Raw genomic sequence first — 144,179 nt, forward strand, 5'->3', positions numbered from 1 at the left:
TTCAAGCTTTACGTGACATTACTGTTCCTACGACGAAGAAACAACTACGCAGCTTTTTGGATTTAATTAACTTTTTTCGTAAATTTATTCATTACTCTGCTTTAGACACCCCTAGATTATGTCAATTGATGGGTAAAAACACTATTTGGTCCTGGGATAGGCAAGCACATTCTGAATTTATGAACCTGAAAGAAGCTTTGTTGAATGCACCACTTTTATCACATCCAGATCTTACTAGAAATTTTTCCATTGCCACCGACAGTTCTAACACCGCTTTAGGCGTACACATTTTTCAGGAAATTGAAGAAGATGGCACTACAGTAATTAAAATCATCGCCTTTACAAGTCGCATTCTGTCACCTGCTGAACGCAATTATTCTGTTACAGAACTTGAAACACTGTGTGTTGTTTGGGCATTTACGAGATTTCGGCATTTTCTTTATGGAAGACACACTACCGTTTACAGAGATCATAGAGCTATACAGTTTTTACTTTCCGCTAAATTTCCACACGACAGATTAAGCGGATGGAAACTTTATTTACAGGAATTTAATTTTACAATTGTTCTCATTCCCGGTACACAAAATATTGTAGCAGACGCACTATCCCGCTCTCTCAGCAACAATCAGCAAGGCATCGCAACCAACTTCTTCCAAGCAAATTCTAGCGTCATGTATATTCAACAAGTTGCATTTGAAAAGTTCATTTCGGCGTCATTACGAGACATAGCACAAGAGCAGAGCAAAGACAACGTATGGAAAGAAATTAAACACCTTTGGCAAGATAGGAATAATGTTACCATTAGAAACCATTACATTGTACGGAATAATATTCTGTTTCGCCGCTCTCACCCTGACAGCAACAATTGGTTATTATGTATTCCTGACGAGCTTGTTAACAAATTAATTTGGTATACTCATTTAAGTTACGCACATTATGGAGCCAGAAAATGTTTTCTTATACTGAGACAGAAGTGTTATTTTACCAACATGGAGAAACGTATTCGACGAGTTTTAGCGTCATGTAAAATCTGCCAGAAAGCTAAGTCAGATACGACTTCACATATTCCTCCGTTACATCCCATTGTACCTGTTAAATTGAAACACATGGCTGCTGTAGATATTTTTGGTCCGATTCCCAGAACTAATAGAGGTTTTTGCTACATCTTTGTCGCTGTTGAACTCACTTCAAAATTTGTTACCTTCACTCCGTTACGCAAAGCTGCTGCTAAAACTGTTTCGAAAGCATTTGTAAAACATGTTCTATTCCATGTAGGGCATGTATTGAAAGTAATTTCCGACAATGGATCACAGTTTCGATTTGCTCTATGGACACGTATGTTACGAGCTAGAAACATTTCTCCGATCTATATATCCCGGTACCATGCTTCTTCGAACCCTTGTGAACGATTAATGAAAGAAATTGGTAAACTGTGTAGAATATACTGCCATAAAAAACATACTCTCATTGCAGGATGTAATTAATTTCATACCAAATGAATCTACTATGCTATCTCCGACTGTTATACTGAAAAATGTGGAACCACCTAACAAAATTAAAGAATTAGTAACCTTTCCTACATATCGTCGACTACGACACCATGAAATAATTGACATTGTGCTGAACGACATCAAACGTGCCGCAGAGCGCCGGAGAAGACAGGAAAAACAGGTTTGTACACGCCGTGACTTTCACATTGGACAGAAGATATTAGTACGCACACATTATTTATCCAACAGAGGAAAGAATAGGTGTACTAAATTTGAGCTTCTATACGCAGGTCCATATCGAATTCGCAGCATTCCTCACCCCAATGTAGTACACGTCGAAACTTTGAGAACCAGAAAAAGTAAAGGCAATCACCATGTCTCCAATATTAAACCCTTTATTAAATGAATGTACTTTATGATTTATCACACTGTAATGCCATTTCCTGATTTTTATATGCCCAATGATGCAATTATATTTATGTGACTACTTACTGATGATTATCGTATTTTTCTTGGCAAGTGCCCGGCAAGGTAAGGTTAGCAGGTCGCTTTTCTTGTCGTTACACATCAGACCGTGCACATTTTCCATTCTTCATGTATGTATGATTGTTTTCCTGTTTTGTTTGTATGCACTATGAAATATTTAAGATATAACAAACACCAGTTGACTTTGACATTTTGCCTTATGATAGCTCAACATCGTGACTATTTTACATTTCTTTTGCTGCTACATTGTGATACTCTGTGTACATTTTTACACCTGCACACTGTCTGTGTTTTGACATTTTACGTTTTCTGTCATGCTATGCAGTATGATCAATTATATCACTAGAAACCAGTTTTTATTTAATGTGTATATGATTTAAATGCAAGACATTAATCATTGTTCATCATTTTCAGAAATGGGAATTTCACCTTCGGAATGAACGGAAGAAGATGCAATACCTCGTCACGAAGAGTAAATGAATCAGAATTAACAAGCATTAACGAGAATATACTATAGACATCGTATGATAGCGGTCTTAACTAATTTTTTCTTTCAGAATACGAGGCGATTGATGCAGGCTGTCAGACAGAACTACACATCTTAGTTTTAGTGATGAAATATGCTAGAAATAAGGAACTCTATACTATGAATAGTTGTATGATGAAGTGTCCTTTTGCAGATGATAATGAATAGTGATGAAGAATATAGTAATATGAATAATGAGGTTTTTCTTTACAGGTGATGATAATAATGGAGTTATGGTGATATGAATAATGAAGCTTTTGTTTACAGGTGTTGATAGTGATAAACTTTATATGGCCACTAAACGCACCGTTTTTAAGTTTTTCTTTGCAGACGAGGATAATGATGAAGTTTATGTATTTATGCTATGTAGTTATTTAAGTATTTGTTGCAGTTCGTTTTGACAGTATGTCTTATGTCGCATGGTATGATGACTGAAGGTTTTGGAACGGACAGCTAGAGAACATATATATTTAATACACATTTCATTACCTGTTAATTCGAAGTTCACTACTTTTCAGCATAATATGCGTTTCTTCTTTCAGCTTAATAGTCCATTTTGTATTTTTTCCAGGAGAAGCTATTCATGAAATTAATGTGCTATAAGCAGTTGGTCATTAAACCTGTTCTAGTACTTGCATTTTTTTTTACCCATTTGTGTGTGTCATTCATGAATGTTATCACATATACTTTATTTGTTTCATAACCTTGCTACAGCTGACTCATGACGAATGACGTTACCTATCCTCATTTGCAGCAATAAGTCAAGAGTAAATATTGTTATGCCCCAGCAATTAATTATCGATCCCAAGGCAATGCATTGCTAGTATAAAAGAAATGTATTAACAGTCCCAAATAATGCTACCAGTTTAAGAGAGTTCTGAGTAATACAGAATGATGTTTTTCTAATCACAGACCTTGAGTAATAGTTACAGTGTGTTATATTTTAAATATGTTATATGTCACTTGAATGATGAGTTCTGAGTAATAGTGAATGATATTTTGTAATAATGCATACATTCTCTAGACTCTTTAACTCCTGTTTTGAAGGATGACTTCTGATGATTTGTAACTGGCCAATGAGTGCCAATAATTATTTTAAATATGTCGTATGTCACTTGAATGATGAAAAATGTTTTGTAATATTCAAAACTGGCTATATGTTTAGTAACTGACCAATGAATGCCACTGTTTCTTATATTTTAAATTTGTATTATGTCACTTACATGCTATATATATGAATACTAGTAGCTTGATGCTACACTCATTAGCTCCTGTTTTGAAGGATGACTTCTGATGTTTTGTAACTGGCCAATGAGTGCCAATGATTACTATAACTAGCTGAATTATGTAAATAGTATGCCATTAATTAACTCTTGTTGAATGATCACTTTTGAATAATGCATAAAATGGTTTGTAACTGGGCAACGAGTGCCCATGTTCACTATAATAAGATGACTTATGAACATTATTCTGTAATACTTCATACATAGTACAGAAATGTTCAGTAACTAGGCGATGAGTGCCACCAATTACTCAAATCAGTTGATAGACTAGTGTAATTCCCAATGATGACTGGCATAAGACTTAATGTCCTTCACTTTCTGACCTAATTACCAGGAATTACTGCAATATCCGTTTGTCCTGTCTATCCTCATGATCATGGAGCACTATATTTGGTTTCTGCACTAATTCTACGTTGGTGTACCTTACAAGAACGTGGTGTTGACACGACATGCTGTCCCCACCTTGAGCGATGGAGATGTTATTATGGTCCCACTGTTTGGTGTACCTAATGTACTACCAAAATGATAACATTGAATATTAATACGAACATTTCAGTGTCTTGGCTACACTGATTAATTCTTCAGGGAAGAGAACTTCAGATTGTCTCACTTGGTGTTGTGCTTCTGTAGAAAGATATGGACTTTCAGTGCAGCTACGTGCAACCTACTGTGCTACAACCATGATGCAATCCTTCCCTTTCCTATCCTAGTTCTTGTAAAATAGTAAAAAAAAAATACTACAGTGCGTGTGCACTTTATGTCATTTGTTAATATGATTTGTACTCATTGCGTATACATTTTGTGATTTCCTGATATGTTCTGTACTACAGTGCGTGTGCACTTTATGTCATTTGTTAATATGTTTTGTACTCATTGCGTATACATTTTGTCATTGCTTGACATGTTCTGTACTCAGTGCATGTGCACTATATTTTATTTCATGTTCTGCACTTATATATATGTATATATTCTGTGACTGTAAACTTAGTTAATTAAGAAAAATTTGTTGCTCATGGCAAGTCCAATTGACTCACCATCGCTGCCAAATTTTTGCCCCCCCAGTGGAGGGTTATGTAAGAGGTATGCGCTGTCTGCGATATGAGAATCACTGACCAGAGAGCAGTGTTGACTGCAGTACGAACTGTGTAACTGTAGCAGTTAGTTGTGGCTAGTCACTTGTCTGAGGTTGTCTGCGCTTGTCTGCAGTCTGCTCTGGTCGGGAATCTGGAGATGGAGTATTATTGTATAAGGTAAAGAAGCAGCGTCGCGCATATCTAGTAATGTATCTGAACTGTCATCCAAATGTTTTAAAAATGTCCTAATAATAATTTTGGTAATATAAAGTAATTTTTTAAAAAAAGAAGCATTCATAAAAAAAATCAGTTGCTTCCTTTCACAAATCGCAAATGTATAAGACAGCATTGCACGGAACTGTGCCAAAAAAAAAAAAAAATTAGGTAAGAGCAGATATATTCGCCGTTTTTATTGAGGGAAGAATTTTTGCTTTTATTCAGAATGATCTTACAGGGCCATGACGCAGCACTGCTGTCGTCCAAATTTTACCAGGTTACTGAATTTATTTTTATTATGAGCTTTAGGAATTTTTCTGTTTCGAGCTTACATTAAATGAAAAAAGAATTTTGTGGGTACATTAAATGTGAATGCATTTGTGCATGGAGATTATAAATGGGAACCAATTTTGTTCTGAGGTCACACAAAAATTAGAATCGCTATCCATAATAATTATTTTTAATTACAATTTTTAAATTTTGTGGGGAGGTTACAATACGTGTAAGCTTGCAAGCCCACTTCGTTCCATTTTTCTCTCAATTCCACACTAAATTTAGTTTGATGGCCATCAGATAATTTGAAGGGAAACAACTTATATACAGACCACACCCAGCAGATTGATGAAACCATGTGTCTACTGCCCGTGACGTGGCTGTAACTACCTGTCACACAAAATAAATAATTAGAGTTGACAAGGATCCTCTACAGTAAAGGATGACGACCATTAATTCAGTTTGTTAATCTTCCCGTTGATATAATTGACATATAAAAGTTCATTTATTGCAGAGAAGCCACCGTTCAAGTTGGTTCAGTGTGAATCTGATTACAAATATCTAAGGTAGGCCATAAGTTATTCCTCGTGCCGGTACCCTTACTAACAATTAGCATTCACATCAATTGCGCAAGTAGACTTTTGATCCCGTAAAATTATTTCTGCTCAACGTGAAGGACTATTCAGTTTACATCTTCTAATTAGCTTTTATATATATATCACACAATATACACCTTGATGTAAACGCTTCAAAGGTTAACTTTCGCATGTCAATTAATCGCAACTCTGTGACTAGATATTACCGCAGCCGACCTCAAATTCTAACTCGACACGTGTTGCCCTCTCTCTAAACGAAATAAGCTAAATGTCTGTACCAAAAAGATGAAATAAAACAAGTTGTATTAATGTGCAATTCCACTTTAGCAATAACTTCACTGCGAGAAGTATTTAAGTGGGCAGGGACGTACACGAAAATTCAGTAAAGTACTCATTGTTAGATAACTCATATTGCACAAAAAACCGTTTGATCAAGTTTTATACACAGACAAGCCAAACTGTAATCAACACTGATATTATTACGATGTATTTTCTTTATTTTCTTTTGTTTTACATTCAAGTTCTTCAAAAATAATTTAGTCATATTAGGTATATACACTGAAGAGCCAAGGAAACTGGTACACCTGCCTAATATCGTGTAGGGCCACCCGCGAACACACAGAAGTACCGCGACGTGACGTGGCATGGAGTCGAATAATGTCTGAAGTATTGCTGGAGGGAACTGACACCGTGAATCCTGCAGGGCTGTCCAAAGGTCCGTAAGAGCACAAGCGGGTGGATATCTTTTCCAAACAGCATCTTGCAAAGAATGCCAGATATGCTCAATAACGTTCGTGTCTGGGGAGTTTAGTGACCAACGGAAATATTTGAACTCAGAAGAGTGTTGCTAGAGCAACTCTGTAGCAATTGTGGAGATGTGGGGTGTCGCATTTTCCTACTCGAATTGCCCAAGTCCGTCGTAATGCACAATGGGCATGAATGGATGTAGCTGATCAGACAGGATGCTTACGTACGTGTCACCTGTCAGAGTCGTATCTAGACTTATCAGGGCTCACATATAATTCCAACTGCACACGCCTCACACCATTACAGAGCCTCCACCAGCTTGAGCAGTACCCTGCTGATATGCAGGATCCATGGTTTCATGGGCTTGTCTCTGTACCCGTGGAAATTTGTGGTAATGTCTTATGGGACCAAACTGCTGAGGTCATCGGTCCCTAAACTTACACACTATTTAATCTAAATTAAACAAACTTACGCTAAGGACGACACACACACCCATGTCCGAGGGAGGACTCGAACCTCCGATGGGCAGAGCAGCGCGGACCGTGACGAGACGCCCTAGACCACGCGGGGTAGCCGTACCCGTACACGTCTATCCACTCGATACAATTTGAAATAAGACTCGTCCGACCAGGCAACATGTTTCCAGTCATTAGCAGTCCAATGTCGGCGGTGTTGACGGGCCCAGGAGAAGCGTAAAGCTTCCTATCGTGCAGTCGTCAAGGGTACATGAGTGGGTCTTCGGCTCCGAAAGCCCATATCGATGATGTTTCGTTGAATGGTTCGCACGCTGACACTCGTTTGGTGGTCCAGCATTGAAATTTGCAGCAATTTGCGGAAGGGTTGCGCTTCTGTCACATTGAAGGATTCTCTTCAGTCGTCGTTGGTCCCGTTCTTGCAGGATCTTTCTCCGGCCGCAGCGATGGCGGAGATTTGATGTTTTATGGGATTCCTGATATTCACGGTACACTTGTGAAATGATTGTACGGGAAAATCGCCACTTCATCGCTACCTCGGAGAGGCTGTGTCCCATCGCTCGTGCACCGATTACAACGCCACGTTAAAAGTCACTTAAATCTTGATAACCTGCTATTGTACCAGCAGTAACCGATCTAACAAGTGCGCCAGACATTTGTTGTCTTTTATAGACGTTGCCGACCGCAGTACCATGTTCTGCCAGTTTATATATCTCTGTATTTGAATACGTATGCCTATACCAGTTTCTTTGGCGCTTCAGTGTAATTCAGTTGAAACAAATTCGAGAGATAATTGTTCCATTGGAGTTGGCTCTGAGCACTATGGGACTTAACATCTACGGTCATCAGTCCCCTAGAACTTAGAACTACTTAAACCTAACTAACCTAAGGGCATCACACAACACCCAGTCATCACGAGGCAGAGAAACATTGGAGTTGCATCATACCATAAATGCGTGTACGACTTTTCATTTTAATGGCTTTAATAGCTGAAGAGAAAAGAGCAAACGAATAAAAATTTAGACGTGTGCCTTGCACTTCTCATTAGAGAAATGATTTGTGACTGGACTAGGTTTAAAATTTGAAATTTTACTTCAATGATCTGCATATAAAATTTCAGCCTATTTTTAAGACCCTAATATTCTGACGCAAATATTTCTACTAGGTATTTACTAGGACAGATTGCAGAATATGTGCACTGTAATACTACATTATTTCATACAGTTAGCAAACCAATGCACTGAATAGAAATTCGCTTGTTCTCTCCTCAGTTCAGTCGCTGGCACATTGTTTATTGCAACTGTGAAGCGTATGACTTCAGATTCACCCTGCATAGATCAATGTCTGCTTATAACAGCTTCCTTCATTATTGAGAAGTTATGTTACTTTTTTGGTATCAGCTGTACTGCAACAGCGTTTCCGGTAAAGCTCACACCTCCTTGTTTTTTGTGGTTGCGTTTATGGTCTCGTGTATGTGTATGCTAACGGACACAGAACACACACAAACACAGTTTTGCTTGGTTGTGCTTTTAAATTCAACTAATAATACATATTTTTTTGGAATACTGAAGCGAGTTCTGAAATCTTAGTTCAATGCAAATATTTTTTTTTTCAGCATGGATTTTAATGCTATTCTACTGACAAGGAAAGACAAAGATAGAAATGAAGCCAAATGATTGTAAAAAAAATCCATACTTCCGGACCCCAACTAAATCACTCATTTGCCGGCTAAATCGTATTAAAAAGAAGCTAGTATTAGCACTAAGAAATCTGATTTGGCAACACTGCTCGATAGCACTGTTGGGCTCCTTTGCTCACTGCTGCCAGTTTTGTCTAAGCGTACGACATTGCTCCATCACCTGTCACAAACTAAGAGTAAGAATACTGAAATCTAATGTAGGAGGTAAAGCTCACAGGCTAATGCGTGCTACGTCAAAGAATGCTAAAGTTACAGACACTCTCACATGCTTGTAGTATAGGACGAGGTAACTAACATCCTCAAACCATTTCTTCTAATTTTTATTTATTGATAGAAGGAATTGCTTTAAATAAAAACAGAAGTAATTTTTACAAGCACTAATAAGGGAGAGTCGTGCACTATTAGCCAGCTTAGGTTTCTTGAATTCACTGTGCAACTCTGGTGGTCAGAATATTAATGTATTACACTCCTGGAAATTGAAATAAGAACACCGTGAATTCATTGTCCCAGGAAGGGGAAACTTTATTGACACATTCCTGGGGTCAGATACATCACATGATCACACTGACAGAACCACAGGCACATAGACACAGGCAACAGAGCATGCACAATGTCGGCACTAGTACAGTGTATATCCACCTTCGCAGCAATGCAGGCTGCTATTCTCCCATGGAGACGATCGTAGAGATGCTGGATGTAGTCCTGTGGAACGGCTTGCCATGCCATTTCCACCTGGCACCTCAGTTGGACCAGCGTTCGTGCTGGACGTGCAGACCGCGTGAGACGACGCTTCATCCAGTCCCAAACATGCTCAATGGGGGACAGATCCGGAGATCTTGCTGGCCAGGGTAGTTGACTTACACCTTCTAGAGCACGTTGGGTGGCACGGGATACATGCGGACGTGCATTGTCCTGTTGGAACAGCAAGTTCCCTTGCCGGTCTAGGAATGGTAGAACGATGGGTTCGATGACGGTTTGGATGTACCGTGCACTATTCAGAGTCCCCTCGACGATCACCAGTGGTGTACGGCCAGTGTAGGAGATCGCTCCCCACACCATGATGCCGGGTGTTGGCCCTGTGTGCCTCGGTCGTATGCAGTCCTGATTGTGGCGCTCACCTGCACGGCGCCAAACACGCATACGACCATCATTGGCACCAAGGCAGAAGTCCCAGGTCGACGGGCACGTGCACCTTCCGCCGACCACTGGCGACAACATCGATGTACTGTGGAGACCTCACGCCCCACGTGTTGAGCAATTCGGCGGTACGTCCACCCGGCCTCCCGCATGCCCACTATACGCCCTCGCTCAAAGTCCGTCAACTGCACATACGGTTCACGTCCACGCTGTCGCGGCATGCTACCAGTGTTAAAGACTGCGATGGAGCTCCGTATGCCACGGCAAACTGGCTGACACTGACGGCGGCGGTGCACAAATGCTGCGCAGCTAGCGCCATTCGACGGCCAACGCCGCGGTTCCTGGTGTGTCCGCTGTGCCGTGCGTGTGATCATTGCTTGTACAGCCCTCTCGCAGTGTCCGGAGCAAGTATGGTGGGTCTGACACACCGGTGTCAATGTGTTCTTTTTTCCATTTCCAGGAGTGTATTTTGTTACCTCAAGACATGTTCTACGAATAGCACAGTGTAATGATCTTTATTTTTAATTTATGGTACAAAATTACATCGAAAGCGAAAGAGCTCCAATTGTAACTTTGGACAAAGTGTATTGCAGTATTGGCCTTCGTCTTTTCTGTTATAGTATCAGTTTTCAATGACAACTGCATTGATACTTATTGAATAATAATAGAATACATAAGTGTGGTAACTTATTGTTGCTATTTCATGTCATTTATTAACCAATGTTTAGCACATTGTCTTACAGAGATGGTTCCCGGGTTCTATTCCCGGCGGGGTCAGGGATTTTCTCTGCCTCGTGATGACTGGGTGTTGTGTGCTGTCCTTAGGTTAGTTAGGTTTAAGTAGTTCTAAGTTCTAGGGGACTGATGACCGTAGATGTTAAGTCCCATAGTGCTCAGAGCAATTTGAACCATTTTTGAACTTACAGAGGTCGCAAAGAAATTACAAAATATTCTCCTCAACATGTGCCCAACCTGTACACCTGGTACCCAACACCCCAGTCTTCTTCAAATAACTCCAAACACACAATGCACTTTTCGGTCTCTTCTGTTAACCCATTACTTCCAATAAATTCAAATTTTCTTCACAGCTCTGTAATTTGCTTTCCGTGGCCACCCTTTTGTATAAACCTGATTTTGGAAAACCCAATTTACGTTCAGCTTTCTTCAACTCATTTTCAGACTTTATTTTTCCTGCTTTGAATTTGTCTTCTTCGGTGACGAGCCTTTTCTTCTCTAATTGTTGAAAACACTCCAGCTGCCTCCCTCGCGGTCATTTTGTTAGCCATAACGTCACTCACAGCCATTTTCGTGGAATCTTCACTCCATTTTCCTCTTACTTTTTTTATTATTTTCCGCGATTTCAAACTGAAAAGAACTAAGAAGAAGGAAATGTAATTTAAAAATTGAAATTACTTCTGGTCGATGCAGAAAGACAATCGGGTGGCCAATACTGCATGAAAAAACAAGTAGTATCTAGTCATTTTGTAGGTTCTTTTATAGAAATTATCATGAAACTTTCGTCAGATGTCATTCCTTGCATAACATAGATAACCGGAATATAGCAGCAAATAGCAATCGGTATAACAGTTGTAAATTGTCGTAGTTGTGTTGGTAAAGTACGAGAGGTCCAAGCGCTAATAGAAAGCACTGATGCACAAATCGTTGTAGGCACTGAAGGCTGGCTGAAGCCGGAGATGAGCTCAGCCGAAATTTTTGCGAAGAACTTAACGCTGTTCCGAAAGGATAGACTAAACACGGTTGGCGGTGGTGTGTTTGTTGCTGTTACAAGTAGTTTATCCTGTCGCGAAATTGAAGTAGATAGTTTCTGTGAGTTAGTATGGGCAGAGGTCATTGTTAGTAACCGGAATAAAATAATAATTGGATCCTTTTACCGACCTCCCGATTCAGACGATATAGTTGCTGAAAGGTTCAAAGAAAACTTGGGTTTGATTTCAAACACGTACCCGACTCATACAATTATAGTTGGTGGTGACTTTAATTTACCTTCGATATGTTCGCAAAAATACATGTTTAATTCCGGAGATACTCATAAAACATCATCCAAAACTGTGCTAAACGCATTCTCTGAAAACTATTTTGAGCAGTCAGTTCATGAGCCCACGCGAATAGTAAACGGTTGTGAAAACGCACTTTACCTTTTAGCAACAAATAATCCTGAGTTAATAACGAGCATCAAAAGGGATACAGGGATTAGTGAACACAGGGTTGTCGTAGCGAGATTAAATATTGTAACCCCAAAATCCTCCAAAAATAAACGAAAAATATACCTATTCGAAAAAGCAGATAAAAATTTACTTGACGCCATCCTGAGAGACAATATCCACTCATTCCAAATTAATAATATAAGAGTAGGCCAGACGTGTCGTGAGTTCAAAGAAATTGTATCGGCAGCATTGAGAGATTTATACCAAAGAAATTAACAAACGACGGAGCTGATCCTCCTTGGTACACAAAACGGGTCAGAACGCTGTTGCAGAAACAACGAAACAAACATACCGAATTGAAACAGATGCAAAATCCCCAAGACTGGCGATCGTTTACAGGAGCTCGAAACATAGCGCGGAGTTCAATGCGAGATTCTTATAACAGTTTTCACAAAGAAACCTTCTCTCGAAACCTGGCAGAAAATCCAAAGAGATTCTGGTCGTATGTGAAGTATGTTAGCGGCAAGAAACATTCAATGCCTTCTCTGCGCGATAGCAATGCAGATACTATCGAAGACAGTGCTGCTAAAGCCTTCCGAATGTCTTCACAAAAGAAGACGAAGTAAATACTCCAGAATTCGATTCAAGAACTGCTACCAACATGAGTAACGTAGAAGTAAATATTCTCGGTGTAGTGAAGCAACTTAAATCACTTAATAAAAGCAAGTCTTCTGGTCCAGACTGTATACCAATTAGGTTCCTTTCAGACTATGCTAATGCATTAGCTCCATACTTAACAATCACATACAACCGTTCGTTCGACGAAAGATTCGTATCCAAAGACTGGAAAGTTGCACAGGTCACACCAATATTCAAGAAAGGTAGTAGGAGTAATCCAATTAATTAGACTGTAGGCCCATATTATTAACGTTGATATGCAGCAGGATTCTGGAACGTATATTGTGTTCGAACATTCTGAATTACCTCGAAGAAAACGGTCTACTGACACACAGTCAACATGGGTTTAGAAAACATCGTTCCTGTGAAACACAACTAGATTTTTATTCGCTTCAAGTGTTGAGTGCTATTGACAAGGGATTTCATATCGATTCCGTATTTCTGGATTTCCGGGAGACTTTTGACACTGTATTACACAAGCAGCTTGTAATGAAATTGGGTGCTTATGGAATATCGTCTCAGTTACGTGACTGGATTTGTGACTTCCTGTCAGAGAGGTTACAGTTCGTAGTAATTGACGGAAAGTCATCGAGTAAAACAGAAGTGATTTCCGGCGTTCGCCAAGATAGTGCTATAGGTCCTTTGCTGTTCCTTATCTATATAAACGATCTGGGAGACAATCTGAGCAGCCGCCTTAGGTTGTTTTTGCAGATGACACTAGTAAAGTCATCAGAAGATCAGAACAAATTGCAGAACGATTTAGAAAAGATGTCTGCTTGGTGCAAAAATTGGCAATTGACCCTAAGTAACGAAAAGTGTGAAGTCATTCACATGAATACTAAAAAGAATTTGTTAAACATCAGTTACATGATAAATCAGTAAATTCTAAAGGCCGTAAATTCAACTAAATATCTAGGAAACACAATTACGAACAACTTAATTTGTAAGGAACACATAGAAAATGTTGGGGGGAACGCTAACCAAAGACTGCGTTTTATTGGCAGGACACTTGTAAAATGTAACAGACCTACTAAGGAGACTGCCTATACTACGCTTGTCCGTCCTCTTTTAGAGTACTGCTGCGCGATGTGGGATCCTTACCAGATAGGACTGACGGAGTACATCGGAAAAGTTCAGAGAGGGGCACCACTTTTTGTATTATCGCGAAATATGGGAGAGAGTGTCACTGAAATGATACAGTATTTGGGCTGGTCATAATTAAAAGAAAGAAGTTTTTCGTTGCAACGAATCTTCTCACGAAATTCCAATCACCAACTTTCTCCTCCGAATGCGAAAATATTTTGTTGACACTGATCTACTTAAGGACAAACAATCACAACGGTAAAATAAGGGAAATCAGAGCTCGTACAGAAAGATTAGGTGTTCGTTCTTTCCGCGCGCTATACGAGACTGGAAAACAGAAAATGGCCAGGCATTTAAATGTGATTTGCAGAGTATGGATGTAGATGTAGAAATTTATCACTTATTTCTAAGACGGATACCATAGGCCGCAAAATATTTTCTGTGCGCCAATAGTTAAAGCAAAAGCAGACCAAGCGCTGAGGAGAGGGAGAAGACACTACTGGCCGGTACTGTAAGCCGACTTTCCCTTGTATTGACGAATGCCCACCTCGGTTCTCGGTTGAAAAGTACACTGATAACCCAAAGCATTATAACTACTGGCCACTTCGACGTTGCATGTCGTCTGGTGGCGTTGCGGAACGTTACGTTGTAACATAAGTATATATGCGGAGCAGAGACGGACGAGGGATTACCCTAGCGAAGATATGGGCTGCAAATGGTGAAATCCTTGAAGATACGCGACTTTGACAAAGGGCAGATTGTTATTAAGGAAAGCCTGTGAACAATTAACTAGAAAACGGCGAAGCTGGACGAATGTTGACGTGATACTGTAGTGAGCAGCTACGGGAAGAAGTAGGACAACCACTAGGCGATAAATGGTTGGACGTCCACGACTCATCGCTGAACGTGTGGTTCAGAGGCTCGTCTGCTCTGTAAAGTAGGATAGATGGCGATCTGTGGCATCTCTGCAGAAATAGCACAATGCTGGTGCAACCATAAGCGTTTTGGAGCACACCGTTCATCGTACATTGTTAAATATGGAGCTCCGCAGCAGATCACCCCTACGTGTTCACATGTTGACCCGAGGACATAGTCAGCTACGATTGCAATGGTTACAGGTCCATCGGGATTCGACCGTAGATCAATGGAAGCCTGTTCGCTGTTCGGTTAATCACATTTTTGCTACACTAGGTCGATCATCGTCTCCACAGACGCCATCTTTGAGGTGAACGGCGGTTCGAAATGTACAGCGCGCCACGGACTCAGGCTGCTGGGAGCAGTATGATGTTAAGGGAGACATTCACCTGCACTTGCATGGAACCTGTGGTGGTGATCTAAGATACGTTGGCAGCTGCGAACCACCTGCATCCATTCATGCTTGACGTCTTCCCCGACGTCAATGTCATCTTTCGACATTATAATTGTGTCTCGGAGCCAGTACCGTGCTACAGTGGTTCGAGAAGCCTTATAGCGAACTCACGATGGTGTCTCCGCGACCAGATTCGCTTGCTGTAAATCGTATGGAACCCATGTGGCTCGCTATTGGGCGCCAGCACCGCGTAACCATATCAACGGCCCATAATTTGCGCGAATTACATGAACTGTGCACAGACATCTAATGCCACATACCTCCACAAACCTACCAGCAAACTTGGGATCCCTGATACGCCGAATCAGTGATATATTTCGTTCCAAAGATGGATTAACAAGCTATTAGGCAGGTGGCCATAATATTTTGGGTAATCAGTGTATATTTGACACGAAAACCTTTTTTCGTTTCCTGAGCATGTAACACTCTTGCTAAATAAATGCCAACCCTATTAATTAGTATGTTTACATTGTAATCATATAATTGAGCTGTTTCGGTATACAGAAATATTGCTTTGCGGTTGATCGAAAGGCAGTTGTTAATAAAAGCAAGGAAGACATGGAAACACATCGGTGCAGACGAAGAAACATTTCTGCAGCTAAAGGACTCTGTCTGACGTAACAGTCATAGAATTGCGAAGGATGGTTCTGAGCTGCCCATCTAACGCACACCACTCCATGGAAGCGAAACGTGCACGCTGGGAAGCCTGTAGAATTCAAATCACATTCTGTCAAAAACTAAGTGATTATTACAAAGAATGCGCTAAGGAAAAAGTCAGTGAAAAATGCTTGCAAGTAGATGGAAAAGGAACTATATGTCACACGCAGGCAGTCATTGTCTGAGATGGAACATACTGATTTTAACCAATAGTTTGTGAGTTGTGCGTGTACGACACCAGCGATATTCGGAGAACGAATAACAGCTGCACGCAATTTACGATTAATTTCTGGCATTTTATGAGGTGCGTTCAGTAAGTAATGCAATGTATTTGTTTTCTCAGCCAATTACGGTTGAAAAATTGTGGACTTCGTTGTGGAGACTAGTGGAGTATTCCTGCTTGAGCCCTTGTACTTTCATGAAGTTCCGATTCGTGGAGGCACTGTACGTACTCTTCAAAATGGCATCTGTAACGGAGGTGCGTTCTAAGCAGAGAGCAGCCATTGAATTTCTTTTGGCAGGAAACTGAAGGAATCGCAGATATTCATAAGCGCCTGCAGAGAGTCTATCGAGGCTTGGCAGTCAACAAAAGCAAAATGAGTCGTTGAGCGAGGCGTCTGTCGTCATCGCAACAAGGTCACATAAATCTCTCTGAAGTGTATTCTGCTACCGCCAGGAACTTGAAGAATTGATCTCTTCGTGTTCATCGTAAAAAAAATGCAAACTAGTTTTCCCTTCTCCATGACAGCACAAGGCCTCACAGAAGTCACGAGTTCACAAAACTCCACTGGATTGTTCTTCCTCATCCACCCTACAACTCGGATCTCGCACTTTCCGGCTTCCGTCTGTTTGGCCCAATGAAGGATGCACTCCGCACGAAGTAGTACGTATATGATTTGGAGGTTATTGATTCAACAAAACATTGGCTTCGATGTCGACCAGTAACGTGGTACCGTGTGGGGATACAGACCCTCCGAGTAAAGTATTGCAAGGCCGTCGCACTGAACGGCTATTATGTTGAAAAATAGAGTCGTGTAGCAAAAAGTCTGGGAAATAATATGCTGTATTGGAATCCTGCATAAAACCATCCTGCTTTCAGAAAAAAAAAAGTGTTGCGTTTTGTATTGAGCGCCCCTCGTAGAATAAACTTTCAACAGGTGCTTAAAAAGTACATCCATTAAATACTTAATACTTTCGTACTAATGACCGTCAAATACTGTCAGGCATGAAAGGATATTGTTTTATGTCTACAGTTATATCTACACGTATATTCCTCAAGCAGCTGTAAAGCGTGTGGCACAGGAACACATCTCTGACTCGAGCAATCAGCTCACCTCAAGTTCTAATGTGCGCCACACTCGTGACGAACTCGCTGGTTCCGTATCAGCGCGGAAAAAGGATGTTGGAGCAAACAAGGATGATGATACTTACCTAACGTTCCCAAAGTCGAAAGTTACCTGTGTTCGTGCATCACACTGAAACATGTTGGTTTCTGTCATACTTAAACCAGACGTAGCTCTGTACCGTAGCCGGCGCTATCTTCAATAATCCCGCGGAGGTGGAATGTACGAGGGCTATTCGGAAAGGAAGGTACGATCGGTCGCGAATGGTAACCACAATGAAAATCAAAAATGTTTCATTCGCAACAGTTTTTTACACCTTCCAGCTGCTTTTATACACAGTCGCCACTTGGACTTACATTTGTCGTAGCGTTGTACCAACTTTCCAGTGTCCTCATCACAGAAACCCTGCGCTTTCCATCACTTCTCTACGTTGGTCTGCAGGTTGTTGTCTGTGCCAAAATTCTGTCTTCATAGCCACTGGTTCATGAGAGCAGAGACGAACATCAGAGGGCAAGTCCGGTCTTTATGGTGTGTGATCAAACACTCCCCATCGAAAACGCAGCAGGAGTATCTTCAATGCAGAGTGCGACCGAGAATTGCCATGAAGAAGGAACCGTATGACAGCTACGTTGTGTGGGCTGCATTAAATCAGGAGAAACCTCGCAGCGGGCGCATGTACTTGGCGGGAGGACAATATTGGTCGAGGCATCTTTTCATGCTCACTGTGCGCTCAGTACTGAAAAGAGCGACGTGACGCGATCGACAGGCATTCTAAGGACACTGCCCAACACATCTGTACAAAACTTCATCGGATTTTCACTGTCGTTTCCATTTCGCGACCGATAGGACACTACTTTCCGAATAGCCCTCATAGAAACAGATGATAAGCTGATACATTTAATCGCGCTCGTCTAAATACAGATCCAGTCGTTCTCGTACAAATATTCATGGAATTCGTTTGAAGGCACCCCAAATGCTCGCAAATTTCCAGACGTGAGTATCCCTACTGCTAAAATAGCGGGTTTCTGAAAGACATTCGGTACAGTTTAGCTCTGTCGTTTCGCAAAAAAGTTACCTATACCGATTAATGGACAATATTTCTGACTGCATTCAAGACTTCCTAGCACACAGAATTCATAATGGAACGAAATCGATAGATGTAAAGGTAATTTGGAGAGAACCCCAAGGAAGTGTCAAAGCTTTTATTGTTTAAATTAAAGGTAAATGATCTAGTGGATAACATCGGAAGCTCCGTGAGCTGTTTGCAGAGGCTGCTGTTGTATGTAGGAAGCTTACAAGACCAGAAGACTCTAGCGACAGGCAGAATGACTTGTGGAGGATCGATAATTTGTACAGGGACTGGCAGTTTTACCTGAGCGTAAATAAATGTAACGTGTTGAGCATACATAAGAGATACATTACTGTTCAGTTGTGCTTTTGGCCAAAAATCAATGTAAAAAGTAAGCGTAAAACAACGATTAGTCGCGGTCCGGGGCGACCTAAAGTGGAACGAAAGTCATGAAAGAACCTTAAATAAATGTAATTCATCAGAGAAAGAAGTGAATTTCAAAATGCGTCTAAGACAGAATCTTGAGTGGCGCATTCCGTCACTGAACCGTTTAGTAAGCGCGAGAGCGCTACGGAGAGGCACAGGAACTCCAGCGGCAGACTCTGCAACAGAGCGGTTGTGTGTCACGGGGAGGTTCACTACTGAACTTACGAGCCTGTACGTTCCAACTAGAGTCCGGCGAAATACGATATTAAATCCTCCAAAATATATCTCGCGAAATGAGCACGACGAGAAAATCACAGTAATCAGAACTAACACGGAAGTTCATCGGCAGTCGTGCTTCCCTTGCGCCATTCGCTAACAAATCGAGGAATGCGGCGGTGATAGTGGTACCAGAAGTACACACCGCCACACAGAGTAAGGTGGCTAACCAGGTATAGATGTGTGTGTAGAACGTCGTACCTGTGTGGGTTGTGCTCCTGCAGCACACCGAACGGTTGCGTGACTTATGGCTGCAATAAATGACACACGATGCGTAATTTACTAAAGGCGTATTCTAATTGTGATTTTCTCAAACCACGCTTATTTGGCGTCTCCTATTAGGAAACCATGCTCTTAGAAACGACGAGTGTAACTTCCATTGTTCCTCGCCCCTTAAAAACACAACTCTATCAAAGGACCCAAACATCTTGTCGACCACAATGGATCCAAAACTTCACGTGTAACAGACATGAAGTCACAACTTCAAATAAGTACGAGTTGGCTGCAGTGAATTGCGGACCATGATCATTCATCCAAATAACTCACCGATGGCGGGTTAAAGTGGGTATTCTTCTTATTGTGTGCAATACCAAAGTAGATGAAGTCAACGAATTCTACCACCTTGGAACCAAAACTTTATCGGTGTGATCTTGAAAAATTCTATATTTATATACGGGGTGTTAGAGGTATAAGTGCAGATATTTTTATTAGTGACTAAGGAAAATAAACTGAATAACATTATACCAGTATATATTTCATTTTCATGCTAATAATTTAAGTTATTGGGAGTTGTGTCTTTTCAGGTTGTTAGTACCTCCAAGTACGTATGGTAAGAGCACGTCATTAATGCTTATTGTCGCCTGGGCAGCAGGTCAGGTGTTGATGTGTCGACATGTGGCTGCAAAACGGCCAGTTCATACTGACAGGCGTATTCAACATAGTAGTGCAGTTACAACCATGCAAGAAATACCTGGTAGTATTTCCTGTGAAGTGTTTGCAAAAATTCTATTGCACAAAAGGAAAAAACAACTGATACACTGAAGTGGGTACACATCGAGATACCAGTGATCACAATATCTGCACTTGTACCCCAAATTCCCTGTATTTGTATTATATAAGCTTTTTCACCAAGGTTCTCGGCTAATAGCTGGACAATATAATGATATCGTCATTATAGAAAACCATTGTTCCATGTCAGTCACATGCCTTCTGGTAATTGTGCTTTTGGGTCTAGAGGATCCGTTCTGCCGCCCTCTTCTATGAAATGACCGAAGCGGGTTGTGGTATTACTCACATAGAAAGCACCTGGCTACTAGAGTGACGGTTTCCAGATTAGTTATAAGTGGGGAAGGTCCAGGTCTCCGGGGAAAGTCAGCGACGCATAGCAGCAGACCATGGTGACGGCGAGAAGTTCCGAAGGCCCGCGCTCACAGTGGCGCCCGCCAGCCCGCGGCATTAGAGAACTCACCACGTCACTGGGGGAAAACCAAATTTTACACAATCCTCTCGCCTTCCTAACGATACTGCAGGGATCGAGCACCGTGTCGCAGACGTTGAAGCACTGGACTCGTGTTCGTGAAGAGCGGGTTTCAAATCCGTATCCATCCTTCCAGATTCGTTTTCTGTGATGTCTATAAATCATCTAATGTGAGTGCCAGGGTAATCCCTTCGAAAACTCTGGAAGAGGTTTCCTGTGTCACACTTGCCCACTGCGGATAGATACATTCTGCTTCTTCTTCTTCCTCATGTGTCTCTGTTCACTGCAAGTTCGATAGTGTTACGGGCACTGATGAATGTTAATGACAGTTGGTGGCTGGATTCCCTTTTTGTCGCCACCGCTTACCACCAAGGATGGGATGTGTGTATCCCATCTGTCTACGTCTAGAGTAAAGAAGATGGTCAGATGTGAGAACGTTTTTATAAATATTTGCGTAGCGTGTGTCAGAGGCGATACCTGCACACCAGTTCAGTATCTTGTTGTATATGGGAAACCGCATAAAAAACCACATCCAGGCTAGGCGACTAACCAACACCCGTCGTTTATCTATTTGGTGCAGGCTTTCTTTCTTTCTTTCGCTTACGCCATACTCCTGCAGCGATTACATGGTCGCCGTGGTTACAACGGATTTTGCAGTGTTAGTGTTAGGGATGGCTGCATGCCCTTCGTGCCACCATCCCGTACCCTCCAGGACGGAACCAGTGTATTCCAGCTGTCTGCATCTAGTGTAAATCGTGAAACAGTGCGGACGTGTTTCAAATGTCTGCGACGCGTGTAACTGAAGTGGAACGTTTGGACCAGCCCAGTATTCACCTAGCGGGATGTGGAAAACCGCATAAAAACCACAGTCAGGCTGGCCGGCACACCGGCCCTCGTCGTTAATCCGCCTGGCGGATTCGATCAAGGCCGGCGCGCCTACCCGAGAACAGGAAGCAGCGCGAGAGCGCTCGGCTACCCTGGCGGGTCCTATTCGGTGCAGGCTCATCTCCCCTAATCGTGGAATCACGCGTTAACACTCTCTGCTATCTAGGCAGTTTCATTTATCAGGTGTAGTCGAGACGTTAAATACTAATCTTACTTGAGTCTTCCAAGTAGACGGCGTTATAGACCGTATACAGTTCAGTGTTTTCAAGTGTTACGTCGTTTTCTCCGCTGAGAAAATGCCTCTCACATTAAACTTAAACCTGAACTTGCGGAATTTCTACATTCTTGCCAAATTGTTAGAAACTTCAATTTGGGTAATAATGCAGAGCTGATTTTTCTCGCTCGTGCAGTCTAGAACAGCGTGACCGCTACGGTCGCAGGTTCGAATCCTGTCTTAGGCGTGGATGTGTGTGATGTCCTTAGGTTAGTTATGTTTAAGTAGTTCTAAGTTCTAGGGGACCGATGACCTCGGATGTTAAGTTCCATAGTGCTCAGAGCCATTTGAACCATTTGAACATCGCCCTTGTGTTCCTCTTCGCGTCGGTGGCTGCTCCATGTTGGTCGTATATAATGTGTTATGACTGCTCTGTCAAAGATACGAGGGGCATTCAATAAGTAATCCAGCACGTTTTTTCTCTGCCATATTTGGTTGTAAAAATGTGAAGTCCGTTGTGAAACATCGTGTAATATTCTCACTGCAGACCCTACAGTTTTGTGAAATTACGATATATGGCGGCGATACACGTAGCTTTCAAAATGGCGGCGTAATGGAGGTAGGTTGCAAAAAGGTAGCTGTCATTTTCTTTTGTCGGAAAACCATAGCACCGCAGATATTCATAGGCACTTGCAGAATGTCCACGGAAACCTGACAGTGAACAAAAGCGTGGTGAATCGTTGGGCGAGACGTCTGGTATCATCGCGCTTGCCAGCCGGCCGCACACGGCTGTGATTCTTGCAATGTTGGAACGTGTCGACACTATTATTCGAGGTGATCGACTGGTGACAATCAACCTCGCTGCATAACTTGACGTCTCTGTGATAGTACTGACACACTCGTCCACCAGTTTGGGTACCCAAAGGTTTGTGGCTGCTGGGTTCCTCGCCGCCTGACAGAAGACCACAAAGAGAAACGAAGGGCCGTCTGTAGGGAACTGCTCACGAGTTACGAGGCTGATCTTGACTTTGTCAAGCATAGTAGCAGGCGATGAAACGTTGGTTCATCACTTCGTACAGGAAACAAAACGGTAATCCTTGGAGTGGCGCCACAGCATCTCTCCTCCGAAGAAAAACTTCAAAGCCGCGCCCTCAGCCGGTAAACTCATGGTAACGGTCTTCTGGGATTCTGAAGGACTCATTTGATGTCCTCTCTCATGGTGCAACGATCAGCTCCTAAGGGTATTTTGGTATCCTCAAGAAACTGAAGAAACGACTTCAGCATATTCGTCACCACTAAAATGCAAACGAACTTCTCCGTGACAACGCAAGGCTTCACACATGGCTGCGCATTCGAGAGAAGCTTACAAAACTTCATTGGACTGTTGCTCCTCGTCCACCTTAGAGGGAAAGCAGTACGTGGTTGATGGGGAGGTTGATGCAGCAAGACTTTGGCTCCAACGTCGACCAGCAGAGTGGTACCATGCGGGCATACAGGCTCTCCCAATAAGGTGGCGTAAGGCCGTAGCATTGAACGGAGATTTTGTTCAAAAATAGGGTTTTGTAGCTAAAAGAGTGAGGAATAAAATTATATACACTCCTGGAAATGGAAAAAAGAACACATTGACACCGGTGTGTCAGACCCACCATACTTGCTCCGGACACTGCGAGAGGGCTGTACAAGCAATGATCACACGCACGGCACAGCGGACACACCAGGAACCGCGGTGTTGGCCGTCGAATGGCGCTAGCTGTGCAGCATTTGTGCACCGCCGCCGTCAGTGTCAGCCAGTTTGCCGTGGCATACGGAGCTCCATCGCAGTCTTTAACACTGGTAGCATGCCGCGACAGCGTGGACGTGAACCGTATGTGCAGTTGACGGACTTTGAGCGAGGGCGTATAGTGGGCATGCGGGAGGCCGGGTGGACGTACCGCCGAATTGCTCAACACGTGAGGCGTGAGGTCTCCACAGTACATCGATGTTGTCGCCAGTGGTCGGCGGAAGGTGCACGTGCCCGTCGACCTGGGACTGGACCGCAGCGACGCACGGATGCACGCCAAGACCGTAGGATCCTACGCAGTGCCGTAGGGGACCGCACCGCCACTTCCCAGCAAATTAGGGACACTGTTGCTCCTGGGGTATCGGCGAGGACCATTCGCAACCGTCTCCATGAAGCTGGGCTACGGTCCCGCACACCGTTAGGCCGTCTTCCGCTCACGCCCCAACATCGTGCAGCCCGCCTCCAGTGGTGTCGCGACAGGCGTGAATGGAGGGACGAATGGAGACGTGTCGTCTTCAGCGATGAGAGTCGCTTCTGCCTTGGTGCCAATGATGGTCGTATGCGTGTTTGGCGCCGTGCAGGTGAGCGCCACAATCAGGACTGCATACGACCGAGGCACACAGGGCCAACACCCGGCATCATGGTGTGGGGAGCGATCTCCTACACTGGCCGTACACCACTGGTGATCGTCGAGTGGACACTGAACAGTGCACGGTACATCCAAACCGTCATCGAACCCATCGTTCTACCATTCCTAGACCGGCAAGGGAACTTGCTGTTCCAACAGGACAATGCACGTCCGCATGTATCCCGTGCCACCCAACGTGCTCTAGAAGGTGTAAGTCAACTACCCTGGCCAGCAAGATCTCCGGATGTGTCCCCCATTGAGCATGTTTGGGACTGGATGAAGCGTCGTCTCACGCGGTCTGCACGTCCAGCACGAACGCTGGTCCAACTGAGGCGCCAGGTGGAAATGGCATGGCAAGCCGTTCCACAGGACTACATCCAGCATCTCTACGATCGTCTCCATGGGAGAATAGCAGCCTGCATTGCTGCGAAAGGTGGATATACACTGTACTAGTGCCGACATTGTGCATGCTCTGTTGCCTGTGTCTATGTGCCTGTGGTTCTGTCAGTGTGATCATGTGATGTATCTGACCCCAGGAATGTGTCAATAAAGTTTCCCCTTCCTGGGACAATGAATTCACGGTGTTCTTATTTCAATTTCCAGGAGTGTATATTGGAATCCTGAATAAAGATATCCTTCAGAAAAAAGATGTGTTGAAAGCGCCTTGCAACGATTCTCTACTGAATCCACAACTTATAATACCACAAGTCTCCAGACATCTCGATGTACTCATTCTGTGAACTTCATACTATGCGCCTGAGGGTGTATAACTATACAGGGTGGTCCATCTGAAGTTTCGGATGAGATGCTCTCGAAAACTATACATCGGGTAAAAATAGTGGGTAAGACAAGTTCGTAAGCTCAAAGGAGGACATCTAATGGTACTATACGTGACCCGCAGCCTCCGCCCCCTTGGGTGGGGCGGAGGAAAACTTTTAAATCTTAAATTAAAAACACACATTTTTATTGCAGATTCAGACTCTCCATAAAAAAGTAATCAAGTATTTTCTGAAACATTTTTTAAACCATTGACAGATGGCGCTGAAATCGAGAAAAAAGTAAAATTGGGGAAGAACTCTGGTTTATTTAGTATTATCCAAGAATGACGCACCAAATCGATAAGAAATAAGCACTAATTCTTTCGTTACGCCAAATTAAGCTATTTTTGTACAAAATGTACTGCATCCTACTTTTAACGTTACCCAGGAACAACGACATGGACGTAGAAGAATGATGTTCCCGTGGGGTGCTTCATTAGCGTGAGTCCCCCTTGCCCCTCACATGTTGGGGTGCTTCATTAGCGTGAGTCTCCTTGCCTCTCATTTGTTGGGGTGCTTCATTAGTGTGAGTCCCCTTGCCTCTCACAATCTGGAATGCTTAATTAATGAAATTAGCAACGAAGGAATTGTTCAATTGCTCAATTGTTCAATTTGCTTCAATGCATAAGTCAATCGTCTGCGAAAGTTATCCACAGTTTTGAGCAGCACAACCCATGGTATGGCTGCACACGCTCTTCGAATGCCTTGCTCCATATCGTTTCGAATTGTGGACTGTCTTTCATAAACAATATGTTTTTAAATAACCCCACAAGAAAAAATCAGGTGATGTCAAGTCTGGTGAACGTGGAGGCCACTGATTTGGTCGGCCGCGTCCTATCCACCCACCAGGATACTGTAAATTTAAAACGTTCCGCACATTTTTAGCATAATGGGGAGCTGCTCCGTCTTGTTGGAACCCCATTCGTTGCCTAGTTTCTAAATCAACATCTTCCATTAGCTCCAAAAAATCATCGCGGACATGTTGTAAATAAGATTCCCCAGTAACATTTCGGTATAAAAAAAAGTAATAAAATAAAATAAAACGGTCCTATCAAGTAACCGATTAAAAATCCATACCAGACTATTAACGACCATCTGTGTTGATTGTCAACGGGTCTGTGCCAGTGTGGATTGACAGGGGACCAATAATGACAATCATGACGATTTAATTCGCCATTGTTTTTTTAATGTGGCTTCATCGGTGAACACAGCGTATCTAAAAAAATCAATGTCACCTCTTATCATTTCCAAAGCCCATTGGCAGAAATACACGAGTATTTGCATATCTTTCGACGTTAATGCCTGTGCCAGTGTGATACGATACGCATGATATTTATGTGCCTTCAAAATCCTCAAAACAGTTCATTTCGGTATTACAGTTTGTCTCTGAATCACAGGACTACTCATTTCAGGATCCAGTTGAACACAGACGAGAGCGGTAAGGGCACGAGCGTCATTTTCATTGTATTCGCGATGACGAGGTGGACGGTGCAAGTATCCATTTCGAGCTCGTTGAGTGCAATTTCGAATAATGTTTTCGCTTGGATGTTGTCTGTTTGGGAAACGATCAGCATACAACTGCGCAGGTGCAGCGTAATTGTTATGGCGTTCACCTAAAATTAACATCTATCCCTGTAGGAGGATAGTGAGCCATGTTTCGCTAAAGAATAATTTTCTTTCGTCAGTTGATGTTTACGGTTCACAATCTGAAAGTGAAGTGACGTCTGATCGCATTGCACCCACCTTTATAATGAGCCATAGTTCGCAGTTTGGCCACGGTAGCGGCACAGTCGGGTGAGTAATGCAATTGTGAAGGGATCCCTAACGAGATTTTAATACCATTCCGCCTCCCTCCATCAAAAACTGTGGCGGGTAGGATACATTTTGTAAAAAAATAATGTAATTTGGCGTAAAGAAAGAATTGGTGCACATATTGTATCGATTTGTAGCGACCTTCTTGGATCATTCAAAATAAATCGGAGTTCATCCCAAATTTTAATTTTTCTCGATTTCAGTGCCATCTGTCAATGGATTAAAAAATGTTTCAGACAAAACTTGATTACTTTTTTTATGGAGAATCCGAATCTGCAGTAAAAATGGGGGTTTACATGAAGATTTAAAAATTGCCCCTCGCCTCACTCAAGGGGGCGGGGGCTGGGAGTCACGTGTAGTATCATTTGATGTGCCCCCCCTTTGAGCTTACTAACTTGTCTTATCAACTATTTTTACCCAATGTATAGTTTTCGAGATAATCTCATCCGAAACTTCAGATGGACCACCCTGTAGGAACTAAATGTCAATATCATACAATTTATGCATAAATGAAACAATGGACAGATTTGAATTCGAACGATATACGATATAGGAGTTCACAGGTTAGAGAGTTTTAGTATCAGACATTAATTCCTATTCCCGCTCAGCCCTAGTATCGGTACAGAAGAAAGGTCAGAGGTACTCGGGCTTCGTACCATGGCTGCAGCTTGTTCCTGTCGAAGGTGCCTTCATCATACCGGCATGTCACGTGGGCGCGCAGACACACACACACACACACACACACACACACACGACACGACACGACACTGCCCGTAAACATCGGGGTGCCATGCTTGTCTGGCAGTCCTCGCTGTTGTCTGATGCCTTTGAAGTGTTCCATTCATAGTGGAGTGACAGACCTTGCCTGTATTTACGTTTTCCGATCCAAATCGTTCCCTGGACTGTGCTGTATGTACTTATGACAACTTGCACTGTTTTTGGACTTTGCTTCTGGCTGGCCGTTCATTTAGTGAACTCAAACACGATCGACTACAGGAACCGTGCTTCTTCCACCAGTCTCTGCATCACTGAGCGTGAGTGCCCACGAACTGTGCTCTACCTAATACGAGACAGAGGAAAGTGGCGACGAAGAATTTCTCACAGTGTGGTTATCAACAGTGAAGCAAAGACCATGAGTTTCTATAGCAGTGACGGCAGCAGTTGCAGCTGCTCCGGCAACAACTGCAGCAACAGAAACACCAAGGAAAACGGTGGGTATTCCGACAACAATAACAGCAACAGAAGAAACCGCTGTTACAGTTTCTGCAAAACCAACAGTCTGTAGCTGAAGCATCGTCGTCTTCAACTCTACTGTTCGCTAGCTTCGGCGAGGAGAAGGAGAGTTGGGATGTTTGTTCACGTCGTTTTGATTTTTTCTGCAAGGTACGTGATATAACTGACCATGAGCGGTACAGCCCCTGTTACTGTCTTCTGGTTATAACCTGTATGAAATGGTTTAAAAATTACGGCCACTGTCAGGTCCTACCGCTTTGAGTTTTTCTTATGTTTGTAGTTTGCTGAATATTACAGTCAACAAATCGACATAGTTGCAGAGGCTTTTGGTGGGAATTCCAGAGCCTCTCTCTACCCCCCTCGACGAAGTCGGCACTGGCCGCTCATTTCCGGCCCTACGTGCCGATTGAAAGGGGACGTGAGTGTTTAGTAACCGACAGTGCCTCGGATTCCTTGCCCAGCCCGAGTCAGAGATACTTCGCCTTCATACCACAGCCGCAGCTTGCTCCCGCTTTAGGCGCTGCCGTCGCGGGAACGTCATGTGGATTCGTCCACTGACGTGTCACAATTCGTAAATACTGCGGCCCTACACATGTACGTTATTAGTCATGTATATGCGTCATTGATAGTAGCGTAATTGACTTTGCCTCTGTTTGCATTTTTCGATTCGAATAGCTCTATGGTCTATGTACACATGCTTGCGACAACTTTCGCTACGCTCTGGAGTTTGCTTCTGGCTAGTCGTTCACTTTGTTTACAATCGGAACCGCCTGTTTGTTTCACCAATCTCTGCGTCACCACCAGTGCGAGTGATCGTAAGCTGTATTCTATCCACGCCGCGCAGGGTACAAAAAGATTTACATCAGGTTGTTTTCACAGGAATTACAAGAGGCCTGAATCAACTGAAAGTAGAGGAAAGCGCTAAAGGAAATCATCGCTATTATAAGTTTAAGAAAGGTCGACAAAGTAAACAGGCATCAGACATCATTGTATATTACTGCAGCCAGAGGACTACGTCTGTCGCCAGTACAGAGTTCGAAGGAAGAACAATTCATTGAGAGTAGGATGGTCATGGTCGTACTGCTGACAAACGACGCTGTTCGAATGAGCGAAGGCGAAACGCCTGTTTACGTGGTGCAGTCAAATTTTCAAATGTGTTCAAAATGTACAAATGTTCAAAAGCGTGTGAATTACTCCTACTAAGGGACCGAACTGCTAAGGTCATCGGTCCTGAGACTTACACACTACTTAAACTAACTTTGTAAGTGGGCTGTTTATGTTTTCTTATCGGCAACGTTACGTAGCGCTCGGTATGAAAATCACTGGCTGTGCTGTGTGCAGTCTGTGGCTAGTTTGCATTGTTGTCTGCCATTGTAGTGTTGGGCAGCGGCAGCTAGATGTGAACAGCGCGTAGCGTTGCGCAGTTGGAGGTGAGCCGCCAGCAGTGGTGGATGTGGGGAGAGAGATGGCGGAGTTTTGAAATTTGTAATACTGGATATTATGAACTGCTATGTATATTATGATTTTTCAACACTATTAAGGTAAATACATTGTTTGTTCTCTATCAAAATCTTTCATTTGCTAACTATGCCTATCAGTAGTAACGAAGATTTTTGGTGAGGTAAGTGATTTGTGAAACGTATAGGTTAATGTTAGTCAGGGCCATTCTTTTGTAGGGATTTTTGAAAGTCAGATTGCGTTGCGCTAAAAATATTGTGTGTCAGTTTAAGCACAGTCTTGTATAATTTTTCAAAGGGGACGTTTCAACTTACGCTAAGATCAAAACACACACACACACACATGCCCGAGGGGGACTCGAACTTCCGGCGGTAGGGACTATGTGGTGAAGTAAACATCGCCGTTGGTCGTTGGGACAGTGGAAGCACGGACTGAGGTGTCGTGGTACTAGGCATGGCGCTCACGTAGGGTGCATTATGCAGTCCTGCCAAATAATATTTACCAGAGTTTGTTGGAGCTGCACTGGAACTGAATGGCGGTGCTCTGGTGGGCGGTACGTTTTAATTGGTTTAGACTCAGAGAACTAGCTATTCGCCGCTGACGGCATGGGAGTAAATATTTTTCAAACCGTTTTAGACAACAGTATACTTTCCACGTTGTGGCTATAGTGTGTAAAAATACATATTTGTATGCAGATGGTATGTTCCTCCACAAAGCAAGGAAAGCAGCACAGAGTTTGGAAGAAAAAGTGATGGATCTGTTTGGCTGGTTGTGCTGAAAGTTGCGATCGTACACTACCGAATTAAAAAAAAAAAAACTTTAAATATCCATCATTTACAAGGTTTTTATTTCATCCGCTACACATTGCAGCGTTTAAACCTTCATCATCTGTAGAAGGCGTCTTTTCCGTAACTGTTTTTAGTGACATGTATTGACAGTTTCTTGCAGCAGTGTGTGAGGCGGTCGTGAGATTGTGTTGTGTCTTTTATATAGCTTGAATATGCAAACGGTACAGTATAAGAAGATTTGCACTCATTCTGTTCCCCTTGTATTGTAAGTACCTTTCAACTATGTGTTCTCCAGATCATGAAAGGACCGAAAACAAAATATATGGCAAAAGAATGAGATTATTGAGTTAGTTAAGGGTGAAAAAAATCTAATCGTGAGAACGATAACTAGTAGAGGATCATGTACTGCGGGGAAATAAATGGAAGAGGGTGTCGCCTGGGGCTATTTTTACAGAACACAGCTTAATCGTCGCTAATACTCGGTGTAAGAGCCATTAAAGAACGGTATATGCATGAATGAGACCTGGAGGTATACAAATCATTGAAATGGGTTATGTACCGATAAGACCAGATTTTAAACTGAAGTGAGTGTCCAGGAGCGCATGAGGGTTGTGGCTATAATCTGTAGGCTATTAACCGCAGATTAAAACTGTATAATTTCAGAAGTACAGTAAAATAAGGACATGGGGCCTGAAGAAACCAGAGGCTGTTGGGAGTTTAGGCAACTACGAGTATTATGTGAAAGAGGAGAAGGGGATACGATAGAGGAGGAATAGGCAGCTTTGAGAGCTGAAATGTTGAAGCTAACAGAGAATTGAGTCAGTAAAGACAAAAAGCCCAGTAGAAATTTTGGACAACGTAAGTGATACTCAGTTTATATGACAAAAGGAGAAAATATAAAAATACAACACATGAGGCGCCAAAGGAAATACAGAGATCTAAAAATGAAACTGACGAGTAGTAAAAAATTGCAGTGCAAGAACAGATGAAATATAGAAGTAGAAGCACATAATAATATGTGACAAATAAATGTCACCTACAAGCGAATTAAAGAAATCTTTGCAAGAAAGCCGAGCAGTTATACAAGAGCTCAGATGAGATACCATTACCAAGCAAACAAGAGAAAGAATACGTAAATCGTCTATTCAAAGGAAACAAACATTAAAACAATACTATGGAAAGGAAATAGGAAGCAGGTAAAGATGTGATACTGCAGGAAGAATTTGACACTGTATTACAAGACATATGTCGAAATAAGGCACCCAAGTAACCGCTATTACATCAGAATTACTGAGATCCTTAGGTGAACCAACCATGACAAACCAGGTATACGAGATATCTAAGCGTAACTCCCTTTGAGTTCAAGAAGAACGTAATAATCATATTTCCAAAGAAGGCTACTGACAAGTGTGAACATTACCGAAACGTCAGTTTAAAAAAATCATGATTCCAGTATACTACCTTGAATTATTTTCAGGAAACTGGAAAAACTGATAGAAGCTGACCCTGGGAGAAGTACAGTAAAGTGATAGTCAGTACTGACTTATCTATGAAGCGGAAGATAAATTTGGGTTTCTTAGAACTTTGGGAACAGCTGAGGCGACACTGGAATTACTACTCATTTTAAAATGAGAATTGAAAGAGGTCAGACCTACATTTGTAGCATTTGTAGATTTAGAGAAAGATTTTAACGATGTTGTCTAGAAGGCACTCTTTGGAATTCTGAAAATTGGCAGGAAGAAAAAGTCATCTAAAACTTCTACAGAGACCGGAATGCAGTTCTACGAGTGGATAAGCATAAAAGGGAGGGAGCAGTTGCGAAGGGAGTGAGACAGGATTGTAGCCTACCTCTCATATTATTCAAATTGTTCGTTTAGCAAGCAGCAAAAGAAATGAAAATGTTATTAGAAAAGGCAATTAAAATTTAGAGATAAGAAACAAAAAATTGAGGTTTGCTGATGACAATGTAATTCTGTCAAAGACGACAAGGGATCTGATAGAGCAGTTTAACGGAATGGATAATGTCTTGAAAAGACTTCTTAAGATGAATATCACACAAAAGCAAACAGAGAGTGAAGGGATTTAGTCCAATTAGATCACGCGATGGTGAGGAAATTAGACTAAAAAATGATCGCTAAAAGTAAATGATAAGTTTCTTATTTGTGAAGAGTGGTACAGGATGTATGAAAAGTCATGCCTACAAGAATAAGAAAATATTTTCTGAAAAAGATAACTATTTAACACGTAATGCAAATTTAAGTATTAAGTCTTTTTCTGAAAGTGTAATTTAATCTTATACGAAAGAGAAACGTTGAAGATAATCAGTACTGACATGACAAGAATAGAAGCTTTTGAAATGTAATGAATAGCTAATGAAGAGGTTCTAAGTCGAATCAAGGAGAAGACGCCATCATGGCAAAAACTGACAAAAAGGAAGGATCGGTTGATAATATCAAGGAATTTGTCTATTTGTTTATGGTGGAAAGTGAGTGGGAGCTAAGAATTATAGAGGGAGACCAATTCTTGAGTACAGTAAGCAGGTTCAAGTAGACGGAGGCTGCAACAGTTACTCAGAGATGAAGAGGCTTGGACTGGATACACTGGCGTGGAGAGCTGCTTCAAACCAGTCATCAAACTTACGACCACAAAACGAAAACAACGCACTGAAGCGGGAAACTAGGAGTAGGAAACGTAGGCAGGATAAAAAGAGAACGATGTAGCTCATGTGTAGTTACAGACTGTGTGGTAAAGAAAAGCAACACTTTTATACTAGCTTCTTTTGCAGAATCATAAACTGGGAAAGAACCTGAAGCCTATGTTGGCCGTTAAGACGCATCGACTGACGGAGATTTGAAGTTATTTCAGACCTTCGAGTATAGCTTAATCTCCTATAGTTATATCACCAAATTTCAAATTTTAAACTCAAAGAAGGCAATGCCTCCCATAAGTAAGATGGTGCTTGCAGCTTGTGCTGGTGTCAAACTGAAACTGGTTCCTTTTTAAATGTTCTTCTCTTGTACTGCTTTATGTAATTACGCAGACGGAAAAAAAACGAAACATAAAGAAATAATTAATGTAGGGTAATGACATTTCGTGAATACATTTGCCTATGTAACATACATAAGTGATTAACATTGCATTATCACAGGTTAGGGTAAGCGCGAAAAAAACATTGTAAATGTGAAATGTTGGTAAATTAATAACTGGTGTAACCAACAGAATGTTGAATGCAAGATCGGCCAATACAGGGACGGTTAATGCTCTTTGCGGATGACGTTTGAGCTGTCGCCTGATGTTGTGCCATATGTACTCTAATATAGAGAGATCTAGTAATCGAGCAGGCAAAGGCAACATGTCCACACTTTGTAGAGCACTTTGGATGCAACAGCAGTATGTGGGCGTGCGTTATCCTGTTGGAACCTTCGAATACTGTTCGTTAATAGCAGCACACCAGGTCGAATAATCAGACTGACGTACAATTTGCAGTCAGGATGCGTGGGATAACCATGAGAGTGCTTCTGCTTCATACGATATCGCACCCCAGGCCACAACTCCAGGTGTAGGTCCAGTGTGTCTAACACGCAGAGAGGTTGGTTGCAGGTCCTCAACTTCGCTCCTTTTGACCAATAAACGGCCCTCAATGGCACCGAGGCAGAACCAGCCTTCATCACAAAACACAACAGACCTCCGCCCTGCCCTCCACTGAGCTCTCGTTGACGCCACTGAAGTCGGAAGTGGCAGTGGTTTGGGGTCTACGCTATGGAACGTCTGGCTCGGAGCTGTCCTTGAAGCAACCAACTCGTAACAGGTCTTTGTCTCACTGTGGTGCCAACTGCTGCTCAGATTGCTGCTGCAAGTGCTTTACGATTCGCCAAAGCCATACGCTAAACGTGATTATCTTCCCTCTCGGTAGTGTCACTTAGCTATCCGGTGTCCGGTCTTCTTCCTACCGTACATTCCCGCCGCTGCCAGCAATCATGCACAGTGGATACATTCCTGCCAAGTCTGTACAGTACCTATTTGGTGTTGCGATATCCCTAACAGTGTACGTGAACATAGAACGTACAGCACGAGAGATCAGTTAGCTAAACACGTAGGTCTTCTATGCAGATCTCTATCTGCGTCTTGTTACAGTACTAGCATGGGCACCGTTACCGACAGTAGGTGTTAAATCTGACCTTTTCTCTAGTTTCTGCGTTTAAAATGCACGTACTAACCGCATAATTGCAGGTGTATCACATTGTTCAATCGAAATTGGGTACAGCCTCCCTTCATTTACGACTGTGAAAAAAATTAGTCAACCACAGTATGATACTCTCTCGATTTGCTGTAAAAGGAATAAAGTACTGACTTTAACGCGCCTCCAGTCTTTGTGCTTTTTTAACAGTATTGCTTTTTTCTGGTTCATCAGTCCTATGACTGGTTTGACGCGTTACATCGTGATGTCTCCTGTGTGAACCTCTCCATCTCAGAATAGCACTTACTGCTAACGTCCATAATTATTTGTTGAATATATTCCGATCTCTCTATTCTCCTTTGGATGGTAGAGCACAATAAAACAAAGTATGTGTTACGATATGCCTACATCTTCTGTGAGTGATAAATACTCAGTGCAATAAAAATAACACAAACTGTTCCGCTTGTACTAAAAGTATCCGTTTTATCTTTAAACTTTCCTGTGTCACATGTGTAGATTAGGTTTATGACACAACACGTCAGGATCACTTCTGCAAGAAAATCGCCAATACCTGTTATTAAAAACGGAGACGTAACAGATGTTTTCCGCTTGCGAATGATTGTTTTTCTGTCAAAACGAATAGTGAATTAAAGAAAAAACTTGTTACTGATCTAGAACTGTAATTCTTCCACTTTAATTAGTAGTCTACATCTACATCTACGTGATTACTCTGCTGTTCACAATAAAGTGCCTGGCAGAGGGTTCAATGAACCACCTTCATAGTGTCTCTCTACCGTTCCACTCTCGAACGGCACGCGGGAAAAGCGAGCTCTTAAATTTTTCTGAGCGAGCTCTGATTTGTCTTATTTTATCGTGATTATCATTTCTCCCTATGTAGGTGAGTGCCAACAGAATGTTTTCGCTATTGGAGGAAAAAACTGGTGATTGAAATTTCATGAGAAGATCCCGTCGCAACGAAAAACGTCTTTGTTTTAATGATTGCCACTCCAACTCGCGTATCATGTCTGTGACACTGTCTCCCCAAATTCGCGATAATACAAAACGAGCTGCCCTTCTTTCTACTTTTTTGATGTCATCCGTCAGTCCCACCTCATGCGGATCCCACACCGCACAGCAATACTCCAGAATTCGGCGGACAAGAGTAGTGTAAGCAGTATCTTTGGTAGGCATGTTGCACCTTCTAAGTGTTCTGCCAGTGAATCGCAGTCTTTGGTTTGCTCTACCCACAATATCATCTATCTGATCGTTCCAATTTAGGTTATTTGTAATTGTAATCCCTAAGTATTTAGTTGAATTTACATCCCTCAGGTTTGTGTGACTTATCGCGTAATCGAAATTTAACTGCATTCTTTTAGTGAGCATGTGAATAACTGCACACTTTTCCTTATTCAGGATCAAATGCCACTTTTCGCACCATACAGATATCTTATTTAAATCATTTTGCAAGTCGTTTTGATGATCTGATGACTTTACAAGACCGTAAATGACAGCATAATCTGCAAACAATTTAAGACGGGTACTCAGATTGTCTCCTGTGTCGTTAACATAGATCAGGAACAATAGAGGGCCTATAACACTTCCTTGGGGAATGACTTTCCCTCTATTACTACGAACAGTGACCTTTCTGACAGGAAATCGCGAATCCAGTCGCACAACTGAGGCGATACTCCGCAGGCACGCAGTTTGGTTAGAAGACGCTTGTGAGGAACGGTGTCGAAAGCCTTCTGGATATCTAAAAATATGGAATCAATTTGGCATCCCCTGTCGATAGCACTTATTGCTTCATGAATATAAAGAGCTGGTTGTGTTTCACAAGAACGATATTTTCTGAATCCGTGCTGACTATATGTCAATAAATCGTTTTCTTCGAGGTGCTTCATAATGTTCGAATACAGTATAAGTTCTGAAACCCTCCTGCAAATCGACGTTAGTGATATAGGCCTGTAATTCAGCGTATTACTCCTACTTCCCTTTTTGGGTATTGGTGTGACTTGAGCATTTTCCAGTCTTTAGGTACGGATCTTTCTATGAGGGACTGGTTGTATATAATTGTTAAATATGGAGCTATTTTATCAGCATACTCTGAAAGGAATCTGACTGGTATACAATCAGGACCGGAGGCCTTGCCTTTATTAAGTGATTTAAGCTGCTTTGTTACACCGAGGATATCTACTTCTATGTTTCTCATCTTGGCAGTTATTCTTAATTGGAATTCAGGAATATTTATTTCGTCTTCTTTGGTGAAGGAGTTTCGGAAAACCGTGTTTAATACCTCTGCTTTAGTGGCACTGTGATCAGTGACTTCACCGTTGTTATCGCGCAGTGAAGGTATTGTTGCGTCTTGCCACTGATGTGCTTTATGTATGACCAGTGACAGTCATGCCAGCACAGTCCGTAATGCATGCAACTGCTTCTAAGGAACATGACTGGGATGAACAGAGTGGCCCAAATTCTCCGCGACAGTTCTGCACAAGAGTTTAGTAAAAACTGATAGAAATTCGGCCTTCAGTGCATCAGATACTGTCTTGAGAGTGTTCCAGTAAAATTAAACACTGTAATAACAGCAATGAGACTTACTACACACCAGTGGAAAGATTTGTTACATCTTTAGGGAGATAGGAAATAGGTATCTGAAAACAAATATCTCGAAAACTGTTTACCTGGATTATATCATTTGCTGGTGATTGTAGTGACTTGTCTCATGATGTTTCTGAACCTCTAAACGAGGTTGAACATCAGCACTTCCATTAACGGTTTGGATGTTAAACATAAGGGAGAGGTTTGAGGGTCTGCGAGAGAGAAATGAAAGGAGAAAAGGGTGGGAGGGAGGGAGAGAGAGAGAGAGAGAGAGAGAGAGAGAGAGAGGTGACTTTTGCGTAGATGATAATCGCAATGGAAGTCTATTTTGCGTCATACGTGTCGATTTTGCTGGTTTGTTAGGACAAACAAGGGCGATACACACTACGTCGTTGCAAAAGTTAATTTGACGAGAGCAGACGCACGTACAGTGTAGATGTGCGTGTTACCCGAAGCTAAGTTGGCGGCGGTGCTTCCGCTCGCTGGCAGCTGTTCCAACAGCGGCAGAGCTGCCGGCGCAACTGTTTGCTCCAAGGGCAGTGACACAATATTGCCACAGACACACTTTCGCGCACCGCTAGTCGTCACGCATTCCTGTCTGTAATTTATCTCTAGCCTGGTAAAAAGATGCACAGTAGCTTCATATCAGCACCGGTGCCAAGTACGGATTTATGAAGAAGGATTCAAGAGCAGAGCACACCTTATTTTGACAGTGTACTCCATTGGCCAGAAACCGTGCACCCTCGGAAGCTTATAATTTGAAGAGAAACTTGTCTTTACACGGCAGAATAGACGGTCACCTCACAGGCAATGTATACTTCTTCGCTGGTGGTCAAAAGTACGCCAGCTCTTCGAGCGCCAAAATGGCTGAAAACGTAATAGTGTCATCTACGAGGACTATAAAATGGAGAAAAAATGTCGGTGGTGTACACGTGGTGTGTACACGTGTGTGTGACTCAGCGTAAATAGACTATGAAAATATAGTCCGAGATAAAAAGTATTGGATAGGTATGAAGAACACAACCAGCCTCAAATTCTTTTAAAAACCTTTTTATTTCATACCACAACGGTTTTTTCGGCGTATTACGTCCGTCTTAAGATGGTTAACGTTTCCGATTATATCAAAGTTTTCATGAGTAGCATGTCACCCACTCCTGCATTGCACAAGAACGTTTGAATGTATAGTACCACTTTATATGCGCCAAATATTAAAATATTCTTGTGCAGTGGACCAGACGATATGTTGCTAACTAAAACATTAATAAAATCTGAAGCAGGGCACGATAATCTGAAACTGGTTTATGGCATTGAAATAAACCTTTTAAAAAAGTATTTGTGATTGGTTGCTTTTTTCTTCAACAACCCTTAACGGTCTTAGAGTTCACGACATGCAGTGTGGATAACATAATATCAATGTTCCAACATACGGAGTGTTTGAAACATTCAGATGGACGAACCAATTAGCTACACTGACGCAGATACGAAGTTTTGCATCATGCAGCACCAATCCGATAGTCAGAAAACTTTTTGGAGACTCTCTTGAAACTAGTACTTTATCGGTTCGTGAAGAATGCTCGCTGGAGGCTGGCTGGACAATATGCGCTTTAGCATTGCTTGCCAGATATTGTCCAAGGGTGATAAATCAGGGGACAAGGCACATCAGTCAAGAATCCGTATGTTCCTCAAAGCGTTTATTGTGTGAAGTGTAGTGTGGGATTTTGCATTATCTTGCTGGGATATGGCATATTATAACTGGTAATGAGAGGTATGACAGCAATGTCAATCGTTCTTGTCTCTCCTTTCAACAAGTATGAAATCAGACCTATTGTCATATCTAATAGGTCCCCACATCATGCTTCGAGGATTTGGAATGTGAGGGTCTCGATAATCGCTGCTTCCTTTGACCTCTCACAGGGCTGTCTACAGATACCTTGGAGCCACAAACAGAAGCAAAACCACTGAAGCCCTCTCAAATGTTCCATTTGGTTCAGTCTCCACACCATGCAAGTCTCTGTTGTCTGTGGCGCAGTGTCAGTGGTAAACAACACATTGTCATTCGAGATCTTAACTCAGCTCCCAGCAACATTTTCTTGACAGTTCGTGGTGACACTCTGCCTGCATTTCAGCTGTTGCCATCCGTCTGTTTGACAGCCAGTCTAATAGTCCTGCGATCCTCTTGTTGAGCAGTCATTATGTAAGGAGCCATTCTTAGTCTTCTGTGATCCTGATTCGATCCTCTGGTTATTCGTTCTGCAGTCGTTGCACTACGTCTACCTGCCCATGCAATCTGTTTGTATGATACTCCCGTGTCCCTCATGCCCATGATTCGACCTTTCCCAAAGTTCAGAAGTTCCCGATAAGCTGCTCATTCAGATCCTTTGTAGGCCTACATGCTAAGTTGCGATCTGCACATGAAAAGTCCCAGCAAAGTTAAAAGATGGCAAATCCTGAGGGTTTACCTCTCATTTTTGTTCCTGTTACGACGGTTAATGAGATTGGATATCAGTGACTGCATGCGGTGTGCCTCGGCATCTAACTGCAGTGGGTCTTGCCATCTTTTGACTAAGTTTTTGTGTTCTGTCTGTGCTGCTGTTACAGAGATAGAAACGCTCTATTCATAATCCTACACAAAGGCTACCTTACTGAGTCGAATTCAAGGAAGTCTTAAAGCGGCTAGCCGCAGGTAGATTGGCGGAGTGCACATAGGGTTTCGTGGCTGCTTTCATGATGAGAGTTTGCGCAAGATGAGGGGGAGACGGTGGTGCGGCGAGTCGGCAAGCAACCGGCACTATCCCCTGCTGAGACAGCACGGCCCCTACCGCCCCTTATGCTGGTCGAAGTGCATTTACGATTCCCAGGCCATCCGGCAAGAGGGGCGGGCGCCCTCGAAATTGTTCCCAGTTGGAAGAGTAATTTTTTTTCGGAATCTGCGGATATAAGCGGGCCGGACAGCCGAGGAATCTTTGAGTGAATAATATCTACTAATGTGGTAAAATCTGACAAAGTCCCACGCTACTTCATGTCCGACATTCTGTCGCCCACGCGGCTGGTGTAGTTTTTGTAAAGTTGGGTTCCCGCATAAAGTGATTTCCCGCGCATGATAAAAAATAAGCGCCATGATTGTCAATCAGACGGTAAGGCCAGAGATGTACTCATGGCGTCGGCAGCTTTTGGCGGCAAGCCTTTCCGTTGAGGGAGATCCAGATAGTTAACTTCGGAGTGACGAAAAAGAGACGACTCTGTGTATGCTTTGAGGGGAGTTTGTTTGGAGACGGCGTCGAGTACGCATCACAGACTTGAGTCCACAGGTGGTGGCAGAGGCGAAGTCAGACTTTCGAGCCTGAGAACGGGCGTTCTGGGAGCAGATGAACAAATCACTGACGGCGCTGAGCGCGGGATTGACTGACGACAGGCAGTTGTCTAGGGTGAGCATCTTTGTGGCTGCTGCACACAGGGAACTTTCCGTGTTGCTTTAAACCTTCAGTAGTGCAAAGCACACCTTAAAGATATTTCTAAAAGTTATACACCAACGAATATACAAAAAATTAGAAGAAGGTATAAGTGAAACACAATTCGGTTTTAGAAGTTCCCTCGGTACAAGAGAAGCATTGTTTGCTTTTAACATATTAGCGCAACGATGTATGGAGGTTAATCAGCCACTATATGTGTGCTTCCTGGATTATAATAAAGCATTTGACAAAGTTCGTCATGATCATCTCATAGAATTGTTAGAAAAGAAAACACTTGATAAGAAAGACATCCGCATTATATATAACCTCTATTACAATCAAACCGCAACCGTGAAGGTAGAAAATGAGTTATCGAATGATATAGAAATAAAGAGGGGTGTGAGACAAGGTTGCGTTCTCTCACCCTTATTGTTTAATATGTATTCAGAAGACATATTCCAGGCAGCTCTATCAGATGAAATAGCTGGCATTAAAGTGAATGGGCTAAACATTAACAATGTTAGGTTTGCTGATGACACTGCACTACTAGCTGGAAACCTCAAAGATCTACAATTACTTCTTGACAAAGTCGCAGAAAAAAGTGAAGAATTTGGCTTGACTCTTAACGTAAGCAAGACTAAGTTCATGGTGATATCTAAAACACACCAACAAGAAAATCTTACAATCAATAGGGAAAGAGTCGATCAAGTACGTAAATTTAAATATCTATGAACAATTGCAAATGAGGAGATTGAAAGCTCAGAAGAAATTAAATCGAGAATAGGACAGGCCAGAAGTATCTTTAATAAGATGAAAAATGCATTCTGTTCGAGAGACATTTGTTTAAACACAAAAATGAGGTTGCTAAGATGCTATGTATTCTCAAAATTACTATACGGAATGGAAGCGTGGACATTGAAAAAGAAGGACATGAACAATTTAGAAGCTTTTGAAATGTGGGCATATAGAAGAATACTTAGAATTAGTTGGGTGTCGAGGATTACTAATCAAGATGTCCTAAGAAGAATGGGAAAGGAAAAAGAATTAATTAAAACTATTAAAGTAAGGAAGCTACAATATTTAGGCCATGTTATTAGGGGAGTAAATTACAAAATATTGCAAATAATACTAGAAGGGAAAATTTGTGGGAAGAGAACGAGGGGTAGAAGACGGACATCCTGGATTGACATTTTAAAAAATTGGTACAACTGCTCAACGTCAGAACTCCTTAGATCAGCCAAATCAAGATCAGAAATTGACATGATGACAGCCAACCTTCTTAGAGGAGACGGCACATGAAGAAGAAGAAGTGCAAAGCACTTCTGGCTGTAGTTATTCAATTAATCTATGTTGCATACCTTTCATGTTTCCTGGTGCATAATCACTGTCATGTCAGACAGTCAGCTAGCCTTACCATTGTTACACAAGAAGAGAGGTGCCGCGGCGAGAACCCTATACGTTTATGCAACTTTGCCAATCGAGTATTACAGTCGAGATAATTGTCGTCTACATGTGTTTTACAGGATCTTTTTTCTCTACTGTTCAGTTTCAACAAGAAATTTCATACACGATTCAGTTGTAATAAATTAGTCATTTCAACGAATAGCTTTCCTTATTTCAATATAGAATATACCTGTTCCTGTACTAGTTTTGATTTTTTTAGGGACTTTACATGTTAGTTGCTGTTTTATTGACCGCCCGGTCGGCCGTGCGGTCTAACGCACGGCGTTCCGGGCGGGAACGAGCGCCGGTCCCCGGCTCGAATCCGTCTGGCGGATTTGTGTCGAGGTCCGGTGAGCCGGCCAGTCTGTGGATGGTTTTTAGGCGGTTTTCCATCTGCCTCGGCGAATGCGGGCTGGTTCCCCTTATTCTGCCTCAGCTACACTATGTCGGCGACTGCTGCGCAATCAAGTTCTCCACGTACGCGTATACCACCATTACTCTACCACACAAACATAGGGGCTACACTCGTCTGGTGTGAGACGTTCCCTGCGGGGTCCACCGGGGGCCGAACTGCACAATAACCCTGGGTTCGGTGTGGGGCGGCGGAGGGGTGAAAGCCCGCATCTCGTGGTCGTGCGGTAGCGTTCTCGCTTCCCACGCCCGGGTTCCCGGGTTCGATTCCCGGCGGGGTCAGGGATTTTCTCTGCCTCGTGATGGCTGGGTGTTGTGTGCTGTCCTTAGGTTAGTTAGGTTTAAGTAGTTCTAAGTTCTAGGGGACTGATGACCATAGATGTTAAGTCCCATAGTGCTCAGAGCCATTTGAACCATTTTTGGAGGGGTGAAGTGGACTGCGGTAGTCGTCGTGGGGTTGTGGACCACTGCGGCTGCTTCGGGGATGGAGCCTCTCTGTCGTTTCTAGGTCCCCAGTTAACATAACATATTATTTTATCACAAGTTGCCAACTTAGGTTCCACAACTAAGACCAGAAAACATTAATAAGCGTTCAGATGGTCAGGCACAGGTTTCAGAAGTGCTTCTTCTCTGTCGAGAGTCATTCCGGGGCAGAAATTGACATCAGGTAATTCTAACATTACTAAATACACTGGCATCTTGTATGGGAAAGAATCAAACCATTCTTCATCTGTAGGAATTGCTTTCTTCTGTGTTGAAAATAAGCTCACATAATGATAAAATTTTAATCAAAACCCCCACTGGCGTGGAATAATTGTGCTATCAGTTTGGTAGCGTTCGCTCATAGTGTTTATGGCGTCACAGTTGAAAATCGATGTCGAGTAAGGCAGACCTTACCAGGAGGAAAGGCAGCAGTGGAACAGCTACAGTAGTTTGGAAACGTAAGAGGCACCTAGCTGTGTGGTGCCCGGCAGATAAGGGCGCTCCTTTCGGCAGTGTGGCTGCGACAGTGAGACGTGACGCAACGAAGGAGGCGGCGCGGTATAAGCGCGGCGCGCCTGCCGGCGGCTCAGTGGGACCGCCATGTCTCTCGCGAGCACTCTGCTGGTGTCTGCCGCCGCGCTGTCGCTGTCGCTGGGCTGGCCGCTGCCGCTGCAGCACCAGCTGCCCGCCACCGACTTCCTGTGGGGCGCGCTGCCGCGGCCGCCCGCCGTCTACGGGGTCGCCCTCGCCTCCTCGCACAAGTGGTCCGTCCACCCCCACAACGACCAGCAGCAGCAGCTCGTCCCTCTCAAGCAGGTCTGCGCATTCGCCGTCTTCGCTACCCTTACAGTCCGCAGCTCGTGGTCGTGCGGTAGCGTTCTCGCTTCCCGTGCCCGGGTTCCCGGGTTCGATTCTCGGCGGGGTCAGGGATTTTCTCTGCCTCGTGATAACTGGGCGTTGTGTGACGTCCTTAGGTTAGTTAGGTTTAAGTAGTTCTAAGTTCTAGGGGACTGATGACCATAGATGTTAAGTCCCATAGTGCCCAGAGCTACCCTTACCCTTCGTCGCGTTTGCTCCTAATGTCAAGATAAGCTTAATATCTCCCTTTTACAACTTTTCCTGGTAAGTACGAATCCGAAGAAGTTTTCCGGGATACGAAATGATTCAGGAGGAGCAATAAATATTTTACGAGATGGTGGTACAGACTAATTAGAAGAAAAGTTTCCATAAGGCGTACTTGCAATTTTTCTTGGATGCAGGCATGCACCTAATTAAAAAAAATAGCTTTCCATTTAGACTTTGGGACTCCAGTTGCCAGGCGTGTATTTGTCGATTGTCATTTTTCTTTTGACGGAGTTGTGCTTCAGTTCACATATTGGAGTTTTTCAGCAGTGATTGTGATGATGACGTTTGGTTTGTAGGGCGCCCAACTGCGCGATCATCAGCGCCCGTACGATGTCCCACTTTTGACACAGTCCAATTTCTTCACAATCCAATCTAGTCACTGTCACGAATGATGATGATGAAATGACGAGGACGACACGAACACCCAGTCCCCGGGCAGAGAAAATCCCCAACCCGCTTGGGAATCGAACCCAGGACCCTATGATCCACAGGCAGCAACGCTAGCCAATAGACCACGTGCTGCGAACGATTGTGAATTTTGAGATTGACCAGTTCTACTACTTTGCTTTACCATGCCTCATGTATTTACATTGCCGATAGCCCGTTTGTGAACAGATTTTGTAATGGAAACTCGACTACTACTGTTTGTACAGAATACAGTAAACATACATACATACATTAATCCTTGTCCCATAGATCATGAATATGACATTTCGTAATGATGTGGAACGTGTCACTTAACATAAGTTATCTTTACCCAAAATAATTAACTAATTAATTAATTTTTTTACAGTTACTACTTCACATCCAAGAATTCATCTATTGAGTAGAAGGAGTTGTCATTCAGAAATTCTTTTAATTTTCTTTTAAATGTTGGTTGACTATCTGTCACACTTTTAATATTATGTGGCAAATGACCAAAGAATTTTGTGGCAGCAAAATTCATCTCTTTCTGTGCCAAAGTGAGATTTAATCCAGAATAGTGAATATCATCCTTTCTTCTAATGTTGTAGCTATGCACTTCGCTGTTATTTTACAATTGGGCTGGGTTATTAATGACAAATATCATAAGTGAATATATGTATTTCGAAGGTTCTGCGAATATCCCGAGTTCCTTAAATAAATGTCTGCAAGGTGATCTTGGTTGGGCTCCAGCTATTATTATGATTACACGCTTTTGTTCAACGAATACTTTCTCTCTTAATGACGAATTGCCCGAAAATATGATGCCATATGAAAACAGTGAATGAAAATAGGCATAGTAGGCTAATTTACTGATATGTTTATCACCAAAATTTGCAATAACCCTAATAGCATAAGTAGCTGAACCTAACCGTTTTAGCAGATCATCGACGTGTTTCTTCCAATTCAGTTTCTTACCAGTGCACACACCCAGCCCGATTCAGAGTCTGTATTTATCAATGGTGTTACGCCATTTACTGTACAGAATTGTATAAACTGTTTTCTCAAAATTTTGTGAGAGTCCATTTGCAGAGAACCACTTAATAATTTTCTGAAAGACATTATTTGCAATTTCCTCAGCTGATTCTTGCTTCTTGGGTGTGATTAATATACTTGTATCATCGGCAAAAAGAACCAACTTTGCGTCTTCATGAATATAGAGAGGCAAGTCGTTAACATATATTAAGAACAATAAGGGACCCAAGACTGAACACTGTGGGACACCATTCTTGATACCTCCTCAGTTAGACTCTGCTGGTTTTTTCGAACTATCTGTACTGTTAATTTCAGCCATCTGAAGTCTTCCAGTTAAGTACGAATTAAACCATTTGTGCACTGTCCCACTCATACCACAATACTTAAGCTTATCTAGAAGAATTTCATGATTCACACTTTCAAAAGCCTTTAAGAGATCACAAAATATCCCAGTGGGTGATGTTCGGTTATTCAATGCATTTAATATATGATCAGTGAAAGCATATATAGTATTTCTGTTGAAGAGCCTTTCTGAAAACTAAATTGACATTTTGTTAGTACTGCATTTCTACAAATATGTGATGCTACTCTTGAATACATTACTTTTTCAAGAATTATGGATAAAGCTGTCAGAACAACTTTCTAACAGTAAAGTACCTGATTAAAGTGTGTTTAGTCGTGTCTTCATTAAAACTGCCTGAGACTGCTGCAGCGCCGAGCAGTCATATCGCATCTGAACGTGCAAATAAACTGGGTATGGATGAAGTAGAAGAAATTATTCACTTAGAAGAATGTAGTTCTTCAGCAAGCAGACATAAAATCTCTGCACAGATCGGTGTTCAACAAACAACAATATGGCGGAAATTACATCTGCACGGCCCCTACAGTTGTCATTTACAGCGGGAAGTGTGAGGTCATCCGCATGAGTACTAAAGAAATCCGCAAAATTTCGTTTACACGATTTTTGCCTGTGGGAATGCATGAAGGTGAAAACGTAAACACAAGAGACAAATTCATCGTTCGTATTCTGAATAATGCTGCTCTAACTACAGAACGCCAAGAAACCTGAGAAGAGCTCCAACACAACTCCAAAATACTACTTGGTTACTACCTTCAGTGAGTATTTGCTTGAATTATATCCTCAGCGCTCTAGCTCTGTAATTCATGTTATTATAGGCAATGTTTCATTCGAATTAGTCTATACTGTATTGTATTGTATGTTACTGGGGACCTAGAAACGACAGAGAGGCTTCGTCCCCGCTGTAGCCCACAGTGTCACACAACCCCACGACAGGCTACAGCAGTCCACTCACCCCACCGCCGCCCCACACCGAACCCAGGGTGCGGTTCGGCCCCCAGTGCCCCCCCCCCCCCTCCCGGGAACGTCTCATACCAGTCGAATGTAACCCCAATGTTTGCGTGGTAGAGTAATTACGGTGTATGCGTACGTGGAGAAAGTGTTTGCGCAGCAATCGCCGACAAAGTGTAACTGAGGCGAAGTAATGGGAACTAGCCCGCTTTCGCTGAGGCAGATGGAAAACCGCCTTAAAAACCATCCAAAGACTGGCCGGCACACCGGACCTCGACACTTATCCGCCGGACGGATTCGTGCCGGGGACCGGCACGCCTTTCCGCCCGGGCGGGCTATTTAACGTATGTTTTTCCTTTCTTTTCTTGAGTCATCAGTCTTCTTACTGGTTTGATGCGACTCGCCAGGAATTGCTCTCCTGGGCCAACCTTCCCATCTCGGAGCTGAGATTGCAACTTATGTACTCAGTTATCTGCTGGGTATTCTCCAATCTCTTCCTCTACAGTTTTTACCATCTTCAGCTCCCTCTAGTACCATATCTTACGTTTTATGTTTCATGTCTTGACAGGTGTCATCCTGTCCCTTCTTCTTGTCAGTGTTTTCCATATGTTCCTTTCCTCGTCGATTCTACAGGGAAACTCCTGCTCCTTACCTTATCAGTCCACCTAATTTTCAACATTCGTCTTCAGCACCACGTCTCAAATGCTTCGATTCCCTTCTGTTCCGGTTTTTCCACAGTCCATGTTTCACTACCATACGATGCTGTGCTCCAAACGTACATTCCCAGACGTTTCTTCCTCAAATTAAGACCCATGTTTGATGCTACCAAACTTTTTTTGGCCAGGAATACTCTTTTTGCCTGTGCTAGTCTGTTTTTTATGTTCTCCTTGTGCCGCCTGTCATGGGTTATTTTGCTGCCTAGGTAGCAGAATTCCTTAATGTCGTCTTCTTTGTCATCCCCATTTCTGATGTTAAGTTTCTCGCTGTTCTCATTTCTAATATTTCTCATTACTTTTGTCTATCTTCCATTTTCTCTCAGTCCTTGTGCTGTACTCATTGATTCTTCATTCCATTCAACATATCCTGTAATACTTTTTCACTTTCACTGATGATAGCAACATCGTCTGCGCATGTTATCATTGCTACCCTTTCATCCTGAATTTTAATCCCACTCTTGAAGCTTTCTTTTATTTCCCTCGTTATTTTTCGATTGAACAGTGAGAGCTAAAGACTACACCCCTGCTTCACACTCTTTTTAGTCCGAGCACTCCGTTCTTGTTCTTCCAGTCTTATTGTTCCCTCTTGGTTCTTTTACATATTGCATATTACCCGTCCTTCCCTGTACAAGTAGGCACATGAAATAAGGTCTCTGAAACTTAAATTATGATCATTACCTAGTGCCGGCAAACGCAGGCAAAGACTCAAACACCGAGTACCAGGGATAGTCACAATGCTTTACTTGCACCCTCCAAAAATTGTTACGTAATCATTTTTTGTTTATTTGCGGGTAAATGTCTGCAATGAAATCTGCGCGCACCTATACCATTGCACACCCCTATGGGAACCAAAAGAAAACAGCGCGGGCCGTGACTACCTTATCAGTGCGCAATCACGTTTTGTTTTGAGATATGCTAAGCTACTGTGATGCGGCGATTTCAGTTTGTACTAGGACTACAAACACGATCTGGAAAAAAGTAGTTGTATTATTCCAAGGTGACAAAACTAGCGTTGTATGAACGAATCAGTCTCATCATTTGGTCAAATCTGTGTAGTGCAGTGCAATAACAATACATTAACACTGTTTATGCGTAAATGTAATCATCGAAATAGAATAAATAGTAATAATAACCAAGTAGCTTTTCAACTGTGTAAATGCAATACTGTTCTCGCCCATAAACATATTCCTAACGCAAACCACAGCTTGCAGATTTGTAATGAAGAAGTTATATAATGAGTGGTAATTGGGAAGATAAAAAATTGAAACATTTTACCTGGAATCCAGCCTTGCATTACATGTGTGTAAAAGATGAAGCATTTTTGAATCATTCGCCAGCAACATAAAATTCATGAAAACTGTATATTTCTCATATCATAAGCACATCCTAACATAAAGAGCACAGTATCCATATTTAGAAACATCTAGCCGTTTTAGTTGCCAAATAACTATCACATATGCATAAATCGAAAATGGCATAAACTAATTACCTGGTATTTAATATGACAATCACAACATGTCGTAAAGAAGATAATGTTGACAGAAGAAAACTGACAGATGCATAATAAAGTTCGGGAAAATAACATAGTCCAGAAGAATGAAGTCCTCTGTGGACTGCGGTCGTCTGCTTGACACACACATAATTCGTAAGGCATGGATCCCCATGAAGGTTTTTACAACATAGCTGTAATACCTGAAAAAGTATTCCACTTCTAAAAAAATTATCTCTGAAAATCATGGGGAAAACATCATATGCCAATTTACCGAATTAAAAGCTGTGACAAGTTTTCCATCTGTGACATAAGTTTACTTTACACTTTAAGGCCACTCCCCCCCCCTAATCTAACAGTCAAATCGCAATTTTCTAACATTAGAACACAAGCAAAAATAACTTTAATTTCACATACTTTAATGTCTGTTTCCTTTAAAGTTATTGACAAGCCAAAACTATGCGTCTTTCCATAAGAATAACACATTTTAAATAAATCAGTACCTCTTACTGTATGTCCAACAAATCTTCTCCAATAAATCTTGAACTGTTTGCCTAATTTATTTAAATACTTCTCCCACTAGTCAATCCGCAACTGTCCGCAACCTTAGGTAGCTTTTAACGGACTGACTCTTTACACCTAACAAATTTTGAATGACTTTCTGCTCTCAGTTTTGGATACTCATCTGCTTCTAACCTCTTTACAACATAAAATACTATTGTAAACATTCAGTTTCCTCTGACAAAACTCATGGTTCAAAACTCAGAAGAACTTTATAGCCTCATGTACACGATATACTTCAAACAATGCATCTTCACTCCCCACAGAAAAGTGACATGAATCAACTTCCTCAGCATCAGTCTCATTTGTAGCACAAACACAAAATTTTTTGGCGTCATCAAAGGCACTAAGTTAATCTTTCAAACCAAATTCCAATTCAATCAGGTTTAGGTACACAAATTTCGATTTGGATCCAACGTTGGTTTTTCTGATGTATTGCTTGATTTAATTTTTTGATCTGCAGATATTCAGTCTTCCGCTAATTCCTTCTTAATTTCTACTAATGCACCGCTTATGTGATAATTATTTTCTGTACATAGCTGCACAGTTCACAACTCATTTATTTTCACTGACTACTCAAACAGATTTTTGATTCAGTCACCAGCTTTCTTTCATAGGCTGTTATGTTTCCCTTTGATTTAATCTAAAATATTTCTCCCCATTGTTTTTGTTCCCAAATCAAAACAAGTTTTTGTCCTATTTGAATGAAAATAAAGTCGAAAATAAAAAACGTCACTCGCAATGTTTCTTCAAAGGTGACTTCAGTCAACACAATATTAAAACAAAATTTAGCTTCACTACCTATCTTCTTGATCTCAAGTGAGCTGGTGAAGAATGATGTCTTCAACATGGAGTCCAACTTTTGTGCTTAAATTTTTGAGATTCAAATTGGTTTTGTTCTCCAAAATATTTGTGCGCCTAGGAAATTTGTTTAGCCGAAAAATATCAGACTTGCCCAAGGAGAACCAAAATTATAAAATATATCAATTCAGAGCCCCAAGTTGTAAGGTTAACAATGCTCTCAACTATATATTTTAAGTTCGAAATTGATTGCATCATCTTCAAACAAATTATATAAGTGAATGCTGCAGTATTTAAGAAATATTTGAGAACACTAATCAAAAAATATGTTTCGTTATCTTGTGTTTTGTTGGACTTCTCGAAAGTGCATTGTAGGCAGATCATTCGCAGTTTCCATTGTAGTCCTGGACTGGACAAAATTTTTGAGTTCTGCAAATGGAACTGGCGATCATAGGTTTTTTCCATCTGTAAGGTAGACATATCGTTTCTCCTGCCAGAAAGCTATCAGAGGACGCTTTCTCTGTAGACTCTTTTGTCCTGTTCTTTAAAATTCTTCATACATTGCTAGAATTTTTCTGTCTTTCTGTCTTCTGAAGCAGGACCACCTATTACCGCCAAAGACCATTTGGTTATTCTTATTGTCCGTTCTGTGTTGATGTGTAACTTTTTTTTTCATTTACTGCTTACATGAATTGCAACACAGCACTGAGAAATACATAGTTGTGTGTGTATGTGTTTTTTTTTATCTGTTTCAGAATTGTCAAGTCAACCCTTCTTTTGTTCAGATCTCCCGACAAAATTTCACCTATCTCTAGCTCGGCAGTCAGGAAGTGGGGTTGCCACATTAGGCCTCCTTGACATGCTGTTTTTTTGTCAGGGTTGTCTCCCCCAGCCAGAGTGACCTGATTAAAAAAAACTGATTTTCACTCTCTCCCATTTGCAGTAATCCTTATGGAGCTAAGGCAGGGCTGACCACAGCGAGCCAGACTTGACGCGGACACGCGGACAGGGCGCGTGGACCGCGTGCGGCCCGCAGCTCAGCCTGCCTCGGCTTTGCTCGCTCATTTCCGGAAGTACTCGGTACAGCGCGGCATTTCATTCAGTATTATGATGCGGCATTTTTCTGTCGGCACAACTCACTTCAATTCAGTAGAATTGTGGTGTCAGTACTGTTTACCCTTCGCTCTTTGTCTGTGGTATGAAGGACTTTCATAGGTTCAGTGGACGTTTGCACAAATGGGGGCAGTCTACCGATCTATTCTCACAAGCCTTTAAAAATGTATGGGACTGACATAAGAGATGGACGACAATTCTCAATATCTGTTATGCAGTCGCTTAAGCGACAGCTACTATAAATATGCTATGAAACGATATTACAATACCAAACAGAAAGAATTTAAAGATGTAGTTGGCAATAAAAGGGGAAAAAATTGCAATGTGTGTGAATTCCTAAGGCACCAAACTGCTGAAATCATCGGTCCCTCGACTTACACAATGCTTAAACTAACTTATGCTATGAATAATACACACATCCATGCCAGCGAGAGGGCAATGACTGACAGACGGGATTCGTTGTTCAGTACAACAAGAAGCACTCGGTTCCTAATTTTCAGACAAAAAGTACGTGAGGAAAGAGACGGTATGAATAGTATAAATTTAAGAAATCACACGCATTATTCGACTGTTGTTTGCAACAGTTTTCGACGGAAGTGAACGAAATTTGTAGAGCCTTTATACATTACTGTGAAGTAGGTTGCTTTGCTGAAACGATTTTTATGAAGGGAAAAGTAGTGCAGTAGCGAAAATTTGAACATCCGGAATGGATTACAGTCTTTGCATTTTAAGTGAACTAGTCTGCACACTGCCCATAGTGAGTAAGACACTACAAGGTGAGAAACACCTTCTTTCTGATTTGATAGGGATACACCTTCAAAGAACATCGCCTTATAACTGGTGTCCCGGAAGTAAGGATGAATTTGAATTTTGCACTTTTTTATAGCCGTGGTTTTTTCATGTTTGTTGTCTGCGATCCTTCACATTAGTAGCCTGATAGCTTTTTTTTTGGTGAGAATTGTTGTTTGAAGTTCATTTTCGTCTTGCGTTAGATGACAACTGAGCAACGTATCCAAGTGATAAAAAGTTATCGCAATGATGATTAAAGTCCCACCAGAACAGATCGTGAACTGCGTTTGAAACTTGAAGGTAATGTTGCTCCAAAAGAATCATCAGTTCGGAAGTAGGTCCCGAAGTTTGAGGCCACGGGTTCTGTTTCAAACGTTACGGAAATACGACGGCATTCTGTTCGAACATAAGAAAACATTGCTGTCATGCGTGACAGTGTGACCGTAGACCCCAGAAAATCGGTTCGCCGACGAGCTCAACAATTGAATTTATCACCAAGTTCACTGTATAAAACCCTTTCAAAAGATCTGAAAATGCATGCGTACGGGATTCAACTTACACAAAAGCTGAAACCTGAAGATAATGGAAAGTGATATCGATTTGCTCAGCGGATCTTGACTCGATAAACGGAGAACGAGAACTTCACAAAAAGAATAATTTTCTCAGATGAGGCGCACTTCCACCTCAGTGCGTATGTCAGAAAGCAGAACTGCAGAATTTGGGTTAAGGAAAATCCTTGAGTGACTGTGGAAGATGAGATGCATCCACAACGCACGACAGTGTGGTGTGGGTTCTGGGGAGGAGTAATCGACCAGTACTGCTGTCACTGTGAATGGCGACCGTTACCGAAACATGCTTTCTAATTGCGTTTTCCCACCTATTGATGAAAATGACGATTTTTGGTTTCAACAAGATTGTGCGACATGCCACACATCTCGTAAACGACTGCTCTTCTGAATGAAAAGATTCCTCAAATAATTGTCTCTTAGCGTAGCAGTCAGGAATGGCCTCCCAGATCATCCGATCTTACGCCTTGTGACTTTTTTTTGTGGGGATTTATGAAATCAAAAGTGTACGTGAACAAACTACAATCAATACACCAATTGAAGGATGAAATTAAAAGTGTTATTAACGGCATCCCACCAGGTGTTTGTGAACGCGTCGTCGAGAACTTCAATGAATGCACTGTTCGTTGCCGCGCGGCCTTGGGTGGTCTTGTGGAGGATATAATTTTTCATACATAAATGGCAAAAGTTACTTAATGTGTTTTTAAGAAAAATACATTTTCGATAAATTTTGTATGTTCTATAGCACTTGAATATTCGTCCCTAAGTCCTAGACAAGTTCTGGAAGGGACACATTCTGACAAACGCAGTCCAAGTTCCTATGCTCACTGCCGTTAAAGAAAACACTAGGTTGGAGAATTCATGTGGCCTTGAACGAGTTACAAATGTTCCGACAACATTACGAATGTTAGGTCTGTTTTCGGAATTGTTTGCCGTTTTAGTTGAAAGGGACCCTGCGTATGTGCAGATGTTATCTGATTGATGTGCAAGGTAATTCCAGTTTGAATGACGAACCTTTTTACGTTAAAACAATCCAGAGCGTCTACATTGCTTTCGTCAGATAGAATTTGCACGTCTCCATAATGAGGCTGCAAAACTGCTACAATATTTCGATCGATACATTTGTGCGAAAGACCCTTTTTCAATTATGAATCTAAACAAATCACGTTTATGTGGCACTTGGATGCGAAAATATGCGCAGCTGTCTGCGTCTGTCTGTATGCCTACAGTTTTTAACAAGTAAAAGTTTCATGTCAGATTATGTTATTTTTTTAGCGCGCCTAAAATAATTGAATAATAATACTGAGAACTTATTTCGTTTGTGATCTATGTCGTTTGCGGCACTTTCGTAATTTTCCCCTCTTCCCACTTCTCGTGCTCAGACAGCGTGGAACGGTGGTGGGGGAAATGTGCAGTGAGGCTCAGCGCTTTGGCAGCTGGGCCTGGGGATGGCCCGCAAGGCGACATCTTAGCCACCCCTGAGTCAAGGAGTAAAGCGACATTACTTGTCCCAAAGTACCAGTCGTGAGGTGGTATCTTTGCGATACCAGTGTTTGGTTCCAAATACTTACATCTTATCAGTAATAAACAAATTGTAAGAAGAATGCAAAAGGGCTAAAAGTAACAAAGGCACTGACGAACTGTAAACAGAAGGAAAAAGGAGAAACCAGCTGGCTTGCGACATATGAGATTTATTATTTATTTAACGTGTGCCGTACATATATATTCATATAACACTGAATTTAACACAGTTCATATGCACATGTACGTACGTATTATGTACCAAACTTAGTTACGAACTGACATCCAAGCAGCGGATGTACTCAGTCGCTTCATTTGTAACTGCAACAACATCGGTGAAGAGTCCTTTGAAGGCTCGATTTGGACATTCTTCCACAATGTTGCCGGCTGTTTGTTTCTCGGCTACGCAGTTGTATTTTTGAGATGGTATCTTCCCCCATTTATGGCCGTGTGTCGTCGGTTTAATGTCATCTGCACATAGCGTAATTGGCTGAAACAGGGAGGCTTATTTGTGATTGTGAAACATCCACTTGTGGTGGACAGTGTTCTTGCCAGTATTGTTCCCAGCTATTGTGAACGCCAAACTTCAAATTTATGAATTCTTCACCGGTAACTACTGTTCGAGTTCTTGATATGTCTTCTGTGATCCACGTCAGCGAAGTAATTATGTGTGGGTAGCTGAGAGTATGGAACTCTCTAAGGAGACTCTTTTTACGTCGTATCTCCGGTAGTGATACATGGCTCAATGAGGGTAGAAGCGCAGTTGTGTAGGCTTTATTGTGTCACTAATAATGCACGTAGCGTCATTTTGTACCACATGTATCTTTGTCGTATGGGAGCTATTAATCCGAAGAGGGGTGCAGTATTCTGTCAGAACGAGAGTGTCGATAAGCCTCCACATGAGCTCCAGCTTCGCTGATTTTCCTCTCGTGGACATTTCGCGAGGTGTGGCACCTGTCAAAAATGGTTCAAATGGCTCTGAGCACTATGGGGCTTAACAGCTGTGGTCATCAGTCCTCTAGAACTTAGAACTACTTAAACCTAACTAACCTAAGGACAGCACACACATCCATGCCCGAGGCAGGATTCGAACTTGCGACCGTAGCAGTCGCGCGGTTCCGGACTGCGCGCCTAGAGCCGCGAGACCACCGCGGCCGGCTTTGGCACCTATCCCCTGAGCATTGTGGTAGTAGCAGATCTTTCGGAACGTACTCTCTCGAAGTTTAGTAGTAGTACGCTCCATGATCAAAACTCACATCTTGTTAGCTGTAGCAGTTGGAGTCTGATGAGCGTCTCCATATAGCTCTTGGTCTTACTACACTACACTACGGCGAACCGAGCTGGTCTTCACTGGATCCTCTCAGCCTCCCCTATTGGAGCCACTCCGACGAGCCAAAACATTACGACCACTTGCTTAGTACTGTGTTGTTCCACCTTTGGAACGAAATACAACAGCAATTCTCCATGGTATTGATTAGAAAAGTCCTTAGTAGGTTTCTGGGTGTATGTGGCACCATCTCTGTACATACAGAACACACTGTTCCATAAATTAATGGTTGATAGTTTGTGGCCACCCAGCTATCGGCAGATAGCGTCTCGAGTGTATTCCTCAGCTTACAGATCAGGCGAATCTGGTGGCAGAGACATCAACGTGAGTTCACTATCAAGTTCCTGAAACCACTGAAGAACGATTCTGGCCTTGTGACATGGACATTTATCCTGCTGGAAGATGCCATCGCTGTTGAAGAAGACATCAAGAATGAAGGAACGCAGGTGGTCTACAATAATGTTCACGTAGTCTACAATGCCTTATTACTATCACAGGTCTCATGGAAATTGAGGTGAATGCCACCCTGTCATAATAATGCATCCACTGACCTGCGTCCGTAGCGCAAAGCATGTTTCGAGCAGGCGTTCACCTGGATGTGGCCGTATTTAGACATGATTTTCGATCTGGTGTAACAAGAAGATTAATTCATCCGACCAGACCACACATTTTCGTTGATCCTCAGTCTAGTTTCGACTTCGTACTCACTACAGTCGCAACTGTCGGTATTTGGTCAACAAGCAAACATGCAATAGTCGTAACATACTAGTAACGTCTTCCTAATACAAAGTGCTTCCTTATGTAGAAGGCCTTAACTAGGAGTGTGACCAATTTTTTTAGTTGCCAGGCTTTGAATGTGTCTAGGGCAACGTTTCTCAACCGTCGTGTAACGACACATTTGTGAGTCGCAAATGTATGTCAGGCGTGTCGCGAGATTTTTAATGTCTTCTAATCTTCCGCACATAAAATATCTAGAAGACAAAAAGAATTATTGTCAAATCGTTTCTAGGAGTAGCCCACTTTGCAAGAAATTGGCCAATATTATATACGACTTCACAGAAATAGCCCAACATTATATGCGACTACACGCATAGTGATAAAAAAATATTGTGTGTAGTTTACGTGTTTCCTTTTTCATCTAGGAAAGAAATCACATGCAGGGGTGTCGCGAAAGCATTAAATGAACTTAAAAGGAAAACAGGCTGAGAAACGCGGGTCTAGGAGACGCCTACAGACCTGTTGCGTTATCCAGTTACGGTTCTGTTGACTTCCTATAATTTAGTTAAATTACAGGCAAGAAATACCCGGAGAAATGAGTAAATGTCCTTTACGCATTGTGGGTACTGTTCAGTAATGAAAATGTTTATTGATACCTTGATTAATATTGTGAGAGCAAAGGCAAACTGATACGAAAACTCGACAAACAATGCACTAAGTTCGACACACGACACTGCTGTTCAAAGTTACAGTTCGACGTAGAGGTTACTCATAATTTTTCAAAGTCTACAAACCTACGCTGAATTTTGACAAGTCTTCGAACACGACGCCACAGTTCAGTGTTAAAGTTCATGAGCGCAATAGTCGAAAAATTCTGTTAAGTTGTCCATCTCTGAAGAAATTCTAGGCTTAACGCCCGAAAAATGTTAACCACTTCAGTCGTGACTGACATCCCCCTCATAAGGACCAGTTCTTAGGTGCCGACCTCTCTAATGAACTGATCTAAGGCCAAGATGGCCTTTACCCTTACATTAACTCGAGCTGTCGTAAAACCCACAAAATTACAATTATTGTAGATATCATTAAAAACACTACACACGTAAACACTTCACATGAAGCGCACTTGCTTGCTAATTCCTTGGAGCTGTCAGAATACCTGTTTCATTGTCTTTTTATCAAAAAAAATCTTCTATACTGTCTTTCGTTGAGTGCAGATGAACTTTATAACGCAGACCAATAACAGTAATGCCGCTTGGTTGCCTTAAGGATGAAAAGACTGAGCAAACAGAGCTAGAACGCCATTCGTCATACAAATAAATTTTAAATGCATTTTATTACACTCACCAAGTTCCTAGAAAATGTAAAATTTTATAACAATGTCAGCTGGGGTTTAACGGGAATAAGTTTCAACTTCGACGCCACCGATTAATCGGGAGGCTTCACTTGTGAGATTGGTCAAGACACTCATTCTAAAACACAGACGTAAAACAACCTTGAAATACGTACAATAACAACAGATCAGATTAACACTTTACACGCTATAACTGGTCACAAGATTCTTTCTTTTAAAAACAAACCGAATTATGTCTGATTGCAATCAACCTCAAGAAAAAAATTTTACAACGCACTTGTGCTCAGATGGAGAACATATTACACACATTAACAAATTATCCATCAGTTCAGAAGGCAAATTAAATGTGCACAAGGATTAATAGCTAGTGTCAAAATTTCGGGGACGCACATGTGCTCATACAAGAGTTAGAACGCTCGCTTCAAATTACTCAACAAGCTTAATGTGCATAAAATAATATTTAAAATTGATTCTAAACACCAGAAATTTTAATGAACACAGGTACGCTAGCACCTGAAACAGAGGCCCCGGCCTGAATTTCTTTAAATCAGACATCTAGAGATAGAAGTTTAATAACAAACGCCCATGAGCTCAAGCAACTATTAGAACAAATGCTTTGAATTAACTAAGGATGGAGTTCTTTAACAAGTTAAGCTAAACGCAAACAACTTACATCGCAAGGCAGTAAATAAGAAACGGTATGCTCCCAACCGCTTCATCGGATTAAGAACACGGAACTATAAGTTCCAGAGCCAAGAAAGGATGACTGCCCCCGTCAACACAGAAAAAGAACAGAATTTATTCAACCTATTTCACAAGTTACCTGGGTCAAATTGTCCATATAGACGCAGCACAAGCGGGGAGTACATACAGAATTATTTTATAAACGACAAAATTTAAAAGGGAACATTTCTTAAGAAAAAGTAATAATTTCAGAAACCAGAAATATTTTAAGGGAAGCTAAGTTGCACCGCATACAAATTTAACAGCCTAAAATATGCTTGGCCATCCCAGACAAACCAAATTTATACCAACCTGTAATACGAGGTGCTGAATACGTACCGTCGTCGGTTAAAGCCACGAAAAAAATTGGAGGAATTGGTCGCACAGCAAACTGTCTTGCTCCAAGGCTACAACGTTCGACACAACAAACTTAACCCCAAGTAAAGTTCCGAAACGTGCTCTGCCATAATAAATGTGCCGACGTCGGTATACGAGCCGCTTTCCCCCATTGCCAGAACTGCTTCGTTGCTGGCTGCTGCCCAGAAAAACGCTTCTAAGGCGATAAACACCAGGCGGATTTCTCCAACCTATCGCTACGCGGCACGGCTGAAGTAAACTTGTCCCTACCATATGTGTTATACATGAATTAGGTTTAGAATTTTACCAGCTATTCGTAGCGTTATTAGCTTTTGCTCATGTCTTTGATTTCTGAGCTCTTTTATCTTATTCAGAAAAATGGTGAAAACTATCATTATTTACTACTATCTGTTCTAAAACCTTACGTGAACCGATCCCCTACAGATAGTTACTGCAGTTTAACATATTATACTTCCGCTGTATTTATTATTTCGCAATTTATTTTGCAATCGATAATGTTGAAGCATACGGGAAGTAGATAAGTTGAAAGAACCAGAGGTCGCTGAGAGTTTCAAAGGGAGCATTAAGCAACATTTCACTGGAACGGGGACAAGGAACACAGTAGAAGACGAATGGATAACTTTGAGAGATGAAATATTGAAAGCAGCAGAGGTTCTAACAGGTAAAAAGATAAGGCCTAGTAATAATACCTGGATGTCAGTGTAGATAATAGCATTTATAAATAAAACAAGATAATACCAAAATTCATTAAATAATGCAGGCGAAAGGGAATACAAACGTCTAAAAAATGACACTAAGAGTGGTTGCCAGATTGCTAAGCATGACTAGATAAACGTAAGTCTGTAGAACCACGTATAAGTAGGGGAAAGGTAGACACCACCTAAAGGAAAATCTGAGACACCTTTGGAAGAAAGAGAAGTCGCTGTATGAATATCGAGAGTTCAGATGGAAAACCAGTCCTAAGCAAAGAAGCGAAAGTTGAAAGGTGGAAGGAAAATGTATAAAGGGACTATACAGGGTAAATAAACTTGAAAACAATATTATAGAAAGGCAAGAGGAAGAAGAAGATGAGATGTGATATGATACTGTGAGAAGAATTTGACAGTGCACTGAAGGACCTAAGTCGATACAAGGCCCTTGCAGTAGGCGACATTCCCTCAGAACTGCTGATATTCTTGGGAGAGCGTCATGCGAAAAATATTCCACCTCGTATGCAAGATGTCTGAGGCTGGGTAAATACCCTCAGACTTCAAGCAGAATATAATACACCCAATTCCAAAGAAAGCAGGTGCTGACAGGTGTGAATATTACCGAACTATCAGTTCCATAAGTCATGGCTGCAAAATCCTAACATGAGTTATTTACAGAAGAATGGCAAAATAGGTAGAAGCCGACATCATAGAAGATCATTTTGGGTTTCGGACAAACGTAGGACTACTGACCCTACGACTCATCTCGGAAGAAGGTTTAGGTAATGTAAGTCTATGGCTACAGCATTTGTAGACTAAGAGAGAGCTTTTGGAAATGACTGCAATACACTCTTTGCAATTATGAAGGTGGCAGAGATAAAATACAGGGAGAGAATGACTGCAGGCAACTTGAACACAATCCAGATGGCAGTTATACGAGCCGAAGGGCGTGAAAGGGTACCAATAGTTGAGGAGGTAGTCAGACAGGGTTTTAGCTTACCCCCGACGTTATCGAATCTGTACACTGAGAAAGCAGTAAAAGAAATCAAAGGAAAATTTGGAGAAGGAGTTGAAATACAGGGAGAAGGAAGAAAAACATTGAGGTTTGCCGATGACATCGTAATTCTGTCAGAGACAGCAAAGGATTTGGAAGTGAAGACGAACTGAAATGACAGTGTCACGAAAGTAGGATATCAGATGAGTATTAACAAAATCAAAACAATGGAAACGGAATGTAATCAAATTAGATCAGGTGGTTCAAAAATGGTTCAAATGGCTCTGAGCACTATGCGACTTAACTTCTGAGGTCATCAGTCGCCTAGAACTTAGAACTAATTAAACCTAACTAACCTAAGGACATCACACACATCCATGCCCGAGGCAGGATTCGAACCTGCGACCGTAGCGGTCGCTCGGTTCCAGACTGTAGCGCCCAGAACCGCACGGCCACTCCGGCCGGCGATCAGGTGGTACTGAGGGAATTAGATTAGGAAATGAGACACTTAAAATAGTAGACAAGGTTTTTATTTGGGCCGTTAAATAACTGATGGTGGCCGATGTGAGAGGATGTAAAATTTAGACTGGTAATTGTAAGAGAAGCATGTCAGAAGAAGTAAAATTTGTTAACATCGAATATAGATTTAAATGTTATGAAGTCTTTTCTGAGGTTATCTGTCTGGAGTTTTTGGCAATGACTGGAATACACTCTCTGGAATTCTGGAGGTAGCAGGGGTAAAATATAGGGAGAGAAAGATTATAGACAACTTGCACAGAATCTAGACGGCAATTATACGAGCCGAAGGGCTGAAAGGGGAGCATTAGTTGAGAAGGGAGTGAGTTAGGGTTGTAGGCTATCCCCAACGTTATTCAATGTCTACGTTGAGTAAGCAGTAGAGGAAAGCAAAGGAAGTGAAACGTAAACGAAAAGCAATTCAGACAAGAAAAGAATAGGAGGTTTTGAAATGTGGTGCTACGAAAGAATGCTAAAAATTAGTTGGAGAGATGGTACAACTAACGAGGAAATAGTGAATAGAGCTCCAAAGAAAAGAAATTTGTAGCATAACTTGACTAAAAGAAAGAATCTGCTGATATGACACATTCTGAAACATCAAGGGATTACCAGTTTAACGATGAAGGGTCGTTTGGGGGAGAGGAGGGGGAAATTGTAGAGGGAGACCAAGAGATGAATACAGTAAACAGTTTCAAAATAATATAGGTTGCAATTGTTATTCGGAGATGATGAGGCTTGCACAAGATAAAGTAGCAAGGAGAGCTGCATCAAACCAGTCTTCGGACTGAAGATCGCAACAATAGTAACGGTGTTTTTTATCTCTCAGATTCAACGTTCCGGCTCATAATTATAATTCTGTTGCTTTAATAGACTATTCTAAAGCTGTATTTAGATAGTGCTGTTCAAGCTGACATGTAGTTCTCTAAGATCGTGTAACGGAACTGAAATGATGGTGGGCTGACGGTAATTTGGAGCCCGCGCGTCGGAAACGGGCGCGCTTGTGTGAGACTGCCAGGGAGTGCACCCTGATGCCATCTACTGGCGAAACTGGGAATTAGCGCTGCCTGTCAGACAATGCACTAAGCTCTCGGAGTCAAATGTATTCTTTTTCTTGGTAATTATAAGTTATTACTGTATAATTTAATGTTGTAAAGCGCTAGTAGTAAATTATTATGACTGGTATGGACTCCAGGGTAGTAAATATAAATATTCTTAAATACTAAATGATTTTGGTAAAAAGGTGGTAGGGGAACGCCCCCACTCTTGGTGATACGAGCGTAGCTAGGGGTAGCTGGAGACACAGGTACTGAACAATGGAATGGCCTGGGGAGTGTTGACGTGATCGGACGTGCGTAACTGTGCTCACGCAAAAGTGATTGTGCAACAGCGAAGAATCGAATATCGTCGCCGTTTTTGGAGTAAAACGTGATGAATGGTTGTTGAAGCCGCCTCTATGCCACTGGGGCTGATTGTAAGAGTTCCTGTGCCCAGATTTTATGGCGGACGTGCAGTAGCTTATACGAGTGCTACAGCTCATAGTTCCAGCCGCCATTAAGGGCATGAGGCGTGAAGAGCTGCGTTAGCCACATGCATCTCACCACCAGCACCGACACGTCTACCCAAGGCAAGACTGCTTGCAATTGTTAAGTCGAACTTTGTATACATGTAAAAGGAGAATACCAGTTTTCTTTTATGCAAGTGCAGAGGACAGAATATAGTAATGAGTAAAAGTACGACGAATGTTGTTCATTGTAAAGTGTAGTAACCTCAAACATAGTATAGTGAAATCAGACTGAGGCCACCATCGCCTCTTTCATTTACAATTCTTTTGGTTGTAGAATACTTTAGCGTATAAAAATGTTGAAAAGAGCAATGGTCACACCAGAATGAGTCGCCTATTTATAGTTACTTAAATTTTTCTGAACAACCTTTCAAGTAAAGTCACTTAACTAATTCTGTATCAATGGTCCAAAGAGTAATATCCAAAATCATTAAATAAGTTGAAGGATAGAATTTTGTTAACCGAAGTTGCATAACCTGTCTTGGTAGTAATTACCAAGCCACCTCACAGAAATTGAGAGAGTATTTGCTTTGTAGAATCATCTAGAATGATCAGAAATAGTAATATTCGGAATTAAGTTTAAATTAAACTCAAGCCATTTCACTTTGAAACGAGCCCAAAAATTGATTTATTCTTTTGCTCCTTCAGAGCTGGCGACCGTAGTTATAAGTATTTTCAGGAGGATTCGACGGTAAGTCTGCTGCTCTCGTCGTGCTGATAGGATTATCCACTGCTGCTAGCAGTGGTGATTGGATACATAAGCTAACGACCAAGTTAAGTGGGTCAGGTAGGCAGTGTTACCATGTGAACTGTAGGGCACTGTAGGCCGTGGATCGAACCCGTTCAATCATCACAGCTCTTAGGGAAATAGTCCGGTTAGGAGTATACTAATCATTAGGTAAATACTGGCGAGTAACGGTCAAAAATGTATACGCAAGTGAATTTAGCAAGGTCCACGTAGCACCTAGTTAATGAGGTGCAATGGCGAGGGTAGGAGCGGAGTAAAAGTGAGCTGAGCTTGTGGCAGCTGTGCTGGATTCAAATATTAACTACGTGAATTCACTACTGCCTCTTACCATTGGGACTGAGCTATTTACAGTTAAAATACGTAGCAGTAAGCGCAAAGGCGTGACAGCTACAAGTCCGTATTGGTTTTATACATACGGAATTGGGAAGTGGGTCATTCCGTCAGTGGAGGGGGTTAAAACAACCGAGTCAGGGGAGAACATACCCCATTTACTGATGGAAAGATTCAGCGGTTCGGTCGCAATCGCTTAAGAAATTTGAAAGTTATTAATTTCTAAAAGTAATAGTTTCATTCATATCTGGTTGAAAAAAAAATTGCAACACCAAGAAGGAGTTGTGCAAATTAAACGAAAGTTGTTAGGCGATTTCTACATCTGGGAGATGATGTCCATTCAAATTGCGCTCCAGTCGCGTAAGAGTGGCGCTAGAGTGTTAGTTACCTTTGAGATTGGACACGGTGAGTTGACGTTAGTCAAGAATGCCTTTAAAGCGACAATGACGTTATTATCAACGACTCACTGAATTTGAACGAACTCATGTAATTGGACTACGAGAAGTTGGGTGTTCCTTCTGCGATACTGCAGAAAGGCTTGGCAGGAATCTAGGCGCTATACCTGACTGCTGGCAGCGGTGGTCACGGGAAAGTATAGTTGTAAGAAGACCGGGTTCCGGACGTCCAAGTGACACTACCGAGAGGAAAGACCAAAGGGTTTGGCGTGTGTCTCCGGCGCATCATCATGCATCTGCAGCAGCATTTGAGCAGCAGTTGGCACCTTAGTGACACAAAGAATTGTTACAAATAAGTTACTTCAAGGACAGCTCCGAGCCGGACGCTCTGTAGCCTGCATTGCTCTGACCCCAAACCACCGCCATTTGCTACTTTAGTGGTGTCAAGCAAGAGATGGGTGGAGGTTTGTTGTGCTTGCTGATGAAAGCTGGCTCTGCATCGGTGCCAGTGATGTCCGTGTGTTGGGTAGGAGAAGTCCAGTTTAGGGCCTGCAACCAAACTGTCTGCGCGCTAGGCACTCCGGACCTACACCAGGAGTTACGGTACGTGGTACGATTTTGTATGATAGCAGGAGTGCTCTCTTTGTTATCCCACGCAAACTGACTGCAGATCTGTACGTCTGGTGACTCGATCTGTTGTGCCGCGATTCGTTAGTAGCAGTCCAGAGAGTGTTTTCGAACAGGATGACGCTCGCCCACATTCCGCTGTCGTAACCGAACATATTCTACAGAGTGTCTACATGCTGCATTGGCCTGCTCGATCACGAATCTGTCATCAGTCGAGTACACACGGAACATCATCAGCCTCATTCACAAATAACATTGACCGTTCCTCTACTGCCGGCCGCTGTGGATGAGCGGTTCTAGGCGCTCCAGTCGCAGGATCGAATCCTGCCTCGGGCATGGATGTGTGTGATGTCCTTCGGTTTAAGTAGTTCTAAGTCTAGGGGACTGATGACCTCAGATGTTGAGTCCCATAGTGCTTAGAGCCATTTGAATCATTTGAACGTTCCTGTATTGACAGGCCAAGATCACTATGGCCTGGAACAGAACTGGACACAAACTGACGTCCAGCACCTGTAAAACTCAATGCGTATGCATTTGCATACTGGCGTTCAGCATACTGGCGCTGACACCTGTTACTAATGTACCAGCATTTCACAATAGCCGTAGCTTATCTCACTTACGTTAATCTGTGATCTTGCAAAGTTAATTACTGAAATATGTTACCTAGACAAAAGAGTTCTCGAAGTTACTCTACATTAATTAATTTCTGCCGGCCGGTGTGGCCGAGCGGTTCTAGGCGCTTCAGTATGGAACCGTGCGACCGCTACGGTCGCAGGTTCGAATACTGCCTCGGGCATAGATGTGTGTGCTGTCCTTAGGTTGGTTAGGTTTAAGTAGCTCTAAGTTCTAGGGGAATGATGACCTCAGATGTTAAGTCCCATAGCGCTCAGAGCGATTTGAACCATTTTTTGAATAATTTCTGGTGTTGCGATTATTTTTTGTCAGTGTATGTACATATTTCAACAGTTTTCCTATTTCTCGTGGACTTCACTAACTACGATTACTCACGATAGTATGGGACTGATTTTATACTGTGACTTGCCGTATATTTGCTAGTCGAATGACTCTACATGACAGCTGCGCTAGTCGCCGCCCGTAATGACACTGATGTCAGCGGTGTGTTAACCTCTCCCCCATATAAGAAAACTTTAGATCACTCTGGGAGTGATACGCGGCCTCTGACTTCGCAAGGAAACAGTTGCCCGTGGTATGACAGTCGCCGCCATAGCGGGCGTTGCGTTCCGCACGCTAGACGGGGCCGCTGCGGTTGGCCGACGACCGAACTTGCCGCAGCGCATTACGTCTTTATCAGCCGACGATAAATCTGCGACATTTATAAATAGCGGCTGCGGCAAAAATAACAGGCCCCTTCGTGCTCCATTACAAACAAAATCATGATTTTGTACTGAAAATTAGTTTTGTATAATGTGTTTTTTCTTGTGCCGCACGTTCACTAAATATGATAGTGTATAGTGTGCGCAGAAACTAACCGCAGACATTCCGGTAGTAAAGAGATGGTAGAGCGTAATCATAAATCAACGGAATCACTGAGACCTTACATGTGCGTCTACTTGTACATCAAACCTGCCACCTTACAGGGCATGACGGGGGATGTTCCGTACACATTTCTTATTCATTCGTGTCATGAGAAACGGAAAATTACATGCTTCGGGCCGGCCGCTGTTGCCGAGCGCTTCTAAGCGCTTCAGTGTGGAACCACGTGGCTGCTACGGTCGCAGGTTCGAATCCTGCCCCGGCATGGATGTGTGTGATGTCCTTAGGTTAGTTATGTTTAAGTAGTTCTAAGTATAGGGGATTGATGACCTCAGAAGTTAAGTCCCATAGTGCTTAGAGCCATTTGAATCATACATGCTTCGGTAAGTACCTAAAATCTCTCTTATTCTCATGGTACCTACAACTGATATAGATACCGAGCAAGGTGGCGCAGTAGTTAGCACATTGGATTCGCATTCGGGAGGACGACGGTTCAAACCCACGTCCGTCCATTCAGATTTAGGTTTTCCGTGATTTCCATAAATGGCTTCAGGTAAACGCTGGGACGGCTCCTTTGAAAGGCCATGGCTGATTTATTTCGTCTCTCCTGACAGAATCCGAAGCTTGTGCTCTGTCTCTAATGACCTCGATGTCGACGGGATGCTAAACCCAATCTTCCTTCCTTCCACATGACTGAGAATTATTTCACAAAAGTTTCTGGTAACCTATTTAGTAACTCTATCTTGTAGGCTTTCGTAAGAATAACGACACCTTTTTTCCAAAGATTCACATTCGCCTAGCATCTCTTTACCATTTCGTACGGGCTCTACCAGTCTGTTACGACCGTAGCAGTAGGCCGCTGAATCTGTTCAAAACTGCGGTATTGTCTACTTCATAATATGTCTAAGGTTTAAATTTCCATGTGCACTGCATGTACCAAAAACTTTTATTCAAATATATCTTGAATTTATTGTTTCTACGTCACTGCTTCATATCGCTTCTTTGTATCAACATATCTTGAATTTATTTAGAGTTGTACTAAACTGTCATTCATTGCGCCAAGTTAAAATTTGTAGCAAATCCTTATTCTTTTAGTTGCGCACGCCCAACGAGGATGTTGCACCTATTGACAACATGATTGTCAGTGAGAAATGTGATGCTGCTCCTGCCCACATTTGATAAACTGTTACGTATAGTGAGAACGGCATTAGGGGAGAGACTTGAGTACTGACAATAATTATTGTATGTTCATGTGCACACCACCACTAGGATGCTAAACCTTTTTTGTCGGTGCAACTTGTTTCGACAATATACGTCATCATTTGGCACATTTGAGAGCGTTACAGTCTTTTATAAAAGCTGTGAGGCACACCCTATAAATGATTCCAAGGTATGAAATGATTCGTGGTTTCTTTGGAACAACTCTGTACAAAAAAACCTTACAATATATCGAAATACAAGGAGAGTGATGAAATTAAATCTCTCAACCAATTTCATGTCGCGCTCCATCTGTTCCAACGTTGTGCTAATGTTTCATCTTCACCTATCTATCCAACTGACGTTTGCCTTCCCGTCTTACTCTTCCTAATAATCATCATCATAATCATCATACCCAGTTTTGGTCTAACCGTCCTTGCCTGTTGCAGTTTCAAGCAGTATGCCGTCGGTCTTTCTCTTTTCAGGACGCCCAACATTCTTTTCTCCTTGAAATATATAAATAAATATGAATATATGAATAAAAATTTAAATATATAAATAAATATAACAAATATAAATAAATATAATAAATATTGGTGTATTCATCTAAGTATTCGTTCTTACGAGGTACGTTGAATGTGTTCATGCCGTTTCTTTCTGTGCTCTTCTATTTTCTGAATTATGCTTCTAACACCCAGTTGATCCCTTATTTCTGTATTTTTTCCAATCTAAGGGTTTGTAGCCAGACAGAGGTCTCAGGAGTCTCATCTATGTTGCCTCTACCTTCCTATTGTGACTGGCGGTTACAGTCAAAGTCTCTGACCCATACGTTAGAACTGGTACTGCCATCACATTATAAAATTTTTGTACTCTCTATTTTCTAACTTTAGTGAGGAGAGTGCAATTTATAGCAGTTATCAATTGTTGGAATTTTGGCAATTTGTATTCGTGGTCATTGTGTGTGATATGAGACAAAAAAAAAAATGGTTCAAATGGCTCTGAGCACTATGGGACTTAACATCTGTGGTCATCAGTCCCCTAGAACTTAGAACTACTTAAACCTAACTAAATTAAGGACATCACACACAACCATGCCCGAGGCAGGATTCGAACCTGCGACCGTAGCAGTCGCGCGGTTCCGGACTGAGCGTCTAGAACCGCGAGACCACCGCGGCCGGCGTGATATGAGACACACATCCATCCTTAACAGTCACCGTACCTACATCTGGAATTCCATCGAACGGCGCTATATATTCGTAAACGACATCCTTGTAAACTATGCAAACGGCATGAACTTGGCGTCATACGATACTGCACATGTTGATACATGTTGAAATCAGTAGAAGTTGTAAACATTTGTACATTTCAGAACAAAACAGTGGTACAAATTATTGTCCAAGACAATGCCTGGTGACTGCGTTAGTTAGAAAATTAAAATTTGTCCTAAAATGTTTGAGATCACCTACAATTTTTATTTTCTTACCCACACTGACGAGATTCGGATTACCTTTACATTTCAAATGGGAATTCTAGAGAGTAGATGGGTAGACTTGATAACTAACGAAGAGGTACTGAATAGAATTGCGAAGAAACAAAATTTATGGCACCTACCTGGAAGAAGGGATCAGTTGATAGGATACATCCTGGTAAAAGGGGTGGGGGGTAAAAAACTAGACGGGATCCAGTGCCAGGAAAGTAAGCATGTTCAGGTGGATGTTGGTTCAGCAGTAAGGCAGAGATGAAGAGGTCAGGAAAGGATAGATTAACTTGGAGAGCCGCGGCGAACTAGGCTTCGGACTGAACGCCACAACAACAGTTACCGTTTTGCAGAAGTGGTCAGAGTGGTATGCTGACGGACGCGTAAGCGGATGTCAGACCTGCCAGTTCTCATGCAGCCGATGTGTGCCAGAATCCGTGACGTCGGGAAATGGCACCTGCGGCGGCCCCGTATGTTCGCCTCCACGTCTCTTGCTGCAGTCCTCATTCCAACGCGTCACATCTTATGTAGCGACCTCCAACAGTCTTCAGCCTTACCAGATCACAGCAAGCCATTACTCGTCGTTTTACTTTCAACTAACCACCGCACAACTACACCGCCGCCTATTAAAATGGAAACACCACGCAGAATAGCAGTGTACTGGAGGAGCGAAACGTTCCTAGTGGGAGGAAAAAAGTGCAGTTTATTCCGGTTTTCGAGAAGAGTCGCCGAACACACACAATTATAGACTTATGTATCTGATTTCTGTCAGTTGTAGGGTTTTAAAGCATGAAAAATGTTTCTAGAGACCAAAAATCTCCCATAGGTATCAACATTTGTTTCCAAAACGATAGCGTAAAAATTCAGCTCACTGTGTTCGTCCATGAAGCCCAGAAAGTAGTAAATATCGAGGCCCAAAATGATGCCGTGTTCCTTCCACAAGGCATTCGACACAGGTCCCCACTGCCACCTAATGAACAAAATACGTACGAGCATACGGAATGTTAGACCAGCTGCGTAACTGGATTGAAGAGCTTCTAGCAAACAGAACATGCCATTCTCAACTAAGACAAGCCTTCAGACGTAAAAAGCAACATCGGGAGTGGTCCAAGAGAATGTTGTGGAAAATTATTTTTCAAATGAAAAATAATGAAGATATTAACAACACAGAAGTCTTTTGGGAAAAAGTATTAAAAATAGAAGGATCCCAAAGCAGGGTAGCTAAAACACTGGTTCAAAATGGTCTGAAGAGAGAAAGGAGAAACATAATGAACAGATGAAAGCAAACTGGAAGATTATACATATACAGAAGATGGCTGCTCGGTGCAGAGATAGACAGTTGATTAAACATAAGTAAAAATAGCGTATTGGATATAAATACGCAAAAAGATCAATGGATGTATGATTGGATGATTGCAGACCAGTTACTGGAAGCAGTTACTTCCACAAAATATCTAGAGTATGCATATGGAGCGTTTTATCTGAAGTCGAAAGACCACATGTAATTAATGGCGGCTAAGGCACATGCCAGACAGGTTCATTGGAGGAATCTCCAGGAAGTACAGAGCACCTCGGAAGCAGGTAGCTTACAGAACACTCGTTAGATCAATAGTTCAATATTGCTCGTCAGGTAGGGATCGTTAATAGGTAAGAATGATACACGGATAGAAGATGCGAAAACGGGCCGCTCATTTCGTTACAGGTTCGCTTAGTAAACACGAAAGCGTCAGGGATATGCTCAGCAGACTCCAGTGGCAGAAGAAGCGGAAGTTACATTCTGTATGACGATGTTTTTGAGGTTGCATTTCCGAGAGTTTGCATTCCTAGAAACCAAATAATATTTTGCTTTTTCGTATGCATAACTCGCGAAAAGACTATTAAGGCAAAATAAGAGAGATTCGATTTCACAGAAAGGCATACCAACAATCGTTCTTCCAGTTTGCCATTCGCGTCTGGATTACGGAAGGGGCAGAATGACAGCGATTCACAAAGCACCCTCGACCACACACGGCGAGGTGACTTGTAGAATACAGATATAGATGTAGGTGTAATGCAAGCTTACTTAATTGCGCGTATAGAGCGTAGTAGGAGGATTTCTTTTTTTACTGCCATCAAGTCATCTGAGTACCACGTTCCAATTTCAGTTCTTTGTTCTTTGTTCTTTTCTTTTCTTCCAGTATGCTTTCATCTATTCACCATGTTTCTTCTTTCTGTCTTCAGACCATTTTGAATCAGTCGTTTTAGCTACTCTGCCTTGGAATCCTTCCATTTTCCTTTCCCGAAAAGCTTCTCTGTTGCGTATATCCTCTACTTTTATACTGTTTCTTTCCAAATCTTTTCTCGTTCGTTGACCCAGCTTATTGTGGACTTCTTACCCGACAAATATGTCCAAAATAACGTGCGTCTTCTTTTTCTCATTATGTTTGAAATATTTTCTACATTTTGGTATATTTCAGCATTACTTTGTAATTTCCAATCTTCTGCTGTGTTTTGTAGTCTTAATGTTTTCCTTATAATTCGCCTTTCTAGTACTTCTAATTTATCTAAATTATAATTTAATTCGCTTGCATATAGGCATTCTGGTTTCACTACTGTATTGTAATGCCTTATTTTTACATTTTTCGGAAGGCACTTTTTGTTGTAGAGGTCTTTGGTGATACCATATGCGCTCCCCACTGTATGCAAACTTTTCTCTATTGTACATTTTTCCAAAGCATTTCTTGGATTATCTCCGCTAGATATTTGAATTTTTTTACTCTCTCTATTTGGCCAATATCTGTTTTCAGGAATTTTGAAGCATCATTAACATTTGGTACAAATTTTGTTTGTTCTGCAGAAGTTCTTAAGCCAGTTTTGCTGGCTGTTTCTTAGCGGAGATATATTTGTGCCATAGCAGATGCCACATTTTCGGGAAGTATAGCAAAATCATCTGCAAATGCAAGACAGTTGATTTCGATCTTCTTGCTTCCTCTTCCTAAACTTACAGGCGATATCTTGAGTTCAATAAGTTTTTGATTCCAGATTCTCACTGTTTTCTCTAACACACTATTAAAGGGTATTGGGGATAGGCCGTCACCTTGTCGTACACCTGTTTTTATTTTGATAGGCTTTGAAATTATTCCCACAAATTTTACTTTACTGACTGTATCTGTATGTGTTTCACGGAGCAAGTTTGCCGTTTAAAACATTACGCCAAATTCTCGAATCATTCTATCTACAGTTTCTCTGTCAACAGAATCAAAAGCCTTTTTGAAATCCACAAACAAAACTGCAATGTTCTTTGAGTTAAGTAATCTTTGGTGAATTAGTGACTTGAGATTAAATATTTGTTCTGAGTATGACCTTCCCTTCCTAAAACCACCTTGATATTCACCTAAATGACTGTCTAGTGTTGTTTCTATTCTCCTTAAAAAAATTTTGGAAAATACTTTATATGCTACTGGCAGTCAAGAGATTCCTCTGCATTTGTTTGCATCCTGATTATTACGTTTTTTTATTTTTAAAATTTTTTTTGGAGTGGATGTATCAAGGCAACTTTCCATTCCTATGGGATTTTCTTTATTTTCCAGATTTCTCCAGAGAGTAAATTTAGGTCATTTGCTATATCTTGCAAGGACCACTTCAAACGTTCGGCTGTAAGAGAATCTTCTCCACTAGCTTTGTTGTTTCTGAAGGTTTTAATTACTTCTTCACTTTCTTCTGTAGTTCGTGGTAGATCTTCTTCTAAATTTTCATTAATATCTGAGAATTCCAATGTATATGTTGGTTCTGGACAGCTCAAAAGCTGATGTTTTGGAGTTTGACACCCATTTGATTTGTTATTAGAAGTTTAATAAAAGTCACGGGTATTATTTTTTACAAAGTTTTTGTCTGGTTCCAAATCTTCCTGCTTTTCAAAGCCTCGGTTGGGATTTCTGATTAAACTGACTATTTACTTTCTTTGTTATTTAAATTGATCATAATCTCCAATTTTCTTTGAACATTTTCCCCCATTTTTAGCCCTCTCTGTTATGACTTCTTCGCATACTTTGTTCCACCATATTTTCCTTATTGACCCAAAAGTTCGCTGTGCAGCATTGTTAATTGCTTTGGATATTTATTACCAGTTGCCATTCTTAGCTACCCTTAACTTCGTACTGATGGCTTTTAATTGATTCATTTTTACACTAAGTCTGTTTGTATTATATTTTATTAGCCTTTGTGACTTTTTTTGTTCTTTATTGGATAGGAGTTTGACTTTAATTTTAGGGACACTTTTGATCAAAATCAAATTCACCATTCCTTGCTACTTTCACATTCATACTTTCCATTCTACTTTTTTTTTTGCAAAATAGCTACATGTATAACTGAAATTCTCCTAACATTGGATTCGGAGACAGCCACGTTTTAGCTTTTCTTGGGAATTTCCTAAAGATGGTTGACAATAGTTTCGGGTGAGAGCTTTGACATAAACTGATTAGTCTGATACCATTTGCGTTGGTTTTTCTATGAGCTGGATATTGTCCTACTACATTTCTTTTCTCTGCCTATTTGTGCTTGAAAGTTCCCTGATAGTAATACGCTGCTCGTATTTGAAATTTTCGATATTTCCATTTCTAGAAGATATCAGAATTCCTCTGTCTTTTGTGGATTTTTCGTGTTGTCTTCATTTATTGGTGCATGGCAGTTAACAACTCTGTACATCTTGCTTTCGCATTTAAGTGATAGGAAAGACATTCTCTCTTAGGCGGATTTAAATTCTGTTACATTTCCTATTATACTTTTATAAACCCAATAATGGCATCTGATTCATAATTTTGATTGCTCGTTTGCCTTTGAAGATTCTGTATTTACAAATATCTACTATATTTTCATCTAACAACCTTGTTTCTTGAACTGCTTAAGTCTGAATTTTTTGTTCACTAAAAGTATTTCTAGCTCTTTTTGTTTACCAGTCTTGATTAAAGATTTTATATTTAAAGCCCCTAGGAAGAATTTCTTTTCGAATTTTATTTTAGAAGGTTGCTCCGATTCAACCTTTTGATTGCAGTTGTTAGCACTTCCAGGAACACTTGGTCCCAATGCACTGCGTCACGCAAAGGTGTATTTCTCTCTCGAGTTACCACCTGGTGTGGTACATTCATTTTGCGAACTTTCCACACTGCAATAGAAGTTCTATTACATAAAAGTATTGCATTCTGAAACATTTTTATTTCGTGGTTCACTTGACTAGGCTCTTGCATTCTCTCCACCGTTGGGAATTAAATCGGCTTTCTCTTCTGCCTTCGAGATCGTTGGCCGGGTTTCATCTGTAACCCAAGCAGGGGCCCTCACAGGGAACTCCTGTCCGGAGCCAGATGGACCCAGATTTTTTAACGAGGTTGCTACTCCTCCCCCTCCTCCTCCCCCGTCACTTGCTAGACGGGTCCCGGGATTTGGACCAGTAATAGCAGAATTTTAGGGGGAATTTATTTATTTCTTGCGAATTTAAAGACTTGTTAGCTGATCTTTTAAAACAGGTCGCACATATTACATTTTTAGTTTACCATCCTTCTGTTGTTTTTGTTTTATTTTTATCTGAAACATTTGAGACGGAATATAAACTCTTTTAAAATAACAAATAATGTGAAGTTCACATATAAATAAAATTTACTTGTTGTGAGAAGAATGTAAAAACATGATAGGATAGAGCTGAGATTTGTTAGTGCCATCGCCGACTGTAACTGGCGGTGAATAGCTCAGAGTTGTTTCTTCGATGTTCTGACCGCCGGTCACAACAAAACAGTTTACACTTAGGAGCAGAGAAATGGTATCGATTTTCCTATACAATATCATTATGTATTCGTCTACGTACAAAATTAGCTGCTTTCTTACCTACATTGCTAGCACCATACAGTAAATTTACTCTAGCATTCACTGTTGTTGTTGTGGTCTTCAGTCGTGAGACTGGTTTGATGCAGCTCTCCATGCTACTCTATCCTGTGCAAGCCTCTTCATCTCCCGGTACCTACTGCAGCCTACATCCTTCTGAATCTGCTTAGCGTATTCATCTCTTGGTCTCCCTCTACGATTTTTACCGTCCACGCTGCCCTCCAGTACTAAATTGGTGATCCCTTGATGCCTCAGAACATGTCCTACCAACTGGTCCCTTCTTCTCGTCAAGTTGTGGCACAAACTCCTCTTCTCCCCAATTCTATTCAATACCTCCTCATTAGTTACGTGATCTACCCATCTAATCTTCAGCATTCTTCTGTAGCGCCACATTTCGATAGCTTCTATTCTCTTCTTGTCTAAATTTTTATCGTCCATGTTTCACTTCCATACATGGCTACACTTCATACAAATACTTTCAGAAACGACTTCCTGACACTTAAATCAATACTCGATGTTAACCAATTTCTCTTCTTCAGATACGCTTTCCTTGCCATTGCCAGTCTACATTTTATATCCTCTCTACTTCGACCATCATCAGTTATTTTGCTCCCCAAATAGCAAAACTCCTTTACTACTTTAAGTGTCTCACTTCCTAATCTAATTCCCTCAGCATCACCCGATTTAATTCGACTACATTCCATTATCCTCGTTTTGCTTTTGTTGATGTTCATCTTATATCCTCCCTTCAAGACACCATCCATTCCGTTCAACTGCTCTTCCAAGTCCTTTGCTGTCTCTGACAGAATTACAATGTCATCGGCGAACCCCAAAGTTTTTATTTCTTCTCCGTGGATTTTAATACCTACTCTGAATTTTTCTTTTGTTTCCTTTACTGCTTGCTCAATATACAGATTGAATAACATCGGGGAGAGGCTACAACCCTGTCTTACTCCCTTCCCAACCACTGCTTCCCTTTCATGTCCCTCGACTCTTATAACTGCCATCTGGTTTCTGTACAAATTGTAAATAGCCTTTCGCTCCCAGTATTTTACCCCTGCCACCTTTAGAATTTGAAAGAGAGTATTCCAGGCAACATTGTCAAAAGCTTTCTCTAAGTCTACAAATACTAGAAACGTAGATTTGCCTTTCGTTAATCTTTCTTCTAAGATAAGTCGTAAGGTCAGTATTGCCTCACGTGTTCCAGTATTTCTACGGAATCCAAACTGATCTTCCCCGAGGTCGGCTTCTACTAGTTTTTCCATTCGTCTGTAAAGAATTCGTGTTAGTATTTTGCAGCTGTGACTTATTAAACTGATAGTTCGGTAATTTTCACATCTTTCAACACCTGATTTCTTTGGGATTGGAATTATTACATTCTTCTTGAAGTCTGAGGGTATTTCGCCTGTCTCATACATCTTGCTCACCAGATGGTAGAGTTTTGTCAGGAATGGCTCTCCCAAGGCTGTCAGTAGTTCTAATGGAATGTTGTCTACTTCCGGGGCCTTGTTTCGACTTAGGTCTTTCAGTGCTCTGTCAAACTCTTCACGCAGTATCATATCTCCCATTTCATCTTCATCTACCTCCTCTTACATTTCCATAATATTGTCCTCTAGAACATCGCCCCTGTGTAGACCCTCTATATACTCCTTCCACCTTTCTGCTTTCCCTTGTTTGCTTAGAACTGGGTTTCCATCTGAGCTCTTGATATTCATGCAAGTGGATCTCTTTTCTCCAAAGGTCTCTTTAATTTTCCTGCAGGCAGTATCTATCTTACCCCTCATGAGATAAGCCTCTACATCCTTACATTTTTCCTCTAGCCATCCCTGCTTAGCCATTTTGCACTTCCTGTCGATCTCATTTTTGAGTCGTTTGTATTCCCGTATCCGTAACAATTATTTGACTGATATGTATAATTTTTCAGTGCACTTTGCCATGTTATGTCTTAATCAACACTCTAGGTGTTTTATTTATTGTTACATCTCATCTTCCTCCTTCTGCTCCTAATCCACTTCAGTGTCACTATTGTCACTGTCATCGTTGGTGTCCCTGTCAAACCTCTGGAGATTGTAGTGACGTTACGTATAAGCATGTCTGTTATGTCATATCCTCAGGTATTCTTTATCATGAGCTGTTCTTAGTCTCTTATCGCTGTGTGTACAAGTACTTCCGTTTCTGTGTCGCCTAAGTGCAGTGTATGTTCGTCTCTTGTTCGAATATTGCCCACAGAAGAAGACAGTGTATTTTGGGGAACTTCCTCCCTACAAGTGTATGTAGGTGTCTTTCTAAGACGCACGCGGTTAAAGTGCATGAGATATGGTCCGTGTCCAGTTAAGAAATGCATCGTACCGCGGCTGGGATCGATATACTCATATTTCATTCTCAACTGCTCCCTTAGGTCAGAGAGGAAGTCGTACAGTCTACGTCCCTTATCACCTTGCCACGTATCCAAACGCCAGCTTTTAAGCTGACGTGTCGTCTGTATAGGTACAACAGTTTCTTTGGATATCTAATTTAGTCTCCTCTTCCACCTTGCAGCTCAGTATTTAATCGTGATATCTACCTGACACCACACACAGTGCATCCAGTGAAGCGGTGCCGCCGACGGCTCCTGATAGGCTGAGTGGGGCGCTTCTCTGCCCTCTTCTGATTGGCGCTTTGCTCACGTCCTAGCTCCAAACTGATAAGAGGAATCTTTCGGCTCTAACAGGACCTTTGTGTTCCAGCTCTATTCTGAAGCGATACAGACCGCATCCTTTACGACAGTGAAAGCATTCGATTGCATTTCCCCGCTATCGTACTTATTGATGTACATGAGGTTTCTGAAGAAACTGTACGAAACAATATGCAGAAGCACAATAGGCGGATTTGGTGAAAGAAATATCTGGACAATCGTCAGAATCATATTCTTGAGCTGGAAAATAAAATGCCATTTGAATCACGTTCTTGAATTCTGCAATATGTGCTGGATTATTGCACCCAACTGTTTGCCAGGAAAATTGAAACATAGGCTGAAACTAGGAATAGACAGCCGATTCTGAATAATAGAGCTAGCCTTCAAATCTGTGTTAGGTGGATACTTGTTTTTTATAGTCTTTCTAACATTCGGACCGAAAGTTTTTCCTGAAAACAAACACAGTTTTTTATTAGATGTCCGCTCATTCAAAGTCCAGCATCTATTGTATCACTATGGGTTGCATTGTGTGCGTATTGGATCAAGGTAACTTGATTTTTCCCCTTTTCAGATACCTTTCCCAACAGAAGTTAGTTCATAATTAAATCCACTTTGATCAGCGTTCCAAATGCAGTGCGGCTGTATCTGGATACTTACAGTTATCTGGTTTACTTCTTTGACAAAACGGGCCGTAGGCTGACGAATATCTTGGCGTTCCTGTATATCTCAGGTGTTCATGAAAGCACTGATGTGTCTAAGGATCTAAGGCATGTGACGTGGTATGAAAGCTACCGAACATTTAAACTTCATGTGCCTAATTTCTCTTGCGTTTTGCATTGCTCAAACTTTCAAGTGCCAATCCTTGCTATGTGCAACTGAGATAGAATGTGTTATTTTATCTCCAGTTCTTTGATTGCCTGATTTCCTCAAAATGGATGTTTATTCGCCTTTCTTTCTCACATAAATGTCTTTGATGTTCGACTTGCCTTTTATAAATGGATTTCTCATCAATAATGAGCTGTAGGTTGCAATATTCCGTGGAAATGTCTGATTATTATCATAAGTACATTAAAAACGTTCTTCAGAAAATCTCGTTAAAATACTAAAAGCACTGGATTTATATTTTGGTGAAGATTCATAGTCACCAGAAACGTTAGCTTGTCTCTGAGGAGCTCTGTTTCCGCCAGTGCCACTAACACTACAGTCTTAAACTCTATTAATCACGTTATCGTCCACAATGTCGTTTTCTTCATGCACTGTCCTATCCAATGCAACTTCAGTTGAACATCAAACGGATGTTAATGTTTCAGGAGAATCAGATCCACCAAAAACATTGCGAAAGTGTCATCATCCTGTCCTACACAGTCTTACATTGGATAACACCTTCTTAATTTGGATGGCAGAATACTTGAAATGTTCGAAACATTAATGGTTTAGAATATTTTTGCTGTATATGTAACGAATATGTAATTAAATTTGTGGTTGATTTGAGTATGTACAAGGTGTATTTGAGTTCCAATCTCCGGCAGCAGCAATAGCGCTAACCCAGCTGGAGACTGAGTTGAACTGCGCTTGGATGACGGATGAGCGCACATCATTCCATGCTGCATCAGCTCTATGCCAGAGTGCATCTGTCGTAGCGACTTGTTAGTGGTGGCCTGCAACGCGTGACCAGATGTTTTTCAGTCTCTGAGAGGTTTCAAGTATTTGCTGGCTAGGGCAATAGTTCATCACCGTCCTTGCTGAGGTAGGTCAGAACAGCACGAGCAGCATCCGGTATTGCGTTATCTTGTTCAAATATGACGTTACGGACAGCTCGAAGATAAGGTACTGCCAGCAGCCTGAACACGTAAGAATTACAACAGCTGTAGTCCTAATAACCAATTACGTGCCCCATACCATTATGCCACAGGATCGTTGCGCATGATGATGGTGATAATGGTATCAATGGATAGTGTCAACACTTGCAGAGTTCCCGCTCTTTTCCACCGTCTTCACAAGTCATCACTGGAGTCCGAGTATGATCCATTTCAGATCGAAACCATTCACTACTTATGAATAAAAGTGTTTTTATGCTATCAAGATTGTTCTATATAATATTTAATTTACGATGGATTGAATCGAGCAATGTTCGTTCTTCTCGGAGCATTCACACACAGGTACGTCCGTCGAAATGCTGTACATAGAACCATTACCCTTCTGAAAAGGCGGCTTGGTACCACTCCTGTGTCCTGTGTTATTGTTTGGTGCACCATTGTCGGCGCACCTCTGCAACACTGGTAGCTTTCCTGACGGTTCGTGGTGCTGCACACGTCGTCGCATTGTCTGTCGCACAATTTGGCTAACAAGCTCATTTCTAACAAAGAATCAACATTTATATTCAATTTCTAAGTAATACCTGCCATTGCGTACACATTCCGTAAGAGCGTGCAAAAATTTAACAGGACATAGAGAATTATCCACCGAACTATTTGAGGTAGGGAACCTGGGGTCGGAGAAGCCATCTTAAGGAGAAATGGAAGTAAACATGTCTACCGCTTTGTCTAACATTACTGTTTTCCAGTTTATTTACAACTAACACGCGTACAAGTTTACACGTACTGTTCTGCTTGTTTACTTGTACATTCTTTATTTCCTGCAAGGAAACAAAGAGGACGACCCATATCATCCACCTGCCCGTCTGAATGACCACTTGTTCTTGAAGTTCGTGCAAAGAGTTCTATCTGTGTTGGAGAACGTGTCTTTGGCTGTTCGTGAGACGAAGCGGATACAACATGGCGGCGCACCGCCTCACTTCAGTCAGGATGTCCGCAACCATCTCAATGCCGTATTTACTGGTAGCTGGATTGGGACGTCCTATTCCATGGCCTGTGAGGTCACCTGACCTGACCTGAATCCACCTGATCATTTCCTATGGGAATATCTAAAGTCACCCGTGTGTGAGACCCCATTGGATACGGAGATAGAATTACTTGTCAGAATTGTATCTGCCTGTCATGTGATTCAAAACACACCAGGGATATTTGTCAGAGCGCCTCAGAATCTTGTTCGCCGATGTCATACTTGCATCGAGGTTGGTGGACGTCACTTTCAGCACATTTTGTAAGATGCATTACAAATGATACGTTCGTTGTGACAGTAGTCGTATTTGCAGTTAACCGCCGGCCGGTGTGGCCGAGCGGTTCTAGGCGCTTCAGTCTGGAACCGCGCGACCGCTACGGTCGTAGGTTCGCATCCTGCCTCGGGCATGGTTGTGTGTGATGTCCTTAGGTCACTTGTTAGGTTTAACTAGGTCTAAGTCCTAGGGGACTGATGATCTTAGATGTTAAGTCCCATAGTGCTCAGAGGCACTTGAACCACTTTTTTGCAGTTAACCGTAAATAAGAAAGTACACAGTAATGCGATTTTATACCTCTTATCTACTTAAGCTGGCTTCTCCGACCGCAGATTCCCTGCATACCATTTTCTTTACATCCTACAGTATAAAATTCAAGCGTATCGCTTTCTTCTTCAAAAGTGACGCCACTTCAGCTTGCGCCTACGCATCACACCGTCAGTAGTCACACTCCCATAGATATAAAATTTGTAATGGTAACTCCAAATAGAATAATTTGTATGTGTCAAACATCTGCAGCTCTTCTGCCTGCAACTATTTACATGACGTACTCATTAGAACGTCTCAGAAAGAAACCACAAATGATCACATACGAAGACTTTAAACGCTTTAATTTACCTGCACTTGTAGTTGAGGAGCAATAAATAGTTTGGGAGACAACTTTCATTCCTTTCTCCGACATAAATGAAAAACTTCATGGATTTTCTAAATAACTCGCTCAACTATAAAGGAAGACCATATGAAAACGTGATAGATGGAAAAATTAAGTACACTGTATATTATTTCAAAAGAATCACCATAGCTCTTAGTAAACTATTCCCACTGTGGGTCAAAACGGTCAATGACTTCATGGAAAAATGTTTGGAGGTTGTGTAAGGGCTTCCCAGTGGTAGGTAGTATAGTCGAAACAACCTGCCAACTACACGCCCGCCCACACATTGCCGAGGTTGTTTCAACTACGCTGCCTAAGTGTCACTGGGGCGCCGTTACACGTCTTCAATACGGTCCAGATCTCTGCCCAAGCGATTTCCGTATTTTCGGAGGCCTCAAGAAAGTCAGTCTGACCCATCGATTTACTTCGGACGAAAAGATGCAGGCCCTACGCCTGGGTGCAATCACGGTTCCGGAGGCAACTGTGAACATTTTTTCATGACGATATTTACCATCTTGTACAAGAGTGAGGGGGATGTATTAACAGTTATATCGATTACTTTTGAAATAATAATCAGTTTACTTACTTTTTTTCCATCTGTCTCCTGCAGCCACTACGAATTAAGACATACAGAAATTGCAGAAAGTGGCTACGAATGGGCATTGATTTAAGTCAAGGGGAAAGTTAAAAACTTGTGCCAGACGGGAATTCGATCACGGGCCTTCTGCTTACTAGGCAGATGCTAGGATAGTCGATGCAGCTGTGCTTATGACTTGTGACCGTATGTCTCAGTGGTCAGAGCATCTGGCCACTGAGGAGACCGGGTTCGAATGCTAGTCCAGCAAAAATTTTCACCTTTCACAATTGATTTAAATCAATGTCCATTTGCAGTCATTGTCTACAATTCCTTTGTGTGTTAAAATACAAATGGCTTACAAGCAGAGGCAAAACAGAATCAGGCAAGCTGTGAGAAATAATAAACGCAGAGATGTCTATACGTTAACCGACAACAGACAGAGGCTAGCTGTCCACACGTACGTGGTCTTGCTATAGGCAAAATAAAAGCTGCAACTGATTCCAGTGTCCCAGCTGAAGATTAACCGGTGGTACACATTACCTACAGCAGAACTGAACCGCCAGTGAAACAGAGATTGATTGGTTATTTCATATGGATGGACGAGGGTAGCCACGAAAACTTCTGCGCAAGCATGTTACTTGCAATACCGTTAAAAAAAAACCATCCGCTTTGTCAGATCAGGATCTACTGGACACAGTGACATCACAGTCCAAGTGGTGAAGCTTGTTATTGACCCACTATTGTCCATTATAGCAGATATCTTCAACTATTCCTTGACCGCAGGTATTTTCCCTGAGACCTGGAAACATGGACTAACTAGTCATTACTGACCTACTTGCATTCGTCCGGCACCGTCAAGGCCTTAGAATATACAGGTTGTTCCAAAGTTTTTGACGCAGACATCTAGGTGTTATACATCATGACATGAGGAACAACTGTAGTTAGAGATGTTCCCTGGGGCTTACGACGACGCTAGGCGTCGTTTTGTATTCGTGGCCGTGCGAAGACGAGATTTCACGGAACTATCAGGGTCTACTACCCAGGTGTGTCGGATACCACCTACACCAGTAAATAGATACAGTGATTTTCAACAAGAAAACCTTGAGAATGAATGTCTTTAACTGGAGAAAGATATTTTGGGAGCGAATTAGGAACTTTAATTAGCTCCGCCAACCCCCTTTCACCCAGTGCACATGCCTATGATCCAGACAAGACCCGCAGCATGTGCACGTTGCAGTGTGCTTAAGCTCTGACGGCTCTCAGGGACAGAAAGGTAAAAGGTAAAACTCCGCGTTCTGGCATTCCGTGGGCCAATCTGACCCGACCGACCGCCGTGTCATCCTCTGCCAGTGGCTTCATTGGGTACAGTATGAAAGGACACGAGGCCAGCACATCGCTCTCCCGGGCATTGTCCGGTTTCTCGACCTTGCAACCGCTACCGGTCAATTAGCTCCTCAACTGGCCTTACAAAGCTGAGTGCGCTCCATATCAGTCTTCCCAGCAAGGAATAATCCTTGGTTTTACTAGGAATTGAAACCGTGTTTTTTCGAATGACAGAGAGTCGCGCTTACCATACAGATACGGAGGCTAACAGGGGCAGTCCCAGCAATAAAAGACGCCGAGTGTCCAGGAAGTACCAACGAATATCTTGTTTTTAACAGAAGTTGTTCCTCAAGATGTTCAAATGGTTCAAATGGCTCTGAGCACTATGGGACTTAACATCTGAGGTCATCAGTCCCGACCGCCGGTGTGGCTGTGCAGTTCTAGGCGCTTCAGTCTGGAGCCGCGTGACCGCTACGATCGCAGGTTCGAATCCTGCCTCGGGCATGGATGTGTGTGATGACCTTAGGTTAGTTAGGTTTAAGTAGTTCTAAGTTTTAGGGGACTGATGACCACAGATGTTAAGTCCCATAGTGCTCAGAGCCATTTGAACCATTTCATCAGTCCCCTAGAACTTAGAACTATTTAAACCTAACTAACCTAAGGACATTACACACATCCATGCCTGAGGCGAACCTGCGACCGTAACGGGCACACCGGCCGGCCCTCATGGCGTACTCTGTCACTCATGTTTGATCCAAAGACTTTCACCGCCTATAGTTGACGACCACCTAATCACCTACTTAATTGCAAAGAGCCAAATAACGAGCAAACAGCCTACTAGACATACAAATCAGGTTTCCGTAAACATCGCGGCACAACATCTCCCTTAATAGAGGTAACAAGCGACCTGAAGCTTGCCATGGGTAGACAAGAAGTGACCGTCATGTGCTTCTCGAGATGAGCAAAGTCTTTGACACTGTCGTCTTCGACATTTTCTTGCCAATCTGGTGAGCCTAAATTTTTCGCCGGGTGTAGTGCAATGGTTTCGTTCGTGCCTGTCGGCTCGCTACGAATGCGTCACGTCCAGCATCAAAGTCGTAATGTAGACAGGTAGTATCAGGCGTCCTCAGGGTTCGGTATTAAATCCTATACTCTTTTCATTGTGTGTTAATGATGTCACATTAGTTTTGACCTAATGCAAGTATCACATTTACGCTGATGACCTCCAGTTACATCTAACAGCATAACCAGTAAACACGAATTCATGTGTCGAGAATTTCAATACTGACCTGTGTGCACTATCAAAACTTGTACGGACTATAAGGTTTTAGCTCAACCCATCCATAATCCCAGTGGTCCTGATTGGTCATTCTAGGCTTATTAACCCAAAATATCGGTAATCCTTACCATGTTTAATACCAAATCCTTCAGCAAAGAGCCCAGGAGCAACAATACATGAAAATCTAAATTTCGCTGAGTGCATAGCTGCAATGTGCAAGCTCTCTATTTCCTACTAAAATATAATGAGCTCTTCCCATTAGACCTGCAAAACAAACTTGCACCAACGTTTATATTTCCAATTGTTAGTTATAGCGATGTTATCCTGAGTTCAGGAAAACTAACTGTGCATGGAGCTCATTACGAACGCCTGTGATAGATATATTTGCGATGTCCGACTCTGTGATCATATGTGTTTCACCATCTCATGCGCAGCTATCCTCGCTACGTGCAGACGAGCGCAGATATTTGCACACACTGTCTCCTCTATTGTCTTATCAACGTACACTGTCCTCCATATCTCTCCTCGACCTTAACCCTCGTGTATGAACAATATGGCAGAAACACGCGTTTCCGTCAGAGCAAAATCCTTGGTGTCTCAGTTCATCATTCAGCCGCTTTCTCAAAGTCCTTTTCAGTCGCAGAAACTCGACTCTGAAATAATATTCCTCACAACATCTGAGAACTGAATAACATCTTTAACTTCAGAAGTCTGTTAGTCACATCCCTACCGAAGCACTCTATGGCAGAGGGTCCCTCTGTACCTCTACGACTGAAGTATCCCTTCTCTGTTTATGATGATCTAACCGCCTCTCTTACTGAAAGAAACCTTTTAAATCTCTAATTGTTTCACTGTTATTGCTATTGGTATCATTTTGCCCAGACATGTTCTCTCTCGAGAACGGTTGGAAGGGAACTTTCTTGGGATAACAGTGTCATTTCCCTCGAGTAGGTATCAAGAATAGAATTGCATGCAGGGTGCTACGAACTGCAGGTTCTTTTCTTGTTGTTGTTCTCGTTGTCAAAGGCAGACCTACAAGGTATTATGTGGATATTCACAAAGTTCATGTTGAGACCTTTCTAACACCAACAGTGTTTCTTCGACATTCAAATGATCATTATTAGCGGCTGTGCAGTATTCGTAGCCACGTAACGTATCTTTTAATTTCAGGCGAAACATGTCAACATCTACATCTTCAACACACCTAATGGTGAGAAGCAAAGGGTACTTCTGGTACTACTAACTTAACTCCCCCTTCCCTGTTTCATACGCGAGTTGCGCGTGGCGAGAATGATTGTCGGTACGCCTCTGTATTAGCTCAATTTCTCGAATTTTCTCGCCGTGATCATTTCGCGAGATGTTTGTGGCAGGGAAGTGTTGTCTTGAAATTTCAATAGTAAACATCTGCAATGCATAACGTTTCTATTGTAACGTCTGCCAATGGAGTTTGTTGATCTTTTATGTCATGCTCTCGCGCCGACTCCAACACGCTGCTCTTCGTTTTATGTTCTCTGTCTCTTCTACCAGTCCTACCTGGTAAGGATCCCATATTGATGAACAGTACTCGGTCAAATAAGCGCCTTATAAGCCACTTCTTTCGTGAATGCGATACACTTCTCTAAGGTTCTGCTTCTGAACCTCAGTCAGGCACTCGCTTTTCATACTACACTGTCAGAAAAATATCGCAACACCAAGAAGGAGTTGTGCGAAATAAGCGAAAGTTGGTAGGTGTCTATTCAAATCTCTCACCAGTCGCATAAAATTGGCGTTAGTAGAGCCGTTGTGAGGATGCAAATAAGGTTTTCTTTAAATGCATACTGTAACGGTCGTGGGCGTTAAATACCTTTGAGATTCGACATGCTGAGTTGATGTTAGTGAAATTGTTCGAATGGCTCTGAGCACTATGGGACTTAACATCTGAGGTCATCAGTCCCCTATAACTTAGAACTACTTAAACCTAACTAACCTAAGGACATCACACACATCTATGCCCGAGGCAGGATTCGAACCTACGAACACAGCAGTCGCGCGGTTCCGGACTGAAGCGCCTAGAACCGCTCGGCCACAGCGGCTGGCGATGTTAGTCAAGAATGCCTTTAAAATGACAAAGACGCAGTTGTCAACACCTCACTGAGTTTGAACGAGGTCATGTAACAGGACTACGAGAAACTGGATGTTCCTTCTGAGATATTGCAGAAAGACTTGGCAGGATTCTACCAACTGTACGTGACTGCTGGCAGCGGTGGTCACGAGGATATACGGTGGCAAGAAAACCGGTCTCCGGACGCCCATGTGGCACGACCTAATGGACAGACTATCGTGTTCGACGTATCGTTCTGGCGCATCGCGCTGCATCTGCAACAGCAATCTGAGCAGCAGTTCGCACCACAGTGACACAACGAACTTTAAAAATCGGCTACTTCCAGGTCAGCTCGGGAGCCGACTGACCCGAAAACACGGTCATTTGCGACTTCAGTGGTGTCAACCAAGAGGGCAGGGCGGAGGTCGTTGTGTTTTGTGATGGACGCTCATTCTACCTCGGTGCCAGTGATGGCCATGTGATGGTTACAAAGAGGCCACTTGTGGACCTGTACCCAATCTGGCTTCGTGCTAGGCACACTGGACCTACACCTGGAGTTGTGGTCGGGGGTGCAATTTCGTATGATAGCAGGAGCACTCTCTTTGTTATCCTACGCAAGCTGAGTGCAAATCTGTACGCCAGTCTAGTGACTCGATCTGTTGTGTTGCGATTGAGAAGTGTTTTCCAACACGATAACGCTCGCCCACGTAGCTCTGTTGTAGCCCAACATGGCTCAACATGTTGCCTTGGCCTGCTCAATCACCAGTCTGTCATCATTCGAGCATAACTCCAGCATCATCCTCGTATAGAGCGACCAATAGGCAAGGAGCCCGACCAGCTAACCGCACGGTCTAACCACCACCACCTAAAGAGAAGGCCGCGGCGCGCTCTTGTGACGTCACGCAGAGCGGGCCAGGGTTGGCTCGGCGCTGCGCTGACAGAATCGAGGCGCACGGCCTGCAAATCTTTGTCAAACGGTTTTACAGAACCTATTTCGTAAAAAATAATTAATTTCTGAAATACTTTTAGCCTTATATGGCAGCTTCATGATGAATTGCCAATCATTTCGATAATGGTCATAACTATTATGGTATTTCACAGATCAGTATCAAATTTGAGAACGTTGCCATCAAAAATAGGGGTCGCTATGAATTTGTGTTTGATGCATATTACACATTCTATTGCTGATTATGAAATACAGATGAGGTTTTGAAATTTTCGTAAAACTTTGGATCAATATCTGCTTCCAATCTCGAAAAAATTGAGCATCTGCAGCAACTTCACTTCCGATCGCAACGCGCGGGAATGATATATTCATAACGCCTGTCATATCTGGTAAACCGCTGGAGATAACGAAACGAGATCTTGGCAAATGATACCAAGATAAGAGGAGAGTACTTTGCCGAATGGTTAAAATAAGTAACTTTATCAATCGCGATATAGCAGAAACTATAGTTTATAATTCTTTTTTACCGGTAATGTAATTGCATAAGACTTATCAATAGCCAGTGAAAACGTACGAGTGCGGGATGTAAATAATATTGCGATATACATGGTAAAACCAGGTACATTTGTGAAAAATGCACTGTGATAAAGTACATTCTTTCTGGACCAGACAACTATTATTTACACTCAGTTGAAAAATTCTGCACTAATACAGTGTATAATATTAAATTCCTCTGCCTTCAGTATCCTAAATAAATATTGTGTAGCTGTTTATAGAGCTCCCTCAGGAAAGCTGAGTACATTCCCCAAGCAAACAATCACTTCTAACTCACCTCACAAAAACAATTATGCGTTGTTATTGTAATGTAAATTTTCTTTCCTGTAAAAATATGGCAGATTTTGAGCATAAGTCAACAGTGAAAATCTACAAACCTTCAGCAGACATTTGCAGCAGTTGGAATGAGACAATGTGTCAAGCTAAAAACGTCAATAATAAATTTAACCTATTTCTAGATTAATTTGTTCCATTGTTTGACACATCGAAAAATATCACAGATATGCTTCATACAGAGAGATCGCTTTTTAAACATGAAAACAGCAGTTTCAACATTCGTTAGCACTCATGCTAACTAATGGGAGAGTGAAAAACAACACCCACTCACAAATAGAGAATAAAACGTATCGGTAATGCGTAACAAAATACGAACTGCAGAGAAATTTAAACACGAATAAAAAGTAACACGAGCCACAAATTTATATTTCGTTTTCAAAATCAAAATAAAGCCACTTGATACCGAATACTAGGCCTACTTACTGCGAACTTTTGCTCACAATTTTAGTCAAATGTATCCAAAATGCAAGATATTCCACCAGAAAAAATAACAATTGTACTAGGTATATAGTTTTTACATACCTTCGTGTGCTCAGTGGGTTGGAAATTGTCCCGATGAATCGCTGAAAGACATTTCCAACGCAGATTCGCATCTTTCGGAAAGGAAAACATTACTTTCGGTCGAGTTCCGTAATTCACACGACACCTTGGCACACAGCACTTTTAAACCATGTTCACAGTAGCTTCACTACAACCAGACATTGTAATCGCTAGTTTTAAGCACGAATATAGCACTCGATCCAACAAACGTGTAAATAAACAAACGCTTCGAAACACAACATGGTGGCCCGCTTGGAGTGACGTCACGACCTGCTATGAATTTCGCGCCGCGGCCTTGTCTCTAGGTGGTGGTGGTCTAACGCGCCGCTCCCCGAGCGGGAAGGCGTGCCGGCCAGTCTGTGGATGGTTTTTAGGGCGGTTTTCCATCTTCCTCGGCGAATGCGGGCTAGTTCCCCTTCTTCCGCCTTAGTTACGCTATTTCGGCGATTGCTGCGCAAACACTGTCTACACGTACGTGTACACCATCATTACCACGCAAAAATTGGGGTTACACTCGTCTGGTATCAGACGTTCCCGGCGGCGGGAGGGGGTGGGGAAGGGAGGGAGAGAGGGGTTCACTGGGGGCAGAACCGCACAATAACCCTGGGTTCGGTGTGGGGCGGCGGTGAGGTGGGCGAACTGCTATAGCCTGTTGTGGGGTTGTGAACCACTGAGGGCTATGGCGGGACGGAGCCTCTCCATCGTTTCTAGGTCCCAGGTTCACAGTACACAATAGGCAAGGAACTCCATCCTCCAAACTGACATTCGGCACCTGTACAACACAATGCGTGCACTTTGCATGCTTACATTCAACATTCTGGCCGCTGCACCGGTTTTTAATGTGTCGGCATTTCACATTTGCAATGGCTTATCTCGTACTTATATTAACCCGTGACCTTGCAGTGTTAATCAATTAAATTTGTTACGTAGAGAAAGGCAGTCCCGAAATTTAATCACTCTACGTTTCTACTTTTTGGTGTTTCGATGTTTTTTTCGTTCAGCATATTTGTTTTATGTGGTCATTCCACTTAAGGTTGCGATGCATATCTTACGGTAGATACTTTTCAGCAGTTAGTGATCAACAGTGTAGTTGTGTAGCAGTGGATTTCTTTTCCTATGTATAAGCAATATGTTACATTTAATTACATTCCGAGTCAACATTCAGAGGCTGTACTATTTATTAATCCTCTGTAGGTCATTCTGCAAACCGAGACTGTCTTCCGTCGTTTCTACTTTCCAATAGACAACTGCATCATCTCCGAACAGTCTCAAAGCGCATCCGACGCTTTCTACTGTGTCATTTGTATACATCGTAAAAAAAAAGTTCAAATGGCTCTGAGCACTAGGGGACTTAACTGCAGTGGTCATCAGTCATCTAGAACTTAGAACAACTTAAACCTAACTAACCTAAGGACATCACACACATCCATGCCCGAGACAGGATTCGAACCTGCGACCGTAGCGGTCGCGTGGTTCCAGACTGTAGTACATCGTAAACAGTAACGGTTCCATTACAGTTCCTTGAGGCACTCTGAAAGTTGCTTTTACATCTGTCGATTTTGCTCCGTTAAGGGGATTGAGTTCTATCTGCAAGGAAGTCTTGAATTCAGTCGCAGTTCTGGGCCGATAGTCAACAAGCTCTTGTTTTTCCACTAGACACCAGCAATATAGGTCTATAATAATGTGGATCTATTACGGCGTTCTTGGAAACGGGAATGACCTGCACCTTTTTCCAGTCGTTGGGTACTCTTCTTTGATTCAGTGATTTACGATAAACTGCTGCTAGAAGTGGAGCAAGTTAGTTCGCATAATGTTTGCATAATGTTATGGTTATCTCAACTGGCCCCGAGCCTTTCCACTACTGAGCGACTGTAGTCGCTTTTCTGTTCCACGGTCCGTTATCTCAGCATCTGCCATTTCGCTGTTCGTACGATGATTGAAAGGAGGGGCCGCGTTACAACCTTCCACGGAAAACGGTTTCGAAAGACCGAATTCATTGCTTCAGCCTTCTCTCTTATTTTCATTTTCGGTGCTACTGTGGACACTGAGTGAGTGAATAGAGGATCTCGAACTGAGGATTTTACATAAGATCAAAGCTTCTTAGGGTTTTTACTGAGACCGGTTGATAACATTTTTCTTTCAAAGTCATGAAGCGCTTTTCTCATTGACCTCCTTATGCTCTTTTTCACATCGTTCAGCTTTTATTTGTTAGCTAGTTTTTGATTTTTCTTGAATCTGTGAAGAAGCTCTCTTTGTTCAGATAGAAGTTTCCTAACGCGGCTATTAAAACACAGTGGGTCTTTCCCATCTCTTAACACCTTGCTCGGAACATACTTTTCTAAGGCATACTGAACGATGTTCTGGCGCTGCAGTCCGGAACCGCGGGACTGCTACGGTCGCAGGTTCGAATCCTGCCTCGGGCATGGGTGTGTGTGATGTCCTTAGGTTAGTTAGGTTTAAGTAGTTCTAAGTTCTAGGGGACTTATGACCTAAGATGTTGAGTCCCATAGTGCTCAGAGCCATACTGAACGATAATTTTCAATTTTATCAATTAGTGCTCCACGTCTTCGTCCTTACAATTGAATATTTGATTTTCGCTACTCAGCTTATCTTCTATATGTTGCATAAAGATACTTTTAGTTATCTATATTATATTTGGAAATGATCCATTAGTGGCCGGCCGTTGTGGCCGAGCGGTTCCAGGCGCTTTAGTCTGGAACCGCGCGACCGCTACGGTCGCATGTTCGCATCCAAGATCGGGCATGGATGTGTGTGATGTCCTTAGGTTAGTTAGGTTTAATTAGTTCTAAGTCCTAGTCGACTGATGACCTCAGAAGTTAAGTCCCATAGTGCTCAGAGCCATTTGAACCATTTGATCCATTAGTACATAAACCTTTGTACCACTGTTAGAAATTGGACGCGACATAACTACATTTCTGTCCGCAACTAGCCGTTAAACGATGTTGTGCGTATGTTTATTTTACGATGTTGATTTTTTGAAAAGAGCCTTTGAAATGTTCAGTCCTTAACAAACCTATACTTTATATACATTAGCGACCCGACCAGGTAACACATAAATATGTACTGCTGGACGACTTGGGTATCGCTAATAAATTACACACACAAATCTTATTCGTGAGTCACTCCGTCTAATAGTGAAGACTGTATTAAAACTCCTTCATATACAGACAGTGTAGCGTGGAGGGCAATTCTGACTTACGTGTAAAGATTAGGTTACATGTCTCACTTCCCCATCAGTAGCAAGTGTAGGTACGAACAACATTGGCATTAAGAGCAAGTCCTTCTCAATTACGACGCATAATGACTTGTTTGTGATTTGTGAAAGCTTTAATTTCCATTTTAGTTTACAATATTAACCGCCACACATTACAGTGAATATTAGGAAATAATCTAAGTAGCGTAGAACAGGAAATCTAAATGCCAACGACCGGTGACTTCCAGTCAGTCCGTAATAAATAATAAGATTGACCGCAAACCATCACGAAAAGTGCCACAATCAAATTTGACGTTACCCAATGTATATCCACTCAGGAGTAATTTCTCTAACCAGCATTTAATACGAGCAAACCAACTGCGACTTCATCTGTTGTTGTTCGCACCGTAGGTAGCTGGGCTATGCAGGGTTCTGTTTAAAATGAATAGCTCGATAATGTCGTCTGCTTTCGTACCAAATATATAACTCGCTGCAGATAATAATCTGTACCTGTGATCCAGCAGTGAGATGGTCTATACATGAGCTAGAATAACGAATTAACAAAATAAACAGAAATATCAAATAAAAGACAAATGAAGAATTAAAAAAAGGGCACTGTTTTAACGTCAGTAATTGATTTACAGCCGGCCGGGTTGGCCGAGCGGTTCTAGGCGCTGCAGTCTGGAACCGCGCGACCGCTACGGTCGCAGGTTCGAATCCTGCCTCGGACATGGATATGTGTGGTGTCCTTAGGTTAGTTAGGTTTAAGTAGTTCTACGTTCTAGGGGACTGATGACCTCAGAAGTTAAGTCCCATAGTACTCAGAGCCATTTTTTGACGTACACGTCATCAGAGAACTTAGAACTACTTAAACCTAACTAACCTAAGGACATCGCATACATCCATGCCCGAGCCATGATTCGAACCTTTCCAGACTGAAGCGCCTAGAACCGCTCGGCCACAACGGCCAGCTCTCCGACATCGCTGTGGCCGGAAAAAGATCATGCAAGAACGGTATCAACGTCGACTGAAGAGAATCGTTCAGCGTGACACAAGTGCAATCCTTCCTCAAACTTGCGGTAACATCTGAAACATCATCGATATGCTCAATAATGTTCATGTCTGGGGAGTTTGGTGGGCAGCCGAAGTGTTTAAACTCAGAAGAGTGTTCTTGGAAGCACTCTGTAACATTTCTGGACGTGTGGGGTGTCGCACTGTTCTGCTGGAATTGGCCAAGTGTGTCGGAATGCACAGTGGACATGAATAGGTGCAGGTTATCCGACAGGATGCTTACGTACGTGTCACCTGTCAGAGCCGTATTTAGACTTACCAGGGCCCCATATCACTCCAATAGCACACGCCTCCCCCGTCTTGAACAGTTCCCTGCTGATATGTGTCCGACCAGGCAACATGTTTCCATTGTCGGTGTTGACGGGGCCCATGCGAGGCGTAAAGCTTTCTGTCGTGCAGCCATCAAGGGTACACGAGTTGGCCTTCGGCTCCGAAATCCTATATCGATGTGTTTCGTTGAATGTTTCGCACGCTGACACTTGTTGATGGCCCAGCGCTGAATTTTGCTGCAAGTTGCGTAGTATTTCTGTCATGTTAAAGGACTCTCTTCAGTCGTCGTTGGTACCGGATCTTTTTCCGGCCGCTGCGATCTCAAAGATTTGATGTTTTACCGGTTTCCTAATATTCACGGCACACTCATGAAATGGTCGTACGGAAAATTCCTCACTTCATCGCTACTTCGGAGATGCTGTGTCCCATCGCTCGTGGGTCTATTATAACACCACGTTCAAACTCACTTAAATCTTGATAACCTGTCATTGTACCAGCAGTAGCCGATCTAACAACTGCGCCAGGCAGTTTCTGACTTCAGCTTCGTATTCTGCCTGTTTACATATCTCTGTTGGTTCAAATGGCTCTGACCACTATGGGACTTAACATCTGAGGTCATCAGTCCCCTAGAAGTTAGAACTACTTAAACCTAACTAACCTAAGGACATCACACACATCCATACCCGAGACAGGATTTGAACCTGCGACCGTAGCAGTCGCTCGGTTCCGGACTGAAGCGCCTAGAACAGATCGGCCACCGCGGGCGGCCATATCTCTGCATTTGAATACGCATGTCTATAACAGTTTCTTTGGCACTTCAACCTAAAAATCTTCTAACAATACAGGTTGAGAGCTTGAGTACTATTTACATGAATTATAGAAAATTATATTCACCTAGAAGATGTGTGAAGAGATTACTGCTTATTTTCCTTTTACTTCATTACAATACTTCTGATTTCGTGGTCTCTATGATGACAACGTTCTGAAGTACCGGCTACCTAACTCCGGTTTCCCACAGTATTAAAACAATCACTGTTGCATTTACCGCATAAAATATGTCTGTATACTTCAATAATATGTCATTCAATACTACATTATGGCCGTTATGCCTTAAGTAAGTGGACCATTCTTTGTGCAGGAGACGGTGGAAATACCAGCTGACGCAGAGCAAGCAGCAGCGGAAGACGCAGAGGAGGCAGAGTCGGCGACGGATGTAGAAGACGACATGCAGCTGGTCGTATACAGCTTCATCAACGCACCGGACAGGCCTTGTCCCGACGGCCAGTACCGCGATGCGCAAGGCATCTGCAGGGAAGCCTGGTAGTCAGGCTACCCGCCCAGCAGCAGTGTCATATGGGCTGCAGGCGTACAAGGCGGCCTGAAATTGACTGACAAGGAACAATAGGCCTGGAAACTGTTCCCCTTCTCTTGATGACCACTGTAAATTTTGTTGTCTTTCTAGCTCTGATACATGACATGTTCCTTAACGGAACTTAATAAATTTCGTTTGTGCACAATACACATAAAATTATTGCTAGTGATTTTACACCAGGAAAAGACAAAGCTTCCAAGTGTCCGAACAGATCTAAAAACACAATTTTTTTCTCTTCGCTCCATTTATTTTCCAGAAGGTTTCTGTACTGATAAGTCTGGGTAAGGCTGATTGTTCATTTTCCAGAAAGACTCATCGAAGAAGGAATACTCTCTTTAGACCACGCACATGAGCGGAAACTCCAATACTGGTGCAAACAGGGTATTTGAGTACGCACACTTTATAATAAGAGCATCTTCTTCTTATTATTTTTTTGACGGAACAGAGGAATACCTTTGGCGAACGTTAGGAAAAATTAAAGATGAAATTCAAACCTTTATATTGTTGAAATTCACAACTTTGTTGAAATTTAACAAGTATCAATTCGCTAATGGGTGTAAGTGTGCTACTATTCGATCCATACGTAACGGGTTCAAATCTCGGTGGTGCAAGAACTTTTCATCACCGAAATTTAATCGTCGATGGGAGAAGGAGTGATACGTTCAATTTTTGATCAGCAGAGACTGTTCAGTATCTCTGAGAAAAGCTGGAAATGTTTCCATATTATGTCTCGAGTGGCAACATATGACACTGTTGGTAGCAACATTACAAATACAGTACGACAATGCACTCACCTCAGTCATACATACGATACAGATATGAATGTAGCCAATCATCGGCAAGTCCGAGAAGGACAACAGTGAACAACTTCTGGTGGCACATAGTCAAAAGAAAGTTGGAGGGATGTCCAAAACTGTCATTATGCTCATAAAATAGGAGCACCTACAATCACGCATTTAGTAGAGCAGTTGGTCAGACTACGCCACCTGAAATCTGTCAGTAAATTAGCAAAGGATAGAAAAATGGAGAAATGAGGCATTTTAATCAGATCATATACTATTTGATATTACGCTGTCATCAACGAAGTAATCACCCATTAATACCGACAAAAATTAGAATTTCCGTAAGTGTTTCACGGTTAAATCTCCTGCCCATGTAAAAGATTCAAAATGGTTAAACGACGCGTTAGGTGATTCAAATTCTTACAACCAACACTAAATGTTACAGGACAGTTATACTGCAACATGAGAGTTTACGATTTTTTTCCGTCAATATTTTCTTAGCAGTGGAAATACAGTACATTCCTTCGTCACAACGAAATACTTTCAGTGACGTGTGATGATTTCCAGTCTTCTTCTCGGTTTCATGGAGTTAGATAAACTCTCAGCAGCCCATTTATTACTATTCTGTTGTATGATATGTTTGCCGCTATCTGTCTTCATCAGCAATCCAAACCTGCCAGTACACTATTGATGTACTCCTCGCAGTCATCTACACCAAACATTTTCAGCTAAGGTACAAATAGTCTGATTTGACGAAGGTGTGTTGTCGGACAAAGAAATCCTTTCGGATCCGGGTTCTTAAACAAGCTGTGAGATAACATTTCAGGAAGTTAAATGCCATCAAATTGATCCTCTTTTATGAGGTAATGCTTGTAAATGGCTTCGGTCAAAGAGCACAATTTGTTGATACTTACTGAAGGGGGAGACCATTTTGGTAGATGCAGAAGGACCAGTAGCTTGACATAGTCTAAGACGCTCTTGGTAAATTAAATGACGATTAAAAAAATACAGTTCGTGTTATGAAGAAGACATAACAAGTACGAGTATATGTACCTTGTCTGGTATTGACTCAGTGGAATAAAGTGCCTTGTGTCTGGTGACAGAAAAGGATATTTTAGACGTCTATATCTCCCTTGAGGAGTGCCCGAAATTGGTGGTACTCTTTATTCTTGACGGTAAATCTAAAGAAGAACCAAAAATAAAACCATTGTTCGCCAAGTTCCATTTGAAGACATGTGATTCGCTGTTTTCAGGCACCTAGGTCACATGATATTTAGGCAAACAGACTCATTGCCATCTTCAGGTGATTCCTGATGACCGCTGCTCTGCACTTTTTCTATATACGTTGGCCGATACCCCGCCATAATTCCACTCTTGTCGCTGTACGAGCTGTCGCCGCTGTGGGTGATGGTGGTGATTGTGGTGGTGGTGGCGGTTGTGGCGACATCCGTTTGCGAACTGTGGTCTCCGGTCTCCGTGCAATCGTCGTCCGGTACGGACCTCACTGTATGGCAACGCCTATTTTTTCTCGGCTCAGTATAGGGCTCCAAGCCGGACAGTTGCGGGCGGCTGTCTAGGTTAATTAGATCGTCTTGGACCCTAATTTCAGTTGCCTCTTTATTCACGCAATCCCAGAAGGAGGAAGAATGCATAAGCGTCTCGGTTTTCTTGTAATGTATAGTATGGCGAGTTTTTGTAGTATGGTCGACCATGGCTGATTTGGTGCTCTGGCGTAATTCAGTGTGGCGTCTATGCTTACGCCACATCTGTTCTACCGTGCGTACAATTTCCCCAATATATACTTTTCCGCAATGGCAGAGAATTTGGCGGACCCCTGGTTTGCGAAGGCCTAGATAATGCTTTACTAAGCCCAGTAGTTTCAAGGTCTCGCGCGGGGAGGTGGCGGCGAACGCGAAACACATATCACACATATTACGTTGTTCCACTACAAGATTCTGTCGACTTTTCTTGGTTTATTGTGGGCACAAACAGTGTGCACACAAATGATTTATTGTCCTCTTTTTCTTCTGGCTGTTGTCTACGGACAACCTGTCTAGACGTACGCTTTCTGATTGCCGCTGTAACCATTTATTCGGAATGTTATATCCAGGAGTTTCAAACTCAGCTGGAAGGCTGTTTTGGTGACAGATGGATTTCGCAGTGTGGACAAATGTACGTGAAACTGCTTCACGCTGGGAGTTATTACTGAAGATAAAGATTACTGTAGACACAGATTAGTGTGTGTAGGCTTCCTGTATGTACTGTGTCCCATATTGGAATATGGTTTCTGTTTCACCAGGACGTGAAGAAACGGGAGGTCGCCATCTTGTTCTACATGCATAATAAACTGTATGTTGGGTTAAAGCGAGTTGAGGTGATAGAGAAGTTTACCTAAGGCGTCCCGTCCTCGTGGTCAAAAGTCGAGCGTATCATCCACGTAACGGTGGGAACAAGTTGGTTTTGGTTGGGCTTGCTTCAGAGGCTTCTCTTAGAAATCTTTCATGAACAAATGCGTCACAACCTAGTGACAGAGGATACCCCACTGCGAGGCCGTCCGTCTGTTCGTAATAATGTCTATCGAACAGAAAGTAAGTTGAAGTGAGAACAAAGTCGAAGAGTCTCGCTAGGATGGGCTCGGATTTCTCGCTTATCAATTCTATGCAACCGTACGTCGGTGAAAAGGGACAGTACGTCACAACTCACGAGCAGATCACTATCACTGAGTTCTTGTAGACGTTGCACAAAGTGGAGCAAGGGTATTTGGAACAAACATCCGATTAATATTCTAGGGATGACAAATAGGGCTAGACTGTAACAAGGAACTGAACTTTAAACTTGATACATTTGGTGGTATTTGTGGCACAATCAGTATCAAGTTAAAAAATAAGATAGGACCAGAAGGTATGGTAAAATTTTATAAAATCCCGTTTTTTCAGCCTTTCTTTATGGGAGTGAACATTGAATTCTTAAAAAGATCTTTAGATGAAACACATGGTGGAGAATCTAAATTTCTAGGAAGATTAGAGGTTACTTAAGAGTGTACCAGGCAAGAAAAGAAATAGCGCGACTTGAGTTGGAATTTATATGAAATTGAATGATTTATTCTTGTGGTCTTCAGTCCGAAGACTGGTTTCATGTAACCTTCGTTGCTAGTCTATGCTTTGCAAGACTCTTTATCTGTATTTAACTACTATATGCTACATCGATTTTAACCTGCTTCCTATCATTTAGCCTAAGTTCTCGTTTTCCATAGCTATACCTTGTTGGCGCAGAAACAGTCTTATCATTCTTCTGTGGCACCACATTTGAAAATCTTCTATTCTCAATCGTCTGTGGCGTTTATCGTCCATGTTTCACTTCCAACTAAAACTACAAAGCTGTCAAATACTTTCAGAACAAGCTTCCTAACAGTAAAATTTATGCCTGATATTAAATATTTCTCTTTTACAAATGGTTCAAATGGTTCTAAGCACTAGGGGACTTAATATCTGAGGTCATCAGTCCCCTAGAACTTCGAACTACTTAAACCTAACTAGCCTAAGGACATCACACACATCCATGCCCAAGGCAGGATTCGAAACTGCGACCGTAGTAGCAGAGCGGTTCCGGACTGAAGCGCCTAGAACCGCTCGGCCACAGTGGCCAGCTCTCTTTTTCAGAAAAGATTTTTTGTGAGTGAGCACTTTATATTGTCTTTATGTCTGCCATCGTTAGTTGCTTTGTTTCCCCAATAAAAAAAAACTTGTCTGCTACTTAAATTCTCTCAGTTCCTAATGTAATTCCGTCAGAATCAACAGATATGATTCGACTACATTTTATTTACCTTTATCTTAATTTGGTTGCGTCCATCTTATTAGCTGTTTTCTTTCAAGTCCTTTGCAGTCTTTCGCAGAATTATAATGCCATCCGCAAACCTTAGATCTGCATGGAAGTCTGCAGGCTAACATGGCCGTGGTCACTCAAGGCAAAATCTTTCAGAAAGTTAGGTAAAATCTTCTAGAATGTTAGACAGCCTTATGTTCCTCTTTAATATCCTCTCCACGATCGACGTTTCGACCATTACGGAGAACTTCAGCGAAGTCGTTTATTTCAACAGCGTCCGTACGCTGGCCAAGGAAACCAACATTTATACGCAGAAAGTCCGAGAACAGCGACTGAGATTTTCAATAGTGAATGTAGCTTCAATCGAGAAGACAGATATGGGCTTTCAACTTCGTGGCTTCTCGCCATAAAGTAAGTAAATACGCACCCACGGTATGCGAGCAATACAAACAACGACCAGGAAGTCACCTTCTGGCATGTCAATAGTAGTTTGATAAATGTCGTCTGTTCAGTGACTCCGCTTCTTTAGCATTAGCATCGGAAAGCTTCCTTTTAAAAGTCAACGCGACGCTGGTCCTTGACAATGTCCAGCTGTGAAAGTCAGTATATCGTGAAGCAGGTCCCAGTAGAGAGGTAGAAACGTCGACTATGTAGATGAAATTGAAGTGTATCATGGCGCGGCCTAACATTCTAGAAAATTTAAATAAAGTTTTACGTTTTCATCTCCCTGAACTTAAATTCCCTTTCCAAACTTTTCACTGATTTTATTTACAGCTTGCTCAGTGTACCGATTGAATAACATGGAGCATGGGCTACAACCGTGTCTCACTCCCTTATCAACTACTGCTTCCCTATCATGTCGTTAGAGTTATAACTGCAGTCTGCTTTCTGTACAGGTTGTGTATAACTTTTCACTAGCCGCTGCCTTCAAAATTTCGAAAAATTTATTCCAGTCAACACTGTCTAAAGCTTTCTCTAAATCTACAAATGCTGTAACCGTAGGTTTCCTTTCTTCAGTCTTCCTTCTAAGGTAAGTCTTGGGGTCAGTACTGCCTCGCGTGTTCCTACAATTCTCTGGAACCCAAAGTGCTCTTCCCCCAAATCGGCTTCTATGAGTTATTCCATTATTTTGTAAATGATTCTGGTTTGTATTTTTCAACCATGACTTAGTCTTCCCCCAAATCGGCTTCTATGAGTTATTCCATTATTTTGTAAATTATTCTGTAATATTCACAAGTCAGCACCTGTGTCCTTTGGAAATGGGATTACTACATTCTTTTTGAAGTCATGGTATTTCGTTTGTCTCATATATTCTGCGCAGCAGTTTTCTGAAGTTCAGTTCTCCGAAAAATCATTCCCGACGAAATGTTATATACTCCAGAAGACTTATATAAACCTAGTTCAGATATGTGTTTCAATCTTCTCTCAGCATTACATCTCCCACCTCTTCCTCACGTGCAGTTGAATGCAAATGTAGTAAATATCTCAACATCTTTCATGAATGGGCAAAGAGAACTGGCAACACGTGACTTCACAAATTAGAATTATCTTGTACACTGCCCGCTAGAAAAACTTTTTGGTTAGGAAACTCTTTGACTCTTCCTCCACTAAGTTAACTAATTCCAAACGATAAAACATGTGCTGATTTTTCTTCTTATGAGGGTAGTCCATAGACATTTTTATCACTTTTCACCAATGTTAGAATGGTCCTATTTGATCACGAACAAGCGAACATGCTCCTGTTTAAGACAGTGCCTGAAAAGTGGGGTGTCGGCTGCCTTATTCTACCTCCCTCTTAGTCACTGCCATAGACTCGTCTCTCACCCACTTCCATTTTGTTCTTGTCTTTATTCCTCTCCCACTAGCGCTGTCTCATTCACTCTTTTCCTAGCGGTGCTCTGTCGCTGCCACTGTGTCCGTTTCTTTCCCTTACACTACCATTGTCTCCTTCGCTCTTTCTATGCCGCAACTAGTGTCTACTATCTTCCAGTTTTTATAACGTTTCCCCCTATTCCCCACAGCCACTGTCTCCTTCTCTCTGAGGATAAAAAAGTCCGAATATGTTCGCGTATCAAAATTTTGGACAAATTTTTAAAGGTGCCGAGTAAAGTAGAATGAGGCAGCAGTACCCAACTTTTCAGTGAGAGTCCTTTAATAGGAGTATATCCGCCGTTTCTGTGCTCCGATAGGAGCTTTTCCCTGCTCGTTCGCTTTTTTTTTCCTGCTGAAGCAGGGCATGTCATTCATATGAAAAGAGATTTATAGATCAGTGCAATTTTGATAGCTTACTTATTAGAAACTGAAATAACGCGAAATTGGTTTTACATCTCAGACCGGATTTTACGTGTACAATAACTTTGCATGTGTTTCAGTACTACAATATGTCGTTCAAACAATTATTCTGATGATAACGGAGACGCTTTATAGAAAATTTCTCTGTGCTATGCCACTTTATAATCTGCATTTTCAACTGACACAGGATTTTACATGAGTATTTTACGTGTACAAGTAGTGTTACTTCGAACCTCTGTATGTCCGAAACAGATGAAGATATCAATAAGATTCGTTTTGTAAATAAAAACCACTTTTTCTTGCCGCAGTATTTCTTCCAGACGAGTTTTGCCTTTTGCTTTACGCCATCGTCAGTGGAATAGTTTTTCACGTTTTTGGTTGGCATTTGCGTTTCCTCTCATCTGGTCACATGTTGAAGTTCACACTATAATTTCACTTACGATACGTTAGCACATTTTCATGTTATGAACTTTTCACTGTTTTGGTATTGTTTGCGCTAATTGCTGTGGGGCACTATTAGTCTTCTGTCACTAGTTGTAGATATTTTGCAGAAAAATGTGCTTTACAGTCGTAACTATTATGTTCACTTTGTCTCATCCTGTTGAAACTAAACAGAATGAGATAAATTGCATAGCTCTCTTGGAAATCGCGGCTGTTTTGACACCAAAAACAAATTTTTGGGCTGTTTCTCGATAACTAATAAAGATTTTTGAAGACGGGAAGACGTCACTTCTAGATAAACTCCTACAGAAAACACAGTTAAAATATGAGCAATTTACCTATTTACATATCCGTTGTGACGGCGAAAAAATGATGAAAAACGCTTTTTTTCAGGTTTTCTCAGGAACCACCCATGAACTAAACAAGGCCTTTAAGAATTTTTCATAACGCGGGGCCACAGATATAATATATTTCTTTAAAGTCAGTACCGCCACTAGACTGTTGTTTATTTGCAGTATTATATTTAGACTTAAACAATCGTGATTTCGGCTTCAAAGTGCCATTATCAAGTGTTTTCTGAAAGCAGGTTTGGCTATAACAGTGATATACATAACAAGTGATATAACCGTATAACAATCCATATATGTAATGTTCACTTACAAGTGTTATAAATGGCCCAATGGCTGTACTGACTTTAAAGAAGCCCTTTAAGGCTCTCCGTGGACCAAATCTAATGCAAAAAGAAACAACCAATTTGCTCCAATTACCTAAGCAGGAGGAAATGTGTAATATTCAAACTTTGACCCTGTAATGTGGGATACTTAGCAGAAGACCATCCTTCTGTTGGGTACGCATATAGCCCCTAGCCTAAGGTTATCCAGAACACTTGACTTATCTTTCCATCAAAAATAGAACTCGAAGTAAGAGCTCGGGAAAACTCCGGTTTTTATGCGCAACGTTTTGGATCATATTAGATAGCGCATGCTGTCGCATACGTACCGATTATTTGTTTTATTTTTCCACTTAAATATTAGAATAATTCTGCAGTAAAACAGAATCTCTCCAGTTTTATTGTTTCTACCGCTCCCAATGCCCTCACAGTGCCGTAATCCAAATGTACACTTTCAGAAACTTCTACCCTGTCAATATTTCACCAGTGGAGGTATTCTGATCCTGAACTTGACTGCATTCCCGTTTACCGAGGCATGTAGCGCTGTGGTTAGCACACTGGGCTCCCACTCAGGAGGATGGCAATTCAACCCCTCGTCTTGCCATCCTGATTTAGGTTTTCCGTGATTTCCCTAAATCGATTAAGGCAAATCCGTCAGAGTTCTTTCGAAAGGGCACTATCCTTCCCCAATCCAAGCCTGTTCTCCAGCTCTAATGATCTCGTTGTCGACGGAACGTTAAATACTAATCTCCCCCTCCTCCTCCTGCATACACGTTAGCGGAGTGGAACGTGACCACGACTGCCACGACACCACTGTTGGATGTCCGTCAGTGTGGAATATCACGTTTCCTGAGGAAGGGATGGCGTAGCGGAAGTCGTTTCCACTGTTATCTTCGACAATCGGTAGTGTCGCTGGATGCCCTTCCCGGACATAGGTTTTTATCCCAATTTGTTTCTCAAGACACTCGCAGCAGCCCCTTAAAGTTTGTTCAAAATGAAATGGTTCAAATGGCTCTGAGCACTGTGGGACTTGACATCTGCGGTCATCAGCCCCCTAGACTTGGAACTACTTAAACCTAACTAACCTAAGGACATCACACACATCCATGCCCGAGGTAGGATTCGAACCTGCGACCGTAGCGGTCACGCGTTTCCAGACTGTAGCGCCTAGAACCGCTCGGCCACAGCGGCCGGCCCCTTAAACTTTGTCGGTACCGTTTTGATATACCCTGAACAGGGTGGGCGAGAAGTTCCCGTAACCGTGCCACCACTGTTTATTATGCAGGTTGGTAGCTCTGTTACTTAGTATCAATTGTTGGAATTTATCATTACGTGTTCCTGCATTTGCAACTGCTGTCGAGTTTCAGTTTGTAGCCGTGGAGTATGTGGGTGGTCATAGTTACACTACTGAGGAGCGCTTAGTGGAAAATGTGTCGGCGCACGAACAACAACACACAGGGCAGACAATGAGACAGATTATGGGAGCGCTCCAGGAAAGATTTCATAGGGCTCCACCGCGAAAGGCAACTCTCCTGGATTGGGAAAGACATGGTTTTGCTTTCGGCAGTGATAAAAACAGGCCGCGGAGTGGAAGGAAGGTTCAAATGGCTCTGAGCACTATGGGACTTAACATCTGTGGTCATCAGTCCACTAGAACTTAGAACTACTTAAACCTAACTGATCTAAGGACATCACACATCCATGCCCGAGGCAGGATTCGAACCTGCGACCGTAGCGGTCACGCGTTTCCAGACTGTAGCGCCTAGAACCGCACGTCCACACCGGCCGGCTGTGGAAGGAAGAAGACACGAGAAAAAAACATGTGCCGGAGTCTCTGCTTCGACTGAACAATGTATTACGATGTAGACACGTAAACCATGCATCGGAATTCGGTATGCCGAGGACAACTACGTGAAATCACTCGGAAAAAGACGTTAACGTCACGCCTTGGCGACCGAAGTTCGTAAAGAGTTTTCGGACCCTGACTGAAATGAGTGCGTTTTAGCAAGCAGTGTTTTGGTAACTGAACTTCCAAATGCAGTGAATCGTGCCAAGGTTATGTTTTCAGATGAATGCGCCATTTACCGCAGCTCACGTGCTAGAAATTTTGCCTTTTCCGCGAAAGAGAATCCTCATTTCACAGCCGAGTTAGAGACGAAACCGCCTCATGTAATGATATGGGCAGCGATGACGTCATAAGAGCTGCTTGTTTCCCACTTTCTTGAAGCAACTGTGAATGTCGCAGATTACAGATATTACGAACTTTGTTAACACCTGAGCTTGAGGAAAGGGACTTCACAGAACGCATATGGCTGCAGCAAGACGGAGCGCATTCTCACTACGCTCTTGCAGTGCACGAGTTCATAAATGAATACTTCCCACGACAGTGGATAAGTCGTGGCTCATCAGCAACACAAATTCCTTGAAATGATCACCAAGAAATATTGACCTCACCATTTCTGCCAAGTCGTTATGGGGAGTCATTAGGGCGCATGTATCTGCATGTTGTTATGCTACAAACGAAGAAATGTGCAATGCTGTTGAGGATGCATTACGCACTATAACACCGGACATGCCAAAAAATATCTAAAGAAGAACATGGCAATGTACGAAAAGATGTTTACAGCATGATGGGGAACATACCGATTCATTGGAGCCTAAAATATGTAAGTAAGTACTTGTGTAAAACCAATCAAATCAATTGGCAGTCGATACTAAGGACTAAGGGTGTGACGACGTTCCCTGCTCTATTTTTTCGTTGATTGTTTTCGGTGTCGACGTACTGCGTTGCTACGCTGGCTGAAAAAGGGGATTTGTAATTCCGACACTTACTACTGTAAATAATGTAGCCGACAGGTGCAAATTTGCTTGTCACAGTACTTTAATTTCACTGTTCACAACCCCACTATAATACACAGTTATATGGCCAGTGCACTATTGTTTAACTTTCGATAAGCCTCATTAATAGTTTGCGGGAAAACCTCCATATACTGCTACAATAGTTTACTATTGAATATCTACGAGCAGTAAAAACCTAACCACAAATTTCACAGTTTTTGAAGAATAGAAAGGTACGTACGGAGCAGACACTGTCATTGTTTTAACGCACGGCCTAATTGTGTAACACTTATTTCACAGTTAGGTTGAAAGATTGTTGTTGTTCTAACCAACACAGGTTTCCCGTCTGAAACTCGGCCTTGGAATGACTGTCCCAGGACCAAAATTGGGCCTTTATATATCCTTCCACTAATAAGTGTTGAAACTGCACATTGTTCGAAGTTGAATTTCCATACATTACAATTAAAACTTGTTGTTGTTGTTGTTGTTGTGATCTTCAGTCCTGAGACTGGTTTGATGCAGCTCTCCATGCTACTCTATCCTGTGCAAGCTTCTTCATCTCCCAGTACCTACTGCAACCTACATCCTTCTGAATCTGCTTAGTGTATTCATCTCTTGGTCTCCCCCTACGATTTTTACCCTCCACGCTGCCCTCCAATACTAAATTGGTGATCCCTTGATGCCTCAGAACATGTTCTACCAACCGATCCCTTCTTCTGGTCAAGTTGTGCCACAAACTTCTCTTCTCCCCAATCCTATTCAATACTTCTTCATTAGTTATGTGATCTACCCATCTAATCTTCAGCATTCTTCTGTAGCACCACATTTCGAAAGCTTCTATTCTCTTCTTGTCCAAACTATTTACCGTCCATGTTTCACTTCCATACATGGCTACACTCCATACAAATACTTTCAGAAATGACTTCCTGACACTTAAATCTATACTCGATGTTAACAAATTTCTCTTCTTCAGAAACGCTTTCCTTGCCATTGCCAGTCTACGTTTTATATCCTCTCTACTTCGACCATCATCAGTTATTTTGCTCTCCAAATAGCAAAACTCCTTTACTACTTTAAGTGTCTCATTTCGTAATCTAATTCCCTCAACATCACCCGACTTAATTCGACTACATTCCATTATCCTCGTTTTGCTTTTGTTGATGTTCATCTTATATCCTCCCTTCAAGACACCATCCATTCCGTTCAACTGCTCTTCCAAGTACTTTGCTGTCTGTGACAGAATTACAATGTCATCGGCGAACCTCAAAGTTTTAATTTCTTCTCCATGGATTTTAATACCTACTCCGAATTTTTCTTTTGTTTCCTTTACTGCTTGCTCAATATACAGATTGAATAACATCGGGGGTAGGCTACAACCCTGTCTTACTCCCTTCCCAATCACTGCTTCCCTTTCATGTCCCTCGACTCTTATAACTGCCATCTGGTTTCTGTACAAATTGTAAATAGCCTTTCGCTCCCTGTATTTTACCCCTGCCACCTTTAGAATTTGAAAGAGAGTATTCCAGTCAACATTGTCAAAAGCTTTCTCTAAGTCTACAAATGCTAGAAACGTAGATTTGCCTTTCCTTAATCTTTCTTCTAAGATAAGTCGTAAGGTCAGTATTGCCTCACGTGTTAGAGTATTTCTACGGAATCCAAACTGATCTCTTTCGAGGTCGGCTTCTAATAGTTTTTCCATTCGTCTGTAAAGAATTCGTGTTAGTATTTTGCAGCTGTGGCTTATTAAACTGATTGTTCGGTAATTGTCACATCTGTCAACACCTGCTTTCTTTGGGATTGGAATTATTATATTCTTCTTGAAGTCTGAGGGTATTTCGCCTGTTTCATACATCTTGCTCACCAGATGGTAGAGTTTTGTCAGGACTGGCTCTCCCAAGGCCGTCAGTAGTTCCAATGGAATGTTGTGTACTCCGGTGGCCTTGTTTCGACTCAGGTCTCTCAGTGCTCTGTCAAACTCTTCACGCAGTATCGTATCTCCCATTTCATCTTCATCTACATCCTCTTCCATTTCCATAATATTGTCCTCAAGTGCATCGCCCTTGTATAGACCCTCTACATACTCCTTCCACCTTTCTGCTTTCCCTTCTTTGCTTAGAACTGGGTTTCCATCTGAGCTCTTGATCTTCATACAAGTGGTTCTCTTATCTCCATAGGTCTCTTTAATTTTCCTGTAGGCAGTATCTACCTTACCCCTAGTGAGATACGCCTCTACATCCTTACATTTGTCCTCTAGCCATCCCTGCTTAGCCATTTTGCACTTCCTGTCGATCTCATTTTTGAGACGTTTGTATTCCTTTTTGCCTGCTTCATTTACTGCATTTTTATATTGTCTCCTTTCATCAATTAAATTCAATATTTCTTCTGTTACCCAAGGATTTCTACTAGCCCTCGTCTTTTTACCTACTTGATCCTCTGCTGCCTTCACTACTTCATCCCTCAAAGCTACCCATTCTTCTTCTACTGTATTTCTTTCCCCCATTCCTGTCAATTGTTCCCGGTTCTTTCAGTTTATCCAGGTCCCATCTCCTTAAATTCCCACCTTTTTGTAGTTTCTTCAGTTTTAATCTACCAATAGATTGTGGTCAGAGTCCACATCTGCCCCTGGGAATGTCTTACAGTTTAAAACCTGGTTCCTAAATCTCTGTCTTACCATTATATAATCTATCTGATACCTTTTAGTAGCTGCAGGGTTCTTCCATGTATACAACCTTCTATCATGATTCTTAAACCAAGTGTTAGCTATGATTAAGTTGTGCTCTGTGCAAAATTCTACCAGGTGGCTTCCTCTTTCATTTATTAGCCCCAATCCATATTCACCTACTACGTTTCCTTCTCTCTCTTTTCCTACACTCGAATTCCAGTCTCCCATGACTATTAAATTTTCGTCTCCCTTCACTATCTGAATAATTTCTTTTATTTCATCATACATTTCTTCAATTTCTTCGTCATCTGCAGAGCTAGTTGGCATATAAACTTGTACTACTGTAGTAGGTGTGGGCTTCGTATCTATCTTGGCCACAATAATGCGTTCACTATGCTATTTGTAGTAGCTTACCCGCATTCCTATTTTCCTATTCATTATTAAACCTACTCCTGCATTACCCCTATTTGACTTTGTGTTTATAACCCTGTAGTCACCTGACCAGAAGTCTTGTTCCTCCTGCCACCGAACTTCACTAATTCCCACTATATCTAACTTTAACCTATCCATTTCCATTTTTAAATTTTCTAACCTACCTGCCCGATTAAGGGATCTGACATTCCACTCTCCGATCCGTAGAACGCCAGTTTTCTTTCTCCTGATAACGACATCCTCTTGAGTAGTCCCCGCCCGGAGATTCGAATGGGGGACTATTTTACCTCCGGAATATTTTACCCAAGAGGACGCCATCATCATTTAATCATACCGTAAAGCTGCATGCCCTCGGGAAAAATTACGGCCGTAGTTTCCCCTTGCTTTCAGCCGTTCGCAGTACCAGCACAGCAAGGCCGTTTTGGTTATTGTTACAAGGCCAGATCAGTCAATCATCCAGACTGTTGCCCTTGCAACTACTGAAAAGGCTGCTGCCCCTCTTCAGGAACCACACGTTTGTCTGGCCTCTCAACAGATACCCCTCCGTTGTGGTTGTACCTACGGTACGGCTATCTGTATCGCTGGGGCACGCAATCCTCCCCACCAACGGCAAGGTCCATGGTTCATGGGGGGGAATTAAAACTTAACTCGCCAAATTAACTGAATATATCGAGAAAATGTTTCTTTTTAATAATTTCTTTTACTACATGGTTTATGTCGAATTATTTGTTTAAATGATGAACTTAACATACATCGTTACGCAAACAATACTTTTGACAGAGCTGTTAATTACATTGGAATTAATTAAGCTAACATGTTTTCGAAGAGAGCCAAATACGTAAGTTAAGATTACTAGCATTCCGTCTTCGAAATGTTTATAATTAGTACATAATTTATGTTTGTTTATATGTTAACAATAGAATTTAAGTCACGAAACAATTCCCGATTTCACCCTATAATGAAATATGCTAACTGTTAATAGTCAAAATAAATTATAAAGTCAGTTGCATACATAAAACTAGGTACAAAATTAGATGTGGTGTTATATTCTTTAAAACTGAGGGCCAACCTTTCCTTTTCATGAAAATGCAGATTGTACTCACGTACGTTAATGGTAGTTATTTCAAAACTGAAAAAAAAAAACGAGTTTAAGTAGGCAGATGGCCAAAGAGGAGGGGAAGTAAAAATGTCCCAAATTGCTTCATCACATCACCCCCCCCATTGGCTTGAACAGGTAGATATTGCAAATAGCTAACTCGGCAATTCAGTGACCACAAGTTACCGCAGACAGTAGGTTAAAATTCTACATACAAAAAATATTACATAAGAAATCTTATCAAAACTACAGTACAGATGCTTTTTTCAAATTTGTACTTACATGAGCTGGTCATATGAAAATCCCTATCGAAAATATTTACATACAGTGCATTGTACATTTGCACAAAATATCCACAAGTTACATTTTTAACAGAAAATTAGGCATCTTCATCATAAGTGATGTCCTTTTTGGGTAAGCGAAGATTACATTTAAAGATAGATATCATTTTATACAACTCCTGTCACGCTTAACAAAACTTTAATCCTCATGGGTAGCAAAAAAGTTAAATTACACTGTGCATTGCAGTTCTCTCTTTTTTTCTTTTTCGCAGAATATTTCACTTGCTCAATATTTAGTATTTTTCACAAGCACTTTCACACTTTTAATGAGCTTTTTCACATTTTCTCACCAAATTGTCCACGCCTTCAACAGGTCCAAGTGGCAGTTAGCAAGGAAATGCACTGTTATCAGTTCCCTTGGAGCTGGTTCTCTCCCGCCACAGTACATGAAAAAATGATACAAAATATCCTACTTTAGTTCACTTACTTTTACTTCTAACTTAAGTCTAAAAAAAAGTTTCACTAATGGCAAGTGATAGTCATTACATCATAAATAGACAAATTACATAGTTCTCACAACATTACAATACTTAGCACCAAAACTGACTATAATACAGAAGGTGGTGACCAGAAAAATTTTTAAAATCAAGTGCACATTACACTACAAAACATTACTCTAAGTCATAACTGTCTGAAACTGGTTAAACTTGAAAGACGTTTTGTTTATTTCCCATTTGCAAAATAGCAAAAACTCAAGATGTGCAGTAGCATAGATTGACTAATCATTACTTTATGAAAAAAGAAGAGAGTCACCATCGTGTTACTTAAGGGGACCACACCGTGGTTCAGGTAGAAAAAAATCGATTTTCGTCTTTTCATCATATTTCTATAGATTAAGGTTTTATTTAAGTACTCTGAAAAGGATTTTGCTGAAAAAAATTTTTTTCGAGCATTTAAAGAGCATTTTCCTATCACGTCTGTTTAAGTGCCGCGTCTACTTTTCTGTCACCCACTTCTCTGCATGTACTTTAGATCTTTATATCCCCTACATTACACGTTAGAGATTTTTTTTTACTTCCGAGTGTGTTGGATATCCTTTGAATGCAATGGTCGGTATTCTTTTGTTTCTGCTGTTTGTAAACAACACGCTTTCAAACACGTGGTTAATTTTGTTCAAGTGTGATTGCAAGTAGTTGTTATACTTACGTTTGCAGTGCTTGTTTACGTGTGTATTGTTGTGTTTATTGAAGATGACGAAACGCAAATGCATTTTCAAGGAACGACAACTTAGAGGAAACAAGTTTAGAAAGCTTTCTGTACAAGAGGTTATGTCACCTGGCAACGATGTTTCTAATTGTAATTCTCCAACAAGTTCATCATCAAAGAAGCTCTCACCATTTCAAGAGAGTTACAACGAATATACTGTAAGTGACAAGGGGTGCAGTAACATTATTATAAATTTGTACAAAGTAGACAATGTAGTGAGTCACAGAGTGTGAAAATTTGTGAGAGTGCCAGTGGGAGAAAAGGCCTAGCAATTGCTTTGAATTTAATTTGCACTAAATGCTCAGCTGTGATTTCATTTATGAGTTCTTCAAAACCAGATGCAAGTGGCCCTTATGAAATCAATACTAGATTAGTTTATGCCTTACGATCCGCTGACAAGGGCATGGCTGCAGGGAGAACATTTTGTTCAGTGATGAACTTCTATCAACCACCAAATAAATTTGAAAAACTGACTGCAATATTAGAGAAAGCTGTATGTGAGGTCAGTGAGGAAAGCATGAAACTGGCTGCTAGGCAAGCAGTGGAAGAAAATGATGGATGTTGGATATTGCAGTTGCACTTGATGGAAGTTGGCAGAAAAGAGGACATACTTCTCTGGATGGAGTAGTGACTGCCACGAGTGTAGAGACCGGTGAAGTGTTAGATGTGGAGATAACGTCTAAATATTGCAGATGTTGTAATGTCAATGAACATAAAGAACACATCTATGTGGCTAATTTTAGAGGAACAAGTGGTGGTATGGAAGTTCATGGAGTACAACAAATATTTCATCACTCCGTGTAAACAAGAGGCGGATGGTACACCAAATATTTGGGCGATGGTGACAGTAAGGCATACAACGATGTGGTGAACTCTAAGCCATATGGAGATGCCATTACTAGCAAAATAGAATGTGTAGGCCATGTCAAAAACGTTTTGTAACAAGACTGTTGATAAGAGAGGAAAAAAATTTGAAGATGGAACATTGTTGACTGGACAGGCTCAGTTAACTAAAACTGAAATAGAAAACTTGCAGGTATACTATGGGCAGGCAATTAGGAGAAATAAAGAAAATCTGGAGGCAATGAAGAGAGATGTTTGGGCCATATTCTTCCATAAGTCCTCTACTGATGATAAGTCATGTCATGGATTGTGCCCATAAGGAGAAAATTCGTCGTGCAAATACAATACGGTTCAGGCAACTGGAGAATCTTATTCTCACCAGCATTCTATTCCTGCTGCTGTTATTACAGCAATTAAACCTATTTTCAGAGACTTGGCTCATGCTGACCTTCTAAGGAAATGTCTGCATGGGCAGACACAGAAGCCAAATCAATGTTTCAACAACATAGTTTGGAACTGCCTTCCTTAAACTGTATTTGTAGGCATGCATACAATGAAACTAGTTCATGATGCTGTTATTACATTCAGTTGCGGTAACATTGGAATGTGTTGGGTACTGAAAAAGCTGGGAATTAATCCTGGTGAAAATATGATCACTGGACTGCTACATTACGATAAAATGAAGATAACCGATACAGACAGGTTGTAAAATATGTACGTAGAACTGTAAACGGATCCTAGCCAAGGCTCGACATACGTCATGTACCAAGAATAATGGAGATGTAGTCCTTGTGCGCAATTTCTGGTTAAGCCATCTCATAAGGACAATTATAAACTTAAAAATTGTGGGGTCGCCACCGGCCCAAGCCCTTCCCAACAATTAAGAAAAGACCGAACTTGAAGTTATCAGTTTAATTGAATAAAGAATTTAAACATAAGAATGCAATTTTTTTAAAAGAAACCAACAAGACGAACAGCATTGTATGTTGTATATCAATGAGCTTGTTTAATTAAATGTGATAAATTTTTAATTTTGAGACACTACACCGTTCCCATTGATTTTTTCCTCGCATTTTTGTTCATCACAAGCAAGCTTATTTGAAAACTGGCATTAATGAGAAAGATAAAAGACGCAGAGTTTATCTCTTACGTAGCACATTTATTTCATTACTGAATTTGATGCACATTCTATGAATACACATGACTGTTGCCTGAATAAAAAAGTTTAACTAAATAATTCGCAAAAGATTGTAGAATCGCGCAGTTAAAATGGAAAAGCACTCAAAATGGAAGTGGAACACAATAATTCAATCATTCCATCTACATTCCCACGACAGTCCGAAAGGAACAAAGCAACTTCCACATCGTCGATTTTTAACAAAATAATTATGCCACATTCCGAACATACGTAACTACTCACGTTTCAGTTAAGCTGAAGTACTTAAATACGCCATGAACTTAACACAGGGAAGTTCTAATTCCACTTACTTCCTATCAGCAGAAATTCTCTCTAAGAGCTACCAACTATACTCACCAACCGATAGCTGCAGAATGTCCTTTCTCTACCGAGCCTCACCTAACTACCAGTGCAACAGAAGCTACCAGAGGGGTAGGCTTCCGCCACCAACCTGACAGACAAACCAATCTCAGACTAAAAGGGGTAAACCTCTATGTCCAGGTATTAGGATCATATGTTGGTCATCCTGTACTACCATCCAAACGAGAAGCAAACATCAGCTGCTCCTAGCAGACGACAACCAACTCAGCGTTCCCCACATAAGAAACCCGAAACCACTCGTAAAAACACTCATTCAGTCACATTCACTCACACATAGGGTAGCGTGAAGAGAAGAACGTAATAAATACATGTCATGATTTCCTACGGAACATAAAAAAATCAAACATGGTATCGTTTAATAAGCCTTAGTTTGATTGCTCAGTCTTTCTGGGAGAGTTCATAAATTAAACCGCAATCAGGCGGTTGAGAGAATAGGATGCACAGAATCCAGTGAGACAAGCGTCTATGAAACGACTCCACAGAGACGTTGCAAGATCTGCATCTAATGTGGCCAAGAAAGCAAGACAAACATCCGAGAAGGTGAAAAAGAAGCTGGAAGACCTGCTAGATGCCAAAGAAGGGCCATCATATGCAGCAGGACAGTTTTAATTAACTGTAAGTAACAAATTTCAAAAGTTTTTTCTTTAAAGTCAATTTCCCACAAACTAAAATTTTCAGTACATATACCCCATTATGTCAGAAACTATCATAGATAAGTGAATGGAATTTTCAGAGACTCTGCATAACAAAAATATCCACCTCTGGTACTACATTCATTAATATTCCCCCATTAGGAAGTTCAAAAAAAATATTTTCTGCAGAAAATAGTTAATATTTTTTGTTAATAAATTTAGAAAAGTTTTTCTCAAAAACCATAAAATGGATAAAGTAGATTTTAGTGCAGTTGACTTTATTAGCATCATGTAACATACAGTAAAAATGTTAAGGTCCTGCATCAAATAGTTTTTTCAGAAATGGATCAAATACTTGTTTAAATTAACATGGGTTAGATAGGCAGGGTGTGGTCCCCTTAGTTACAATTTAAATCAAAGTTAATGGGATGGTAGTTGTACCATATCATTGCCCTATTTCTTCACTCTGAGTACTACTCTCATTCAAATAGAAAATTAAATCCTCACAAACTCACAAAATGTTTCCAATCGGTTGATCTGTCAGAATATTCACGTCAGTCTAGCACCGCATTTATCAGTTAATCAGCAAAATTTCTTTTCATCGTCCCAGTATTACCACTTTAAGCTCATAATTCCTCAGAGCACAAATAGAAGTTCTTCAGATAATGTATAGTCCAATGATGCAGCATTATATGTCTTGTACCACACTAAAATATTTCTCTTTCTGTTAAACTCTCATTCTCTGCTACATTGTCATGAATTTCACAATATAAACAGTACCCTATGTTGCCTAGTTTAAAAATAGATCATCATTACATTTACACCACATTTGTTTGTATGCAGTTATCTTTTTCATTAATCATGTCTGTCAGCACCATTATTTCACTTACTCTTCTTACCTTGTTAGCTAGTGAAGTGCATTCTCAAAAAATGTCGCTACTGCAGAGACAGACCCCCTAACCATTAAGAACCTAACATTATCCATTATTATATTATTTCATTATTTCTTCATTAACTAATAAACAAACACCTGCTCTGCTTATCTAATGCAAAATTGACTTTACAGAAAAAGACTCCACAGTAACAGATCCTTATGCTAAGGAAATATTAACTCTCACTGCCGATTAGTCAAAATTATCGCTTAGAAAAACTATTATTTGCTTGACATTCCATTAAATTGCTTGATATTCTAGCCTGAAGGGCTTATTCTTTCCACATCCATTACTCCAGGCAACTATGTTTAAAGTTATAATTCCTTAATGTTAGAAGAGGCTGTACCATGACACTGCTATAGATAGATAGTTATCTCCATATACTGATTGCACTGAACACGAACACTTCTATTATACCCCAATTAATATTAAGATCCCATATTTGAGATGTTTTTTTTTTACTGCATATTGCCGCTGCTGCTGCACTCATGAGCTGATTATCCTCCACATATGCTGACACTCTTCGTTTTCAGTTTACCTTACCTCTTTGTTTGACAGAAATTCTTTAACCATGGTACCAATTTAATTTCTTCCATCCTCTTATGATACTATTACTTATAATTAACATACAAGAGAAATTTTTTCCAGAATATTTCTATACTAAAGTATGCTACTGTACCAAGTCACATGACAGTCAAAGAAAGAATGTTTCTGATTCACTTATAAACTACAGATAGGATAGGAGAAAAGCTTGAATACCTCAGGAGACATGAAAAATGAGACAGACAGCTGGGGTAAGCATTATCGCCACGTAATGAATCCAACACAGAATGTTGAGCCCTCTATAAGCTTATATGTATTACTTCTGGTTTAATGCACACTCCATTCTCCTAACAAAATCAGTACTACCCAAACTTAGAAACATTTTAAACTGTTGTGGGTCAATATTCAAACATCTAATTGGTGACACATACAGTTTCAAGTCAATAACATTCTTTAATCCAAAAATCCTGTAAGTCTTTGTGTAAGCCAATTGACAAGACTTGTCATGGGCAAAGCAACCTATCTGAAAGGACCAATATACACATGCAAAAACTTCTTAATCTTATCATTTACTTTGTTAGATTTTTCTTTGTTTTTGATGAAGACAAGGTCACCTATTCTGAAACTAGTCAGATTCACTCCTTTGTCATGCCTTCTCTTCCTTCCTGCTGATTTCTTTTTCATCATCTCTTTAACCAATCAGTCCGCCCCGATAGCTGAGTGGTCAGCGTGGTGGTTTGTCACGCCAAGGGGCCCGGGTTCGATTCTCGGCTGGGTCGGAGGTTTTATCCGCTCAGGGACTGGGTGGTGTGTTGTCGTCTTTACCATTTCATCATCACCAGTGGAAGGCAAGGGAAAACCACCACTGGAATCACTTCCCTAAACGCTCATGCGGTGGACCTCTCTGACGAGGCTTCCTCCATGACAAGACCTGCCGTAAGGCAGAACACAAAGTATTTTTAGTCAATCTGATCTTTTCGTCCTCTGCTACTTCACTTACATGAGGGAAATCCACTTCTTCACTGATGATGTTGCTAGGTCTCTCGTTGAACATAAGCTCACATGGAGCATATCCTGTTGATTCGTTCCATCAGTTGTTGACAGTGTTTTCAAAATGCCTAACATGACCTGCCCAAGCAGCACAGTCTATTAATCTCCTTCATAGCTCTTTCAACTATGCTACCTTGTGAAAATAGGTACAAATCTTTATGTGTTTTATTTTGTGTATTGCCATACAGTGTTCGAACCTCTCTGAAACAAACTGTGGACCACTGTCAGACAAAAGTGATTTTGGTACTCCTACATTGCAAAAGCAATCACATATCAACTTCTCAATTATAGTATTAGTATTTGCCTTCTTAATTGGATATAGTTTCACATATTTTGAGAATGTGTCCAGAACAACGAAAATATATTTACAACCTCCTGTAGATGCAGGCAACGCTCTTAGAAGCTATAAGCTCCTTAGGTTTGCTAGGAAAGACAGAATGCATTAAGACTTTTGATGACACACCAGTTGTCTTTACTCTCTGACATTTATCACACATTTCTAGTCTCTGCTTAACCCTTCTCCACAAGTAGTTAAATATTACTGTCTCCTGTACCTTAGCTACTATTTTCCTGGTCCCGTAATGTCCATAACTCTCATAGAAGTAGTCAATGAATTTATCAACATGTTGGTCAGGAAAGTATAACTTCGAGCCCTGATCATTCAAATTTTTCCTCCTAAACAACAACCCTTTATGTATATTACAGCACTGTTTCACCTTTGGCATGTTGTCTGAAATGTAATACTGCTTAACCAAACTTAAATTTGGATCCTCATTCTGCTCCCTTCTCATTTGCTTGCGAGTTTTCCTAATAAGCTTCTCATCCTTCACTACCAGAAAAAAAACTTACTTGTTCTTCACGGTTTTCACTATGTCAGTATCCTTCTTTCCTGCTGGCGTCCTAGATAATGCATCATCCACAATATTGTCTTTTCCGTTTACATACCATACCTCCAAATCAAATTGTTGCAAACACACAGCCCACCTAGCTAAACCGACGTGCTTCAGCCTGCACTTCTGAAGGTAGCTTTAAAGCCTCATGATTTGTATACACTATGGTCTTATGTCCAAGCAAATAGTACTCAAACTTTTGAAATCCAAAAATAATTTCCAAAGCCTCTAATTCTGATATGTAATAGTTCGTTTCATGTGACTGTAATGTTCTACTAGCAAAAGCAATAGTTTTGCGTTCAACCCCCATCTCAATAGGTACGAATTGGAAAATTTTTACCCCCAAACCACAAAAACTTGCATCAGTACTCATACAGAAAGGCAGTGAAAAATTTGGATGACCTAACTTCTTATTACTTACTAATTCTTTTTTCAAACTCTGAAATGCCTCTCCACACTCCTCTGTCGAATTCCACACAACATTCTTTTCACCAAATTACCAAGGCAAGGGCGGTTAAATGACTGATCTGATACGACCTTTTGGTAGAAGCTAAACAAGCCAAACATAGCTTTAAGATCCTTCTTGTTCTTTGGGGGTGGAAAATCCGCAATAGCAGCAAGCTTTTCTGGACCAGGTCGTATACCTTCCTCTTTAATCCTGTGACCCAAAAATGAAATTTCCTTCTTTACAAATTCACTTAATTTTAGCTTCATACCTACAGTTATTCATTCAGAATCTCACAGTGCTTGAACCGTTCTGCACTCGCTACTAGTATATCCTCTACATAGACCGTGATTTCATTGTTAATATCTCACCTAGCACCTTGTCAATAGCTTTGATAAACACACACACAGACACAGGGACTTTTCTCTCACCCTATATATCGACGCAAAATGGGTCCTTTGAGATGGCTAGTACAGCGCCCTAAAACGTGTTCTATGCAGACGGTGAATAAGAGTTCAACTCTAAGACTTAAAAAAAAATGGGACACCAGTTTTACAATGTTGACCACAGAGGCATTAGACGACTGTTGTGTTGAGGCTCAATAAGATGAATGACAGCCGTTTTTTTCATATTATCGCAGTCCTGGCTATTGTACATCCTACGACTGTAAAGCAGATTTTTAGAGTACTCTTTTAGAACACTCCTGGGCATATATTTCAACATCACGGTACTGTACTTGTAGATCCAGAATGTCATATTTCATAAACAGTAAATAACTTTTGTTCCCAGAGTTGTCTGCTGAGGAACCACGGCACTACCTACGGACGTTGTTATAAGGCCACGATGCACCTGCAAGCCAAATCAACAACGCAGCATCTGTGATCTACTTGTTCTTAAAGCAGATGATTTTTACGGGACCGAAACTCCACCTTGGAGTATCCACAACAGCTACATTTGTTTGTATAAGATGCAGTCAGAAGTAAACGAATCGGGGACTTCAAAATGAAAATCGCTGAAGGGATCGTAATGCCACTGCCTATGGAAGAAGATGTGGTCCCTCTAAGTACGCTGACGCCCCTAACTCTCCTCCGGAGGGACATAGCCACACATCCACGTGACGACATAGTGTTTTCTGACAGCGGAAGAAGAGTGGGGAACGGTAATTCGTCGAAGAATGGCGGAGAGCACTGTATCTTCTTTCAATTCCGACGCTCTTCCACACACCGGAATCAGGATATTTTGGATAACTTTCTTCTTTAATGTGACGCCACTTGCAGTGTTTAGCGACTAACCTCGTAATATGTTCTGCGACTAACTCTATAATACGTATAACGCACCTTTTAAAAGGTTATGGAAATTTATCTGAATGATCGGTAAATATGCGATAACACACCGAAGTGCCGTTCTTCACTTACGGAGAGTCATTTATGGCGCCAGGGCTTTGAAAATCGATATCGACAAGTGAGAACCAGCTGCGTGATTGAGTTTTTACGTTAGCACGATTGGTCTAATTTCTGACTCATAGAAGAGCGAAATTAAGCGAGAACCTTTCAGCACAAGTAAATTCGAAAGCTTCTTCTGTGATACACGTGTGAATCGTATCCCCCAGCTCTTACACTGTTACGTCAAGATCTTAGTATGACGTAGCTTCACTGATATAGACGTTGCCAAGATAAAAAGCGGTCTACTGGGTGCCATGTGTGACGTCTTGAAACTTTCGCTGGAATAAGGAAGCGCCTTCTGCGTTAACAAACACAAGCGTTACGCGTGTTGGATAAGCAGTGCGAGGTAATCCCAGTTACAGCATGTGTGACGTCGACCTACTTAGAAACGTAGCTAAACTATTTCATGAGGATATAATGAAATTCCGGGAACTTGTAACTCGTCAGTGGAGTATTAATAATACCATATACAAGTTAGGTCTTACTCATGCGCTACCATAGTCGGAGGAATGGGTGAAACAACTTCAGGAACTTCGCAGTGCTTTAATCACCAAATGGTAAGAAAACAATTGCACCATAAATCACACGAATGTGTCTAAGAGCAACATTTTTGAATTCTTACGTGAATAAATTGATAATCTCCCACTCAATTCCCTTGATAATCTCCCACTCAATTCCCACATACTTCGCCATATGTCTATAGAACTCCGTCATTCTCTGAAAACACTTTCCGTTACCTAAGACGCTACTAATTAAGTAATCGCAGTAAATTGAGTAGTGGTGTTTTATAAATTTGCCACAATATAATTACGCTGCCTCTTGTCACAGCTTCAGCTATGTCTATTATTACGGTGGTAAAATTTAATTAGACTGCTTTTTTCAACACCGAAAACAACCGACCACAGTTTGGTTGTTGAGGAATGGAGTAAATTAATGACTATTCTTTGTAATATTACAGAAATGTACACTGCCTGGCAAAAAAAGGAAGCACTCGAAAGACAGTCAGATGTCAATGTGTTCACCATCGGCGGATATGAACGGTTGCAGTTGTCTGTGACAGGCAGAACGGCACCACAGTGCATTAGAGTTGTTAGAGATTAGCATTGTTACCATTACCGGTAAGTTCTAGAAGGGGGCTGAACAGCATCAGATGTTGAAGTGATCATTGTGCAGCCAATGGAGATGATAGGGTAATCATTACCTAACAGAGTTTGAAAGGGAGCTCATCGTGGGCCCCACTTAACCAGCTGGTCGAATCGTGTGATATCCAGATTTGTGGGGTACTTGGATGTGACAGCGGCGCTATGTTGGACTGCATTGGAACATGAGGACAGGAATACCTGCTGTTGAGGTTCCGGTCGGTCATATCCGACCACCACAAAAGAGTATCGCCGAGTGTCCAGTAATGCAACGATGACATCGAGCCCGTAAAACCAATATTCAGAAGTACAGCCCGAAATACATTTATTTTTCTCTATTAAAATAATGACTTCATTTAAAAGGCAGTAAATATATTTTTACTTCATGAATGGTTCTCTACCACTGAAAGGAGCCTTGCGGACTTTGGAATCCTTATCCGACACATTAGCATATTAGTAAATAGACATTATTTCTTATTATTGAGCTGGTCTGATGCTCTTATAACTTCGACAACAGACAGATGTGACACATAATAAAACACTCATTTTAACGTTTTCTACAAATCACTGTTTGGAATAACAAGTTTGTTTAATAAAACCGCCTTTTCCTGCTACCACTTAATTTATTTACGCCAGATGCGTTTCGCCTTTTTCTTGTTCTAAGGCATCATCAGTGGGATGATTCGAGAAAAAGGCGAAATGCGTCTGGGATAAATAAATCAAGTGGCAGCAAGAAAAGGCGGTTTTATTTACAAAACAATATTTGAAAGTTCAAACCGCCTCATTGGACGACACGCATACTAGTGTAGAGACATCTTTCTAATTTTTCAGGTATGTCACTTTTTGCAATCGTTAGAGAGTTACTGCAGTTAACCGAAGAGTGCCAAATGTGGGAGTGGGTTAAGATTATTCACAAAAATTTGAAACTTTAAAGACAGAGGAGATGACAAGATATAAAAGGACAGGAGAAATATCTCTTTTCTTCTAATTGGCGTAATTTAGATTTCGCCGCACCCGAAGGAGGATTGCATACCCAAAACGGTGTTCATTTCGGACACGATATCTCTGATGCATCCAACAAAGTGTACGTTAGGAAATATAGTAATTTGCAGTTGCTTAGCGTCTAATGGTGTAATAGTGTTATCACCATATTAACTACTGACAGTAAGGTGAAGTATATAAGAGACAGTATAAGCAAAGGACAGTTGGGTACAATGAAACGTCTTTGTGAGTAACTACCAGGATAGATGGACGCTAGAAGAACTTGACTGTGTACTGCAAGGAAGACGTTTTTATACTCTGAAAGCATCCGAAGAGGGTGACTGAACAATTTAATTTATATATAAACACAAATAAGAATAAATATCGCAGTTTCCCTATTTTTCAGTGTATACTTATTTTTTATTTGCTACGTTACGTCGAAGTGTCTAGTATTCGACGTAGAAATATCGCCAAACGAAATGGGCTTCATTATACAAGAGCACATTTCTCTTTTTGCATACAGTCTCCATTTGTAGTATATATGCACTCATGAGCAATTCAGTGAGAGATAACTCCTGTATTGGAAAGAGAGCGCTACTGTCACCAATATACACTCCTGGAAATGGAAAAAAGAACACATTGACACCGGTGTGTCAGACCCACCATACTTGCTCCGGACACTGCGAGAGGGCTGTACAAGCAATGATCACACGCACGGCACAGCGGACACACCAGGAACCGCGGTGTTGGCCGTCGAATGGCGCTAGCTGCGCAGCATTTGCGCACCGCCGCCGTCAGTGTCAGCCAGTTTGCCGTGGCATACGGAGCTCCATCGCAGTCTTTAACACTGGTAGCATGCCGCGACAGCGTGGACGTGAACCGTATGTGCAGTTGACGGACTTTGAGCGAGGGCGTATAGTGGGCATGCGGGAGGCCGGGTGGACGTACCGCCGAATTGCTCAACACGTGGGGCGTGAGGTCTCCACAGTACATCGATGTTGTCGCCAGTGGTCGGCGGAAGGTGCACGTGCCCGTCGACCTGGGACCGGACCGCAGCGACGCACGGATGCACGCCAAGACCGTAGGATCCTACGCAGTGCCGTAGGGGACCGCACCGCCACTTTCCAGCAAATTAGGGACACTGTTGCTCCTGGGGTATCGGCGAGGACCATTCGCAACCGTCTCCATGAAGCTGGGCTACGGTCCCGCACACCGTTAGGCCGTCTTCCGCTCACGCCCCAACATCATGTAGCCCGCCTCCAGTGGTGTCGCGACAGGCGTGAATGGAGGGACGAATGGAGACGTGTCGTCTTCAGCGATGAGAGTCGCTTCTGCCTTGGTGCCAATGATGGTCGTATGCGTGTTTGGCGCCGTGCAGGTGAGCGCCACAATCAGGACTGCATACGACCGAGGCACACAGGGCCAACACCCGGCATCATGGTGTGGGGAGCGATCTCCTACACTGGCCGTACACCACTGGTGATCGTCGAGGGGACACTGAATAGTGCACGGTACATCCAAACCGTCATCGAACCCATCGTTCTACCATTCCTAGACCGGCAAGGGAACTTGCTGTTCCAACAGGACAATGCACGTCCGCATGTATCCCGTGCCACCCAACGTGCTCTAGAAGGTGTAAGTCAACTACCCTGGCCAGCAAGATCTCCGGATCTGTCCCCCATTGAGCATGTTTTGGACTGGATGAAGCGTCGTCTCACGCGGTCTGCACGTCCAGCACGAACGCTGGTCCAGCTGAGGCGCCAGGTGGAAATGGCATGGCAAGCCGTTCCACATGACTACATCCAGCATCTCTACGATCGTCTCCATGGGAGAATAGCAGCCTGCATTGCTGCGAAAGGTGGATATACACTGTACTAGTGCCGACATTGTGCATGCTCTGTTGCCTGTGTCTATGTGCCTGTGGTTCTGTCAGTGTGATCATGTGATGTATCTGACCCCGGAATGTGTCAATAAAGTTTCCCCTTCCTGGGACAATGAATTCACGGTGTTCTTATTTCAATTTCCAGGAGTGTATATACAACGCAGCTGAGTGGATCTTCACTGGGACGACATCAGACGTTGTACCGGTCGTCGGAGCGCAAGAAAAGTGTGTGAGGGATGTGCTTCTGCAGCGATGTTCATAAAGCAGCACATAACCATCTGAGACGTGTCCTGGGTGCTTTGTCTGCCATGAGGTTATCAATACGTTGGCGTCTGAAACCCCAGTAGAAACCGAAGAGAAAATTCTTTGCATGGCTCTTGCTTCCTATCTTATTGCACAAAACAAAAATATTTCAGACAGAACGGCGGAATTTAGTGTCCTTTTTTAATTTTCAAAACCATAACAGGGAACCGAGACTCCTTACAGCTCTCCGGTTCATTTGAGGTTTTCACAGCTTATATCAGAATACAGTCACGACGCCATAAAATTTGAGTACTGTTCTGTCGAAGGCCACAGTAGTTCTAATGGTTGCCTGACAAATTATTTTTAAACAATAATAGTACATCATCAGTTTCCTTTCTTTGCAGTTAGCACTAGAAACGACTTACGATGCCAAATTAGTGGAATAAATCAAGATTGCTTATATTAATATATTACAATGAGGTGGCAAAGGTTGTGGGATCCCTGCTAATATTGTGCCAGGCCAACTTTTGCCGTAGTGCAACAACTCCCTGTGGCGTGGGCTCAAAAACTCGTTACAAGTTCCCTGTAGAAGTATTGAGTCATGCTGCCTATATAGCTGTCGGTAATTCCAAAAGTGTAGTCGGAGTAGGATTTTGTGCACGAACTGACCTCCCGATTATGTCCCATAAATGGTCTATGGCATTCATGTCGAGCGATCTGGGTGACCAAATCATTCGCTCGAATTGTCCAGACTGTCCTTCTAACCAATTGCGAACAATTTTAGCCCGGTGACATGGCGAATTCCATTGTTGTCTGGGAACATGAGGTCCATGAATGACTGCAAATGGTCTACATGTAGCGAAAGATACCCATTTCCAGTCAATGATCAGTTCAGTTGGACCAGAGGGCCCAGTCCATTCAATGTGAACACAGCCCACACCATTATGGAGCTACCACCAGCTTGCACAATGATTTGTTGACAACTTGTGTCCATGGCTTCATGGGGTCTGCGTCACACTAGAACAGTAGCATCAGCTCTTACAAACTGATTCAGATGTTCAAGTGGCTCTGAGCACTATGGGACTTAGCATCTGAGGTCATCAGTCCCCTAGAACTACTTAAACCTAACTAACCTAAGGATATCACACACATCCATGCCCAAGCAGGATTCAAACCTGCGTCCGTAGCGGTCGCGCGGTTCCAGACTGAAACGCCTAGAACCGTTCGGCCACAGCGGCCGGCTTACAAACTGAAATCGGGACTGATCTGAGCAGGCCACGGTTTTCCAGTCGTCTAGAGTCCAACCGATATGGTCACAAGCCCGAAAGAAGTACTGGAGGCGATGTCGTGCTGTTAGCAAAGACACTCGCGTCACTCATCTGCTGTCATAGTCCATAAACGCCAAATTTCGCCGCACTGTCCTAACGGATACGTTCGTTGCATGTGCCGCATTGATTTCTACGGTTCTTTCACGCTGCCAGCACTGACAATTGCACCCCCACACCACTGCTCTCGACCGTTAAATTAAGGCCGTTGGCCACTGCGTTGTCCTTGGTAAAAGGTAATGCCTGAAATTCGGTATTCTTGACACACTATTGACACTGTGGATTTCACAATATTGAATTCCCTAATGATTTTCGAAATCATATGTTCCAAATGAAACTTCCTGGCAGATTAAAACTGTGTGCCGGACCGAGACTCGAACTTGGGACCTTTGCCTTTCACGGGCAAGGGCTCTTGCCCCCGAAAGGCAAAGGTCCCGAGTTCGAGTCTCGGTCTGGCACACAGTTTTAATCTGCCAGGAAGTTTCATATCAGCGCACACTCCGCTGCAGAGTGAAAATCTCGTTCTGGAAATGTTCCAAATGTCTAACTCTCGCTATGATTCCGCGTTAAAAGTGTGTTTAATTCTGTCGTGCGGCCATTACCAGGTCGGAAACCATTTTACATCAAGCACCTATGTACAAATGACAACTCCGCCATTGCACTGCCCTTTTATTCTTTGTGCACGTGATACCACCACCATCTGTATATGTGCATGACTTTTGATATCTACAGTTAGTTATTATTAAAACGTAATTCTTTTGATGTGTGAGAGAGTGGCTACATGACTCAGGTATCAAGATGTGAATTCATTCTTTTTTTTAGTGTGAATATTGTTGAGATAAGAGCGAAAAATAATACTGAAATACGCTAATAATGACGCGGTAAACACGTCACCCGTCATTCAACCAGTATCTCTTTCACAACCATGTGAGGCAGTGTGATTTGCAGAACTCTCGATACGTCGAACGATAATGCGTGTTTGCGAGAACAGTTCGCCGTTGATGGTGAACCTTTTCTGATTCTGAAATCAAACTAAAGTTTGGGAACGGACTCTAGGTGCCTATTGTACCCACTGTTGTTCCTAAAGTGGAGTAACATAAACGGTGATACACAACACTGAATCGTTTGTGCCTGAGACTAAATTGGGGATTTGTATATTCAGCGACATTCAGTTCGGCAACAGTAGGGGAGAAAGCTGTACCTAGAGGATGATTGGTGTACCTGGGAACATCCGATGTTTTTTGTCGGCATTTCAGTTCAGTCTACTGGCTGATTTTGGAATCACATGAAGGAGTGCGCACTACAGACCGCCATAAGCAGATTCTTCCTTTTTTTTACGTTTTCTGTTCTTGTTAGACACGAGGTAGTGGTTTGCGCAAAATTTGTAAATATTTTGCATCCTACACTTTTAAGTGTTGTAAAATATACTAAATCTATTTGGAATATATCGTTAACTAGATCAGAAACCCGGCATTGCCCCAGTATTAATTTTAACGATTTTCTGTTAGAAACGTAAACAAAAAATGAACTGTGTTTGTAGTGTAATATCAAAAAAAAAAAAAATCCATTTGCATGTATTCTTGACAGCATCTTTCAAATTATGAACAGTCTTGGAAAGAAATATGCACAATGTACAAATGTATAAGTACGGTATCCAAATCAAGGAACACAGTATTTCCGTACTTTGGGTGCAGCTGCTTCGCGCGTCTATAACACCGGTTTTTTAAACGTCTCTATGGCTACGCCTCTTCATAGGTATATAGACGGCTTTGTTTTCTCCTATAGCCGTTTAAACTTTGTAGCTGAAAGCTGTCGAAAGCGCTGCCAGCTATCAGCGATTTCCTTAAATTGACAGGAGTCTTAGTTCAAATGGTTCAAATGGCTCTGAGCACTATGGGACTCAACATCTTAGGTCATAAGTCCCCTAGAACTTAGAACTACTTAAACTTAACTAACCTAAGGACATCACACACACCCATGCCCGAGGCAGGATTCGAACCTGCGACCGTAGCAGTCCCGCGGTTCCGGACTGCAGGGCCAGAACCGCACGGCCACCGCGGCCGGCGGAGTCTTAGTAGTAAAGAATAAATGTATTAAAACCTAATGCGCTCTGCGTCAGTCTTTCACGCATCTCATTTTTTATAATGTAATATCTCGGAAATGAATTGAGTTTCATTAATGTCTTAACAGTGATGTTTTTGGTTTTGTGGCGCTCATCTGCGCAGTCATCAGCGCCCGTACAAAGTCCCAATTCTTACACAGTCCAATTTTTTGCACAGTCCAATCTAGCCGCCTTCACTAAAGATGATGATGAAATGATGATGACAACAGGAACACTCAGTCCCCGGTCGGGAATCGAACCCTGGACCCCGTGATCCAGAGGCAGCCGACATTAATGGTCGGGTGTTCTGTGTGTCCCCCAACTGCCTTCAGTACCGGATAGTCAGTCCGTAAAAGTTCGTATATGGGAGATAGCATTGAGAATTCAGTGTAGTTTGAAGTTGTTGCAATCAAATAGAGTAACTCAATTTTTGTGAGAAAGTTACTGTACTCGTACATTTGATGTTTTTATAATCATGAAGCATGGCAGTTTGCGTGTCGTTAAGTTGGTAGACAACGAGATGGTATTCAAATTGCAGTTCAGCCATACACATTTAGGTTTCCCGTTGTTCCCTTAAATTGATTAATGGGAATTCCTAGATGGTTTGACTGAAACAGACGCAATCGAGTTCTTTCCCCATCTTTGTCCATTCCGAAGTTGCGTTTCATCTCTGATGACATGGTCAGCAACGTAATGTCTAATACTAGCGTTCCTTCCTTCAATTTTTGTCAAACTGAAAGTAAAATTCGTATTGGAGAATACTGTCTACGATTTTCAGTGAAAACGAATGACAAGCTACGATCTACGATGTAGGTCACAAGGCTTCAATTACCGTCGTGAAAAAAAAATCAAACTGAAGAGATTGAACTTTGTGTCAGTCCTTTACATAGTCACCCTTCTATGTGACCCATTTTTGTCAACTACGGATAACTTTGGTTGCAGGAGTCTTGGAGGCTGAGAAAACGCTCAGTCTCGAATATCACCTCGTCGTCATTACGGAAATGCGTATCACGCAATTGTTTCGTCAACGGAGGAAAGAGAATGAAGTCACTCGAATGGATGTCAGGAGAATATGAGGTGAGGAAAAACATGATAACACAAAGTCTTAGTTGGGGCATTATCGAGGATTAAAAACACAATCTTGGACATTGACCACGACGGTTCGTCCTGATAGCCTTGCTTTTTTTTTTCAGCTTTCTTCCTCTCGCAGAAGGGGCAAAGCGGGCACATGAAGGGCCTACTGCTCTTCGGTGCCTTATATTAACTTATGTTATGCTGTTTGGACACTTTTTATTGTGAATAGGGGTACGTTTTTTCTATTAATTTTCCGAGTATCTACTCATATCTAATCGCTTCCTTGCACAAAACTGTCAGGTGATTTCGGTGGTGTTTTCCTGTGACGGTTTACCCCGTACGAGAATAATTTGTTAGCTTCATACCACGGCGCTACCGAGAAAGACCTGTCGTCTCGTTGCCCGATGTGACTGGGTTGGAGCCTTTTTCGGCTCAGTGAATCGACACGTATCCACTACTCGCATTACTCCCATGTCTCCGAGCCGCTCCTCAACGGTGATTTGGAGGCAAAAGGGGTCTGACATAACTACAACATTTTCACCACTGATTCGGTTCGGCTGGTTTTTTTAATGGGTGTGAGCAGTCGTCGAACCCAGCGAGTGGAGGCGTCAGTCATTTTCATGATGTAGAGTGAGATGTTAAAAATGATCCATGACTGGTTTTCACATTTTTCGCTACAGCTTTGTTAGAGATGCTCCCGCTTTCGAGCATCGGAGCCTCCAACTGCTGCGTCGCGATTTCCGGTTCTTCAGAGAGAGAGAGAGAGAGAGAGAGAGAGAGAGAGAGGTTCCGGCCAGAGTGGCCGAGCGGTTCTAGGCGCTACAGTCTGGAACCGCGCCACCGCTACGGTCGCAGGTTCGAATCCTGCCTGGGGCATGGATGTGTTTGATGTCCTTAGGTTAGTTAGGTTTAAGTAATTCTAAGTTCTAGGGGACTGATGACCTCAGAAGTTCAGTCCCATAGTGCTCAGAGCCATTTGAACAAGAGAGAGGTGGTCTGTTACTTCGTTCTTCGTCATTCCGACTTGTCTGGGTACACTAGAAGCGTGTATGCCACATAACCACGTATCATATGATGATGCATTGTTGTACACTTACATCAACTCAGCACTCACTGTTACAACATTGTTTCCCTTCAAATTCACATAACGAATTATCCGACGATAATCCACTTTATCAGTGGGCTGCTCATTTCGTTTTGGTTGCTGTAGCAGTGTGTTACGATACTGTGGCGCCGAGATTGTAATACGCACCGACGATGCAGAAATGTACCTGCAAAAAAACAAAAATGCATAATTTTCATTTTTTCAAGGCAATAAAAAAACGAGCCACCTAGTTTAAATTTTCGCGACAAATCAGGGAAATTAAGTGCAAATGACCAAGAGAACTGCAACATTTTAGCATACTATTTCGGAGACCTTAACTGTAAAGAGCCTCCAGACAAACCGGAATTCAAAACTCCAGAAGAAATCCCTGCAGAATCACATCCACCAACTCTAAATGAAGTCCGGCAAGCTGTAAAATCCCTCAAGCACAACAAATCTTCTGGTGAAGATGGAATCACAGCTGAACTTCTGAAACTAGGTGAGGAAAAAGTAACACTACATCTCGGTACAATTATCAAGGAAATTTGGAGAACCGAGAAGATCCCAGAAAATTGGAAGACGGCACTTATACACCCGCTTCACAAAAAGGGTGACAGATCAAATGTGAACAATTACAGGGGGATTTCCCTTCTATCCGTTCCAAACAAGGTCGTTTTCAAGATATTACTAAATAGGATTGAAACAGTTCTCGAAGCAGAGATAGGAGAATACCAAGGTGAATTTAGAAAAGGGAAGAGCTGTTCGGAGCAAATTATTAACCTTAAAAACATAATTACAACACGTGCTGGTGAACTACATGTTACGCCGTTTATTGATTTTAGAAAAGCGTATGACTCCATAGACAGAGAAAGCCTCATTAGAACCCTGGAGGAATTTGGAATTGTCAGAAAAACTAGAGAGATAGTAAAGCAAACACTGACAGATACCAAGTCCAAAGTCAAATTTCGGGACAAGATTTCTGAACCTTTTAAAATCGAAACTGGTTTGAGACAAGGGGATGGGCTCTCCCCAATTATATTCACATCACTTTGGAGAAGATTATGAGGGAGACATTGGAGGAATAAACACAACAAAAAGAAAAGGGAATTTCTTTTGGAGGATCAGTTAAAGGCCTTACGATACATGCACTACCTTTTTCAGATGATATTGCTCCCCTATCCACAAATATAGCAGATGCAATTAAACAAGTAGAAATCTTAGCGAAGCATGCAGCTAAATTTGGTTTACAGATATCACAAGAAAAAACTAAATTCATGTCTAACAAATATAAGGAAATCAAAGAATTGCACACAATTATCCGATGTATCGAAAGAGTCAAACACTTAATATTTGGGAGAAACAATAACGGATACGGGCACATAGAAAAAGAAGCTGTCAAACCTCGAGTAGCTAAACTTCGGAGGGCACACATTTAGCCGCGCGCGGGATCAGCCGAGCGGTCTAGGGCGCTGCAGTCATGGGCTGTGCGGCTGGTTCCGGCGGAGGATCGAGTTTTCCCTCGGGCATCGGTGTGTGTGTTTGTCCTTAGGATAATTTAGGTAAAGTAGTGTGTAAGCTTAGGGACTGATGACCTTAGCAGTAAAGTCCCATAAGATTTCACACACACTTGAACGTTTTTTTTTTTGGCACATATTTTAACACAGAAGCTGTACAACAAAAAATGCCTGTCTCTAAATGCAAAGTTATTATATTACAATACAGTGACGAGAACAGAATTTCAGTATGTAGTAGTAACACTCTCCCTCAAGAACAAAGGACTAATAGATGAGCTCGAGAAGAAGGAAAGAGTACTTACGAGGAAGATTCTTGGTGGACACAAAAAAATTGGTGAAAAATTGGTAAAGATGAACAATGAGAAGATCTATAAATTTATTAAATAAGTCACAACGGAAATGAAAAGGAGTAGGCTGATGTTCTTTGGTCATCTGGTGAGAATGGTTGATGACAGATTAACGAAGAAAATCTTCAATATAATTCAACAGAGGAAAACACCCAACTCTTGGTTGCAAGGAATAAAGAAAGACCTCGGTGAACTTGGACTTGCAGAAATGAACGCAATGAATAGGGACAAGTACAGAAAGGCAATAACTGAATTCGAGGTTTTTCAGAAGGCTCCAAAACCGAAGACCAACAGGAAACTAACAGCTGAACAACTGGCAAAAATGGCAACAGGCAGAAGAGCAGACCGAGAGAATAGAAAGAAAAAAGTGAACATGAAATAGAATTTGTAACGCGGTCCTTAGTTCGTCAGTTCGTGTAAATAAATAAATTAATTAATTAAAACTTCATGATTACCCAGGGATGTTCTTTCATGTAAGTTAATGACTAGTACACTGCTGGCCATTAAAATTGCAACACCACGAAGATGACGTGCTACAGACGCAAAATTTAACCAACAGGAATAAGATGCTGTGATATGCAAATGATTAGCTTTTCAGAGCATTCACACAAGGTTGGCGTCGGTGGCGACACCTACAACGTGCTGACATGAGGAAAGTTTCCAACCGATTTCTCATACACAAACAGCAGTTGACTGGTGTTGCCTGGTCAAACGTTGTTGTGATGCCTCGTGTAAGGAGGAGAAATGGGTACCATCACGTTCCCGACTTTGATTCAGGTCGGATTGTAGCCTATCGCGATTGCGGTTTATCGTATCGCGACATTGCTGCTCGCGTTGGTCGAGATCAAATGGTTCAAATGGCTCTGAGCACTATGGGACTTAACTGCTGAGGTCATCAGTCCCCTAGAACTTAGAACTACTTAAACCTAACTAACCTAAGGACATCACACACTTCCATGCCCGAGGCAGGATTCGAACCTGCACCCGTAGCGGTCGCGCGGTTCCAGACTGTAGCGCCTAGAATCGCTCGGCCACCGCGGCCGGCTGGTCGAGATCCTATGACTGTTAGCAGATTATGGAATCGGTGGGTTCAGGAGGGTAATACGGAACGCCGTGCTGGATCCCAACGGCCTCGTATCACTAGCAGTCGATATGACAGGCATCTTATCCGCATGGCTGTAACGGATCGTGCAGCCACGTCTCGATGCCTGAGTCAAAAGATGGGGACGTTTGCAAGACAACAACCATCTGCACGAACAGTTCGACGACGTTTGCAGCAGCATGGACTATCAGCTCGGAGACCGTGGCTGAGGTTACCCTTGACGCTGCATCACAGACAGGATCGCCTGCGATGGTGTACTCAACGACGAAGCTGGGTGCACGAATGGCAAAACGTCATTTTTTCGGATTAATCCAGGTTCTGTTTACAGCATCATGATGGTTGCATCCGTGTTTGGCGACATCGCAGTGAACGCACATTGGAAGCGTGTATTCGTCATCGCCATACAGGCGTATCACCTGGCATGCTGGGGTGTCATTGGTTACACGTCTCGGTCACCTCTTGTTCGCATTGACGGCACTTTGAACAGTGGACGCTACATTTCAGATGTGTTACCACCAGTGGCTCTACCCTTCATTCGATCCCTGCGAAACCCTACATTTCAGCAGGATAATGCACGACCGCATGTTGCAGGTCCTGTACAGGCCATTCTGGATACAGATATTGTTCGACTGCTGCCCTGGGCAGCACATTCTCCAAATCTCTCACCAACTGAAAACATCTGGTCAATGGTGGCCGAGCAACTGGCTCGTCACAATACGCCAGTCACTACTCTTGATGAACTGTGGCATCGTGTTGAAACTATATGGGCAGCTGCACGTGTACACGCCATCCAAGCTCTGTTTCACTCAATGCCCAGGCGTATCAAGGCCGTTATTACGGCCAGAGGTGGTTGTTCTTGGTACTGATTTCTCAGGATCTATGCACCCAAACTGCGTGAAAGTGTAATCACATGTCAGTTCTAGTATAATATATCTGTCCAATGAATACCTGTTTATCATCTGCATTTCTTCTTGGTGTAGCAATTTTAATGGCCAGTAGTGTATTTAACAGATTTAGTAAGGTTATCAGGCAAAGATCCTGCTCCAGCATCAGATGACAAGGCACTTTCGATTCTCGGGATTACGTGTAGGGAGTAGTAAACATCTGCTCGCCGTATTGGGGTACGCGCGTACAGCGTCGCTTTGTTTTTGGAAGGCGGCGCTTGTGGTATGTTTGTACAGTGACAGCGGCTGGGGGCTTGCCCGCTGAGGAAACACGTCACGAAGCGCCGCACTTAAGATGCCGGCTGTGGCAGGAGGAGCCAGTCTGCTACGCACGCCGCTATCAGAGACAGACACACAGCACGATGAGCGACGCACGCAGAGTCCTCCTGTTGGTCGCCGCGGCCGCGGCCGCTGCAGTGGCCACTGGCCTTCCTGTGGTGGCGCCGCCTCCCGGCTTCGGCTGGCTGCTGCCGCATCGAGCCCAAATTGCTGGACGGCCTCCGCTGTCACCTCCACCCCTGGACCCTCACACCGTGTTCGTCCTCACACACGGCTACCCTGTTCATGTACCGTGTCTACAAACAACAGGGGCTTCACCTGTACAGACTGGAATCACTGCGGACTCACACAGGGCTGTAGCCAAGAATCGTCAGACTGAGGTGAGCAACAGAATGACCAAATACGAGTATCCCTTTTGACGAAATATCTTTAAGAATATAATTTTAATTAATATTGTGTTTATACTGGTTGCTGGTGAGGAGGAAAGTTAGTTATTAGTATTTTATTAATGATCTCATTCATAAGCAGCCATATCACAGTCTTCACAGTAGTCGCTCAAGAAAGTTATAATTAAGCTTTACTTGTTTAATCAGAATCGGACGATGACTCTCGTTGTCCGCAGTCTCGATGATTCGAAGCGATCTGCAGTCGTGTGTAAATAAAATGTCTTGGTTTTCCTGCGTTGAGTAGTCAATCGGGAAACCTCAGATCAAGCGAAAGTTTGCTTTGATATAGATTAATTGTCCGATGAAATAATGGAGCTCTTGTATCTAATAATTGCAGGTTCGTTTCCAATTCATCGGAAGTTACCTTCTGATTACCAACGAAACGACACCTCCGTGCAAATTTCCAATTACAGAATACATACATAATGAAATTCCTTACACACCTTTGATGTAAATGCTCAGTATGTATTTTCTTGAGTAGCATACAATATATTTTCAATCTCTTTCTTCCAGTAATCTCAATAGCAAAATTACAATTATTCTATGCGGCTATTCGGCACGGAGAAGATCCTATAAGTCCCCTCAACACCCCAGAGAGAATATTACAAAGAGTAATTATGAGCTCATAGAATAGTAATAGCGCTGTACTACTTTCCCCATCGATTCTGCGAGTATATAGATGGTGAAGTAGGAAACGTAATTCACTCATAGAATTGTGCAGGGATAATTAGTAGAATATAAAGAAATATTCCATGAATACCAGTATTTAACGAACTTATTACACCTTCGTAGCCCGGCCGGGGTGGCCGAGCGGTTCTAGGCGCTACAATCTGGAACCGCGCGACCGCTACGGTCGCAGGTTCGAATCCTGCCTCGGGCATAGATGTCTGTGATGTCCTTAGGTTAGTTACGTTTAAGTAGTTCTAAGTTCTAGGGGACTGATGACCTCAAAAGTTAAGTCCCATGGTGAATTATTCGAACCTTTAACCCGCTGCTTCTTTAAGGTAGAAAATTATATAGATTGCTCCGATTCCTCGCAACTCTTCATTTCGTTTATCCACCCGTTGAATTCTTTACATATTTTTACGCACCACATACAAAACGATGTCTGCCTCATATAGTCTCGTTTATCTATAATACGTGTTCCATCTGTATGGAACATTTTGCTTCAAAAGTATTGTAGCGCAGGTTTCCTCCTCAGTTAATTTCAGTACTGGAATCCAGTAGAAGTTTCCATCATTCTTCATGAGATGCATCATGTTTTGTTTGTAGTGGAATGGACACTATTTCTCTCAACATTTCTCAGTAATCTTATTTACTTTCTTCAAGAAGGTCTATCTTTTTATATTAGCATTCTATCTATCTTTCTATCGCTTGAGCCTTGTCCCGCAGTTACGCAGGGTCAGCCATCGTTAATTGGATCTGGCATGTTAATGTTTAAGGGGTGGCCGGATGCCCTTCCTGCCGCCACCCCGTGCCCTCCGGGACGGAATTAGTCGACCCCAACTGTCTGCGTCGAGTGTAATCCATGGAATAGTGCGAAAGTGTTCAGATGTCTGCGAGCCGTGTAACTGAGGTAGAACATCGGGACAAGCCCGGTATTCACCTAGCGGGATGTGGAAAACCGCCTAAAAACCTCATCTGGACTGGCCGGCACATCGGCCCTCGTCGTTAATCCGCCCGGCTGAGGATGACACGGCGGCCGGTCGGTACCATTGGGCCTTCCAAGGCCTGTTTGGACGGAGTAAGACAGGATATTTCAGAATATCTGTTCATTTATTAAAATTTTGGACTCTACTCCACACAAGATAGACAAAACAATTCGACAGAACGTTATAGAAAACATATCCATTATTTTGTTGCAGTTATTTGGCACTTGTCACCTGTAGTTTTTTCCTTTCCGTATCGGTAAAATTTCCTTTTCAATAACAAGTAAGAAGCCACTCCATATCAAGCATCTATGAGAATTTTACTGAACGTAGGTGAGCAATGTGCAGCTACTCCAACGCTTTATCAAATTATCGAAGCTGCATGAAAAGTGCAGCTTCATTCTAGACTTTCAATAACATGCAATTAGTTTCTTCTTAACACCTCAGTTGTTATGAAAGGGCTTGGATTGAGGGAAGGTAACGACGAGACTCTGTCCTCAATTGAAATGTTTTCCTCGCAGCCCGCTACGACTACGGCCACCACGAGAGCCGCGGTGTCCCCCACAGCCGCCGCGGACGCGACGACGAGGCAGCAGGGCCTGCTGAGCTTCATCAACGTGCCGGACATCCCGTGTCCTGAGGGACAGCGGCGGGACCCCGCGGGCAACTGCCGGGACGAGTGGTAGGAGGGCGGCCTCTGTAACAAGGACTCTGCAGGGAGACCACTGATGGGACCTCACAAACGCAGTTAGTCTGTGCTGTGGCCTGCCAGAATTTTACGCTTCATCCTGTATTATAAGTTATTGACATGGCTGTGTTATTGTAGTTCTTCACAAGTTGAGTCGTAATATTGTTTTTCTTCATTTTTTGTACTTTTAGAAATATATTATCTATTTATTTATTTTATTTATGTGTCTGTAAATAAAAAAATATCTGTAAATAAAAAATTTACTTCGAACTTCAGAAAGCAGGTGTTTTCTTCAAAATGATAAGCCACACAAATGATCCAGTGACCTTTTGTCTTTCTTACACTGAAATTAGCTGCATTACCTACCCGACTAACGTAACTGTTGGCACACTGCATTGTCAGAGAGAGGAAACGAGTCACAGTCTGGCTGACTGCCGAAGCTACCTCTGCCATATAGCGATTTTGTGAGACCGCTTAATAGATTACTGAGAAGATTTCCAGCCTGTTCTACAAAATACTCAAACCTCTAAAACTAATAATACGTACGTTAAGAGTTGAGGTGATTGGAATATAACTGTCTTTTCGTTGCTAAAAGGTGATTATGTGGGACTAGGAAGGCCTTCCGTCCACAGAGTGAACACGCAAACAGTTGTCAGATGGAATCCTGAAATACTTTGATATAACATTGAAGAGGGGATAATACAAGGCTTTACTATCGGTAGCGTCTTTTAAGAGATCTGCTCGTACAGCTTCACGCATGGTGCGCTGGTTTGCGTGACAGTTTGTTAATAACTAGGTTACCTGCATTTGGTTGTTAAGAGCTTTTATACGCTAGTTTAGACAAACGCTGGGTTGGCCGCCAACCTCTGGCTCAGGAAATACAATACACGAACAGTTAAAATACAATAAGACAGAAAACAAAGTTTGTACTGAAACTTCCAGGCAGATTGAAACCGTGTGTCGGACTGGGACTCGAACTCGGTACCTTTGCCTTTCACGGGCAAGTGCTCTATCAACTTTTTTTTTTTTAATCTCACTTTGTTCGGTTTCCTTCGTTTCATCTGGTCGGTGCGGACGTCGCAAGACACCCGTCTCAGTTCGTCGTTAATCCATTAAATCAGTTTTTTTTATTACAGAGGGCAGCTAACCCTCTGACCGAACACGCTGAGTTACCGTGCAGGCGCCAAGTGAGCTACCCAAGCACGACTCACGCCCCATCCTCACGGCTTTACTTCTGCCATTACCTGCCTAGCTATGAGGACGGGGTGTGAGTCGTGTGTGGGTAGCTCAGATGGTCAGTGGGCTGCGTGCTCTGTGTAATAGAAAAACTGAGTCAAGGAATGAAAGATCAACTTGAACGGATATCTTGTGACGTCCGCCTAGACCAAACGCAACGACCTACATCGAGTGAAAATCTCATTCTGGAAAGTTTACACTGTTGACAGACAGATGGTGCACACGACTCCCCGCCCTTGGTTGGTGACTGTGGAGACAAGAAGGGCATACAGCCATCAAAATAAAAATAAAACAAATTTGACGAATTACGAAATCAGCGGATATCATACTAACGAATAAAGGCTATGGAAGGGGAATGGGGCGATATTTCGGGAGGTGACAATGCTGGCAGAAACGTCCTGGCAAAACTTGTGAATGATTTTCAGTGGATGTGAGGATACAGCTGCCTAACACGCTTGAAACAGGCTTGAAAATCAGGATGGATACCAGCACTCGCGACCTATTGATCGTCTGTTGTAATAAAAGTATTTTAAATTAGGATTAGAATACCACATGATATAATTATGTGCTGTTCCATTTCAAGTAAATTATTTGCTCCTTATGAAATATGGAGCCGACGCTTTCCTAACTACGGAGAATCGAGTAAAATAATATTGAATTTTCTGACAGATTAAATCTATGTCCCGGACTGACGCTTGAACTCAGCATCTTTGCCATTCGCGGGCAAGTACTCTAACATGCCAGAAAGATTCATAACAGCGCACACTCCGCTGCAGAGTGAAAATTTCATTTTTGAGACAAAACTATTAACTGAATTCTCTGTCGGTGTTCAGAAAAGCATAAAAATAACAAAAACAAACACTTCAACGATTCTCTGCCGTCCATCAATAAATTTATCAACACACATCTGTTCTCAGAATTTATATCAAATGTTTCTTCAGAGAGTGGAATGAAATAAAATATGGATTTGTTCTCATCTACTTCTGCGTCAGCAGTGAAACTCGACGACTGCATAACTCGATCACCGAATACTGCGCCTGTATTCTAAAAATGGCTCAATGGCTCAATGGCTCTAAGCACTATGGGACTTAAATCCCCTAGACTTAGAACTACCTAAACCTAACACTAACCTAAGGACATCACACACATCCATGCCCGAGGCAGGATTCGAACTTGCGACCGAAGGAGCAGCGCGGTTCCAGACTGTAGCGCCTAGAACCTCTCGGTCACAGCTGCGTCTGTATTAATTTGTCTTTTTTTCCCTCTTTGATTTAGACCTGTTGCACTGTAATCAGCACAGTCAAGGCAGGCAGTCACATTAACAACAAAGAGGTTCATCAGGGACCTTTCTTGATCGATACAAATTATTAAAGTGGGTAGCCAGATGTATGTATGTTCCACATCTCCTCCTAAACCATTGGACCGATTTCAGCCAAACTTGGTACACTTATCATTTAGTGTCAGGCAAGAATCACTGTGGGGGTAGGAGCCACGTACCTGTCAAGGGGGTGGGGTTGATGAAGCAATGTAGCCCACTACGCGACAATAACCACATATCAGTCATCCAGTATTTAAGAATATGAGCTCTTAGATACTTGTAACGAACTTTGCACATAGTTTCAAATCCTTATCAAAATTTTTGTCGGTGACCATCACACATAATGAAGAAAGGGAAAAAAAAGCATTTTCGCAGTTTATGCAATAAAACTGCGGAATCATGCATGACGTTTTATTACTGCTTTACCACTAACTCCATTCACAAAACATTTCGTAGACATTAGGCGAATATACCATTGGATGTACCTGCAAAATTGTATGATTGTACAACACATTTCAAGAGATACGACATCATAAACATTAAGCTGCATGATAATGAAACTGCAGGGCGTAATTCGCTAGACATTCAGGTGAAATACCTGTACATATGCGTATGCGAGCAGAAACCCGAGTAAAAAGCTCATCCTAAACCGCTGCAACGAATTCAATCATATATGATACACATATTAGCTACAATCTGCAAAGAAATACAGTTACTGTAGGAAGCACCAGCCTCCTATTGTGTGGGTGTGATAACGTTGAGAGAGAAGAGAGGACGAGCAAACGGACAGGGAGCGAGAGGGAAGGAGTAGATAGGCACAGATAGGAGGAGGGCAGAGGTAGAGAAGGGAGAAATGGACAGAGAGAGAGAGAGGAAAGGAGTTGATTGATAAACAGACAGAGAGAAGGAGGAAGAGGTGGAATTAGAGGAAATAGGAGAAGAACTTTAGTACCCGTGGTCTAGGGGTCAGACCGGTATTCGCAGCCGTGCAGTGCGAACGTCTTTACTTTTCAGCGGCCATCACTTACGTGTCGCTTACGTGTAGTAGAACCATGGCCAATCGTTTCAGAAAATCAACACTACGGTTCAGATCCTGAAACGACTATATACGACCAAAGGCCTTGGAAGTGGAACGATTCCTACACGACGTTGCTAAGATCCCAGCTTCCGACATCTTGGGCATTCATTTGTCCATGCCGGCTGGGGTGGCCGAGCGGTTCTAGGCGCTACAGTCTGGAGCCGCGCGACCGCTACGGTCGCAGGTTCGAATCCTGCCTCGGGCATGGGTGTGTGTGATGTCCTTAGGTTAGTTAGGTTTAAGTAGTTCTTTCTAGGGGACTAATGACCTCAGAAGTTAAGTCCCATAGTGCTCAGAGCCATTTGAACCATTTGTCCATATTCAGCAGTATGGTGTACGTCAAAGTCGTCAATGACGCTGTGTGCGAAAGAGTACTTCGTGATTCCAAACACGGACTACGCTTTTGCCACGCCGACAGAAATGACGGGCGGTCACCTTTGACCACGCAGGCTTGGGAATACGTACTATACGAGTTTTCGAACTCCAGTTCGAGCTCCCGGTGGAAGACGTTATCGCGGTTTTCCGTTCCTATGGCACTGTACACGGTCACACAGCCGAACGCTGGGCACAATTCCAAACGTACCCCGTTCTTATCGGTGTACGACAGATCACTATCGATCTCCATCGCCACGTGCCATCTCACCTGCAAATCAGCGAGTGCCGTGAGGTCGTGATATACTACGGCCAACCCAACACCTGTTCCGGGAGCAGCAAAGAAGGCCGCCTCAGGTCCGACAAGTGGAGGCCATGACGTGTGGAACGCAGATTTACTGCAAAGTTCGTACACTCGTAGTACTCCATGAGGACAACAAAATGTGTAAGCAGTAGGGCGTCCTTCTCAAGCGTTATTGAGAAAATCGCAAGATAATTTCAGTCGTCAAATATGTACCTGTGCGTGGCAGTTATCATTACAAAGCGGCGGCCGTTAGTAACACGAAGCGGCGGCGGCTGAGTGGTTAGCGTCCAAGCCCCCCTAACCGTAGGTCGTCGGTCGCTGGATCGAGTCCTGTTCGTCATTTCTCTTTTTCTTTCAACACAGTCATATTCTTTACTATTTATATTACAGTAGATATAACGGGAAAATACGTGTAATCAGATGAACTTTTATTACATTTATAATGTTATTTGGCAGTCTACAAAGTTTTATTATCACAGATAATATAATACTCATAACTGCAGACTAGTAAACGAACCCAACGCATAAGTAGTAGTGTAAGTAGGCTGTTTATGTTTTCTTTATGTAAGTTTGCTGTTTATGTTTTCTTATTGGCAACGTTACGTAGCGCTCTCTATATGAAAATCACTGGCTGTGCTGTGTGCAGTATGTGGCTAGTTTGAATTGTTGTCTGCCATTGTTGATGCGAACAGCGCGTAGCGCTGGGCAGTTGGAGGTGAGCCGCCAGCAGTGGTGGACGTGGGGAGAGAGATGGCGGAGTTTTGATAATCTGTAAGACTGAATGTCAATTATGAATATTAAGGTAAATACATTGTTTGTTCTCTATTAATATCTTTCATTTGCTAACTATCCCTATCAGTAGTTAGTACCTTCAGTAGTTTGAATCTTTTATTTAGCTGGCAGTAGTGGCGCTCGCTGTTTTGCAGTAGCTTGAGTAGCGAAGATTTTTGTGAGGTAAGTGATTTGTAAAAGGTATAGGTTAAAGTTAGTCAGGGCCATTCTTTTGCAGGGATTTTTGATAGTCAGATTGCGTTGCGCTAAAAAAATTATTGTGTGCCAGGTTAAGCACAGTCTTGTATAATTGTTCTAAGTGGACGTTTCATATGTATAAATTCCTCTAAGGGGACGTTTCATATGTCGACCCTTAGCCTAGGATACCTCACTGGAATCTTCTGATTTTTTCTTGTAGTTTGTGTATTTAGTGTAGCTTTTGTTTATTGCTAGCGCGTAATTGTAGAGGGAATCTCCTTTGTAGTTGCAGCCTTTCATTGTTGTACTGTAAAACAGTTGTGGCATGCATGTAGATTTGCACCAAGTATTTCGCAGCTGCAATTAACTAGATATTATTTTCAGTGCTATGTTAATGTGTTCTCTTGTTTTTGCTATTCAAGTTGTGCTTTTCTGTGTTGTCGTGTGAAATATTGTGACAATAATGGCGTGTGAAAAACGTAACACTAGGCTCCAAACTAAATTGAGAAATAATAGTGACGACGAGCGTAGCTTATCAGCACCACTGGGTAGTGAATTAACTAATATTCAAAGTAGTAATTTGGTAACTGTGCATAGGGAAATGGAGCGGGCGTCAGACAATGGCGTAGGCAGTGAAACAGGTAGTGAACAGGGAAGCATTATCGATCGATCGGTCGGCAACAGCTCGCCTCAGGAATCCGAAATGACAGGACACAATTTTGCAAATACTGTAGATTCAGGTTTTGCGTCCTCACCGTTTTCTCAAATGAGTCAAGACACATTTTCTGCTTGTCAAAATGTGAATGCTGCCGGTGAAAACGCACTGCCAAAAAGCATAGAGAAACAGATTCCAGACACTAATACATTATTATTGCAATTAATGCAACAAATGGAACAAAATCAGAGACAGATGGGACAAAATCTTCTAAAGTTAGACACAATGGAACAAAATCAGAGACAAGCACAGCAAAAGCTTCAAAAGTTAGATACAATGGAACAAAAGCTTCAAAAGTTAGACTCAGTGGAACATATGCTTGAACAAACACGTGAAGATTTAACTACTGAGTTACATAAAATAGAATCGAAATGTCAGAAAGTCTGTAATGACGTAAAAACACAAATTTGTGAGCATTTCCAACCTATTTTTTCGCGTCATGAGAATGTATGACAGAATCACGAAGCAGCCATAAAAGAGCTGCAAACCATTGTTCATGAAAATCATGAGACCTTGTGGGCTAAAATTGACTCAGTTGCATCTACCGATTCGGTTACGCAACTGGCAAAAACTCAGTAAAACTTAAAGAACACAGTAGATTCGATTTCAACACAAATGGACACTCTGAAACTTGGTTCAGAAAAACACACTGAGGAAATGTGTTCACTATCGGAGAAAGTAGCTGAACTTTCGGATCAGGTCACTAACTTATCTACAAAGGTAGATGATGATCTGAATGACACAAGACCCGTAGCCTTCACTGACACAGAAGACTATGAACAAATAAGAAAATTCAAACAAAATCAAAATCAAATTAATACACAGTATAAAAGAGAAATCCGGGAAGTACAAGATCAGTTGACGCAGGTGATACAAGAATTACGTATTTCAGAGGACACTCGCGCCCCAATACTGGAAGAGGGACATAGAAATACGGAAAAGCCACAATATAATAACACAGAGCATTTCGGTAATTATGAAAGAAATTGGCAAGGTGCACCGAATTTTGAGATGGAACCGCCGACACGACGTAACAATGACCGATATGTGACTCGCCGACATGATGATTTTGACTATAAGCTGTTCATTACTACACGTAAATTCAAAACATTTAAGAATTCTGGCAACGACATTCATCCACAAGCGTGGCTCCATCAATTCTCTCATTGTTTTCCTCCCAACTGGTCATTAGAACACAGATTAGAATTTATGTGTGGCTACTTGGAGAATGAACCAGCTGTAAGAATGCGATCGGTCATTCACGATTGCCACAGTGAAGGAGAATTTTACCATGCGTTCCTCTCAGCATATTGGTCACAAGCTACACAAGATCGCGTAAAACATAGCATCATGATGATGAAACACTTCGAACAATCTGAATTTTCCAGTCTTGTGAAATATTTTGAAGACATGTTGCACAAGAATCAGTACCTGTCAAACCCATACAGCCCCTCAGAACTCATCCGCATTTGTTTAATCAAACTGCCTGAACATTTACGGCATATTATTTTGGCAGGACGTTGCAAAGACGACATTGAAGCTTTTCAGGGACTGTTACAAGAACTGGAAATTGACACAGACAGTCGCGGGATGCGAAAACAGGAAAACAATCACTACAGGTCACATCCGTCACAATTCCGTGACGACAGAAACAATAAATGGCCACGACAAACCTATTCTTACAACGTAAATCGTGACCAAAACAGACACCACCCATATGACAACCACTGGCAGAGTAATAGTTACAGGGAAAGATCACCTTTCCGCAGTAATGACTATCACAGAGACAATCAGAGAAACAGACAATATGGGAACCAAAATAACTATTATCAAGGGAGACAGAATAACTTTAGACGCAACGGTCCAGCACGCAGTTACGACTCAGGCAGAAATTCTCCACCACGTGACAGACAAGAAAGAAACTATCGAACCTACCGACATGACGACA

General features: G+C 42.0%; 2 protein-coding genes across 2 annotated transcripts; both read left to right on the top strand.

Annotated features, from left to right (window-relative positions):
• Nucleotides 1-43,285: 43,285 nt before the first annotated feature.
• On the top strand, nt 43,286-94,671 carry LOC126161448 (uncharacterized). Its single transcript, XM_049917267.1, has 2 exons — nt 43,286-43,535; nt 94,291-94,671. Exons 1-2 carry the CDS (start codon nt 43,320-43,322, stop codon nt 94,474-94,476), a joined length of 402 nt encoding a protein of 133 aa, XP_049773224.1. The 5' UTR covers nt 43,286-43,319; the 3' UTR covers nt 94,477-94,671.
• Nucleotides 94,672-132,317: 37,646 nt separating this feature from the next.
• Nucleotides 132,318-136,393, top strand: LOC126161455 (uncharacterized). The gene is made up of 2 exons (XM_049917279.1): nt 132,318-133,836; nt 136,073-136,393. The coding sequence occupies exons 1-2, from the start codon at nt 133,540-133,542 to the stop codon at nt 136,235-136,237; spliced, it is 462 nt and encodes a 153-aa protein (XP_049773236.1). The 5' UTR covers nt 132,318-133,539; the 3' UTR covers nt 136,238-136,393.
• The last annotated feature ends 7,786 nt before the right edge of the window (nt 136,394-144,179 follow it).

The sequence above is a fragment of the Schistocerca cancellata genome, chromosome 1 (genome assembly GCF_023864275.1).
Source record: "Schistocerca cancellata isolate TAMUIC-IGC-003103 chromosome 1, iqSchCanc2.1, whole genome shotgun sequence".
Classification (NCBI taxonomy): domain Eukaryota; kingdom Metazoa; phylum Arthropoda; class Insecta; order Orthoptera; family Acrididae; genus Schistocerca; species Schistocerca cancellata.

Excerpts from the sequence above, each read along its gene's own strand:
- LOC126161448 (XM_049917267.1), top strand. The coding sequence starts at position 43,320 with ATGTCTCTCGCGAGCACTCTGCTGGTGTCTGCCGCCGCGCTGTCGCTG. Across the intron at positions 43,536-94,290 it reads AGCTCGTCCCTCTCAAGCAG|GAGACGGTGGAAATACCAGC; the intron begins GTCTGCGCATTC and ends TTCTTTGTGCAG.
- LOC126161455 (XM_049917279.1), top strand. The coding sequence starts at position 133,540 with ATGAGCGACGCACGCAGAGTCCTCCTGTTGGTCGCCGCGGCCGCGGCC. Across the intron at positions 133,837-136,072 it reads CCAAGAATCGTCAGACTGAG|CCCGCTACGACTACGGCCAC; the intron begins GTGAGCAACAGA and ends TTTTCCTCGCAG.